This window comes from Momordica charantia (assembly GCF_013281855.1).
Source record: "Momordica charantia cultivar OHB3-1 chromosome 4 unlocalized genomic scaffold, Mcharantia_2.0 BLBB01000004.1, whole genome shotgun sequence".
NCBI lineage: Eukaryota > Viridiplantae > Streptophyta > Magnoliopsida > Cucurbitales > Cucurbitaceae > Momordica > Momordica charantia.
The window spans coordinates 28679127-28815615 of record NW_028275162.1 but is presented as its reverse complement, the minus strand read 5'-3'; the positions used below and the strand labels follow the sequence as shown (position 1 = coordinate 28815615).

At 34.3% G+C, this 136489-nt stretch overlaps 24 protein-coding genes and 1 non-coding gene across 44 annotated transcripts in view; 11 read left to right on the top strand and 14 right to left on the bottom strand.

The window, feature by feature from the left end:
* LOC111006701 (ras-related protein Rab2BV) overlaps nucleotides 1-1741 on the bottom strand; it is a 1943-nt gene extending 202 nt beyond the window's left edge. Inside the window, exons 1-3 of one of the 2 annotated variants that reach the window (XM_022278770.2) lie at nucleotides 1542-1741; nucleotides 1158-1358; nucleotides 1-735 (exon numbers count right to left, since the gene is read on the bottom strand). The exon at nucleotides 1-735 is cut by the window's left edge and continues 202 nt beyond it. In XM_022278770.2, coding sequence (XP_022134462.1) covers nucleotides 250-735; nucleotides 1158-1322 — 651 coding nt within the window. In that variant the 5' untranslated portion in view covers nucleotides 1323-1358; nucleotides 1542-1741 and the 3' untranslated portion in view covers nucleotides 1-249. The other variant, XM_022278771.2, reaches the window with a different exon arrangement.
* Nucleotides 1742-3616: 1875 nt separating this feature from the next.
* Nucleotides 3617-4493, bottom strand: LOC111006702 (Bifunctional inhibitor/lipid-transfer protein/seed storage 2S albumin superfamily protein). The gene is made up of 2 exons (XM_022278772.2): nucleotides 4114-4493; nucleotides 3617-3842 (listed from the first exon to the last, which is right to left on the bottom strand). The coding sequence occupies exons 1-2, from the start codon at nucleotides 4454-4456 to the stop codon at nucleotides 3826-3828; spliced, it is 360 nt and encodes a 119-aa protein (XP_022134464.1). The 5' UTR covers nucleotides 4457-4493; the 3' UTR covers nucleotides 3617-3825.
* A 1520-nt stretch (nucleotides 4494-6013) lies between these two features.
* MEE60 (maternal effect embryo arrest 60) lies at nucleotides 6014-6807 on the bottom strand. The gene has a single exon (XM_022278769.2). The coding sequence runs from the start codon at nucleotides 6793-6795 to the stop codon at nucleotides 6118-6120; it is 678 nt and encodes a 225-aa protein (XP_022134461.1). The 5' UTR covers nucleotides 6796-6807; the 3' UTR covers nucleotides 6014-6117.
* A 45-nt stretch (nucleotides 6808-6852) lies between these two features.
* TRNAD-GUC (transfer RNA aspartic acid (anticodon GUC)) lies at nucleotides 6853-6924 on the bottom strand. The gene has a single exon. It is a non-coding gene; the product is annotated as a tRNA-Asp (tRNA).
* Nucleotides 6925-7286: 362 nt separating this feature from the next.
* ROPGEF5 (ROP guanine nucleotide exchange factor 5) lies at nucleotides 7287-10204 on the bottom strand. The gene is made up of 7 exons (XM_022278766.2): nucleotides 9585-10204; nucleotides 9380-9496; nucleotides 9140-9294; nucleotides 8972-9046; nucleotides 8590-8880; nucleotides 8152-8508; nucleotides 7287-8068 (listed from the first exon to the last, which is right to left on the bottom strand). Exons 1-7 carry the CDS (start codon nucleotides 9892-9894, stop codon nucleotides 7565-7567), a joined length of 1809 nt encoding a protein of 602 aa, XP_022134458.1. The 5' UTR covers nucleotides 9895-10204; the 3' UTR covers nucleotides 7287-7564.
* Nucleotides 10205-14212: 4008 nt separating this feature from the next.
* On the top strand, nucleotides 14213-18290 carry LOC111006591 (uncharacterized). 2 transcript variants are annotated; one of them, XM_022278600.2, is made up of 2 exons: nucleotides 14213-14374; nucleotides 17671-18290. In XM_022278600.2, exon 2 carries the CDS (start codon nucleotides 17755-17757, stop codon nucleotides 17986-17988), a length of 234 nt encoding a protein of 77 aa, XP_022134292.1. In that variant the 5' UTR covers nucleotides 14213-14374; nucleotides 17671-17754; the 3' UTR covers nucleotides 17989-18290. The 2 variants fall into 2 exon arrangements, with proteins under 2 accessions (XP_022134292.1, XP_022134293.1); XM_022278601.2 differs by having other exon boundaries at nucleotides 14370-14508.
* A 782-nt stretch (nucleotides 18291-19072) lies between these two features.
* LOC111006383 (guanylyl cyclase 1) lies at nucleotides 19073-28852 on the top strand. 11 transcript variants are annotated; one of them, XM_022278297.2, is made up of 12 exons: nucleotides 19076-19215; nucleotides 19654-19752; nucleotides 20303-20479; nucleotides 20634-20758; nucleotides 23090-23201; nucleotides 23489-23563; nucleotides 24459-24547; nucleotides 24766-24827; nucleotides 24954-25026; nucleotides 25501-25576; nucleotides 25949-26029; nucleotides 26238-28852. In XM_022278297.2, exons 3-11 carry the CDS (start codon nucleotides 20318-20320, stop codon nucleotides 26027-26029), a joined length of 855 nt encoding a protein of 284 aa, XP_022133989.1. In that variant the 5' UTR covers nucleotides 19076-19215; nucleotides 19654-19752; nucleotides 20303-20317; the 3' UTR covers nucleotides 26238-28852. The 11 variants fall into 11 exon arrangements, with proteins under 11 accessions (XP_022133988.1, XP_022133982.1, XP_022133989.1 ...); XM_022278299.2 differs by having other exon boundaries at nucleotides 19081-19220; XM_022278296.2 differs by lacking the exon at nucleotides 19654-19752 and having other exon boundaries at nucleotides 19073-19215.
* Nucleotides 28853-33492: 4640 nt separating this feature from the next.
* LOC111006679 (uncharacterized) lies at nucleotides 33493-35548 on the top strand. Its single transcript, XM_022278737.2, has 5 exons — nucleotides 33493-33911; nucleotides 33996-34325; nucleotides 34444-34780; nucleotides 34863-34943; nucleotides 35023-35548. Exons 1-5 carry the CDS (start codon nucleotides 33642-33644, stop codon nucleotides 35130-35132), a joined length of 1128 nt encoding a protein of 375 aa, XP_022134429.1. The 5' UTR covers nucleotides 33493-33641; the 3' UTR covers nucleotides 35133-35548.
* Nucleotides 35549-39402: 3854 nt separating this feature from the next.
* LOC111006086 (UDP-glycosyltransferase 76B1) lies at nucleotides 39403-41534 on the top strand. Its single transcript, XM_022277832.2, has 2 exons — nucleotides 39403-39856; nucleotides 40449-41534. Exons 1-2 carry the CDS (start codon nucleotides 39412-39414, stop codon nucleotides 41348-41350), a joined length of 1347 nt encoding a protein of 448 aa, XP_022133524.1. The 5' UTR covers nucleotides 39403-39411; the 3' UTR covers nucleotides 41351-41534.
* A 1363-nt stretch (nucleotides 41535-42897) lies between these two features.
* On the top strand, nucleotides 42898-43690 carry LOC111006444 (17.8 kDa class I heat shock protein-like). The gene has a single exon (XM_022278394.2). It carries the CDS (start codon nucleotides 42991-42993, stop codon nucleotides 43465-43467), a length of 477 nt encoding a protein of 158 aa, XP_022134086.1. The 5' UTR covers nucleotides 42898-42990; the 3' UTR covers nucleotides 43468-43690.
* An 82-nt stretch (nucleotides 43691-43772) lies between these two features.
* LOC111006443 (17.4 kDa class I heat shock protein) lies at nucleotides 43773-44490 on the bottom strand. The gene has a single exon (XM_022278393.2). The coding sequence runs from the start codon at nucleotides 44394-44396 to the stop codon at nucleotides 43914-43916; it is 483 nt and encodes a 160-aa protein (XP_022134085.1). The 5' UTR covers nucleotides 44397-44490; the 3' UTR covers nucleotides 43773-43913.
* A 1319-nt stretch (nucleotides 44491-45809) lies between these two features.
* On the bottom strand, nucleotides 45810-48839 carry LOC111006191 (replication factor C subunit, putative (DUF620)). The gene is made up of 3 exons (XM_022277969.2): nucleotides 48064-48839; nucleotides 47604-47972; nucleotides 45810-46681 (listed from the first exon to the last, which is right to left on the bottom strand). The coding sequence occupies exons 1-3, from the start codon at nucleotides 48367-48369 to the stop codon at nucleotides 46028-46030; spliced, it is 1329 nt and encodes a 442-aa protein (XP_022133661.1). The 5' UTR covers nucleotides 48370-48839; the 3' UTR covers nucleotides 45810-46027.
* A 4815-nt stretch (nucleotides 48840-53654) lies between these two features.
* LOC111006186 (RING/FYVE/PHD zinc finger superfamily protein) lies at nucleotides 53655-56613 on the bottom strand. Its single transcript, XM_022277956.2, has 2 exons — nucleotides 55852-56613; nucleotides 53655-54259 (listed from the first exon to the last, which is right to left on the bottom strand). Exons 1-2 carry the CDS (start codon nucleotides 56211-56213, stop codon nucleotides 54013-54015), a joined length of 609 nt encoding a protein of 202 aa, XP_022133648.1. The 5' UTR covers nucleotides 56214-56613; the 3' UTR covers nucleotides 53655-54012.
* A 12107-nt stretch (nucleotides 56614-68720) lies between these two features.
* LOC111006026 (L-type lectin-domain containing receptor kinase S.4) lies at nucleotides 68721-70167 on the top strand. Its single transcript, XM_022277762.2, has one exon. It carries the CDS (start codon nucleotides 68892-68894, stop codon nucleotides 69846-69848), a length of 957 nt encoding a protein of 318 aa, XP_022133454.1. The 5' UTR covers nucleotides 68721-68891; the 3' UTR covers nucleotides 69849-70167.
* Nucleotides 70168-70474: 307 nt separating this feature from the next.
* On the bottom strand, nucleotides 70475-72722 carry LOC111006208 (uncharacterized). Of its 2 annotated transcripts, XM_088122467.1 has the most exons (4): nucleotides 72135-72722; nucleotides 71652-71751; nucleotides 71000-71537; nucleotides 70475-70883 (listed from the first exon to the last, which is right to left on the bottom strand). In XM_088122467.1, exon 4 carries the CDS (start codon nucleotides 70877-70879, stop codon nucleotides 70646-70648), a length of 234 nt encoding a protein of 77 aa, XP_087978593.1. In that variant the 5' UTR covers nucleotides 70880-70883; nucleotides 71000-71537; nucleotides 71652-71751; nucleotides 72135-72722; the 3' UTR covers nucleotides 70475-70645. The 2 variants fall into 2 exon arrangements, with proteins under 2 accessions (XP_087978593.1, XP_022133684.1); XM_022277992.2 differs by lacking the exon at nucleotides 71000-71537 and having other exon boundaries at nucleotides 72135-72719.
* Nucleotides 72723-73257: 535 nt separating this feature from the next.
* On the top strand, nucleotides 73258-77601 carry SYP81 (syntaxin of plants 81). Of its 2 annotated transcripts, none has more exons than XM_088122466.1 (9): nucleotides 73258-73696; nucleotides 74002-74091; nucleotides 74189-74282; nucleotides 74603-74686; nucleotides 74873-74977; nucleotides 75750-75893; nucleotides 76327-76572; nucleotides 76697-76828; nucleotides 77380-77601. In XM_088122466.1, exons 3-9 carry the CDS (start codon nucleotides 74205-74207, stop codon nucleotides 77461-77463), a joined length of 873 nt encoding a protein of 290 aa, XP_087978592.1. In that variant the 5' UTR covers nucleotides 73258-73696; nucleotides 74002-74091; nucleotides 74189-74204; the 3' UTR covers nucleotides 77464-77601. The 2 variants fall into 2 exon arrangements, with proteins under 2 accessions (XP_087978592.1, XP_022133683.1); XM_022277991.2 differs by lacking the exon at nucleotides 77380-77601 and adding an exon at nucleotides 76998-77222 and having other exon boundaries at nucleotides 73267-73696.
* Nucleotides 77527-80889, bottom strand: LOC111006206 (O-fucosyltransferase 19). Its single transcript, XM_022277990.2, has 8 exons — nucleotides 80192-80889; nucleotides 79764-79836; nucleotides 79617-79687; nucleotides 79400-79488; nucleotides 79010-79142; nucleotides 78699-78931; nucleotides 78021-78497; nucleotides 77527-77758 (listed from the first exon to the last, which is right to left on the bottom strand). Exons 1-8 carry the CDS (start codon nucleotides 80627-80629, stop codon nucleotides 77527-77529), a joined length of 1746 nt encoding a protein of 581 aa, XP_022133682.1. The 5' UTR covers nucleotides 80630-80889.
* Nucleotides 80890-85869: 4980 nt separating this feature from the next.
* Nucleotides 85870-90708, top strand: LOC111006356 (putative sugar phosphate/phosphate translocator At3g11320). 3 transcript variants are annotated; one of them, XM_022278247.2, is made up of 7 exons: nucleotides 85870-86044; nucleotides 86262-86464; nucleotides 87677-88144; nucleotides 88733-88836; nucleotides 88945-89173; nucleotides 90162-90331; nucleotides 90480-90708. In XM_022278247.2, exons 1-6 carry the CDS (start codon nucleotides 85993-85995, stop codon nucleotides 90312-90314), a joined length of 1209 nt encoding a protein of 402 aa, XP_022133939.1. In that variant the 5' UTR covers nucleotides 85870-85992; the 3' UTR covers nucleotides 90315-90331; nucleotides 90480-90708. The 3 variants fall into 3 exon arrangements, with proteins under 3 accessions (XP_022133939.1, XP_022133940.1, XP_087978590.1); XM_022278248.2 differs by having other exon boundaries at nucleotides 85873-86044; nucleotides 87710-88144; nucleotides 90162-90708; XM_088122464.1 differs by having other exon boundaries at nucleotides 85876-86044; nucleotides 90162-90708.
* Nucleotides 90709-91592: 884 nt separating this feature from the next.
* On the bottom strand, nucleotides 91593-94064 carry LOC111006716 (LIM domain-containing protein WLIM2b). The gene is made up of 6 exons (XM_022278790.2): nucleotides 93813-94064; nucleotides 93363-93567; nucleotides 92636-92735; nucleotides 92508-92542; nucleotides 92306-92395; nucleotides 91593-92033 (listed from the first exon to the last, which is right to left on the bottom strand). The coding sequence occupies exons 2-6, from the start codon at nucleotides 93495-93497 to the stop codon at nucleotides 91824-91826; spliced, it is 570 nt and encodes a 189-aa protein (XP_022134482.1). The 5' UTR covers nucleotides 93498-93567; nucleotides 93813-94064; the 3' UTR covers nucleotides 91593-91823.
* Nucleotides 94065-98681: 4617 nt separating this feature from the next.
* LOC111006349 (laccase-4) lies at nucleotides 98682-101959 on the top strand. The gene is made up of 6 exons (XM_022278231.2): nucleotides 98682-98803; nucleotides 98889-99040; nucleotides 99988-100232; nucleotides 100328-100456; nucleotides 100543-101466; nucleotides 101564-101959. The coding sequence occupies exons 1-6, from the start codon at nucleotides 98720-98722 to the stop codon at nucleotides 101692-101694; spliced, it is 1665 nt and encodes a 554-aa protein (XP_022133923.1). The 5' UTR covers nucleotides 98682-98719; the 3' UTR covers nucleotides 101695-101959.
* A 1209-nt stretch (nucleotides 101960-103168) lies between these two features.
* Nucleotides 103169-108475, bottom strand: LOC111006348 (flocculation protein). 2 transcript variants are annotated; one of them, XM_022278230.2, is made up of 5 exons: nucleotides 107764-107904; nucleotides 107605-107647; nucleotides 107296-107411; nucleotides 105062-105302; nucleotides 103169-104753 (listed from the first exon to the last, which is right to left on the bottom strand). In XM_022278230.2, the coding sequence occupies exons 2-5, from the start codon at nucleotides 107620-107622 to the stop codon at nucleotides 103413-103415; spliced, it is 1716 nt and encodes a 571-aa protein (XP_022133922.1). In that variant the 5' UTR covers nucleotides 107623-107647; nucleotides 107764-107904; the 3' UTR covers nucleotides 103169-103412. The 2 variants fall into 2 exon arrangements, with proteins under 2 accessions (XP_022133922.1, XP_022133921.1); XM_022278229.2 differs by lacking the exon at nucleotides 107605-107647 and having other exon boundaries at nucleotides 107764-108475.
* Nucleotides 108476-111074: 2599 nt separating this feature from the next.
* LOC111006350 (signal peptidase complex subunit 2) lies at nucleotides 111075-113747 on the bottom strand. 2 transcript variants are annotated; one of them, XM_022278233.2, is made up of 6 exons: nucleotides 113468-113747; nucleotides 113212-113363; nucleotides 112820-112901; nucleotides 111705-111847; nucleotides 111473-111593; nucleotides 111075-111304 (listed from the first exon to the last, which is right to left on the bottom strand). In XM_022278233.2, exons 1-5 carry the CDS (start codon nucleotides 113567-113569, stop codon nucleotides 111497-111499), a joined length of 576 nt encoding a protein of 191 aa, XP_022133925.1. In that variant the 5' UTR covers nucleotides 113570-113747; the 3' UTR covers nucleotides 111075-111304; nucleotides 111473-111496. The 2 variants fall into 2 exon arrangements, with proteins under 2 accessions (XP_022133925.1, XP_022133924.1); XM_022278232.2 differs by having other exon boundaries at nucleotides 111226-111593.
* Nucleotides 113748-128114: 14367 nt separating this feature from the next.
* Nucleotides 128115-129876, top strand: LOC148212105 (HXXXD-type acyl-transferase family protein). Its single transcript, XM_088122306.1, has one exon. It carries the CDS (start codon nucleotides 128185-128187, stop codon nucleotides 129655-129657), a length of 1473 nt encoding a protein of 490 aa, XP_087978432.1. The 5' UTR covers nucleotides 128115-128184; the 3' UTR covers nucleotides 129658-129876.
* Nucleotides 129877-133383: 3507 nt separating this feature from the next.
* On the top strand, nucleotides 133384-134847 carry LOC111006089 (Fasciclin-like arabinogalactan family protein). The gene is made up of 2 exons (XM_022277835.1): nucleotides 133384-133579; nucleotides 133930-134847. Exon 2 carries the CDS (start codon nucleotides 134139-134141, stop codon nucleotides 134709-134711), a length of 573 nt encoding a protein of 190 aa, XP_022133527.1. The 5' UTR covers nucleotides 133384-133579; nucleotides 133930-134138; the 3' UTR covers nucleotides 134712-134847.
* Nucleotides 134848-134980: 133 nt separating this feature from the next.
* LOC111006187 (WUSCHEL-related homeobox 5-like) lies at nucleotides 134981-136245 on the bottom strand. Of its 2 annotated transcripts, none has more exons than XM_088122345.1 (2): nucleotides 135757-136245; nucleotides 134981-135661 (listed from the first exon to the last, which is right to left on the bottom strand). In XM_088122345.1, the coding sequence occupies exons 1-2, from the start codon at nucleotides 136202-136204 to the stop codon at nucleotides 135423-135425; spliced, it is 687 nt and encodes a 228-aa protein (XP_087978471.1). In that variant the 5' UTR covers nucleotides 136205-136245; the 3' UTR covers nucleotides 134981-135422. The 2 variants fall into 2 exon arrangements, with proteins under 2 accessions (XP_087978471.1, XP_022133651.2); XM_022277959.2 differs by having other exon boundaries at nucleotides 134981-135658.
* Nucleotides 136246-136489: the final 244 nt, after the last annotated feature.

The following is a 136489-nucleotide window of genomic DNA, read 5'->3' as shown; positions in this document are numbered from 1 at the left end:
TATTGCAAAAATAAAAAAAATGATAAAGACATAAACATTTAAAAATGACAAGAATAATAGCGCCTACATTCTGGATAAAAAAATCCGCCTGATGCAGGAAAATCTGCCATTTTTCCACAGAAACAAACAAAGTTGATATAGAGAAATTGAAGAAGCAGTCCTCTGTGTCTCTCTTCTTCTCGTCTCTTTTTTTCCATCTATAAACTCTCTATTCATCGTGCCTTTTACAACAAAAACTCTTATACTGCATCAATTAGAGCAACAACTTCTCTTGTTGTAGTTGCCGGAGAGATTAGCGACGTTAATGGTGGTGCCGTGGGGGAGGCCGGGGGTGGAAGCCGCCTCCTGAGCGGCCAAAGCTTTCTTACTAATGATGTGGTAAATGTCGAGCAAAATGGTCTGAAATGCCTTCTCAACATTTAAAGCCTCCAAGGCTGAGGTCTCGAGAAATGACAGCCCTTCTTTCTCTGCCAAAACCTGAGCATCTTCGGCGGACACTGCCCGGAGGTGGTTCAGATCGGCCTTGTTTCCGGCCATCATGATCACAATGTTGGAGTCAGCGTGGTCTCTCAGCTCGCGTAGCCATCTTTGCACATTGTCAAAGGTTTGTCTCTTGGTAATATCATACACCAAAAGAGCGCCCACTGCTCCCCTGTAATAGGCACTGGTAATGGCTCGGTATCTCTCTTGACCAGCTGTGTCCCATATTTGGGCCTTCACCGTCTTCCCCTCTACCTGTATCAAACCAATTCAAACAATCATCTACTTGAATTGTCAACTCAATTTCGGTATAATTCACAAATCAAATCGCATTGTTCTTCTCTTCACTACAACATTCAATTTCTCGAATGTCGATGATTTGACTTTCAATTTCCGTTATTAGGGCGTAAATCTGTTCGTGAACAATTGGAAGGGAAGAAAATGTTCATCAACATTCAGAATCGGATTCATACTCGGGAAAGGAAATACAATTATGATCGTAACGATCTTCTAATTTACTCGAGTTCGTCGTGATTTAAGATTCTCATCCTTGAGAATCAAAATTCTCCGATTGTTGATTAAGTAACGTAAAGACACGATCGAATCAAGGAAGGGAAGTAACTAGAAACTTTGATCGGAAGGAAAAAGAGAATATTATATGGCGTGGTGTGGCCTACCTGCAAAGTCCGCGTTGCAAATTCAACTCCAATTGTGGACTTGGACTCCAAACAGAACTCGTTCCGCGTAAACCTGGAGAGAATATTTGACTTTCCGACGCCAGAATCACCGATCAACACAATCTTGAAGAGATAATCGTATTCGTGATCCACCTTGTAAGCCATTTGATCAAATTCCTAATCAAATTCCGAGCCTAACACCTGCCAGATCCAACAACATACGATTCAGAACAAATAAACGCATTAACAATCGCATTTTCTGTGCATAACGCCTCAAAAGAATCCGTTTGATTGACGAGAAAATAATGGAAGGTTTCGGTGGGAAACAGCCGGAAGAAGGTTAAAAGAGAAGAAAAACAAAAGGAGAATGAAGAACTAACTAACCATAAAGAAAATGGTGAATGGATTGGCAAGGGGAGAGTGGTAATTGGATTAGGAATTTTCAAAATTGTGTTGGAAATTTTATTAGCGAGTTTTAAGGAAAGAGGGAAAGAAGAAAACGGGGGATTTTAGAGAGCCAATAAAAAGAAAACAGAATAACGAAGCGAAAGGCACTGAAGGCGGCCCTTCATGTGGCACAGAATAGGCATAAATCCAAACTATTTAAATGGCTTAAATAAATTGCCGTTACTATTTTCTGCACAACATTTTCCAATTCCATTGTCAAACATTATATTTATTTATGTGTAGGTCTTCTTTGGTTACCTGTGTTATCTTCTTTTTTGTGCAAATAACTATCATATACAAACAAGATATAATAGGCCCCCATAAATTTTTTTTTTCCAACTTAGCATAGTTTAACGAGTTAAAGATACTTATTTTCAACTAAAGGGGTTCCGTTCAAATCTATACTCTTGTAGTAAAAAAAAAGCATTAATTCTCAACCAAAATATTAAAAAGTTTAAATTCTTATTCCACTTAGAAAAAAAAAGTTGTTACACGGAGCAATAAGATTCATATGACGATAGGGGTATGGACCATACAAGAAGAAGGACAACCGAGATCACCGATAGCTGGGTCGGCCCACTGGAGAGCCAACCTCACCTTGGCATCGAGGCGCCGAGCCCTTCTCGACTTTTCTCTCTCGGTCCCCGTACCAATCAAATGATATTCGAACCCAAGCCTCGATTAAAGGGCCCGTAAGTGTCACGATCCAGTGAGCCCGACTATCTGGAGAGGACCTAGGGTTGGAATTCGTGAAACCCTAGGGAGAAGAGAGAGGGAATCACCTATTGAATGTAAGCCAAATTACACTTTCAAGTGTCTTACTTGCTGAGTGATTTCTCTCATAACTGACTTAGACATCGAAACCTGTGTGACTGAAGTCACATCAGTTTAGGATTGTTCGATTTTGGAGGTATCCGGTTCACTAAAATCCAAGCATCAACAAAAGTCATAACAGATATTGATTATAAATAATAATAATAAATTCTTCCTAGGGAAAAGGCAAACCTACTTTTACTTTACTCACATTTGAAGCTAAATTTATTGAAAATCAAATCAATCCAAACTAACTAACCCTGCGTTGTCTAGTAGTCTAAAGAGACTAAGGTAAATTCTAATGAATTGAGAGGTTTTGAGTTTAAATTACGAACTTATCTATAATTTAATATCCTATAAATTTATTTGACGAACTATAACAAATACAAATGTCTGATCAGAATAATGAACAAGAATATTTGTTTACCATTTTAAGAATGGACTAGAAAATAATAATTACAAAGTAAATTTTCTTTAAGTACATTACAAACTTAATTTTGGTTCTTATTCTTAATTTATAATTTTAGCTCATAAATTTTAAAACCATGAACATCAAATTAAAACTAATTATAAATTATACGATCAAATGGTAGTTTTTAAAATTATAGGAATCAAATTGAAATTAAGCCTAAATCATAGAGGCCAAAAAGAGTAATTTAACATTTTTATAATCTGTACGCTTTTTTCTATTTCTTTTTTTTTTTTTCTATTTCATAGTTCTATTTAGGCTTTTTAAATTGTGACATGGTGTAATTTTACTGAGTTAAAAAAAAATAGAGAAATAACAGCAGATTTGGACATACAATACAATACAATAACCCCAGAAGACACAACAGAATTCTTCCAAACCCCAAATAAATGCACTGCACACATACTCCAAATAAGATTTATTGTTTTCTTTTTCTTTTTCTTTTTTGTTATTTTTCGTAGGCAAATTTGCTACAAGCACAAATAACTTTTTTTTTTTTAGAAAAGTGCTACAAGCACAAATAAATACATGCATATTTAAGTCGATTTTTCCTATAACACATGTGAGTGTGAATATTCAAACTTTACCGTTAAATTTTTTTGGCTTAATAAAAACAGAGCATGTGATTTAGGGGAAATCTTTTAATAGTGGTAGGTTTATTATAAATTTTAATCTAAGAAACCGTAATATACTTATATTTATATTGCCATAAAGTAATTAAAAAGTAATATAAAGATAAAGACAAGTTCATTATTTTTATTCATCACATAATTAAGTGACTGTATGTCACTTTAAAGTTGCAACTACAAGAAAGCATACATACACATTATTATTCTTTCATACTACACACAACTTCAACATCTTGGTGCCTCATATTGTTGCATAAATGTTATATAGTAAAGTAGGCACCTCATTACTTTCTTCAACCATCAACAATAATCAAGGTAGTATGTAACCTGCAAAACGTAAAAGTAAAAAATAAGGAAAAATATATATTTCTTTTGATAAAAATAAAAATAAATAAATACAAACCTAGAAGTCAATAATATTTTTTTCTTCTAACATGTCATATTAAATTTAAATTTCAAGAGTGCTCATTTTAAAAATAAAATATAACTGATGCCATAAAACGTTGGGAATGATTTCTCCCGACGAAAATTTTTCTAATTTTTTTAGAAAAACGTCGGAAAAAGAAAAAAAACGTCAACAAATGAATGAATGAATTACCCCCGCAGTTATAGCCAACAGGGCGTTCAGCAATGTCACAACGTTTGGGAATTGTAATGGCAACTTCGGGCTTAGACCCAACCATTTGGGCTGTTTTGGACAACATTACTGCACAAAGACAGCTTGTGCTCTGGCCTAGCTTCCTCACTTGATCGCAACATTTTTGGGAAACTGGATAATAAGGATCTTTGGAAGCAGCCATACAAGGAAGCATTTTGTATGCCTCTCTTTCAGGTGAAGATGGGGCACACTCGCTATTAGGACGAACATAACCACATCTTGCACTAATGAAAAGCAGAGCAAAAAATAATAGGAAGCAAATTGATCTGTTTGGGGACTCCATTATTCTTCTTCTTACTCTTCAATGAGATGAAGAGATGGCTTCCAAAACCCCATTTTTATAGTAGACTTGGGTTTTGTCATTCGTGCGTGAAACCCAGAAGATTGAGTGGATATAGCACTTTGAGGATTCCACTAACTAACTTATTAATCATTATATATAATGAATGTGCTCTATTCTCTACATATTTAATTAAAATTTTCATAAACAGCAATCTTATGATCAATTCGATATGACTAATTGAAGTTTTCTTATACAAAAAAAATACTGAAAGTGAAACCCATCGAATAAAGTGGAGATATCACTAGGAGAGGTGGTGATATCTCACTGTCTGCAATGGATGATTCGGCCATTTATTTTGGGCCTAAGGGGCATTCCATTTCGAAACTTACTTGCCACATTTCATTATATATTAAAATATCATCTCTCACTTGGATTTATCTGCTCCCCATCTTTCACAGGCTTCTTTAAAAAGAAAAAGAAAAAGAAAAAAAAAACCAAAGTTTCACAGCCATGATTTATAGTGGACCACCCAACCCAATTTAATTAGTAATATATATGAATTTAGGTGGGTCGTTTCAAATGGGAAGATTTTGAAGTTATCTCTCATATTTTTTATTTTATCACTTTATTCGTCTTATATAACAATAATAAAAAAAAACTCTTCATTTAGATTGATCCAATCAAAGGCTTTTGCTCGATCCACTTTAAGGTATGATGAACTTTTTAAATCAGTTGTCAAGATAATCATAGCTCGAATGGTAATATCTGCTCTTTCTCTTAAAAATTTCAAACATTTAAGTTTGTTTTGTGGCAAGTATAGTGGACTTGGAAGGCTCTAGAATTATTTTTCCTAGCCAAAAAGGTCGCTTCCATTAGATCATTCGTTAGCATTTTGTCATTAAGGAGAGGTAATGAAGTCAGAAAATTATTCAACAATTAAAATGCTACCTTCTCAGAAATTCTTATTTCTAAATTTCTAGATTACTTTGTACTTTTACATTTAATGGAAAACAATGTTTTCTTTCTTAAGGATTAACTAAATACGAAATGTCGTTGAATAATAAAATTAAATTTTAATATCATGGATCCAAAACGAAAAGCTGTTAATATGATTTCGTAGTTAGATCAAACACATATGGCTCTCAAATAATAATTATAATCAATTAACAACAATATTTCAAACCAGAATATTGATTTTTGAAGCACGCAAGTAAAATGGATAAAAATCGAAAGAAAGAAGACCAAACAGATGTTTTGAAATTACAAATAAAAATAGATAGGAGCTAAAACATAGGGACGAAATCTTAAACCCATATAAATCTAGCCAGTTTCTTGATTTTCTCTCCATTTTCTCCCAAGTCAAACCAAAATGGACTGGAACCGAAATCTAAAACCAAATGAACAGGAATCTCGTGGGCACGACTCACGAGTTTCCAGATGGATTCGCTCTTTGCAATAATTGTGATTTGATTGCTCCGAGACCGAAATTACGTGAGATCTGGAGCGTTTGAACATAATCAAACGAATTATTTTGACGCAATCCTGCGAGAAGATTGGTGATAGCAATACTGAAATAGTAGAATTAGAATCATACACAACGACACAAATCAATGTCAAATAGAAATCAAGAGTCGTATATTCAGGACACGCATTCGCAACGTCTAATTGATAAAAGCGTAGGAAACAAGACAGATGTAAATAATGAGGGCAATCGGAACCAAAATCACAAGCGGAACCACCGCCGCGAAAGTCTGAGAGCTGCCGCAGCTGAGAGTGCCGAGCTTGATCTGGACGACGTTAATTAGGGCCATCATGAGGAATCCGCAGCCGCAAACCGATCCGATGCCCGAAATCAGCATCCCGATCCGAAGGGCCGATTTGTTGACGCGGACGAAGAACTCGGTCGGGTGATAGAAGGGGCTTTTTGAGATCCGTATGGCCTGCTTGAGGCCGAGGGCGATTAAGCTGGAGAAGAGGAAGGAGCTGAAAGAGTAGACGTGGAAGGCGACGAGATTCTCGGCGATGGAGGGGGCGGCCAAGCAATTAGGGTTTTGGACGAGATTGTTGGTGGGATCGTTGGGGTTCCAGGCCAGGCCCAAGAAGACGGCGAGAGTGAACATGGAGTTGACGTTCACGATGCCGTCAAGGGCTGAAATGTGAATGCTGGTGCCGGCCGGCATCTTCCAGACGGTGGAGGACGGCCGGAATCGGACTTGCAGCGCGTAGTGAACGCAATTGGTAAAGCAGGTTGAGGAATTGAAAAATGGGGGAGAGGAAGGATAGAAAAAATTGCACCATTCCTGTCGGAAGAAAGCGTTTATCTTTATTGGAAACGACATGTCGTTCAGGCTAGTCGTACTGTAATCTTGAAAAATTTATGCAAAAATAAATGGATTCGCCGTTGCCGGGGATCGAACCCGGGTCACCCGCGTGACAGGCGGGAATACTTACCACTATACTACAACGACTTGCTGTTGACGTGATCCGTAATTAAATTCTATTATAATTTAAATACTGCGTCTTTTTGCTTCATATCTACTTTTTAAAATTATTTCCAAAATCTAAAACAAAAATTCGAAAATTAAAAATTTTTAGTTTTGAAATTTAGATAAAAATTCAAATGTATTTTTGAGAAATGTAAAAAATATACAAAGAAAATGTTTGAAAAAAAGAGATACTGTACCTAACTAAATAGAAATTAGTTGGATGAGATTGCACGTGTGTAACATATTTGGATTTGGATGATTCGAGATAGCATATGATCAGGTGAGCCACTCTTAAAATTAGCATATTTTAATTTATTGTAAGGGACAATTTATGTGAACCAAAGTAAGTAAACTATTGCACAAGAACAATTTAGAACAAACAAACAATTCTAAAAATACATGTTCCATCTGCTTTTAGTTACATTAGAACCAAATACATGTATGTAAAGTCAACATGCCTGGTTTCGATATAGGTTGCAGTAACAGCTTTAGGTTATAAGAAAGCAGAACTCAAGCATCAAATAATGGAAATAATTTCTTACAGAAAGAGTTTTTCTAACAAATTTTCCTTCTACTCTAATTTGTATACTATGTTCTTGCTCTTTTTCTTCACGGGGGGATGCTATTTGATCTTGTCAGAGAGCAATTTGCTGCAACTTACCACACTTTGATCTGCAGATGAGCTCTTTCTCCGTTCTGAACTTTCATTGACAACAATATTCTGAATTGAAGCAGGCCCTTCAATTGAATTCAAGCAAGTTTTCGCTTTTGTCTCGACGCCGAGATAATTTGTCAAGGCTCTTTTCACTCCGAAGCCACGCCGGATAGGCTTGCCGACATTTCTGTTGTTGAGAAATGGCATTCTCTCACTCTTGGCAGGACTAACCAATGGTGCTGGTGAAAAACTTGGAGTTGTGGCAGTGAGTTTATATGGAGTGCTCGAGAGATGCACCGAGTATGCGGCCTTCTTGTGACCGACTACATTAACTGTCCCGACCGATGTCAACCTATCCGAATGCTTAGTTAAGTCATCGACGTAAAGCAAATCATCGATTCGAGCAATGATGTTAAATGCAAGACTCTCCAGAACCCTTGAGTAGCTTTCAAGAATGGACTTCCCAACATCCTGAAATGTGCAGAATGGTGTGAAAACTTTGGAATGGAAAATGAATTATAATGGCAAAGTGGAAGAAGAATGAACATATTTACCTTGTTGAATTGGATCTTGCTGGTGTCTAAAGTAGTTTGTGTTAGACTGGGAAACCGCTGCTTCAAAGAATGCAAGAGGCCTTCAGCTCTTTCTGCTAGAAACTCTCTCTTGTCCCCATCAATCATCAGGTCCTTCACCATCTCCCAAGATGATCTTGCAGTGGAACGAGTTGGATTGATTTGCGGTTTCGAATGAGCTCGACGGCGCCAGACATAGATGGCAGCCTCGACCCGGTTGGCAACGTCAAGAGCGACATGTTCGGAGGATAAATCGAGGCAGTCAAGCAAGTACTCAGACGAGAAATGCTCCGAAGTAATGTACCGGTAAATAACATCCCCCAAACAGGCTCTCCCATTCTGCAGCATTTTATGAAAATCAATGTATTAGGACTACGCAATTCTTCAAAGACGTGGGGAAAATATTGCCACTGTCCAAACCTTAGGAAGAGTCTCCAAGTATGATTCAGGAACCTCCATATCAGCCAAAGCAATGTTGTTGATTGCCACCACAGCTTTCAATATTTGGTTTGTGCAATCTCTAGTATGATGCAATTGCTTTCTCGAATCTTCGCCGAGACCACCCGCGGGTACTCGGGGTACGGGAAGCCACCACTTCTCCTGTTGCCTCTGAACTATTTTCCGAAAAGAGGATGATCCATCGCCATCCGAAGCAACAATGCCTTGATCAACATACCAAAACTCGGTATCGACAAAACTCTCAAGAATTTCCTGTAAACAAGGCCAAGGATATCCTAAATTCTTAAATCACTGATAGGAATTGAATGAGCAGAATGAGCAGAAAAAACAAAGGCAGTCTTACAAGCAGCATATTGTCCAATTTTCTGAGAGCTGGAAGGTTGATGAAGATATCAGATCTAGACCTAGAGGTCATAACCTGCAGATTAAACAGTGAACATTTTTACCCCAATTCTTCTTCTCAACAGAAACAAAACATTGTAATCAATCAAACCAGAAGTGTAAAAATTACCTCCAGCTTGCTTCCATCTGGGAATGTTTGAAAAGAGGGGATCAATTCAACTATGTGGTCACTCACACAGAGAAGCCACTCAATCTCTCTTCTCCACATTGACTTTTTCTCCTTTGGCAGGGGTTCTAATCTCCATAGTTGCCCAAAAATGGTAGCTTCAAGTTGCACAAAAACAGAATAAGAAGCCATTGAAGCAAAAAGAAAAGGGAGTTTCAGAGATTGAAGCAAGAGAAAGCTCACCACAGAGATTGGTAATGGCATTTGAGATAGCCAATGCGGTACAAACCCCTTTCCCGGAACCTGACATGTCTTCCCCCAGCAACAGCTTTGAAAACCTCTCCTTCATCATCTCCATCTCTGTTCACAAAGTTAAAAACAAAACCCCAAAACCCAAATCAAAATGGGTTTGCGGTAAACAAGCCAAGGAAGAAGAAATCAAACTAACCGGAAACTTTGGGGGCCGTTTTGCTCAGCTTTGAATCACTGGAATTGGGCTTCTGTTCAACTTCACGAACCTTGGAATTGGAGCTTTTGCAAAGCTGAGCCTTGCGGATGGGCCAGCCGAGTTGGGGCGGAGAAGAACACTCGCCGGCCTTCACGTCGTCGCCGGAAGTGTCGGAACTCGACCGGCTCGAGCTGCTCTCCCCAGACGCAGCACTGGACTCGGTGAGCGACGACTCAGTTCCAACTCCATTAGAGCCAAAAGACCCACTAATTTTTGGAGCATTTTCGCTCCTCTTGACCGAAGCTTCCATTTCAAAAAGCAAAATTTTCTGTTTTTGAATCCCAAAAGAAGAAGAAAAGAATGGGCTCGGTGATCTCAGAGATTCTTGAATGATTCACCAGGTACAAACATGGTGGGAGGAGATCACAAGAATCGGTGAACTGGGCCTGAGAAACAGTTCATTTTTCTGCTCTAGTAGAGCATAATAGCTGCTTCACTTGTCTGGGAAAGATGAGGATTTGATTTCAAATTTCTCTCTTTCTCTAACTTTCCCCAAATTTGATTTTAAAGGTTAAAGGTAACTGCCAAAGCACCACAGGACAGCCCAACGTCTATCTCTCTCTCTCATCCTCTGAGGGCAGAGGAAGTTTAAAAAATAGCATTAAAAAAAATGGAATTTTGCTGCTGCAACATAACGGTGATGTCAACTCACGCCTTTGATTTTTGATTTTGAATCCAATTTTACCTGCTCCCCAGTCCCCTCTGAACAAAATTTCAAATATGATTCTCTTTCGCCAATTTTATTTTGGTCACACTGATCCTCTTGTATTTAAAATCAATTTCTATAGTTTCAAAATAAACTAAATTATTTCAAAAACTTGTCTGATGAATTAATGTTTTAGAAACAGCTTTTAAAAATAGAAAACAAGAAGAATGGAAATAGTATTTTCTTTATTATTTATTGTGTGATTTCTTTCCTGTTTTTTTTATTTGATTGCTCATGTGTACATTGTTTATCTCAACCGTTTTAATTATTGTGTATATATATTTTAATTCAACAATAGTTTGGGATAAGAATTCGAACTTCTTAATTTTTTAACCTATGATATATGTTTTTATTAGAATTGCAAAAGGTGCCAACAAAGTTCTATATTAATTTATGAATGGTGATATATGGTGTATATATATATATATAAAATACAATTATCTTTAATGATACGAGGTCTTTTGGAGGAAATAAAAAATAAAGTTTACGAGGATTATGCTCAAATTAGATATGGTAAAGATACTTCTTTTAATCAGTTCAGTTTTGTTTAGGTCAACATGTATATTTTTTATTTAATTATGTAGTAAAACTAAATTAATGAGGAGATTAAATGACTTCAAGTACAAAAATGCAAGTGATTAGACAAAAAGTTGTTGGATAAACAAATAATTCATAAGTATTCTATTAACTAAATATTAAATAAGATTTTGAGAAGACTGCATTGGACGACAGAAATAATATATACATGTAGGAATATCAGTGCTTTAATTTTATTTTTATGGTTTGACATCAAATTAAATTGTGTTATTTGTGGAAAATTTTAAACTTGTTGCTAAGTGTTATGCTTAGAAGTACATATTTTTTATTTTATCGTTTATGCCTTTGATAATTTTGGTCTCTAAATTAAGTTTTCGTGGTTTTAAATTTTCATTATCGTCGGTTTTAATAAAATATATAGAATGTCATTCATATTAACAAAAAAATCCAACACAAAAGGTCAAATGAAGCATAGGTAATTAAGTGGATAAATCACATATTACCATCCCACACATATTAATGGTTCAACATATCACCCTACAATTATTTTTTTAGTACAATATATGAGATGGAAATTCAAATTCACGACATTTTATCGGAGATAGATACATTAATTAACCAAGTTGAACTATGCTATAGTTGACACTATCCTGAAATTGTTGTACTTAAAAAGTAACATAAAAATTATATATTGGCGTGATAAGTGAGACGAATTATAATTTAATATATATATATATATATATTTTAAAAGTAAAAAGAAGCTAAAAAGCTAGTTTTGCTTCGAAATGTACCAACAATACATCTTACATTTTTGTGACTATAAACTAGACAAAGTGTATAGTTGTAAAAAGTGACCCTAAAATATTTCTTTCCACTCGAAAATTCTCCGTTGTCGGGTTCCTAACTTAACACATTTAACCTCTCTAATAATGAATCTAGATTGGAAGGGACCAATTGTGTGACCATACTATAGCTAACCTTCCAACTTGCGATAGTGTGATAAGGCTCCTCTATCCCAACCAAACAAGAAAAACCAAGGATGTGATATAGTTTTCAACCAATCATCCTATATAAGAAAGTAGTAAAAAAAAACTTGATTTTCTCGTATATATATTTAATATGATTTTAGTATCTTCGTCGTGTCTTACTAGCGACATTATTAAAGAGAATACGTTAATAATAATGAAAGCTCAAAAGAAGGTTAAAAAACTTACTATAAATATCATCTAAACTAAAGAAACGGTGAGAGAGTTGGAGGAGACCACCACTATAATAGAAAAATGATGTTAGAACATTAATTAGAAGTCAAAATAATCTGGGTAGTTAATTATTTACCTATTAAAGAGTAGTTTCGATTTCCACAAATAAAATTTATCTGCACAACGAAGAGTTTCATCAATTATAATGATGAATTATTGTGGTCCATAATTTTGGCCCTCGGGACAGATGCAAAAATTTAGGGCAAAAATGAAAGTTGGTTTGCTTGCAGGACCAAAAGGACTGTACTTTAAATCTATAATGCATGAATTATTTTATTTTTGACCAAATAAAATATTGAGGTAAACAACGTTGATGGTTGAAGATTTTTTTTTTCTTTTTTTTTTTCTAATATTCAGACAATTTGTTTTGTATATTTCTTTTTGGTAATATGCTTATTTTATAATATTTTCTATCTATGTTTATTTATTATTATGGTCATTATTTTGGTATTATGTAACCACTTTGGTGTGGGTCTTGTTTTATTATTGTTAATAAATCTACGAGTTAATAATTAGTTACGTGGATTACATCAAAACAAAAGGCGTATCAGAAGGAAAAGTGAACTACTAGCCATGTGTCTTGGAATTTTTAAAAATATTGTTTAACAGAAATTTTATTTTTAGTTTTTAAAAAATGAAACTTGCTTACAAATAATATTTCTGTTTAATTTTCACTGTTCTAAAAACACCTTTTTCAATATGATTTTTTTTTTTTCAAATTGACCTTAAAATTCTAAACAATAGAAAAACATACCTTTAAATTATTGTCTTTTAGTAACAAATATCCCAATGTACATTTTGGATATACATTTCATAACTTTTCTCTATATTCAAAATGCTTCGGACATAATATTATTTATGTGTTGATACGAGTTTGGTTCAACCGATTAAAGTGTTATCTACTTCATTCATAAATTAAAGTTCGGAGTTTCAAATCACTGTCAGTTTTTTAATACACTTTTCGCCCTCAAACTTCAAACAGATGCTTCATACGTCAAGCCCTCTGCATAGCTTTATGTTGAAATCCCAAACTCCCAACTTTGAATAAAGGTGAAAACGAGAAAAAAGGCATAGATCCACACTAACGGCTTGTTTGGATGTCCGATAATATAATAAAAAAATGTATACAAAATCCAACAGAGAGAGGCACGTTGTTTAAGTAGCCGTTTGGGATGGCCCAAACAAAGTGTTGAAATTCTTTGACTTACATGGTGGTGTGGGTGCTGCTTTTTCCCAAGTTCATGATGAAAATCTACTTCCCTCTTCCCTCCGTTTACATTTCAACTTTCATTTTTTTAAATTTATTGGAATGCTACCCTCTACCTTGGTTGCACCAACTTTGAGTGTGGAATGTTCATTCTAAAATACCAAAAATTCTCCATCCCCCATCCCCTAGCTTCTTCATTCTTAGGGTTACAAGAGTTGGTGTTTGGGTTTTTGTCAAAAAATATTACAAGTGAGAGGTACTGACGTATTCCATGTATTAAAAATGTGGTTTTTGTAATTGGAGTTGGGGAGAATTATGTGTGATGGTTACTTTTTGTATAGAGTGGGTTTTCTTTTTGGTGAGCCAGGACCTTTTTTAGTTTATAGTTTTTTTATTATTATTATTTTCTTTTAAGTCTTCTATTATTTTTATGATTATTCCTGCTCTGGGTGAGATCCATTGATTTGAAAACTAAATGTAGATAATTCAATTTCAAAATACTACAAGTATTGGATTTTTTAGTTGTTAAACTTTTCATAATCATTTTTTACTATTTAATTAAACATTTTGAACTAAAACTACTTTTCGATCAATGCGAGATCTCTTTTAATGCTGTGAGGGGGATTGAATCTCAAACTATTTAGTATTTAGTTATGTTCACGGTCGCTCTCAATTTTCTTTGCCAAAGAAAATCATTTAATAAATGTTAAATAATTGCTCATTACTATCACAACACAAGGACCCACTGCTTTAAAAAACTAATCTAACAGTTTTTCTCCCGAAATAAGGCCGGGTCTTTTAAATCCGACCCGCTACTTTTGGGCCTTTAAGACAGCAATCTTAACTGGACAAGCTTCTTCACTAACGGGCTGGGCTGTATAATTTCAGGTTTCTCATGTTGCTTCCTGCGATTCACAGACGCATCAGCCTCCGATTTCGACCTGCGTTGGCTCTGTCTCTCTCATCGGCGACTCAAGGCTTCAACCTCTGATTCAGTCTCCACTTCTGTCGTGGACTCCAGGTATTGGACATACATCTCTAACTTCAGATCTCTTAACTTTCCTTCAGCCTTTCGCATGATCTACTGTTAATAATTCAATTATTTCTTTCGATCTCGCTCTCTTTTTTTCGATCTCTTTCAGTCTCTCCATTGAGGTTTGTTGCCTTTTCTTAATTGAATTTCTTGGTTCAATTGATCTATTTGCTGCTGCAATTGGCTAGTTTGTGTCTTTGCCGTGTTCAATTTCTGGTCTCTGCTTGTGCTTGCTGCTATTATGTTTTTTGCTTTGCTTTTTATGTGTATAAATTACAGTGGTAGAGACGGTAGAATGTTTATTCTGGTTTCCGCTTGCTTTTGTAGCTACATTCATGTGCATATATTACATTTCATTGCGGTTACAGTCTAATTTGCTTTGATGTTTGTCTCTGCCATGTTTGTTCTGGTTTCTGCTAATTGTTACTTGCTTTATTTCACTTTCTTTAGCCCCGCCGCATTCTACAACCTCCTATTTTGAGCTGATTTTGATAGAGTTTCAAGAGGTATCTAGTCGTAGTACTCATGGAATTTTGATAGAACTGATGTATGTTTTGTATTTGTCAGTTTCAAAGCTGGTTCTATGAAAAGATGTTAAAATTAAGTGAAAGTTATCACTAAATGTGATATTTTAAAATTTAATCTAATACATTTTATTTTATATTTTCTTAACATTTTCAACAATAACAATGACCCGACCCACTTACGGGGTCAATTTGCATTCAGTCAAAGTATGGTCAGGATTCTGGTTGGTTTTACGGTCAACCAAAAAGTTTAGTTAGTTTCTGAAAATTATTTCATACCAGCTCCACCTAACCCGTGAACAGAGGTAAGAATAAGCTTGCTTAATCTTTGCTCAATGATTCCACTGAGCTCATGTCATTAGAGGAAAACAGAAGAGGATTACAAGATCATTCGAAGTACACCATGCAGAACTATAATGGGTGGAAAGAAACTAAAGTAACTACTATAAGCGTTTGGTATGGTTTCCGTTAAACTACTTAATTACACGGCCTCTTAGGAGTTAGTATCATAGCAAAGTCTTTCTCGCACCAGAGGACATACACCGAGTGTAAAGTTTGTCAACCACTAATAAAATATATCTGCTTAAATTGTGGTTAGGTTTCACATTGAATGACCAAGAAGTGCTGAAGATTACCGAGGTCCTTGAGGGCCAGGATACAAGAACAAAGATAACTGTGTGAAGTCAATTAAAAAAGAATAAGGAAGATGTTAGACTTAGATTGCTCAAGATTTCAAGGTAGATCTGAGCTTGTTACTGCAGACAAGGGCTGGCTCCAAGCCATATAGAGCTCTTATAAGCTTGCAAGTATCTGGGGCTTAGAAAGGCTCTTGATAACTTAGAGGTCAATGCATATAGACCTCTTCTTGAAGGGTTTTATCAAGCCCAATTAAAGCAGCACTGCCACAATGAAAATCCAATGAATTTTAAATGGTAACATCACAGAAACAAGGGGGCCCATTCCAATTTTGAGCTTTATGAAGAAAGTCATTGGCTATTAATCAGGAGTTATATTGTTCAATGAAACCATCTGAGTTTTTCTTTCTGAATTATATGCTAATCATTATTCATAACAAAGATTATAGGAGCCAGGAGGGGAAAGGAGAAACTGATCCCCAAGTTAAATTTAGAATTCGAGAAGCTTAACATCCATGGCCTACTGCCAGGTAATAATAAAGGGGTTCTGTATGTAGACTAATACGGAGAAGGAAGAACCTTAATCAAATTGTTTGGGTTTGAGACTAACTCAGGATGAATATTAGAGGACTAGTTGGTAGTTTTTTCTTTTTTGTTTTTTTTTTTTGGATAAGAAACCGATCTTTTCATTGAGAAGAATGAAACCAACTAGAGGACTAGTTGGTAGTTGAGAGTAATCAAAATTTGAGAGAACATGAGAGACATTTTTTTTATTGCTGAATCAAGATAATAGAAGAGATTTTAAACGTCCCTCAACCGAATTATAAGGTTTTACCAAAAGATTGAATAAGTTTTGTAGCAGGCTTATAATTTGGTTGAGTTGATTAGCAGTAACCAAATTATACGCTTTATCCAAAATATTTACATGGGGTTACATAGACATCCCAAGGGAGTCGGTTAACTGCAATCCAAGCAGTGTAGTCAAGACTTAGGATAATAAAATTGCATCGGCTGTCTATAGGAGTTAGGGTGTGGGATTGGACATCCCAAAGTGTTTCCTTACTCTCTTGACATGTTATTCTTCGTAGGACACTAAGGGGGTGAGACTTTTCTAGATGAGGTAATTACACCAATTTAGTTTGTGGTAAAGTTAGTTGATTGAGAAGTTGCTAAAGGGAGAGCCTTCCAATTGAGAAATTTCCAGTGCACATTTTACATCATTCTTATCACGTGCTTGGATGGCAAGGAGAGTATGATGCTTATTCTTCACCAATGGTAGTAGGGTCTCTTTGAACCCAACACCTCAGATTAGAAAAGCTTTCTTCAATGTTTGCTAATGAATGCCAGGATAAAGGTAAGTGCATATGGTTGATTTCTGCTCCTTTTGAGCTTGTGCAGCTATTTGGCTTATCGCTGCTTTTATGTGAATTTCTTCGGATGTATTGTCATCCCAAACCTAAATTTTGTTAAATAAGATAGTTGTAACTGCAGCTTGTCATGTCAGATTTTGTGATAGAAAATTCCTTTTATCTAGAGGATTAGTTCCTTAAATTATTGAAAAAAGAGACTATTCACGAACCATGTCAGGAGGTGGTGTTCCAACTTTTAATCTTCAAGGTGTTTCCATAGTAAGTCTAGAACCTTCTACTGCATGGTTTAGAAAACTCAAAGTCTATCGCAATGCTATATTTGCTTCCTTGTTTGAAAAGTATTATTTCCCTGCATCTAGATTAAGTTCTACTAACAAAGTTCTTAGGAAATTATTCTCTTCGGGTATCCTAATTAAATGGAGCGTGTTCCTTTGGTTGATGAAGTGTCTTTATCTTTCTTGTTTTTCGTTCTCTCTCTCTCTTTTTTTTTTATGGATTCTTTTCCTTCGTTCTTGTTGTTGTGATCGTTAGTAAATTAGATGTGTATGCTAATTACTATAGTTTTTGCATTTGCATCTAAATTGTTAAGATACTCTCTTTAGTTCATGCCCTATCTGAGTGTCTCGTTTGAGCTTCATAGACGAGCGTGTCTTGCCACTATAGGCTCCCACGTTCCTTAAATCCTTAAATCCTTAAATCCTTCATTCTATCATTCTTTTTTATATAATCTCTTATCTCGTGTAATCAAAATACAGCGGATGACAACACTTGCTGTACAAGGAATCCCTATAGTTGATATCCTTTGAAGCTGTGTTTCGAGTAAATTTGGGCTCGGGTAAATGGGTTTGTGGACGCTATTAGAGGGTTGTCTGCTTCTTGCGAATGCACTAGCAATACTAAATGAAGATCGTTTTCTTGCTCCTCGTGGATTGAGCTTCTCCGAGTTCTCAGGAGGTAGAACAAAGTCATTCAAGGGGCAGCTTATAGGCCTTATCTACGCAACACAATATTTGAGGGTTCCTCTCATAATGCTCAATGCAATCTGTATCTTTGTAAAGTTGGTATCTGGATGATGACAATGGGTTGCAGAGGTGACATGTCGACTTCAATTATGAGAAAGGTTATCTACCAGATTGTTCTTGATTTCTCTGTTGTAATGTAACAGTGGGCTGCTCTAACTTCTGAATTTGTTAGAAACAAATGTTGCACCGTTTACAAATTCTTTTGGGAGATTCATTGTCAAGGTAGGAGGAAAGGAAAGGAGATATGTCGGCTTAATAGGGATCCTTGGCATGGTTTGATAAATACTTATTATATTTAGGCTTATTCGTTCTGTACGATTTTTTATAGTTAATATTGAAAGAACCGTTTGGCATATACGTCCTCATTAATTGTTATTCTAGTAAATAATGTAATATGACTATGCTTGTGAACATAACTCAATTAGTTAAAGATATATGTTTTTTGCTAAAACGTTGGGAGGTTTGAATCACTACCTCTACATGTCGGCAATTAAAAGAAAAAAAAATTGAAATGTCAATGTACCCAACAAAAGAAAAAAAAAAAATAAGAAAGAAAAAGTAGGGGAGAAATAATGTTCAATATTAAAATGTAGGTTCAGAGAATAACCTAAACCCAGGGGTATTACATAGTGAATAAAAATGTTTAAGAGCTCAAATAAAATATGTTAACTCCTTTTATCTTTTTAATTTCATTAGAAAAGGACTTTTTAAGAACTCTTAAAAACTTAAAACTTCACGCCAACCAAAAAACCCTAAAACTTCACGAAAAAGTGAGAGGTTATATCATGAAAACCGAGTATCATTTGAAGAATCCAAGGATAACCAGTGGGCACAAGTGAATTCGATTACATTTTAAAATGGTTCCTTATGTTAATATTAATAAACAATAATTTGAAAAATAAAAAATAAAAAAGTAAAGGGCCTCGTGTGCTTTGTGTCAGATAACGTTCGGCCGGTAAAATTTCATAACCCAGCCCATCAGTTTTGGACCATCAAAACGACAATTTGCAACTGGACCGGTTATTGAATAATGGGCTGGGCCCAGAACTGGGCCCAGAACGTATAAGACTTGATTGCGAAAAGATACAGCTAAAGATACTATTTTCGACATGTCGTTGCGACTGCTCACGGATGTTGAGAATTTCCAGAACAGGTGAAATGAAAAACAATCTCCAACAACCTTTTGCGAATAGAATCAGCGCTTATATATTTTGTTCCAATCGGAGATAACTGCAGCTTGATTTCTGCTCATCGCTGTCTGTTTTTGTTCTGAAACTCGTAAGGTTCTGATTGGATTTTGATTTTCACTACTTTATCATCTTTGATTTATTTAATTCTGTCTGGTTTGTACTTGTTCTTTGTAGTATTTTAATTCCCAGAGTTGTCAGTCTGTTTGTTTGTTTGTGCTTCAATATTTTTCTTTCTACCCATTTCTCGAATTTTTTCGTTTACTTGTTTTTGTGCTTATTCTGATTTTCATTTCTGCTAGTTGCCAAGGATCGAAATGCATTCAACTATGAGCTGAAAGTTCTCTCTCTTTCCTACTTTCATCTTCATTTTAACAACCGTTTGATTTGTTTTCCTAAGCATTAAGTGTTTTCTAAGGATTATAACCGATGAATTGTTCGTAATTCTTGTCTTGGGTGCTAGATTGCAACTTATAGTTTTTTATTATGCATTTAGTATTTATTTTATCCTATATTATCCAACGTGAAGGTCGTAATATTCTGATTCCGAGGTCGTGGAAATGGTGTTACTGGATCGTATGGCTGGACTCACACGAACGCGATTGATTGAAGCGTATTCGCATTTCGAGTGTGATGAACATGAGCTTTCTTTTGCGCAAACTTATAGTCTATATTCATTGATATTTGTGTTTGAAATAATTATTGGTGGAAGTCTTACTGACTTTGTTTGGATTTTGGAATTAGCAGAAATTGTGTTTTGGATTAAAAGAGACGGAACTACAATAAAATTGATAAAACATATCTTATGCAGAGTGTTGACAGAAACGAGCTCTCTTACGCAAGCTTCCTTTTTTGTGTGTGCATGTGTTAGATATAGTTTGTAGTGGGATCCTAACTTTTTATTATTCACGGGTGGTAGAAGTGACTTTTTAGAGTAAAGGGGTGAAACTATGCACGTGATTGATGTACATGAGCTATCTCCTGGCATAAGTTTGTAGTGCATGTAATTTGATAATATTCCTCAGTAGTATTCAATCTCAGGATCTTCTTTTCTCTTTTGTTGAAGGTAGTAGGAATCATGTTCCTGGAGTAAGGTGGAATAACAAATAAAATCTGTAGACTAACCCTCTTCAAAGCGAATAAATAAGAGTTTTTCATTATATGGTGACTGGTTGCAGCTGAATTGGTCTCTCATGTGGCCGTTCTATCTTCTCTTCAACAAGACCCTCAAGCTAGAGGAACCAAGAGAATCGGGTGAAGATGATTTGAGTTTTGTAGAATTGTACCCATTTGAGAAGTTTCCAAGTAGAATAAAATGTGATGCTCCAATTTTGTCCCGCTCCCAGGTTATTGAAGTAAGTTTGTTTGATTTTCTTTCTTGTGTCCTAATATTTTTACTAAGCCAATACTCAAAGGCATGATCCTGGCATATACCAAAAATCGAATTGTCCCTATGTGGCAGCATAACTTGTTTTTCTTGCTTTGTTGAGTTTTTTGTTTTCCTGCTAGGTACCACACATAAACCAGCAACAACAATGGGATTGTGGCCTTGCTTGTGTTTTGATGGTTCTGAACACTGTTGGTGTAAATGATTGTCATATTCAGTCATTGGCAGATCTATGCTGCACAACAAGGTGTTTTATTTTAAATAAGATACTTCTTTCTATTATGAACATATAATATTCTTTACAGAGCTATTCTCATATATGTATGTATAAGTTGAAAGGACTACGAATTTACCATGTATTCTAAGAAGAACATGAAATCCACCTGCAAATACAGTACAGGATGTCCAAAGAAGTAGAATTCCCTTAAGGTTCAACATTTATAATTCTTGCAGAATGACTTCACCTGAATTGAAATTCAGGATAGGATAGATATTTTGTACTTCCAGGATGCCTTTCTTTTTTGTTTTTGAAGCCCTTTCACATGATGAGTACGTAGAACGAAACAAATGCTTTCAGAAAAGAATCAGCACCCACCAAACTCTTTGTTAAGAAGTTAGAAAACCACATCAATCCTGCAGGCTTCAAATATATGGGTGAGAATTAAGTATTAATTGATTAACTATCGTGTTTGCATGATATAATCCAGGAAATAGATAAATGGTATCGTGGAATATCTCTCATAAGATCAAAATCTGAGATAGCCAAAGAAAGACATCAATTTTAGTTGGGATTCTCATCAAGTCATATTTTGGTGAATTCTATAATTGAGAAAACTTCACAAACTGAAATTTGCTAGTCCGTGTAAGAAACTTGAAATGTACTTTCTCAGTATTGAAAGTCTAACAGTGATATTTTTTTGTTTAGATATTCTGGCCACATAAATTGAGATATGAGAAATGGTTTGGCCGTTTTAGTCTTGAATCATTCGATTCAATCTGTGAGGGTCCATGTTGTACTGCAATATTCTGTGGTCAAAAAAGTAAATAGGTGCAGCCCAGACGTCAGAGTTTTATCGACGATAGGAATGTAATAAAGACATAATTTCAGGTTAGAAATGTTTATATTATTTGTAAAATTTTTACATGTTATCATATTAGGTTTGAATATTGTTAAAGGATTTTGATAGAATCAGCAAGTGGAAAACCAGAAACGAAAAATGTAGAGAAGTTTTTTTTTTGGGATCCAAGCTTCAAAAGGCTTAGGCCCCTCCTTCTACCTTAGTTGATATACCAGCATCCAATCAACTAACTAATTGCCTATCTAAATTTGGTCATCATAGTAGAAGCACTCACTCAGCCTCCTTGGCGGCTCTAGGTTTTCTCTTTCTAAAATAAGTAAAATTAACTAGGGGTTTATCCTGTTGATACCCTTTGTCCACACCTGGGTTTCAAGGTGAAAAGTTGGGTGCTGACTGCAAATAACCTCAAAAGGCTCCCATGAAGCATTCTGCAGAGACTGATGTTCCCCGAGGACTAAAACCACTAAAATTAGGATGAAAGAACAGGGAAGGGTGAAGTCCCAAAAACTCAGAACTTTTGATGCAAAATACAATCTCTTAAAAGAGCTACGGTGGCAATGGAGTCAGTGTGAACTTTTTTTATTTTCCCTTCGCAAATGCAACTTTTTGTATTCCAAGGAATTACATTTACAGTCCGAGTCAGTGTGAACTGAGTTCCTAAGGTCAAGTGCAATTGAGACAAGTAAAAGACAACATTTGTGAATTTTTTGGTAACTGCGAGCTATATTCTATGGTGTGTCACGAAATTGTCTCTCCCTTCTTTCGAAGAACATGTTAATGGTCTTCTTTGTTGCAGAAATTTTCTGTAGTTTGCTCAACACGAGCTGAATCCTTTATTCATTTTTCATAAACTGATACGAGGCTATTCTCCATGGATCCTCTTTCGTTAACTTGGAAATCGACACCCCAGTACCAAAGTCAATAGAATTAGAGAAGTTTATCGAGTTCCATGCTTTCGAGAGCCTTTGGCTCTCTTTTAAAGTCTAATTTCCTGCCATTCATCCCCTTCCCCTTCTCCCTCATCGATAAATCAGGATATATCATGAATATCTGAACCGCCCCGTGGTTTGCTTCGGTACAAAACAATTAGAATTAGGCTCAGTAACTGTAATGTGTATTATCCATACAGGGGATCTTTCAATGGAGAAGATCCGTCGACCTAAGACGAAGAGAAAGGTCTATCTATTTTATTTAGTTATTCAGTTAAACCAATGATTTGTTATTGTAGGACTACCTGAACTCTCTTTCAGTCAACAATCATTACCAGCAAAACCACTCTCTTAACCTCCTTAACAGCTCTAGGTCTTAACTTCCTCAAATGAGTGTAACAAACAGGGAGCTTTTTGGGTTTCCACAATGAAATTGAATGAGATCACTAGTTGAAGTGTCTCTTGACTTTTATATATCAGTTTTTTCTCCCCTTCCTGATAAACAGTGCACTTTTTCCAGTATATAAAAGTGAAAGCTAATAAGTTCTGGTTGCAACTTTTTTTGGGCAGTATATGGACTGTCGATTTGGCATATTTGTTGCAGACTTTTTCAGTCAGTTTTTCCTACTTCACAGTGACCTTTGGAGCCAACCCTAATTATTCTGTTGAATCATTTTACAAGGTGAAACTTTTAATGTTGGTTTCTTGCACAGAAATTACTTTGCTGGCTCTGTTGTATCTTTTACCATTGTGACTGTCCATAACACTTTCTGATTGATCATTTGTGTAATTGGCTATGGAAGTCATACAAGGTTTGAATTAAAAGTCATGTCTTATGAACAAAACCTCTTTGTTTCATTGGGTGAATATCAGAATTTTTTAAAAATATAGTTTCTTTATGCAACAATATTTTGGCATGGCCCTTTTTTTTTGCTGCAGCGATGCTTCTAAATGCACAGTTTTCTGCAGGAGGAACTAGCAAATGATCTTGTACGAGTTGATAGGCTATTTCAAAAGGCGTTGGAAGCTGGAATCAAAATTGAGGTGTGGATCTCATCTAAGTATTTCTTTCCGTAAGATTAATACATATCAATATTTTACATTTTTTATTGCTATGATGATATGTGAAATATATTTTTGTATGCTTCTAATTTCATTGTATTCATTCTATGTTAATTTGAACCATCTTATTTGAGAAAGTTATGGATTATGACTTGGGGTATGGTATGATGCCTTTCAAAGCTTCTAGCAGATGCAAATAAATATTAATTTTCTGCTTAGAATTTTTATTTATTTATTTATTTTTAAATCTAGTTGACCCTTGAAGCCTTGAAGGCTGGTTTGAAGAATGAAAACTTGTCTTGCAAGGAATTTTTAAATGGCCGTGATGTTGGTTGTTTGTGATTGAGAAAGTGAAATAATCTTTGGTTATTTGTGTTACTCTGCAACCCTGTGAAGGGATGTTAGATTGTCATGCTTGTTATATTGAAAATGCTCGGCGGAAGTTGCATATTATAAATTTAATATTGAAATAATCCATCAAAACTATGTATTTTTTGTTGCACAAATAAATCTAACTGAAGCTAAATAAGTTATGGGGTAAAACACAAGATGGAAGGTTTTTCATTTATGCCCTTGACCATGAGAAAGATGCTATAGGAAACCAAAAGCTAAAGGGGAAAAAGGGGATGGATGCTTTCATTGAGATGGGTTTATGGGATACTTGGTCATTTGGTATCTAACCATATAAATTAAAATTGTGAATAGAATGTAAATGTATGTTTCCATTTTCTTAACTTGTACTCGGAGAATTGGGGACTTTGGTTTGCAGGAATACATTCAAAAGACCTATACACATTGTTTAGTTTTTGTCATTTTATCCATCTAAAGTAGAAAGCTAATGTTTTTTGATATTAAGTTAACAAACCTTAAATTACAGCGCAGGTCTATCAGCAGAGAAGAAATTTCTCTCTTAATGTTATCTGGGATATATGTTGCTATTGTGTTAGTTGATCAGCATAGATTGAGGTATAGCACAATTATTATGCTTTTAAATTGTTCAATGTTTCTTTTTTTGAAGTAACTACTTTATCAGTAGCATGTTATGTTAGTATGTAGCAGCCATTTTAATCCAACTAGGTCTTCAATTTTTCATCATAGATTGCCTCTGTTTAGATTTAGTTCTGGAATACTCTTGTCGTGATTTTATTATAACTGGAATTCTCTTGGGGATATTTGTGCCACAGTCGATCTTGGCTGGAGGATGTGCTTGTATCAGGCATCTGTGATAGCAACTTCAGCTATACTGGTTAGTGTGGCCACTTTCTCAGTAGATACACTGCTTATGAATGGTTGTAATCTATAATTCTCCCTGGACACTGCAGTTATTTTAGCTTGAATTATTTAGTCAGTTACCAATGAATATATTCTTCAGGTCATTATATTGTGGTATGTGGCTATGATGCCGATGCGGATGAATTTGAAATCAGAGATCCTGCCAGCACTAGGTTCTATCCTCCCCTTAGTCTATAATAAATTTTTAATTTTATTAAATAATCTCTGGCATTTTTTATTCAAGAGTTAAATGAGAAGTGAGGATACTACTGTCCACGTTTCAGTTAATTAATATCTAAAGAATTTTATAATGCATAGTCTGGTCCAACAATATCATCTAAGGCAAACGTACCAATGCAAACTAACCTCAAATTTTTACCTTACATGGGTTTATTAAGAATTGTCCTCAAATATTTTTTTTACAGAAACATAGATATGTGCTTTATATCAATTGCAATGAGCCTCGAGATTAGAATAGCAAATTGATGGTGATAAAGTTCTCAACATTTTGTTACCTTTCATAATTTAAACGACCCTCTTTAAGAAGATACTGTGTCCTTAGGACTTCAATCTGATTTATTGGTGTTGATAAATTACTCTAGCTAGTTATAAAAATTTAGTAGCATTAACTTCACGAAGTTTTGCAGCAAGCGTGACAGGATCTCATCGAAGTGTCTAGATGATGCACGGAAATGCTTTGGTACTGATGAAGATATCCTATTGGTACTTCTTTACCAACTTCACCATGTTACTGTTCCATGGCAATTTAAAAATAGAAAATACATGCTCAGTTTTATCTTTTTTCTTGTCTGTTTTTGCTTTGCCTTTGAATTTTCCATGAATGCTAATTAGCATATAATGAGAATCAGTGACTACTCTCTAATCAATGGTAAACATTTCAGATAAAATGACTAAACTTGAGTATGAAAATTTAAGAATCCAAAGGATTTTTTGGTATGATCTACCTTATTGAACATAATCTGGAACTGCCATGCGTTGTGATACATAATAGAATAGAAAGGAGAAGAGAAGAAAAAACAACTCAATTCCTTAATGAAGTATTACATTTTCTTTTGGGTCTGATTGTCTGTACAGGTATCTTTACAGAAGAGCAGGAAGCAAAAGACCCCATCACCACATGAACATGTTTCTCCAAACGTCAACATCAACTGCTGAGTATATATCTCTGTTCTATCGAAATATCTTTAATACCACGAGAGTGTTGAAAATCCATATTGTGTTCTACACTGTATAGTTTATTAAGTATCTTTTTCTTTTCGTCAATTTTATATATTGTGAATATACAAACTGTTTTTAGACGGGTGTGGTGTTTGTAAAAGAGGGCTCATGTTTTAATTATAATATAATTCTCTCCACTCTCCAGGGTGTTTTTCATCAATTCATTGACGACAATGTCCTGGTGTTCACTTCATGTCATAAGGTACGAGATATGCCCCCTCAATGCTTCATTCTAATTGCAGTCCCACGTAATCTCCCACTTTAGCAGCCCCCACGTTACTCCTTCCCTTTTTAATTAGTGATATATATATATATATATATATTCATATTCTATAACGGAGAGTTGGAGCTTTGCTATATGCTCTCTCGAGGAGCAACTGTACAAGCTCCAAGGTCCGAACTCGCGAGACATTAAAGGTTCTTGCTATTAAGTTCAATAAAAGATTTAAATTGGAGACCTCTAAGTGAGTATGATTAAGGGACTCCAAGCTCTTATCAATCAATCAGTCCCTTGGGTTAAAATAGATATATTCACTAAATATATATAACAAAATTGGGCTACCTCTAAGTCTATCTATTACTACTTATAATATCTTTACTTTTTTTAGTTGTCAATAATTTAGGCTCCATTTAATAATGATGTTATTTTTGGTTTTCTGTTTTAAACCAATTAACTTTAAAAAATTACTTCTGCTTTATTTATTTTCTGTTCAATTTTTTCAAAACATTTTGAAATCTTGGTCAACTTAAAAAAAAAAGGGTAAACTACTTAGATTTTAAAATTTCAGCTATAATTTCAAAATGTTAGTAAATGAACATATATTTTAAAAAATATATAAAATCAAGGATAGAAACATTATCATATTGACCAGATTGGCAAAATAGAAAATTCTAACTCATTTCTAATTTTTAATTCGTATAAATCTAAAAACTAATAAAGTACATATAAAAATATGGTGTCAAGAAGTTAGTAGTACAAATATTAAGAACTATGTTCCCTAGTAATGGTGTTGCATCTGTTGTGGAAATGATTCTTAAATTGATGCAAATATCAAGAGTAGAAATTGAGAAAATAATTTTATTAAAATGATCTTATTCCATAAAGATGATTCTTAATAAGTTAAATGGTCATGGAAGCAGTATATTTTTCAATTGATAAAAATAGTGAAAGGTAACACTTTAATTTCCTAAAGAAATTGATATACAAATTAGTTAATTTGTTATTATTATTATTTTTTTTTGGGTACAAATTACGTTGAATTACAACTAGAGACCCGCTCTCTCTTTTAGGATGGCGTTTATTTATAGTCATAGATTATCAGTTCAATTTGTATGAACTTAGAGATCAGAACACTAATGGTTTCAAAGTATTTAAAAAATTCTAGGGGGTAAGAAATTAAAATTAGTTTTATTTTTAAAGATAATCTAGGAATTTGAAAGAATCTTCCTTGTTTAAAATACATTTTTATCATTCTCTTAATAGAAATATAGTCATCCTACTCCAAAAGTATAATGATTATGCCATTAGATCAGAATTTTATTGATACTATGAAGTCATATCAATAGGTATGAATTAGACCATGTTTGATTTTGATTACAAGAATATTTGTTTTTTTCATCTACTTTTCTTAATTTCATGCATGCATAAATTTAATCAGTGACTTGCTTCTTTCATTCCTAGAAATACAACGATATTAAAATTGTTGCAAAGCAAAGTATGGAGAAAAAAAACATTAAAGTATGTTTTATCCAATTTTTATTCAAATAAAATTACATAGATGTTCAATATTTGCCCAAGTTTCGTAGTTGATTTTCTATGTTTTATTAGTGGTTCTGTTGACAATTTTTGTAACCTTAATAAAAATTGATTATTTTTCAAAATCATTACTCTTATTTTGAATAATTCTATTGTTACTAAATGGAAAAACATAATGAAGAGAAAAAGAAGGAAGACTCTGTTTTGGGATATATGAATAATATTTCCTTTTAAAAGAAAAGGATACAGTTGGGAATTGGTGGGATTCATGATTCATGGCATGTGGGGATAGATGAATGGTTGGTTGGGGTCGTTGACCTGTCTTATGAGTTGGCCTATAATTAGGATCAATGTGACACGTGGCGGCATCTAAATAGTTGAACATGTTACGATCATCTTCTCTGGGCAAAAAGGGAAAAAAGGTCATTTAAATCATAAGAGTAACACCTGATGTTTTGTTAGAGAAATTGAAAGGGCCCAAACTTAATAATGGACAACACTCACTCCTATTGCGGGGGGTAGATTTGAATTTTTCAACTGCCTTTACTTTTATTACATTACTACTATTTCTAATAATTCTCATTATTCATTTACTTCTTGTCTACTATTGAAATGGTCTTTCTCAACCAAACATATTAAGACCATTTCATTTTGATACAACACTCACCCTAAAGTTATGAAGGAAATTTTAGGTTTGAAGGGAGAACTCTTTTCCTTTTTGGATAGTTGTAGGTAAGGAGAGACTCAAACTTCTAGCGTCGAGGTTCATATTCACATGTTCTAATCATTTAAGCTACAAGTTTCATATTGTCTATTTGACTTTTTGGGTTAAGATGTTCGGGTATCTTTTTTCTTGTACAAATGATGTGTTCTAAGATATAAGGTGAGAGAGCAACGTGGGAGGGAAGAACCGCTATCTTTAATCAGACAAGTTTATCATTCTTTTTGTTTTTTATTGGGTATTAAAAGTTCTTGAGAATGAATGATGTTGAGTTTTTTTATCATCTTGGTGTTGAGGTTTTTTTTTTTGACACAGCGGCCACGCCATCAGAATCATCACCATGCAGTAATTAGTTAGTTAAATAATAAAATGATCCGAATTTAGGCTAGTGATTGTGAAAGTCTTAATTATTGATCGGAGGTAACACCAGAGACTTACCCTTACTAATCCTTAGATAAATAATTAGAGACTTAGAGATTGTGAGGCCCGTTTTAATTTTCTTCATGATATCAAAGAATTGAAAATAGGTATACATAATAGGTGCTGGATACAATGGAAAATATGATTTCATGCTTATTTATTTAGATAAGTACTTTTCAGAGATTTTGAAAGTTGTTAATTTAAGACGATAGCTTTAAAAAGTAAAGTATAATAATTTCGTTTTTAGTTTCTGTTTTTTAGAAATTCCAAAAAAAATTTAAAAATAAACAGCAAAACAAAGAAACACATGGATTAAATGGATGTTTATCGACTTAATTTCAAAGCAAAATATTTATTAATGATTTTGAATTGGATTGGATAAGTTTGATTGATGGAGCGTTGTGTTGTGTATGAAAAAAAGTGAATTAGAGAGCGACGGCTGCATTCGATTTTTGTGCTTATGTTTGTTGGCGGGAATTCCAATCAATTATCTCATTTTTTTTTCTTTTTTTTTTCTCCCTCCTTTGAAAATTAAATTTCCATTATTGTCCCTTTTTTCTTCCTTAACTCAGTCCGACTCCTTGCACTCTGCCAAGCCAACCGGCCTTGGCCCCACACCACCCTTTTAACACTGTTGTCTCTCTCACGCGCTTTCCTCCTTCCCTCACTTCCACTCTCCACCACTATAAAATATTATTGTTGTAATGTGGCTTAAATTACCAAATATATATATATAATCTTTGAATTTTTCATTTTTTTTTTTCAAAAATGCCCTCATCGTATCGTATCATATCAAAAGTTCTAATATCATCATTAATCTTTCATAAACGTTTCAAAAATTGAGCAAATATTCCATTAATATTTTAAATTCAAAGTTGACGTGACAGACTTAGAATGATGTGATGATTAATGAAAATTTATCTTGAACAATTACAATAAATTTGACCTTTAATGTGGTCAATCGTATGTTTGTCATTGTGTGAATTTTTTTACTGTCGTTATTAAAAATCAAATTTGTTGTAGTATGATCCAATTGTTTCGAAATGGATTTTTTCTCAAATAGTATTCTTTTTAAAAATATTTATAAGAAATCAGTTGGAATTGGAACTTTTGAAAAGATAAGGATCTTTGTTCTAAGCAAATGATATGATTCAAGAGTATTTTATTATTATTTGTAATTTTTTTAGTATAGCATGTGAAGGTGGGTTTCGAACTCACAACCTCAAATTACCATTAAATTATGTTCGTTCTGGTATTATTATTTGTAATTTAACCATATTTAAAAATTTGTATACCCTTAATGATGATTAGATACATAATAGAGTCTGGCGCGTTTATCTGACGCGCGATGTACTGCATCTGGTACTGGACGTTTGTTATAATAAATCCCTGACTTTGACTGGTCTTTGTACCTTTTAATTTCCCATCTGTGTTGTAGCCAGCCACAAACATACAGGGCTGTTCCCTGCTTTGCCCTCTCACCATTTTCTTTTCTCCCCTTCTCACTTCTCAACTCCTCCTCTTTCTTAAATTATTATTGCTCAAATTTTACACAACTTATTTGTTTGTTTGTCAAATGTTTTTTTTTTCTAATTTGATTTTCACCAGAGTAAAGTTTGAGAGAGATTTTTACTATTCCAATTCTTAATTTTGCTTTGGTAAAATTATATGATCATTTTTAAAAAAATGAAATTATATAATTTCTACTATTATTTTGCTGTGGATTGTTCATGATGTTAGATATGTATTAAAATTAGCTAAAAAAATGAGTAGAGCTATAAATTTTTATGGACATAGGCAAAAGTTTACATTCTTAACCAGCAAATACATCATCTTTCCATCAATGGAAATTCGTAGGAGTAAAGTAGAGAGAAAATTTTAAAACTACAACTTTTTATATACAAGATGAATTACGAGAGAATAATTGCGACATTTTTACTCCTTTGTTCCACTCCTAAACTTGGATGAGTATTGACTATTGAGTGAAATGATGGATATTATTATTTGAATGTTTAAAATGTTCAAATGTTGAGATGAGTTAAATATATTATCCGAGTAAAATAAAATAATTAAATTTAAACCCAAATTGTAAAAGCCATTCTTTAGAAGAAGCTACCAAAACCAAAGTATCCCATTAAATCGTTCATCATCAGTGAACTTTCTAGGGATGCGTGTATCACTGTGTTTGGTTTTTAAATGAGTAGAAGAGTGAAATTCAAATTTGAACAAGGTCAATACGGCCCCTCCATTCAAGTTAAATCCAATCATTCTTTTTTGGTAACTACGTTTTTTTTTTTATTTTTTAACTACAGTTTTCAGAAATTTGAGATTTGCATTTGAAATTTCTTTATATTTATAATGTTCAGTTATATATATATATATATATATATATATATATAATTTATTGAGAACATGACCAAAATCCGACATTAGTAGAGGAATATCATGAGTATATCTATGAGAACAATTATCTTCATTAGTATAAGATTTTTTTGAGTTAAACCAAAAGCAAAGTCGTCGTAAGTGTCATGTCCAAAGCGAATAATATTATATTACTGTGGAGATGCTTAGGATATTTCAGATATTGTTGTTCTTAACAAGTGGTATTAGATCGGATCTAAACCTAGCTACGTTAGTGAAAGTGTCGAACAAAGTATTGAATCTCGAAATATGTAGTCGCGGTGTGATCTATGATTGTTCTCTATCCATATGTGCCTACAGCTTTGGATAAGAGTAAGGATGTACGGATAGATGGCTACTTGATGAGAGGTTTGGTGGTATTTTATTATAGGGATGATTGTTAGATTTGTAAAAAAGCGCAAACAAATTTTCACGTTGATGTCAAAAGTATAGCTGTGAGAGTCATGCTCAATATGGACAATATTATACTATTGTATAAATTCTTGAGGTACCATTGTCCTTAAAAAATGGTATCAAAGTCACGCCCATGATTTAGCCATGTCGGTAAAGTTTTCGGGTGCTGAACAAAGAAGTGTAAGCCTCGAAAGATGTAGTAGTCATAGCATGATTCGTCGTTGAACTCTACCAGATAGGCAATGTGCTATGGGGAAAGAGGAGTTTGATTGATGGATGATTACTCGAGAGGAGGCTCGATGGTACTTTGTTTGAGTGGAGGGTTGCTCGGAATGCGACCAAAGTCTCGCATTGGCTAAATAAGGGAAAGATCAAGAGTATATAGAGGAGGATAATTATCTCTGTTGATAAGAAACTTTTTGGGTAAAACCAAATACAAAGTTGTGAGAATAATAGCTAGAAGGAACAATATCATACTATTATAAAGATAGTTTGAAATAGTTTCGATACAACCCTACGAGATGCAGTAGAAAAATATTATTATTATTATTGTTTATTAGCAGAGTTGTTGTGTATGTCCTACTTCTTCAGTCAGTGTCCTTTTCGGCAGGTAAACCCCTCAGACTTGCCTCTATTCCATTTCAAAAAAATTTATAACTTTTTTATTTTTCTTTCCTGGCCCCAATTTTGGCGGGAATTTTATTAAATCGAGCGGATAGTTCTTTTGGGGTCCGCTGCTTTATCCAAAAAAAAAAAAAAAAAAAAGCAACGCCGTAAACATAAATGTCACATCCGTTAAAAGAGACGGCAACTATTGGAGGGCCCCACGAATTAGATTGGCAGTTAAGAGTGCTGAATCTCTACTGGTGCCACGTCACAGATTCAGATTCTAACATACCATACCAATTAAGGGCGGGAATTCTTTGTGGTCACCCACAGAGGCACGGGAGTTGTGCGCCACCCACAGATTTTATACTCTTCCCTCTGTCCCACATGTTTGAAAAAAGTTTGTTTCTTATTTTCTAATTTCTTCTATAATTTTTTAAAAAATTAGGAGAAATTTTTGAAATAAATGAGAATAAATGGTAGGACAGATAAGATATGGTAATGATTATGTCAGTGGTTTTGATTAGTGAGTGACATCAGGTAAAGTAAGAGTGATTAAAGCCGAAACCCAAGACTGAGATTGAGAACACCACAAATACACTACTAATTTGTCTCCTAAATTAAATATCTTTACCCAGCCAAATAGTTCCACTAATTCTAATTTATATCCAAATTTTCTCTGTTCTGTCCAAAATTCATCTTCTCTTTATATGAGATTTATGTTGATGATGTTGAATATTTGTCAAGAAACTGCTACAGATAACTTTGCAATGCTCACAGAGAGGTGAGGCTGATTTGAAAAGGAAAAGAAAAGTTAAAAAAATTGAAAATGATTTATGTATTGATGAGAATTGAAACCCCATTTTGAGATGTTTTGCTGTATAAAAGTAACGCACACAGTTAAAAGCTTGGTGTTAGTGACATATGGCATAAGGGTCGCACAGAAGGACAAATGTCCCCAACGACTGGCCCTCCCTTTCCAGTTGTCTTCAAATCACTCTCATTTTGAATTTGAACTGTCCCCCAAATGAGCCCTTAATTATAAAGCACAACCTTCTCCTTAACATTCCCCACTCTCCTCCCTTTGCTTTTGGTTTGTAGGGTCCCCCCTCCACCTGCACATCCTCTGCTGCCTCTCATTATTAAATCTTCCTCACGCACCCTCTTCCTTTCCCCAACATCCCCTCTCTCTTTCTATCCCTTTTTCCCACTTCTCTCTCCATTCCCTTCCCATGGCTGAGTCTACACTTGCCTCTAATTTCTGGCTTCCGGCCGGGAAGGAGACTCTCAGCTTCCCCACTGACTTCCCTTACGAGTTTGACTCGCTTGCCTCCAACTTCGACCTCAACTCACCGGTGGAATCCGTTGTCAGCTCCACCGAGTCGACGGACAGCAGCGACGACGACGACTTCTTTGTGGGGCTGGCTCGGCAACTCGCATGGACGTACCTCTGTGAAACTGAGAGCTCCCCCACTCCCTGCTTCAATCCAAACAAATTTGAGGTACCCATTTTGTTGAAATCTTCACTTCTTATCTTTTGGGCGTGTAAATTAGTTTCTGATTTGATTTTGATTTCTGGGCTGCAGAAGAAGTATGTTAAGGCTGGGTCTCCTCAGTCGACGTTGAGTGGAATAGACGCCTGGTTTCGCCCTCATAGTCCGTCTTCTCAGTTGAAATCGCCTCCTATTGCGGTTTTTGGGGCTGAGAACGATGCGAGAGTCCTCGTTCATGCAGCTGCCAGAGAAGCTGCAAGGTTGAAAATGAGCGCCGAAACAACCCCATTTCAGAGCAATGACCCTTTCGTTAGAGGATTTATGGGGGCTCGATCTTCCATTCCAGTTAAATCGACTAGTAATGTGGATTATGGGCTGTTCTCGAATGAGGGCTGTGCTCGGAATCTGGCATTTTCCGCGCAGGTAAATCATTTCAAATCTCCAATCTAAGAACAGAGTATTTTGAACAGTTTGGTCCTCTGTTTTTTCTTTATGGGTTATCTTTCATTTCTGAGGTTTTTGAGATCCCATTGTTTTACAGGTGCAGCAAGTGAGACATGATCTAGTGCTGCAGGCTATTTGTGCCTCTTCTTGGGGTAGACAAGCCAAGGTAGACTGGGCGGCTCCGCCGCACCGGAAGCCGGAGATTCAGAACAGGGAAAGAAACATTGGTCTTGGAGGGGGGAGATGCAGTGGCGCCGCCGGTTTATACCAATCCGCATGGCTCCCGCCGCCCCAAAGTCAGCCGCCACCGCCCAACGCCTCTGCCGTGCGTTGTATTCATCCTGGTGGACCCGCCGTCAAGAGAGCTTCCTCCGGCACCGGCGTTTTCTTGCCTCGCAGATATGTAAATCCCTCGGAATGCCGCCAGAAACAAGGTGCCATTTCACAACCTCTCTTTTGCTCAAATCTCACATGGGGGTTTCTTTGTTGTTTAACTTGATCGTTTAATTTAATTAGGAACCCCAGCCGTTCGATTTCCAGAGGAGATGATAAATCCCATTCAAGCGCCGTTCAATGGCTGCTTATCCCCTGGCTTCGGTAAGCAGAGTTTTCCCCTGTTTTTCCATTTAGCCCCCAAATCTGTGCTTATTTTGATGGGTTTCTTTAATGGGTATAGATGCCATGTTAGCTCGGAGGAATACTTCCCTTTTGCCACTGCCAAGGAGCTTGCGGGGAGAGGCAGCCATAAACCAAGAACTTCATCTCCCTCAAGAATGGACATACTGAAATCAAAAAGTTTGTTTTAGGGTTTGAACAGGGAGAAGCCATTAAAGTAGCAGTAGAGAAGTATTGATTCATGAAGAAGAAGAAGAAGATGATGGGATTGAAAAAAAGGAGTTGTTAGTTTTAGGAGGCAGCAATAAGTAACCAGGAAGTTGTTATTTATTGAAGGATGTCGCAGCTTTAGAATAAAGAAACACTGAAAGTTGTAGAAGTAGTGTGGGAAGAATTGAAGCTTGAAGAAGAACTAAAGGACAGGGAATGGTCTGTGTCCTTGTAATAAAATCTGTAATTTTGTGTTATATTGAGATTTTAGAGATATGTTTTTTTGGGTGAGGGGAAAAATGTAAAATTCCTCTGGCTTGTAGTTTTGTTGAAGGATATGCTTTAATAAATAATAACATATATGTTGCCTTTTGTTATTTTCTCTTCCACATGTGACATTTTGTACAAGTTTTTTTTTTTTTGGGTAATGATATTCTTTAATGTTTAAATTAGGGGGTAAATGGGTATGATGGTTGGGTTGGATAGCTGGCTCAAAACAAAATTTCTGTTGTAATTGTTCAAATTTCAAAAAGTTTTAAATTTTTATTATTTAAAAATAATTTGGCACTTGTGACATTTGAGCAAAACTGATGTTGAGATGTAGGTAGTGACTAGTGAGAGTGAGGAGGGAAATTCAAATTGAGAAAGGGTTAAATAATAAAGACAATGACAACTTGTAAACTTGATAAAATATCCAAAAATAATATAATGAATGAAAATGACTTCCAATGGTGTTGGATTTTCTTTGAATTTTTTAAAATATTTTTTTATACAGTTAGTTCAAAATGGTATAAAATATGAATTTTATTTATTTAGTGAATGACATATAGGAGTCCATAAATGATTAGGGAAAAATACAAAAGCAAAGTGGCAATCAATTGATCGCTTCAAGCTTAAGTCTAAGATTTGATGGAACTCTCCACTTTACTTTATATATTTTTTGAAGCACAGTCACTGTGAAAATACGAAAAGCAAATTTTTTTTTTTTTTTTTTTAATGTTAGAAAAATTGGACGAGTCGAATTTAAACTTGAAGTCGAAGGGATTTAAATTTTTTGAAAGGCGAGTGGGCCGTGGGGCCGAATAGATTTGGTATTTTAAAGGTGGGCCCCACGTTTTCAGATGTGGGCCACGGAGGGCCCATTTCTGGAACTGTTCCCCGTTTCATTTTTCCCGCTTCTTTATCTTGAAAGAGCAAATTTCGGAACATCCTCGGTTCTCGAATTTTTGTTTTATTTTTCTTTTTAGACTTTCAATGCTTCCATTGACTTAGTCAAACTCCTCTTTTTCTTCTTTTTTCTTTTTTTGAATGCCTGTATGCTGACTCGACAGCAACCCAATTTTGTTATTTTTATTATTTTGAATGTGATCAAACGGTCCCACTGAGTAATGGAATTCAAAATACAATATAATTAATTGGTTTAAAATTATGCAAGTATCTTAAGATTGATGTGATTAGTTTTTTAATATAAGTCTCGGATGGAATTCAAACTCATGACCGAGATAAGTGCCTTAACCTAGTTATTTTGTTCACAGTTTGAAGTCGTAGTATTGGTCAAAGTACAACAACATTAAAAGTGGAGATCTGAACTTGCAATCTTTTAAGACCTTTAGATTTGAGATTTATGTTTCAACCGTTAGCTATGATCAGGTTGATAGGATTAAGCTTATTTGAATACAAAAGTATAGCAAGCATTAATATTTTAAAACTTTAATATAGTAACCACCTTTTAAATGTATTACTAAATATTTATTAAATATTATGTAATAGGAAGAATCTTAATTTAGAGATATTCTTATACTGTTGAGATAGTCATTTTTTATATTAGGTGAATATTTGAAAATCCACAAATAGTGTATTTAGTTGGTAATTTGAAAACATAAATCTGGATTCAATAAAAAAAAGATTTTTATATTCCACGTGTTTTAGTGTTTCTCAATATTTAAAGTGTTTATTAATATATTTGTAAACTAGGTGTTACTAACTAAATATTAAGTTAAATCTAGAATAATTTTATTACTTTATTACCATATATTTTATACATTTTGTAGAATTATCATTTTATAATATTATATAATTTATAATATATTATATTTTGTGACGGCTTAAAAGAATTGATAATTACTATATATACTAACAAGGTGCACTTTTCTTTTCGATAACTCAATCTAAAAACTCTAAGACTCTACGCTCGCTCAGAACTAGACTATCCCAACTTAAAGTCGCATAATTTAGGCGAGTGAGTAGAGAAGTATGGAATAGTATATTTATAAAAAATTAATGTAATTATATATCTTAAAATCTCAAATTTAAAATTTAAAATTGAAAACATAAAAATGTTATTTAAAAGTTTTTCACTTAAGGTCAGAGTCCAAATGGAGTTGGAGTTATATACCAAAGAGGCTCTCCTAAAGTTTGATTATTTAAACCAAGCCTAACCAACTTAAATCCCTGCAGTTCATATCATCATATTACGCATAAACTCAAAAAGAAAAAAAGATTTCTGGGCTGATATTGTTTTCCAGAAAGCCCATATCCGCCCAATGGCAAGGCCGCTGTCCGTTGCAGAGCTGAAACTGAAGTAGGACAAAAACTTGCAGAACGTAATGAATAACAATAAATAAGAAATTAAAGCGTTAATGAGTTGTACTTAAGCGTTACTTAATCGATCTTGTTATTCTCATAAAGTTTTAGGAAAGTAAAATAACTATCAACTTGAACATATAAATGCTAAAGCGAGCCACCGTAATTGACACATATCTCCAATAAAAAAGTTGTGAGTTTCAACCTTCATCCCCATATGTCGTGTTAAAAAAAAAACTTGAATATATAGATATTTAACCGACTAAAGAGGTCTTCTTTGTCTAACCTTCTTGTGTGTTCATTATTGAATCTTTTTTTTTTCATTTGTTTCGGCCAAGATTTTTCGAATTTTGATGTGAAATGGTAAACCCCTATCTCTATGTTGAACTAAAAAAATTGATACTTAGCAACGACCCCTTAAATTGTAAGTTATTGTTAGGCACAACAGTACTTACGCACAATGATATGATATTATTCGCTTTGGGTATAACACTTCTGGTTTCACCCAATAAATCTTATACTAATGAAGATATTGTTCTCACTTATATATCATGGATCACTCATTTCCTAACTAATGCGAGACTTTATTTACACTCTTTACCACTCCAATTTCCCTTTCTTTAATTGCTACATCTATAAATTACTACTTACTCTCTAAGATTCAAAATTACATTTCTAAAAGCTACTATTATATCCATAATAATTAACCAAAATTACTCAATATTGTCAGAACCTTTTTGAACAAATAGTCATTAATTTAAGAAAAAATCTTAGCCGTTGGGTGAACACCTATTATGTGCTTATCGCTGTTAAATTTGTGACAGAAAGGCAAAAATGGATAATTCTTTATAAAAATAATGAGCTATTAACTTTTCGATAAACATAAAGATAGGCGATGATCCATCAACATCTAAATATTTATATTACTTTAATTTAATTTATGTGAACGAAAACTCATGCAAATTTTTTTCATTTTGAATGAATAAGTTGTTGGGACTACAAATTATGCAAACAAAGTCTCACGTTGGCTAAGGAATGAGATGATCTGTGGTACATAGGAGAAGACAATTATTTCAATTGGTTTGAAACCTTTTGAGTGAAACAAAAACAAAGTCGTGAGGGTTAACGTTCAAAGTGGACAATATCATACTATTGTGGAGATACTCGAGTACTTGGAGTACTGAAGTCCCTACAACTTAATAGATGATAAATATATAATCCAATACAAATTGAGGTTCAATTTTGAAATTTTCTACCAAATACATATTTGAAAACATTGAATAACTATTTTTTCATGAAATTATTTATTTTCAAATTACCAACCAAACACACTCTAAACTTCCGAGCTATTCTTAGCATTTTTGGTATTTTTGCTTTTGGTGGGATGTCAGAAAAATCTTTCAGAGATCAGAAAACAAGTTAAACCCAAAAATATTGGGAGTGAATTTTAGTGAAGATAAGAATGGAGATATTAGATGATGCTATTACTCACACCATGGACATGTGTAGCCAAGAAAGGTGAACAAAACAAATCACACACACACACGCTTTGAATGAAAGGAAACTCAGTACAAAACAAACAAAAATATGAATAAAACTGAGAAGTGAATATTTGTTTTGAAAGGCAAGGCAAAATCAAGTTGTAAGAGGCAAGAAAATGGGAGAAGTGAGGGTGGTGCTGTTTCCTGTGCCGTTCCAAGGCCACATAAACCCTATGCTTCAGCTGGCCGAAATCCTCTACTCCAAAGGCTTCTCAATCACAATCATTCACACCCAATTCAACTCCCCATCCCCTTCCAAAAACCCCCACTTCTTCACGTTCCGCTCCTTTCCCGACGGCCTGTCAGAGACCGAAATCTCCGGCGGGGGCGTGTTAGAGCTCATAACGCTGCTCAACGCCCGCTGCGTGGAGGCATTCGCAAACTGCCTCCGGGAGGAGTTGGCGGCGGCACAGCGCGTGGCTTGCCTGATCACGGATGCCCACTGGCATTTCACTCAACGGGTTGCCCATGCCTTTGCCCTCCCCAGAATAGTTCTCAGGACTGCCAATATATCTGCTTTTCTCGCCATGCTCGCTCTTCCCTCTCTCCCAAATTTTCCACGTTTTGTTTCCCACTCTCTTCTCTTCTAATCTACTTATAACTAAAGTGGTCTTGCTTTTTTTTCTTCTCTTTTTTGTCCCTGTTACCTAGTTTGTTTGGGGAGAGTGGGGTACTTTTCAAAGTCATTATATAAATTTTAGGCCATTACATCTCCCACTTACAACAAAAATTAGTAGATTTTTAGTTAAAATAGTATTCTAGGCTATGTACTTTTAGTCGCAGTTGAAAATATTGATTTTTGTTCTATACTTTTAACTTTGATTATCTTGGTTCATTTTGACCCATGACTGAAAATAGATACCAAAAGAATATTTTAACTTAGAATTTTTTAGTTGTAGTAGGTAGGAAGATATTAGGCGAGAGTCCTGAAATAATCTCTTTCGAAATTTTGGATTTTATTCCTAATTTAGGAAAACTATTATCAATAGGATTGTTAAATTTTGTTAGAATTATTCTCAATAAAGTTGTTAGATTTTGTTGATTTAATATTTTATTAATAAATTAGGAAGCTTAAATAGCAAGGTGGTGCGAAAATTTTATGTGTGTCAACAAATAGAGATCAATTTGTTTATTTTATTTTTTAAAACACTAGTAAATTTGACTATGAATATTGCAGAAGAGAAGATGGAAGATCCAGTACCTGATTTGCCGCATCTGAAAATGAAAGACATACCGGCGGTGAAGACCAGCCAAAATCCCCATCTGATTGAGCAGCTGATGTCATCCGTGCTGAGGGAGACCAAGGCCTCCTCGGGCCTCATCTTCAACTCCTTCGACGCCCTCGAACACGAGCCCCTCGTACGGTGCCGCAACCTCTTCTCCCCAATCCCCATTTTCCCACTGGGGCCTTTTCACAAACACCTTCCGCCCACAATCCCAGCCGCCACCGACCCTCCTCCAGACCACGCCTCCATTATCTCCTGGCTCGATACAAACCCCCCCAAATCAGTCCTGTACGTCTGCTTCGGTACCCTCGCCGCCGTGGACCGGGACGAGTTCGTGGAGATCGCGAGCGGCCTGGCGAAGTGCAGCCATCCGTTCCTGTGGGTGGTCCGGCCCGGGATGGCGAGTGGGTCGGAGTGGGTGCCGGAAGGGTTCGACGAGAGGTGGGCGAGGGGAGGAGGAGGGTTGGTGGTGAAATGGGCGCCGCAGCGGGAGGTGCTGGCGCATCCGGCGGTGGGGGGGTTCTGGACGCACAGCGGATGGAACTCGACGATTGAGAGTATTTGTGAAGGGGTCCCGATGCTGTGCTACCCTTTCTTTGGGGATCAGATGGCCAACGCCAGATATGTGTGCGACGTCTGGGGAATTGGGGCGCTGCTGGAGAGACGGCAGATAGAGAAGGGGATTACGAGGTTTATGGCGGAGCGGGAGAGTGGTGGGATGATGAACAGGATCAAGGGTTTCAAGGACATGGCGGATTCTTGTTTGAAACAAGGGGGCTCTACGTTTCTTTCGCTGCAGAATTTGGTGGATTATATCCTCAACATCTAGTATATGATATTACATTTAGCTTAAATCTAGGTTATTTAATAATTTAACTCAACTAAATAATTATACTCATATTCTTTGTGTATTTCTTCCATAGGCCATCGAGATTTTGAGAGTTCTGTTGTTTAGTCTCCGTATCTTGAATTTTCTTCTTAATAATTAATTATCAAAAACTCTCAAAAACTTCTTCTTGCCTGTTAAAATTTGGCTACCATAAGAGTTAGCATTATTTAAATATTGTTCTTTAGTGCATATATTGAAAATCAACTTACTATATAATCCTTATCATAGAAAAAAATATAGATTAGTCAATCCTCCTATGAGTTTTTTAAATAGGAATTATTTGATTTAAAGGCACATTGAATAACAATAACAAAAGAATAAGAGATAGAGATAGAAAATTCTTAACACTATAGTGATTATTACTGGTTTGCCTCAATCTTTAGACTACGTCCAATCATCTGTAAAAAGTATGTTTTATTGTAATTGAGAATATTACAATGGAGATCTAACAATGAATATCTAAGATATACAATTGAAAACATCTTTCTTTTTATAAATGAATACAAGCCCCAAACCACTTATTTATATGTACTTCTAAACCTAATACAAAGTCTCTAAAAGAAAAATATTTGGAAAACAAAATATGGGATGGAATTGGAGTCATAGCACCGCAACGTTGTGGCTAGCACCTAGGTGCTGGCTTTTTGGCAGCTCACCTATGGGGGGGTGGCATAATACTCCCAGTATTAGCTATGAGTTGATTTTCTAATATTTCAAATAAACAATAGAGCTGAAGTATTTATAGTCTTTAACCCAAATGTATCAAATATATATACAGAACTACAAAGAATTACAAATGACGCCTAGATGTTGTGGTTTTCTGGTGTTCTTTTCCTTCATACTTTGGTTCCATTAACCCAACACCTGAAACTAAATTATATCTTATTAATAGAAAATTTAAAGAATAAATATTAAATAATGGACCGTGATTAGGTAGTTCAAACCACCAAATTTATTATGAGTGCTATAAGAATGAAAGTAGACACTATTTTAAAAGCTGATGACTAAAGATGCAAGTTGATTTGAGAAATGAGGATCGACAAGATGAGTTACATATGTATATAGAGTTGAAAAATATTTATATGTTTACCACTCAACTCTAAGACATTGGTCACCATTATAGTAAAAGAGCTTTTAATTTTATAGTAAAAGTTAAAGTAGAGATTTTGTCCAGTCTAGTTTAGGGTCGAGATGAAAACCACGCGGTGAGATGAAATTTGTGATGTAAAGATGAGGTATCAGCTTATAGGGGTTTCTGTCATTTATCAGCCATCATAGCACTGGATTGAACTGAAGTAGCGTGAGCAAAGATTTATTCAGACAGAAACAAACAAATTCATAACAAAATCTGACACCTCGGACTTTGAATCTGCCACGAATCTTACGAATCAAGAAACTGGCACGACACATGTACAATTCTCTCCTACTAAAACACAAAAATTCACGTCTCAGGATAATTCCAGAATTTTACCCATCATTACCGCTCGCGCCCTTTATATATTCGATTCGTTCGCGTAATCGTCGTACTCGTACCCATCTAGCGAGATTCGATTAGTACGATTCCGAAACAGGAGAAAACGATGTCGTTAATCCCTAGTTTCTTCGGTGGCCGGAGGAGCAACGTGTTCGATCCGTTCTCTCTGGACATCTGGGATCCGATGGAAGGGTTATTTCCGTTCACGGGGAAGGCGGCGTCCTCTGGCGGAGACGAGACGGCGGCGGTGGTGAATACTCGGATCGACTGGAGAGAGACGCCGGAGGCTCACATATTGAAGGCGGACCTGCCTGGGCTGAAGAAGGAGGAGGTGAAGGTGGAGGTGGAAGAGGGGCGGGTGCTGAAGATCAGCGGAGAGAGGAGCAGAGAAGAGGAGGAGAAGAGCGACAAATGGCACAGGGTGGAGCGGAGCGTCGGGAAGTTCATGCGGCGGTTCCGGCTGCCGGAGAACGCCAAGATGGAGGAGATCAAGGCCAACATGGAGAACGGAGTGCTGACGGTGATGGTGCCCAAACAGGAGGAGAAGAAGCCCGAGGTCAAGGCCATTGAAATCGGCGGTTAAGTTTGTATCTATAAACCTGTGCTCTGTTCTGTGTTCTGTGTTCTGTGTTCTGCGCTTTAGTTTTGGTTCGTCAAATAACAAGTACTCTCTTCCGCTGGAGTGAGTGCGGTTTGTAAGAAATGTGATCGTATGTATGATACTTTCTGAATTCACACTTATAGAATGTTTCAACAAAATGAAAAGTATCTCAAAATTTGGGAAAAGAGGAACATTGAAATTAGAAGCTCTAATGATCAATTATTTACAATAAAGGGTGGGTTCATCCTCTGTTTCGTGTGTTGCCATTTCGTATAAAAAGAAAGAAATTGAAAAGATGCACACATGGAAGTTGGATTCAAGAAATGATGAGATGATTACATTGCGATTCGATTTCATTCCAAACACTCAATCGACGACAAGGAGGGTTTATTATTGACAGAACCCTAGAATTGAGATGAAATGCAAATTCAGGAGGAAATTTCAACAGATTTAACATTGGGTTTCTTTTCCTTCTCAACCTTGGGGACGGTAACAGTGAGAACGCCATTTTCCATCGTGGCCTTGATTTCGTCCACCTTGGCATTCTCCGGCAGCCGGAACATTCTGGAGAACTGGCCGCTGCTTCTCTCGACGCGGTGCCAGGAGTCTCCTTTCTCCTTGGTCTCCTTGCTCCTCTGGCCGCTGATCCTGAGCACCCTCCTGTCTTCCACTTCCACCTTCACTTCTTCCTTCTTCAGCCCCGGCACGTCGGCCTTGAAAACGTGGGCGTTTTGAGTTTCCTTCCAGTCGACGTGGGCGTGAGCGAACGACGCCGTTTCGGAGGAGATGCAGGACCGGAAAGGGCCGGAGAGAGACCTGTTTGGCCAGCCCTCGAATGGATCCCAAATCTCCGAAGGGAATTGATCGAAGACGTTGGATCGGCGGCCGAAGAAGCTCGGAATCAGTGACATGTTTGTAGAGATTGACGAATCAGAAGAACGATTTTGGGGAACTCGATGGTTTACTCTGGGGAGAGATACGGGGCCGGGGGTCGCTAAATATGAGAGAATGGATAAATCTAGGTCCTTCTAGATTACTTACGTTATTCGGTCCATCGTGGCATCAAGCCACCTGATGCTGCGCCGATTTCGCCATCGTACAAATCTTTTTTTTTTTTTTTAATTATTATTCTTTTTAATGTATGAGGTATACACGGGCATTTTAGTACAAATTCAAGAAGCGCCCGCAGGCTAAAACAAATAGGCTTTTTTTTTTTTAAAAAAAAAAACATATCAAATAGCCTTATAATAACAGATTCAAGACATTTAAGTGATTTTGTTGTAGACATTGATTTAATTAAATCAAGTCTAGTAAATCCTTTGTTGTAGGTATTGTTTTGGTTCCAATTAACATCCTAAGAAATTCATACTGATTTGATTAAATCAAATCTAGTAAATTGTAAATATGATTTAAATGAAAGTGTGTTAAATACCTATAATGACAAAGTTGAAAAGTCACCATTTTTTTAAATAGTTAAAAAGTTACCAATTTGTTACATCTCTTAAAAATTGTTTTTGATTTTTTTGCGCAAATACTATTGACCATTTAAAAAAAAATATGAGTGTGAAAATTTGGCCATTTTCCTAAATTTCCCCAAATATTAATGAGGTATAAATTTGAAAGTTACCCGTTGAATAATGCTCGTCTACAAAACCTCTCTGAAACACTTCACTTGGTTTCGTTAAGGTGTCCTCGCGCCAATTGCACAATTACGATGGGCCTAAAGCCCATAAACAATCAGATTCGCAAGATAAATATCTACTGCCACGTAAAGTCTATTTTACTTGAGATGCCTAACTGTAGTTGAGTTAAGAGACCAAAAGTTTAGGGATACAGTTAAGTTGAGGGACCAAACATCTCTGGATGAACAATTTAAGCGAAAACTTCTAAAGGAAAACTCGTAGACCAAAATGGTATTTTTCTCTCTTTTTATTTAATTTAATAAACTATATGTCAATGGAATCAAAGCTATGTACCATAACTGGAGCTATGTAGTCAATAAACATTTTGGTAAATGATAAATAATTATTATTAGATTGACATTGAATCTGATAAAACAAGCCACACTATCATTTTTTTTTTTTTTTTTTGACTCTCTAGAGCTCCACTCAAAGAAATTAAATAAAGCAAATTTTCAAATATAGTTATGGCTTGTAAATGTTTTTTCCTCAATTCTTATGTTAAAATCAAGTGTTTTCCAATTAATCACGTTTCACAAATTAAAAAATTAATTTTAAAATATTTTTAAGATATCATTTGAATAATAATTTTACAAAATCACTTATAATTAAATATATATTTTTTTAAATTACAAAATCTAACCCTCCCAAACAAACCCTTGAGTTGTGATTTGAATACATTGTAATTTCTTCCACCAGACTTCGAGTCGGCGAGAATTGTATGATACAGAGTACAGTTACGATCTTGAAAAACAAAAACCAAAATACTGGCGTTTGTAATTAGTAAAAGGTCCATGCTTCATATATATGTATCAGCCATGGATTATGTACAGAGTTGCAAAAATTGATTTCAAATGTTCTCTTCACGAATCTTCATCTTCATCTTCATCACTCTGGTTGCTGCTCCCCTCCGATATTTCATCAACATCAATGGCCGCCACTCGCGACGAACAAATCTTCGAAGCAGCAGCCGTACATCGCATCGTCAACGGAAACTTTCCGTTACTCGTAATCACGGCGACTCCTTCTTCCTCCTTCTTCAGATCGCTAGGAGGCAAAAAGAAGTCCATCGACAAACCCTTGATATTGAAATCCACTTCTTCGATCTCCCAAATCTCTTCCATTTTCGTTCTCGAATGGCCTTCAGCGCTCTCGCCGAATCGAAAGAGCGAAACGGACGTTTTCCCGGCGTGTGCGATATTGACGCCGTCGATCGTTCTGTAGTCTTGAATTAGGGTTTCCATTGTCGTTTCCCAGAAAATACTGTCGTTTCGGGATCCACCGGCCTTGATTCGGAGGAGATGCGAGTCTTCGAGCTGGACCAGGAGGCCGGTTCTCTGGCTGAAGTATCCCCAAACCGTGTGGCGGATGATCTCCACGCTACTACTGCTTCTCGCTCTCAGCACCGTTGATTCCGCTTCCAGTTTTAGGATGAAACAATCTTCATCGTTGATTGTTTTCTCGCCCATGCAGCTGGAATTCGAAAACAGAGTCGCCGTCGATTTCGGATCAAGCCCCTGTCAAAAAATCACCAGGTATTTTAGTAATTTTCATCAAAATTATTTTAAGTCATAAGTGGGTCCTGAACCTGGAAAGCCCATTTGATATATTTGGGTTATTTGGGCCCAAATATATCTTTGGGCTTACTCCAATTTCTCATCGTATTTGGGATTCACCGCTGTCTAAACAACTTTACTTGAAATGGACTTTTCAAAATATATTTCAGAAAATGGAAAAAATTTTATATGGCTAAAGAGCAAGAAAAAGTGGTTTATGAATTATGTTTCAACCATGGTAGCCTCCACGTTCAGGTGGTTCCCACCAAATGCACTATTATTCTAATAACTTTAGAATAAGATTAGGTGCATTGAAAATTCTGTTGATTTTATCCTCATCCTCTCAATCGAATCATTATTTCACACCTTTAAAATCTTGGGCACAGATCATTCACACTACAATTTCAAAACCATGATAATAATAATAAAATCAGCGCCCAAAACACACAAATGTTGGAATTTTGAAACTCAATGAATTGACCCTCAGTTTGATTACAAAAATTATCTTATTTTATTTTTCTAAACTTGGAATACAAGAGATATTATTCAAACATAAATTTAATATATATTTTTCAAAATCCAATATAACATAAGTGTATTTTTAGTTAATATTGTCCTTACACTGGAAAATTTGATAACTCGTTATAAAAAAAAAAAATTGATTTTCATTTATCTCATAATTATCAAACAGTTTAGGGTGGGTCAGTTAAAAAATTAATTAACAGCTTGTTATTTTATTTTATTCATGTAAACACTTAAAATATTACTAATATAACATGATTTATTAATTAACAAGAACTAAAAGATAGCTAGTGATTTATCTCGAAATTATGAAAAATCCTGAAATTTTGTTGTTAAGGGTGTAAAAATTCCGGCGAGTTACCTGCAAGAAGCGTCGGAGGGGACGAGGAGGGCCACGAGAAGCATGAGAATGATGCCATGGAGTTTGTCTCCAAGCCACTTTCCCATCGCTGCCGGCGCTGATTTTACAACCGGACAGCATCAGTTCCAAGCACCATAACTCCGGCCGTTTCTGCCACACCACAAACCCACCCATCTCTCCGCCGCCGCCGCCTTTCCCGTTCTTCGCCTTTAACACCTTTCCGTTCAAACTCCCCTCGCCGGACGAGAATTCCGACGCCACCATCTTCACCTTCCCCATCGCATACATACTCTCAATCGAGTTCAACGCATGCTCTCCTCCCACCGCCGCCACATATTGCTGCACTATATACTTCGCCATCGACGCCTCCTATTAAAAAAAAAAACCCATAATTAATTCTCACGAATTTTAAAAGAGAAAAAAAAAAAAGAAAAAACGATTAAAGTTGAGATCTTTTTACAATGGGGTTGTCTTTGATGTTGCGGGTAATGGGTCGGTGATCGAAAGGGACAGGGATAGGGATTAAAGGAGCTCCGACGACGCCGAGGAGGAGCTGGATCTCGGCGTTCCGGCCGCCGAAAAGTGCAGCCATGGAATTCACGTGCGATTTATGATCATTATGGGACTTCACCCACGATTTCATAGCTTGCCATGAAATCGCGTGGGTTTTGTTAGTGTTGCAAGAGAACATCTCCTCAGGAATGGGAACCTCAAGGACAGTGTCGAGACCGTCTTCTCGGTCGAAATTCGGACAAAGCTTCCTCATCAGATCAAAGAAATGATTTTTTCAGTGAGAGAGATCAGATCAGTGATCAGAGAGAGGATTATGAATATATGTGATGATCAAGTGAAAGAGAGGAGAAAGATGAGAAGAAAAGGAAGAATGGAAATGCAATACCAACCGACCATGGCCCCTCAATGTAACGTGGTCCGCTAAGTAGATGTCGTGTTTGCACGCTCTCTCTCTCTCTCTGGAAACTTAATTTGGTGGTAATTAATTTTAATTTAGTATTCAAATTGGGGGATGGCGATGGATGGCTTTCTTTGGGAATTATTGTTCATTATTCATTTATTATTTTGATTAGTTTGTTTTGTAAGTGTAATGTTTCTCAAGTTACTTCCTTTTCAACCCAACCATAGCCATAGGGCCACTTTTTTCCAACATCAACTGGCTGGCTTCCTCTTCCTCCCTCTATTGTAGTTTCTTTTTTTCAACTGCTGTATTGACCTTTTTTTTTTCTTGTTTTCAAATTGCATAATCTTTTCGTCTGTTGAATTTTTATGGGTTTGTTTTTCTTCTTAGGATAATGTTACGTAATAAATAGTTTTCAGTCTCTTTTCCTCCTTTTCTGGATAACAGTTCTTTCGTATTCCAAGTATCTCTACAATAGTATGAAATTATCTGTTTTGAACATAACACGACTTTACTTTTGAGTTCACCCAAAAAATCTCATACCAATTATGAAGATAATTATTCTCAGTTATATACCATAAATATTAGTTTTTATGTCGGCGTATATTTTTTGGTAGAAGTGGAATTAGTTAAAACTTAAAAGGATTTCTATTATTACTCTCATTTTTTTCTTCCAATTCGAGATTAAATCTAAATTTCCCTCAAACTAAAACTGGTCAAAATCTCACCTGCTTTTGGTAGAAAATTAATTATACCTAAAATTGATAACTTAATTAAGTGCATTTATACGATTTTCTTTTTAGCATAACGAAAATGAAAAACCCATTGTTATTTAAGGAAGGAAGATTGATCTGTTATTGTCTTTTAGGGCATGTCATTTAAATATTTTGTATTTGGCTTTCTAAAACAGAATTTTCTTTTTCTAATACAAAAACCGTGTGAGACATTAATATTTCAAAATTATTTGTGGTATACCCTCAACTTTAAAAACAACTTTTTTGGATAATTTTTTAAAATTAAAGTAAATTGTGATAATCATCGAGAACTTACACTATTTAAAATATCAATATATATTTAAAGTTTGACGTTGTAATATTTAGATGTCAATAAACTTCCTTGACCTATAGGTCCTGACATAAAGTTAGACTTCCCAGGAAACAGTGAATCTTCATGGGATCTTTCTGTCAAGGTGCAGGTAGTTCACATTTTCATAGACATGTTTATTTCAACGAGTCTCTCCGAGACAGTGCCCAAATCGTTATGCATTTGTTTACTTTTTTTTTCTTGTATCCGAATTAGGCAACTCATGGTCATAAATAAGCCTAATAAATTCATTAACAAAAAAGATGAGTCAAGCATTATGTATAAAACAAAGTTTAGTTATTTTAAAATTTTCAATTCTAAATTCAATTCCTTCTATCCCACTCTTACTTTAACATATATATATAAATAAAAATAACTTCAAATACAAAGCAATGACACTTTGCCTATTTTCACAACTAGTATTGCACATTAAAGGAAATATAAAAATGAAAATTAAAGTGGATAAGATTTATAAGAACATACATCCCCTTTGAATCTTTAACCCCATCCGACATGTCGGCGGTCGCTGCACCCCCGATGCCGCAGCAAGCGGCCGACATTTAGATTTGAGTTTAGGGAATGCAGGGTGGTTAGTGGTTAGAAACACAACCGTAATCTAAAATTATCATTAAATTTCGGTTTGGATAATATTTTCTCTCTCTAAATTCATGTTTATAAAACATAGTTTAATGTGAGGACTAGTTAAGAGACAAAAACTATGGTATATATTCGGAGAATTCGAAAATCATATCATAGCATAAATTATTTATGGTATCAATAATGGTGTGCACGTTCTCATGTATGGAAAATCTGATACGCAGGGCAGATGCTTTTTGGACTATACTTTAATTTTTAGCCTTTTATTTATAAGGTATGGTGTGAGGTGTCGCATGCTCTCTGTTCTTTGTGGAATATATTTTTTTTTAATTGTTTCATTTTTCAGGTTAAAATGTTAAATGTAGTTATCATAAAGTTCACCTTCTTTTTCTAGTAATGATTATATACTACATATTCGAAGTTTAGAAGTTTTCATTTCTCCTTCTTTTTCAAGTGTTTATTAAATGGTGAAAAGCGAGCATAGTTCAACGTTAATTGACATATATTTCAATAAGAGGTTATGAGTTCGATCTCACACCTCGTTGTACTAAAAAAAGTGTTTATTAGATTTTTCACGATTGTTATATGATAATTTGACTGGTTAAGTCCACAAATTAAGATTTGTTTGATAATATTTTTTTTCTTTACTAGCAATTCGATTCTTATAATTACTTTTAGATTTAATTTCAATTTAACCTTAACGTTTTTTTAGTACAACAGGTGAAAGTGAGATATCTAACTCATAACCTCTTAGTTTGATATATATGTCAGTTATCGTTAAGCTATGTTCATTTTGACAATTTAAATTTAACGTTCAAACTATAGTATTATTGATGTTGGTATTAATTTTTTTTTTATGATACGTCCTTTTTTGTTATAAAGTTGAATATCATCTACCAATTTTGGGTGTCCAAAATCACTAATAGCAACAACATGAAAATGCTTAATTTGATTTTTCTTCTATTGAGACAGCGCACTAGTTGATCAAATTATTTTCCATTTTTAGATCTTTTTTTTATACAACATATGGGGGTGGGGGTTCCATTTTTAGATCGGTTTATTTTTGTAACTACATATTTGCTATCTCGGTTAATATTTTAGTTTTTCTATTGAACTAATAGGTTAATTATAAACATAGGATACTTTCCAGGAAAAATGAAATAAAATTATAAATATATGATAATAGTCATCCGAATTTACAAATATAAAGTCACCATTATTAAATACACATTATAAAAAGTGTGTACATTATTTATTTTATTAGCTCTGTCTCATGCTGCTATAATATTATTTTATCAGACGATTCATTATTTCCTATAATATTATTTTTAAAACCTCCCCATTTATTAATCTAAAATTTTCTTCTGGCTGGGTCTCTGAAATGAGTGACCAACCACTTACTAGGATAGAGAAAGAAAATCTACCAAATGAAAATTTAGGGGGAAAAAACTAAAAATTAAAAAGGGAAATTCTAAAATTATTAAGTTATGTGTATTATATATATTCATGTATAATTAGTACAAAGAAAATATGAACAAAAACCTTGAAAAAATAAATAAATAATAAAGTAGCAGAAGGGTTGTCTGTAACAGAGAGGGACATAACAGTATTAGCACAGTGAGCACCAATCACGGCATGTTCGTTGCAGCAACCAATGCTACCACTTATAATTCAGCCAATCTGGCAAATACCACAAACACCCTCCAAAAAATTCTTTTTCTTGGAAAAAAAAAATACCTCAAGGAAAAGTCTAAACCCGAAAAATAAAAATGTACGTCCTACAGGAAAAAAGAAAAATTCACTATGTAAAAAGTGTCACGCATATATGATTCTCTCTTTGCTCCAATTGAATATTTTTTTAACAACATGTTGAGGTAGAAATTCAAACTCAAGATCTTCTAGTCGAGAAAACATATTTTAATTAGTTGAATTATGTTCATATTAACTTTCACTTAATCAAAAACAGTTACAAGTGTCTTCTTATAAACCGCCTTTTAATATATATTTTTTAAACTTTTTATAAAGTATTTATAAACTACTTTTAAACGTGATAGTTTTAACTAGAGAAGTGTTTTTAGCACGGAAAAAGGTTCAAAAGCACTCTCAAACATATTTACACTTTTTTTTAACATGAGTATCAATTTTATTCATTTATTTAAAAAGATTGAACTTTTGTTATTGTATTTTAATATATCAACTCTACTAGTCTTTGATATATATATCTATATTTTGAAGGAACTACTAGTCTTTGATATTAGTGAATGCTAAAATTGTTGTTGATTCACATTGTTTCACATTCAAGTTGTGTCGTTTTCCTAAAAACACTAATCTTTACTCTTAAAATAATAAAACTTCTTCACACGCCTCATATAATGATGTACTTTGGTGGAAATTTTTGGTGCATATATAGGATTTCTTAAAAGAAAGCTTTTATGTTACATGGTCATTTTCTTTCTAGCTAGGTTTAATCCTTCCTTCCTTTTATCACTAAACATAAGGTCTGAGTCTTAGTCTAATATTAGTTGGTCCACGGATCTATTAAATTACAAAATTTATGTAATTTAGAGTTAAAAAGAAATGGAGTTTATATAGGTTAGATTACTTATCTTGAACTTAATTCTACTAGCTACATAATTTTAGATTTATATAACTTACTTTTTAAATTATATAGTAATTTTCACAAGTCTTATCGAAAATTGTTTCTAACTTATTTCTTCTCGTACCATCCATGCATAGATTACACATTAAATAATAAAACAAAATAATTCAAAACAACTACAAATAATGTAAAAGAAGGTATGAAATTATTATTCTCAATAATAGACCATGATACTAGAATCTTTTAGTCACATCTTGGAGAAAAAAAAAAAGAAACAAAAACTTTCACACCTTATAATTTGCACATTTTTTTTAATCAATACATGTTATATTATAATTTGCACTTTTTTTTATCAACGCGTATTATATTATTATTTAGAATATTATCAAACACATCAATTTACAATAATTCAAGCTCACAATTTCTCGAAAGTAAGCTTCATAAGCTTAATTATAAAAAAAAAATGGAAAACAAAGTACAAAATCATTATTAAAGGGACGCAAACTATTTTGTTCCAATTTTTTAAAATATTATTTTGGGTATTTGGAAAAACAAAAGAGGGAAAAAAAAAAGAAACTAAAAATAGAAAATGCTTTGAAAGAATATGGTACATGAAACAAACCAGAAACATAACAACTGAGTGAACCTTAAAATGTGAAGGATGGCTTTGACCTTTACGTGCGAAATATTTATATAATTTTTTTTATATTTTAAAAAGACATTTAAATTTAAATTAATTTGAGTTTGTCTGTTGAAAGCAACTTTACGGAACGGAAGTAGTGGAAGAAACTACATGTCGGAATCTCAACAGAGAGTCATCCACAACGAGACGACAAGAGAACGGCATAAAACCACAAAATATACAAGAAATCGCCAATCCGATTCTTTCTTCTACTGATTTGTGAAATTCATCGCCCAACAATCCAAACTTTTCAATTTTCAATACGCTTTAACAACACAAATCCCAATAACACAAATCAAAACAAACTTACAGACATATTACATTGTACTTCTCCAACTCCAAGCCACTCTTCCAAGGTTCTCTAACACTAATATATATATATATATATATATTAACAGAATATCGGTATATGGATCATGATCCCACGAGCCAGCAACGATTCAATACGGTCGATATTTCGAGTTTGTCTCAGCGATGCCATTGGAGTGGCTTTCGACGATCTTTTGATGCTACTTTCAGGTGTAGTTTTCCATTATTATGAGGGTATTTTGAAGTGAAATAGCCATGATATGACGAAGGCGAAAACCATGCAGGCGAGTAAGAAGTTCAGGAACCTGTGGCCCTGCCAGAAGTTCCGAGATTCTGTAGAGTGCGGTGGTACCACAACAGCAGCTGCAGCAGTCGCTGTCGTTGCATCAGTTGAGTCATTCCGCTGCTCTGTTGAATCGGCTTCTTGAGTACTAGTAACATTGTGTGCAATTGATCCACAGATTTCACAGGTGCTGTAACAAATTGGATATGGATCAGTGGAAGCAGAGGCATAAAAGAATCTACTTCTTTTCTTCATCTTCTTCCAGAAAATACAAATCTCAAATCAACCCAAACTCTACAGTCATAGCTAGAAGAACAACATGAATAACTAGCAAGTTTCTAGATACAGATCACTCTCCAGTAATTAAAATTTTGCCTAGGGAAAACTCCACATGGTTGCTAACCGTGTCAAAAGTAATAAAGTTCTGATGAACAGATCTAACTATATTAACAAATCAATTGTTTTGATATGCTTGTAGATTCTTAATGGTTTGATTGGAAAACAGAAAAATCTTTCCAACTTTATGCAAAATACATGATGAAGATAGTTCTTCGGATTGGAGCCCTTTTGAACATTGATCTGTATCCAAAATAATAAGCTTCATCAGTGGTTTTAGACGGCCAATACTGATTAAGGATGCAGTAGAAGGAATGAGAAAATAATCTTGATCAAATATAGTATCTATAAAGGTAAACACGATTCCGAGTTTCAAAGGAGATACATGTTAGTTAGCGTGAATTTTTTTCAAAAAACTAGCTTCATGTTCTTGGATGATGACTAGAGAGAGGAAAATGAATTACAAACTACCTCAAACTGAAGCTCTAACTTTGTCCCATATAAGTACAATGCATTTTTAACTAAGGGTAGCATCTCAATATCAATAGATATGCCGATCATAGGATTTATGGACTCGTCAGTGTCGCTATATCAATAAAACCTCAAAGAAAGCTATTTGAAACTCAAAACAAACGCAATTGACCATAAAAAAAAGGACAGAACATGTCGAACAAAGAATATTCAAACATTTGAACTCGGCTAAAAAAAATGGGCTCCAATCAATAATGTACATAAGATTAAAGAAAGCAACAACACTTCTATGAAAAACCTAGCGTTTCTTCAGAATCGAACGGAGAGTTCTTCTGCAAGAAACACACCCAGGCTGGGAGCTGCAGTCTCCTCAACTAAATCACATCTCAGTCCCATATCGTCCACCAACATCTCCTTGTTTTGACAAAGAAGCACATTTCATTTTGGCCTTGTTCCTTAACAGGAAATAAAATCATGGATCCTAAAAAGCTGAAGAATTGACAATGTGCCTAACTATTTATGGAAATCCAGATTACTAAATAATCAGATATCTAATCTATAGCATTGGGGACTAAAATGTTTTTGCAGACAGAAGAGACCAGGAATTAGTCAAATTTAGTCAATGCATGTCTATTTTGACACGAAACAAAAGACAGCCACAACCCAAATACCGGAACATGACTAAGATTCTAAGAACAATACCAGTCAACCACAGGTCCACAACTTTTAAGTAAGAAAAGAACCTTCTAGAGTAGTCAGAAACAAGAGAAAATAATACAAAAATAAAAACTAAAGCACAAATGGGAATTGGGAAATTTGAACTGTAAGTTCTAATCATGATAATCAAGGATCTTAGTCCAGATTCCAGCCATGTGTATCATACAGCTCATTATATCCAATGCTGAAATATAATCCTAAACACTTGAAACGAACAAATTTAGGCAAAAAATCAGGAGTTCTAATTTGGGAACTTACATGTCGCCCTTAATCTTGAACCAAGCCTCAGCACAGTGCTTATGGGCAGCAGCCAAATCGTCCTTACAGGAACAACCCAGCTCGATAGGGATTCCAGATTCGTGATTGGAAGAATCCAAACTCAGATGGCAAATCCGGCAATCCCTCTCGATTTTGGCCAAATGTACCTTAATCTCAGCCAACCCACATTCCAGATCCATCTCCACAGAGCACTCCGAAACAGAGGATCCCCTTCTTTTCTCGGCCTCAATCTCAGCCCCGCGCCGCCGCGGTGAGACGTCAGCGCCGGTGGTGGAAGCCCGGCGAGGCCCCTCTTCCTCTTCTTCCACAGCGATGACGTGGGAGTTGTCTATTGTCGTCATTGGAAAGACCCAGAGAGAGAATCCTCATGAAATGGGTCTGTGAGGGAGAAACCATTAATGGCCGCAGCGAGTTCCCATCGAGCGAAAGAGTAAACAAATGGATTTTGGGAAATTGGGTCGATTTTTCTTTTCTCTTTTTTTTTTGTTGATTAATCGAGTGATAAGTAGAAGAAACTGTGGGGGGTGTCCCCTCTTTCAGCGGCTTTGTTGGGTGTCAGTGACGCTGTGCAGACTAGAACAGAGCAGCAGAGAGGAAAAAGACGAGGAAAGATTTGGGGAGACAATTTTTAGCCTGCATAAATGCAGAGTATCATTGAGCTTCTTTTTCAATTTTTTCGCTCAAGAGGAAAAGTAGAAAACGTGATCTCCCAAATCATTGTTCGAGGGAAAAAATAAATCTTTAGAGTTTAGAGACAAATTAAATTACATTACAAATTATGTACAAAGAAAAAGAAGAAATTTCATCCGGCCTTTCGTTTTCCCAACCGGAGTATAACTTGGATGGGCTGCCTACCAAATTACTGTACTAACAAGTTCTAATTCTACACTTTCTATCTGTAAAATGGATTTTTTTTCTTCAATCAAATTTCACAAGTTATAGTATTTAAGTGTTTTTATTTATTTTGTAAATTTACATTTGGGTTGAAACGGGTATATCCTTTGCCAATTAAGTCCTTAAATTTCTTAAATTTGTGATTTTTCGTTTTTATATTGAGTCTTTATCGTTCAATAATGTTGTTTAAATTGAATAAATCAATAATGATTTTATGAGTTGATCTTTTTCTAGTTTTAAATAATCAAGTATTGTTTTTTTGTACAATATGAAATAATCAATTAATTAGATCCGACCGGTTATAATTTTCGGGCAAAATATAATAAATAAAATTTTAAACTTTGAAAAAAAATGTCAGCTTGTGAAAAATTATATTCTCAAATGCGTCACATCATCATGCTTTTATTCAAATTTTTTTAAAGGAATCCTTTGTTCAATTTCAATAGTGCTATTAAAGGAAAATTTGACAATTTCAAAACATTGTATATGTATATATTTAATTCATAGTTTTTTTTCCTGTTTAACAAAATTAATTAGGAAATGGCCTTTGGTAGATTTTTCCCCCCAAAAAAAAAGAAAAAAAGTGTATTTCGAACAACTTTACTATTCACCTTTTTTTTCCTGTATGCATGAACTCTACATCATATAATAATAAGTACCTAAACTTTGTCTATTTCATGGATAAACTATTAACTTTATGTTTAATATATTCTTTCTTTATTCAATAATTTTTAATTAAAAGATTTATTAAATATATAATTGAATTTTGTATCTAGTATAATCTTACTCTTTTAATTTTTTGTCTAATAGATTCATGAGTTTTATTATACACGAAACTGGAAGTTTCTGATCCAATTAGATGTATAGTTGAAAGGTTAGAAACTTAAATAGACATAAAATAAAAAATTCAAAAATCTATTAGACACAAATATAAAAGTTAAATCAAATATAATGTATATACCAATTTGTCACATTTGTTCATATCTATTATTTATATGAATCTGTTTCTTCTCCCAACATATGATAAAGGCACATACACTAATAATAATGTATTTGAAAAAAGTTTTCTTCGAAAAAAAAAATATATTTGAAAAGGTAATGTTGATAGGGAGTATTAAAACCATAGTTTGCTTCGCCTCTCTCTTTTCATCGGCCAAAGAGGTGGTTTCATTTAATAGTGGGGGACTCAATAAAATCATTGTCATAAATTTTCCTTAAAAAAAGTGTACTTTTGACCATTCAAACACCTACATTGCTTTGATCTGCTAAATAAGGAGTTTATTCATTGTATATATATAAAAAGCATGTGTTAAATTAAGTTAGTTAAAAAAGGAGAGGATCAAATTGTACTTTTCCAGTATTACAATCTTGTTACGAACTTATTTCGGTTATATATTAGTCTTACCTTTAATATCTCCCTCCAAGATTCGAGATAAAATTCATGGTTATTGTCTATTGTTAATGATTCTAACTTCATGCATGTGGGTTGTAGTTTACCATATGAACTTATGACAGATTTTGGAGTTAGTTCACTCTTGCAAAATCATGACCACTTGTCCCAATTATTGTAGCACACGTGTCATCTACAACATGAGGGATATTATCACACCACTTCATCCTCACCTTCTTCTGACTTATTAATAGGAGCATGTTCATGGACGTCCGATTTCAACATATGGTTACTAAACACGATAGATGATAGATGAATTCATTATAGGACTTAACTTTACATATATAGACACAAAATTTATTGGAGTGTGAAAGATTGATAAAATAGTATCTTGTTTGAGCATAATTTAATTTGATAGTTTAGAAAATGTTAATAAAAAAATTAAAGGAAAAAAAAAGGGTATATTGTTACCTCTTAGGGAAGGATGATTTTCACACATGCAAGGCAACCTCGACAGTTTTGCTTTTATACTCAAAAGTAAAAGAAAAAATTATCCGAAGTAGATATTCAAGGAGCTAATACTCTGTAGTTTTTTTGAGTTAAATTTGTTTTGCATTTAAACCAAAGTGTTAAACAAGCAGTAATTAACATATATCTCTAATCAAAAGAGATCGTGAGTTCGATCCCTCGCTCCAGACGTTATACTGAAAAAAATAAATCAAAATAAAATATACTAAATTGATATTTAAAATGTAAGGAGGAAATATAAGAATAATATGTACTAACTGTCTTAATTTAACTTTTGTTCAGATGGGCAGAACGCTAAAGAGTAAAAAGACTGACTGTGAGAGGCATCAACATCGCCATCATACCCATTCTTGTCGCCACATTTCCACTGTTTTATTTTCCTTTTCTCCATATTCCTTTGTTTTGGGGCCCCTCCCTTCCTTCTTACTCCATCTTTAATATTTTTGTATGATATTAAATATTTTTGATCTCGACATTCTTACGTAACTATAAATTCGATATGAAAAGATAAATCCATATTTTTATTATATTACAAAAAATTGATAAAATATAAAAAATATCGACAAAATGTCACTAATATTAAATATTAAATATTTTAATATATTTAGATGGAGTAAAATGTTACATGTTAATTTAAATGTCTTTTACGATTTTTTAATTTCTCTAATTCTACAATAGATATCGACATTTTATCGATATTTTCATGGAATTGAGACATCGACATTCCTACCAACATCGACATTCTCTATGTAATATAAGGATGTCTAAATGCTCAATCTCACTGATTTCAAGATATTTAACCAATTAAAAAAGTGACATATCATACAAGTTGGATTCCTTCAATTCAAACCATATGAGTCAAAATTAGATTTGGTTAAATTATAAATTTGAGATAAGTTACGTCAAAATAAGTTGAATCATATGATTTCTATTAGTTTATAACTTAACACAACCCTATTTTTGATTAAAAAAACCTCTCTTTTTGAATCAAGTTCGGTTGAACGACACTTATTTCAACTCTATTTTATCCATTGAATTGTTATATCCTAATTATTTTTGGGATATAAGTTCTCACATACTTGGAATACCATTTTTTTTTAGTTTCACTAATTTAATTGAAATTTTTAAATTAAGTAAATAAATAAAGTTGTTAACAATTAACCCAAATAACTGGGGAGTACACTGTAGACATTCTAATTTCCAAGAAATGAGGGCCACTCAAATCATGGGACGGGGCGAGTTTGAAGATTCCAGCTCAAAAGACCTTGTGGGAAAAACAAAATTAAAAACTAAAATAATAAAATCAAAAGGTCAAAAGATAATATCTTTTCGGCGAAATGGGCTTGTGCTGAGGTTAAGGCCCAGGTTACCTTATTGGACACGACATCTCGGCAGCCCATCCAGAGTCTAAGTGGGCTTCAAATAAGAGAGGTTAAAGACCCATTTTAGAAGGTTTTTTTTAGCATAGCACAATTCATATAATATGTATGGCAGTAAGAATTTAATAAACATGTAATTCAAAAAAAAAAAAAAAAAAAGAGACCATGTAATTTTTAAACTTAAGTATTAAGAACATAGATTTGGTCATAGCCCTATGCATAGGCACAAAATTCGGTATTGAAGAACATAGAAAGATAACTCAATTATTTCTGATGCTTCACATGCCCTTCCTTATATCATACCATATTATATATATGTATAAACTCTTAAAGATAGACCTTTTTTCTGTATCACCTTTTCGGTTTTAATGAATATAAGGAGTGAGTAGGAAGATCATGCATTATTAGGAGTGGTTATATGAAAGGAGTTTTCTTTTTCTTTTGAGTACATGCATGAGAGGAACTTTGATCTTCACAATCATTATTTCCGTATCATTCCAAAGTTTCTACGCCTCATTGTCTTACTTATATATATATATACGAACATAAATCACAATTCAAAGAGAACCATATCAACAACCTATAATAATTATAGCAACGAATTATTTTTCATAAAAATAGATAGATAATTAGAATTAGATAAATTATTATAAATGCGTGCAAGCAATTACAAACACGCTTGTCACACAATAAACATCCCTTAAGTAATAACGGTAAATATTTAGAAAATAATTCTATGGATAAAGTGGTCATGAATGTTCATTCATCTCTATAGATATAAATACTACAAGTATTATAATACGTTTACATATTCTCATATCTCTAGTATCTAAAATCTTAGATAATTTGACTAATACGGGTAAAATAACAAATATGGTTTTGATACCCCTAACAAGAACAACCTACTACAAGGATGTATTAAAGCTTTTAAACTTTATCGAAAAGTTCCTAAAATAAAAATATATCAATTCGAAACATTTTAATTGAATTGAAAATTAAGTTTAAGTGAGTCGTTACCTTACTGACCCACACTGCAACGCTTAGGTTATGGTTGTATCAAATTATATATATAAGATTTTCTTATGATAAGTAAAAATGAGTCATTATTTGATATATGATTTTTTTTGTGTGTCTGAGTTTTTTCCCGTGTCAAAATTTATCCAACTATGAGTTGTTTCAATGTAATATTCTTTTTGAACAATTAACGATAAATGGATGGTTTTCTTAATTAATCTGAATTACAACATAAGTATGACTCATAAATTTATTTTTTCTTTTAGTATAATATGTAGGAGTGAGGATTCGAACTTACGACATTTTTATCGAAAATAGATGTCTTAATCAATTGAGCTATGTTCGATCGATTTTGTTGACTCACAAATTATTTATTTATTATAGAAGCATAACATATTAGGTTTCCATGTTAGTCATTCAATGGTTTGTAATTCAATACATAAAAATCATGGATTGGAAGTGAAAAAAATTTCAGTCATATAATGAAAACAATATTTATAATGGTCATTCAGGATCATCTAGATAGAATTCAAAAGTACAACTATACAAATATAAACTCAAAATAGACAATACTATATTATAGAGTCTTATAAAATCCGTGCATATAATTTAACTGGTTAAAGTATTATTAACCTCTATTATCCTACTTATCATTAAACTAAAAAGAAGACAGCAGAGAGTCGTGTGCTAATTTAGTGGATTAAAACAAATTAAACCAAATGGAAAGCTGTGGAATATTTTGGTAGCAAAAACCAGAGGAAAAAAAAGGGTAGTTAGGATGTAGGGTAGAGGGTAATTGAGGCCATGTGAGGCTTATTGAAAACCATGTGCCTAAGTTGATAAAATCAAATGGGCCTAGCTTTTGCCTATAATATTTGCTCTTTTATTATGCCTTTTTCCCTAAGCCAAGCTTAAGGTAGCCCCATCCAATATTTCAACTCATCATCTTCGAATATCATACATTAAAAATATAATCCACATTTTTTTGTCGGTATCCAAATCAGTTTGTGCGCACGTTGACTAATCATTTTCATTTCATTCGGATTCCCCACCCTCCTCTCGACCTTAAAAACCATCCCTCCATCTTTTTCTTCCCTGTCCTATTATTCCATCTCTTTTACTATAATACCCTTTGACTCCATCCATTTTCACACCTTTCCCCAACATGTTAGTATCCCTTTTAAACAATTGATTTATATTAGAATGAAAGTTGTACAATATTTTTTCATTCCTTTGACATGAAGCTTTGTTAGTATATATTCTCAAACAAATTTTCTCCGAGAGATTCTAAGCTTTTATAAACTTGTTTTCCACTCTACTTAAAGGGTTAGAACCAAAAGTTAAGCATTACTTATAAATTCACGATCATTCTCTCAATCATATCTACGATATTCCTCTTCTAGGTCTAAAAAAAGAGTAGGACTATTCTTTTATTTGTGAGATATCTTAGATGGACTGTGTAATTTATTAGGTGTAAAGAAAGATATTACTTTTTCCTAGGGAAAAAGAACAAAAGGCAATGTTCTTACTTGCATTGTTCCTTGACCTCAAAATCAGGGTTCAACTTATTATGGTAGGAAAAAAAGGGGGGAAAGCTAAGAGAGATCTTCATTTTTCTCCAACCCACACGTTGCAATCCTTGTGTCGGTAGCCGTGGTCCATGCCCATTACTCTCCCCCCATAAAAGCCATAGCAGCAACCAACGCCTACAATTCAATTCTTCAATACCAAAGTAGTTGCTTTCCTTAACAAGCCACAACATTTAAACTTTTAGGACCAATATTTGTAGCCATTGTTATAGCTTAATTCCATTCACTCCATCGCTCGATCCCCGTCATCCACGATGGATATGCACACACTAATCTATATTGTAGACGCATTAAATTTGATGCTATTTACACCAAAAATATACTCGAGATAAAGTTATGGTCACGGACGCTTCAAATAATGTCACTTGTTGTTTGATCGAAATTTTGGAGAAATGATTTGTATTTAGCCCAAACAATTTGTGTTGGTTTGGTGATTAGATAAACATTGAGGAGATATTATTGTATGCCGCAGTGTCAAATCATCGTGAAAATTTTTAAGATTATATTTGGAATTATTTTGAAATGAATATTTTCCTTTTAAAAAAATAAGAAGGTAAAGGAAAAAAGGGGCTTAAAATTAAACATATTGGGAGAAGAAAATGCAGTATATTATATATGTTGTGTGAAAAATTGAATGGGGGAAACTATTTGGAAGATTCTATGGGTAAGGTATAAGGTTTGTTGAAGATCCTTTTGCTACACTTGATGGGTAACAAAAACTGAGAGGAAACATCCGTTTTGTTCCAACATGAGGGACATTAACTCCACCTTTCATATCAAATCTCAGGAGAATACCATCAAAATCAAACATTTCTTTCTTTTTTTTTTTCTCAACGTTACTAAATTTACACTGCACTCTGATTAATTTGAACTAACTAATTCTTAACTTACTTTCTGATGTGGTGTATTTTTATCGGTCCCACTAAGATTTTTAAGCTCCTAAGAATATGCTACATGAGAAAGTTAATAGAAGTTTTAATTACGATCGATAGGTAGGTAATTTTTTTTTTGTTTTTTTGTTTAAAGAAAAATATGCACTATTGAGTAAAATAGTATGCATGAGCATGATGGTAGGGGGAGAGGGGAAAAATCAAGTGTGGTGGGGTCTAGATAGCACCAAAAGAAAAGGCTGCAATGTGGGCGCCTGTTGGCCCATATTTGCGACAACATTTTGCACCACATCATCATCCAACCTTCGCACTAATCAATACAATGCTGGTGCTGCTTCTTCACCATTTTTCCTTTCTATTATTTATTTTTATTATATCTACTAAAATCATACCATCATCCAAAATCATATACTATGGAGTATTCATAATTTGTCATTGATAACTTGATTAATTATCAATTATTTGAATTAGAGACCTCAAAGTTAAGACACATATCTACAATTAAGAAATTATAGGTTGAAAGTAAAAAAATCCTATATAAATAAAATATAAATCTAAAAACAATATTTCTACATTTTAATATTAAAATCCCAGAAAATATATTTAGTTAACTATTTTATAAAATATAAAATAAATAATAATGGGTGGAAGTCATTTTGTACACCATCCAACTCATAATTAAAAAGTTTGTAAGGATTTGGAGCTCTTCATATATTACCTTAATAACCGTCTTGATGTTCGATATGTTCCATTTGCCGATGCATTCCAAACTCGAGCCGTTTTTTCCATCCTCCCATTTGCGGGGGTGTTACGAAGTGCAAGTAATTAGTAGGCCAACAACCAACTGTATAATCTTACAAAGTCAAGTATACGGTTAATATTTATGTAACTAATATAATACAAAATCTCCCATTAGTTTTATTTTCTAAATTTTTACAATATTCATACACTCAGACAAACATTTGCACACACAAGAGATACGTTAATTTCAGCCGATTAAATTGTGTAGGACGTATCTTGCTTTAGACATTTTCTCTTATTTATTGAGAGAATCTCTTCAGGTTGGTACGACTTTTATTTTTACACCTCACTCCAAGTAAACAACTTATTAAATTTCACTCCTTGAGACGAAAAAAAGGGTTATCTCAAAGGATAAAATAAAAAATTGTTTTTCGAGAAGCAGTCCTAAAAGTCCTTAAAAAACTATTAAAAATTTTGATACTAATATTCGTTTATCACGAAATTAGGCTTTTTAAGAACCACAAAATCTAACCATAACTAAAAAATAATACAAAAGTAAAATATAATAGGAAGAAACTAATCTAAACGTAATGATGGTGAGTAAAATACAGAGAAAGGGAACAAAAAATGGGCCACACAAACCCTTGAAAATTAAAAAGAATAAAGAATATAATAAAATGAAAAAAAAAAAAAAAGACCTAACTTTAATTCGTGAAGAAGAGAAGAAATTCTAAAGGGGGAAAAATGTAAGTGTAAGGTGACCCACTTTCTGATATAAAACCCCCCCTTTCATGTGTTGAATGTGGTGTGCGTTATAATTGCTATTTAAGTTCCCATTCCTTTTAAATATATTCCACATTCATTTTCCAAAATCTAAAGCAAAACATTACAAAATTTAAATTAAAAAATAAAAAAAAAAAAAAAACCACCAAGAAATCTGGTCAAAGCTGCAGCATCATTTCATCGTCTTTTATAAATCTCCATAGCCGCGTCTCCCTCAATAACATATTCCTCTCACAGAGATATCTAGAGAGAGAAAGTAGAGAGAGGGATTTGTGAAGGTGTTTTTGTTGATCTGTTCGTAGGATTTGATTTAATTTACTGCAACTTCAGGGAGCATCCAAAGGGATCGCATTGATCCCAGTTTCGTGTAATTAAATTATTTTATGAAATTTGGATCATGCCATCTCTTTGGATTCCTCCTGCAGTGTAGCTTTCTTCCTCGCCGCCGCCGTGCCGGAAGTTTTCTCACGACGGAGCGCCACCGTTTCTTCGATTTAATTATATCAGTAAGCTAGCTAAGCTCTTCCTTGTTCTTGCTTGCATGAATTATTTCCAAATTAAAACAGTTACAATTTCTTGTGTCTTCGTTATGAATTAATTTTTTTTGATACGAAATGAAGTTTGAAATTCACAAAGATCTGAAGAATGGAGATTTTACGAGAGGAATCTGTGGGTGGCGCATGTGGATGTGGGGTGTGTTGCTTTTTTTGGAGATATTAATTTAATGGAAAATTCCATAAGGCATATTTGGGGTTTAATTATCATTAACAGGTCATTAAAGATCAGATGCGGAAAGTTGATTTGATGCTACTTCATAGCTAGCTCTAGCTGTTGACTAACAAGTACCAAGTAAATTATAAGATTATATTAAGTGATTGATTATATTCATGATTATAATCATCCGTTAATTACATTTTTTTTTCTGGGTAATAAAGAGATGGTTGGCTGAAGAGAGTGAGGGTAGAAAAAGGCACATGTTTTCAAGTTTCAAGGAGTTAAATTTTTAGACGAATCCAAGGCAGTTGGGAAGAATTATAAAGAGGGTGATTGATTGACCAATCAATATTTGTTTCATTTCCTTCGGAGAAAAATATATAAATATAAAATTGTTTCATCTATTTATTTTAAATGATTTTAGTTATTTGCGTACCTTTAAAATATTTGTTTTGGTTATTGTACTCTTGAAAAGCAATCATTATAGTCTTTGTTTGTAAATTTTTAACACAAATTCTATACATAATTAAAATCTTTTAGTATAAGATCATTGTTACATTTCAATAAATGTATTGGGTCAAACATAAATATTTTGAAACCAAAATTGAAATAAAAAATCAAAATAAATATTTTAAAAATATATGAACCAAAATCGAATAACTAAAATAGTATTTTAATATTTATTTATTTACAAATAATACCCTTTTATTTTTAAAAGGAAGCTTGAGGGTATAAGAGTTTCAACCTCACGAGGGGGTTTTGTGTATAATTGGATTAGTAGATTTGTAAGGTAAAAATTGGGACTTTTTTCTTGGTTTCCCACTTTAGTCCTCGAGCTAAGCGTCCCGAAGGCAAAGGAATCAGAAGCATCATGTGAGAAGACAATCACTTTTAAATCCCATTAATGCCTCTCTCTCTCTCTCTCTCTCTCTCTTATTATTCTTATAAAAATCATCGTATAATCGCGTCTCTTCTATCTATGCAATCTCATGTATCCCTAAAATCCGTTCAAATCCCATTTTAAATGTGACCTTACTTTTTGAGTCTTCAATGATGCAAAACCCTCCATTGTAAACATATTATTTACTTTCCTAAATATTATAGTTTTGAACTAAAAGGAAGAGAGCAAAGAAAATTGTATTTATTGTTTTCTTTGTAACCCTAATTATGATCTATAGCTGAGCTCTATTTGAGACGAGCGGTCAAATAAAAGTGTTCAAGTGCAAATTCGAATACAGTCGTGAATCAGGACTGGGACTGACACATGTAACTGCCACTAAACTAAAGGTAATTTTAATAATTAATATTAGCCAGTGGATCAAATGTACATCTACTTGTGATGATATATGCTTCGTGCTCATGCACACCAGACAATAAAAAAAATTTGATATTTAAAATTTTAAAGGGGTTGTTTTTTACAACTAAAACAATCATTTTAGTTCTCTAGCCATTTTGTATTAAATTACTTACAAATAAATGACGTGTCTTCGAACTGTATATGTATGTATTAAAGTAGTTGGGGTAGGTGTTAAAATGGGATATAGAAGTTGACTGGTGAATAATAATAGTGAGTGAAATGGAAATTTGTTTTTTCTTTTTCAATTCGGATGCTGAAATAAATATATAAAAAACTCGGACCGGACCAAAATAAAATATGGGAAACTTTGAAAAACTAAAATGAATAGGTTTTTGGGTTCACTGGACTTGGGCCGTGCCATATTTGTACTTGGACTTTTTACCCAACCCCTTTAATTATGGATACTTTCATAATAATTTTTTTAAAAAGTAAAATACTCCGCAATTATTCAGTTCAAATAAATTCTGTTCAATGTACTATTTCACGATCTTAATCATAATACCCCAATAAATTTGTATTTTGATGATTTGATAGGTTGATTTACCGCAATTAGTTAAGACATTTATTTTCGATCAAAATATCGTGAGTTTGGATTTCTATAAAATATTGTGTTAAATTTAGAGAGGCTAAATAGATGTTTATATTTTTATAAAACAACTATAAATGAAAAAATTATAGGGTAACCTATGATATGGATAATGATATTGTTTTTTTTTTTTTAATATAGAATAGTATTCATTGAAAAGGTTTGATATCACCAATTGGACATCTTATTTTTATTAGCTTATTCTTCAATTATTTAAAATGTCACCGAATCAATTTGAATCAATATTTATGATAAATTCTTCAAGATTTATTTCTCGCCACTTGTGGATAAGAAGCAGCAGCAATTGGGTTCTTTCGAGAAATTTAAGAAAGATGGCAAAATCTGTTTGGATCCAAGTACAATTTTATGGTAGAGAATTATTGTTTTGTCTAGATTTTAGGAATCATGAACTCACCCCAGAAGTTTTCAAAAAGAAAAGAAAAATGTTCTACACGTTTTTTATTTCAGTATTCCTTTATAAAAGTTAACCAAATTACCATTTTAGTCATTTCACTTCGGGTTTTTTTTTATTTAATTTCAAGTTAGTTAACATAATTATTAAAATTTTATTACTAAAATACCATACCATACATAAATTTTCCTTGTATTATACATGAGACATTTGACCTACGATAATAAGTTCATGAGCTTAGTCTTACTTCACTGTCGAAAAAAGAAGGAAGGAGTTCCATCTTCAAGTTTAATTTAGATGTATATGTGAGAAGAAACCCACTTCTTTTATGCACAAACTATTCCTATCTTATCCAACTTGGGCTTAAAAATTCAGGTACTTTTATTTTCACATATATATTTTATACTAATAGCTCATTACACCTTATATAAGCCAAATTAGAATTAAAGGACTGAAATGGTAATTTTACGAAAAGGAAAAAAATTAATCTTCCTACGACGTCGTTTGAAGAGGACGGAAGGTCAAAGATTAGACGTGGTAAAAGTAAAACCACCCAAATTAGCATTCCCCGCCCTGAAAAACCGAGAAGAGATTGGAGAAAAACAGACGACAAATAAAGAAAGAAGAAAGAAGAAAGAAGAAAGAAGAAGAAGAAAGACGCGAGCTTATGTAGCTGAATCCCGTGAATGTTGTTCTTACAGTGGAACACAGATCTGCTCCACCACTCAACTTGTGCGGAATAATGGTTAATTTGCCTTCTCACCTCCTAATCTTCCTCTTCTTTTACTACTTTCTCCACCCCGTTTCCTCATTCACGCTTCCAACCCTCTCCAACAACCCCAATTTCGATCCCCACGTTGCCCTCATCGGAGACGCCGCGGTCGTCCACGCCGACGCCGACGCCGACGATTCTTTCGTCAAGTTAACCCGCCCCGTCGCATCCAGCTTCGGCCTTGTACTCAACGCTAAACCCTTGAGGCTTCATGATTCGTCGTCGTTTTCTACCCAATTCGCGTTCTGGGTCTCGCCGGACAACGGGGATGGCCTCGTTCTTTCGCTCTTCCCCGGAAGCTTTGAGCTCTCCCGGGAAAAGTGGATTCATGCCATCGAATTTGTCTCCGCCAATGTGAGTAATTTGAGTGGAGGGTATCTGAAGACGGAGAGGGGGGTTCTCGTTCCGACCATTGGGGGAAAATTGACATCGTGGGTCGATTTCGATTCGAGCTCCAAAATGGTAGAAATCAGGTTGAGTAAATTTGGGGATTCGCGGCCTTACGATCCCTCATTTGCGTACCCAATTGATCTGGCGAGTAAATGCGAGGGGGAGGAAGTATTTGTGGGATTAAGCTCGTGGAATAGCAAGCCATCTCAGTGGAGCAGAGTTTTCTCGTGGCGGTTCGGTCTCAGAAATATCCCCAAGGGGATGCATTCGCTGCCGGTGGATCCACAGCGGCGTTCTGAGAAACAGGGCGAGGAGTTGCAGAAGAATCATCTTCTGCCTCTTACGATATTTGCTGGGCTGATCTTCGCAACCGGTTGTGGGGCGTTAATGGCGTTTGTGGTGCTGTTCATGTGGGTAATTGCGGCCAATAGAAACGCCATCTTTGCGGCGGAGCCCCAATCTGTGGATTTCCAGTACCAAAAGGTTAGTGTAGTGGTTGTAGAGGAGGGATTGAAAGATGTCAGCACGAGAGGATGAAGGAAGGTTGTGGAGATTAATTCAGTTCATGGAAGGTGCCAGCAGTTAAAAATGTGTTTAAGAATCAGACAACGAGGTTTAGGATTTGGCTGTGTGTTCTTGTTTTGGACAAAATTTCGTTGCAATCTTATGTTTGTCATCCATATTTTTTCTGTGCCTGTTGTTGGGCCTTTTTGCTTGCTTCTTATGATGAAGATGAACCTAAATCCTCAAAATTGATCTGTGCTTTATGATATTTTGGTCAAATTGAGGGTGTTCTACTTCTTTAAACGGTTTAATTTGTGCTTTAGTTAATACTATAGCCATTCAATCTGCTGCAGCCTACAGGATTATACAATTGCAGAAAATGTATTGGTAATATTTTGTTATCTTATATTTACTTCTATAGCTATAGACACCGATGGAAATGTTGAGATTTATGACAGTACTGACATAACGAAAGATAATTTATTCCCTGATTGGTATTGGTAACATTTTATTATCTTATATTTTCACGATATTTCAAAAGATAAGAAGACAATTCCAACCTTTAGAAGCAGCTCATTTTCTTTAGAAAGATAGAAACGAATTTTAGGAAATGAACTCATGAACAACAATCACTCCAATGGGGGAAAAACAGTAGCACATCAACAAAAGCCGCTTTGGAAAATGCCTGATTCTAACTTCAAATGTGGTTATAGTTATCTCATGTATCCTTTTGTTACATTTAGATCAACAAAGGTCCTGCTTAATCAAGAACAATGCACCAGAAAAACTTCCTCAGAATTGAAGTGCAAACCTTGCCCCGACTGTTCTCGTCATCCCGATACCAATTTCAAAAAGATGCAGATGGAATTGAGCATTATGAGAGGAACTCTCAAGTATTGCGTTGCATAGGTGAGCCCTATAAGCTGCCCTTTGAATGACTTTGTTCTTCCTCCTGAGAAGTCTGAGAAGCTCCACCCTCGAGGAGCAAGAAAACGATCTTCGTTTAGAATCGCTAGAGCATTGGCAAGTAGCAGACAGCCCTCTAGCAGTGTCCACAAGCCCATTTATCTGTGTTGCAAAGAATTTAGTCAATAAACACATGACATACCAAAGAATTTGACCCTATACTGAAATAACAAGATGGCAGATGATGCAAAGAACGACAGAATGATGGATTAAGAAACCTGGGAATACAGGAATAGGAAACACTCATCTCCAATGATGATATTATCTAATGATCTTCAATTGGGGCTGAGCTAATGGCAACATCAGATGCATTTACATGATTATGGCTAAACTGCAGTAGCTACTATCATCTGATCACCAATGATCACAAAGACAAAGAGGGAACGTAAAGAAACCATCTCTCGAAATGATTCAGTTTTCCTTTTCCCCTCTTTTCACTTTCTGAAATGTATGCTTGACCCCAAAATTTGAACTTTTCAGTAATTCGGCCTGACTTTCTTCAGGGAAGCAGTCCTCCAAACAAACGAATTTCATACTCCGAAATTAAACGCCAAATACTAATCGTAACCCAGCAACAATCTGTTTTGATATCACATATTGGGGGGGGGGGGGGGGGGGGTTTGCGGCGAATAAATCAGTTACAAATAACTGAAGCCAGAATTCTGAATTCAAGCAATCGGTTTAAGACAATCAGATTCATGTAGCCAATCGTGAGTCGAATAATTGATCAAGCGATAACGGAGCACAAAGCGTAACCTAAGTTCAAAGCAGGCCAAAAAATCAAAATGTAAGATGCAGATCTTTGACGAAGGAAAAATGGCGGGCGAGGAAATTCATTAAGATTTAGAAGACGGAAAAAACAGCCGGTACCTGGTCGGAGGAGAGCCAAGGAGTTGGAAATGGGCGGCTGTGAAGGCTTTCTCCGCACTCTACAGAGTGAACTGGGAAACCAGAGGGAGAAAACGCCGACCTACAAACCCAGTTACAGTTGCATCGCAAAATCAGAAAATACAGGTATTGAATTTAATTCATTTCAGATTTTGCAAATATAATTTTCGATTACAAAGTAGAACAATTATAGAAAAAATAGTAAAAAAGAATATGTTTTTATATATGTAGTATTAAATTTAAAATTTTACAAAAAAATCTAAATCAAGATTGTTATCGTCAAAATCACCCCATTTAAAATGTTGATGTTTGGCAAATAAACCAAATGTGGATTTGGATGAAAACGGATATGTCTCAATTTCATAGAAATATTAAAAATATTGATTCGAAATTAGAAAAGCATAAAAATTCCATAGAAATATTAAAAAGAAAAAGAGAATTCAATGTTTAAAATTCCAAAATTACCCTTCCCTTCTCTGCGGCATCATCCAGGGTTTCATCAGCTTCCCTCATTTCTTCTTTCCTTCGTTTCGTCCCTCACTCTTCTCTCATTCAGAAGAAAAAAATTCCGGTAATGTATGCTTCGATTTCTTTTCTACTTCTCCTTCTTTGATTCGATTATTTTTTTCTTCTTCTCCTTCTTCCCATTTCTGTCTCCATCTCATTCTCTGCTGTGATTTTTCTCTTGAAAATCAGCCGCACGGAGAGTCTCACACTTCTAAGCCCGACCGAAGACTTCCGATTGATCGAAGAAATTTCGACGAATCGCCTATTGAGGATCGATAGCGTGAGCGGGAGACGGAAGCGGCAGAAAACTGTGGGAATCTGCATCTGAAGGTAAATAATAGCTTATACCGTGCGATCTGAGATGATAACTTGTTATTGTTATTGTTATTGTAATCTCATAAAAAAAAAACCTCTGTTTTCTTAACACTATATACTCGCACAAGGGAGGAAAAAAGGGGTTTTTTACTTTAACATGTAAAAATAAAGCAAATGAAAAAATAAAATTATTTTATAAAAGAATAATAGACATCTCCTTCCTCTTTTTAATATATTTAATTATATAAAACAATTTTTTTTATCATAGTAAATAATTAAATAATTATTTGATTAAATTTCTCAAATATAATGCCATGTTTAGGAATTTAACATTTTTAAAATCACTTTTAAAATCAAACATGAATAATTAAAAATCAATTTTAATTATATGAAAATCACTTCAGACTAAACTTATCAACAGTAATTAAATCAATTTTAGAAAATCAATTATAGTTAAATATCTTTTTTTTATAATCATTAATTCAAAATCATTAAAAAATCTAATCTATTTTATGTTATTTAGTATACTTTTTTTAACAAATTTTCTTTTAATTAGTTACTTATCAATGTAATAAAAAAAATTATTAGAATTTTATACCTTATCATTTTTTTTTATAAACTTGGCTTCGTGAGAAATACTATTTTTTTCTTTGTTGATATGGTTATTTAATTTATTTATAAAATTATATTATATGTGAGTGTATTTATAACGAAGTATTTTTTTCCTTTCAATTTATTTTAAGATGGAGGTATATTAAAATTCAGAATCTGACTCAAAATGATTAAAAATTGCCATTTCTGTATCTCAAGAAATGTTTTCTTAAAGAGAGAAAAAAGTGCAACTTTCTAAAAGATCGGTTCGGTTAGCAGCCGGCTCGATTAGCCGTGCTTCGGTTTTCGATGTAGGCAAGAACCGAGAAGACTGAACCGATATTCAGCCCTCGTCACGACCGATAAACTTCAAGAGGTCCGTTTAGAGTGGTTGAGAAGAATCACTCTTCTTCCCCATTCGTGTTCCACGATCCGAGAGCTAGATTCCTTCCTCACTTCATCCCAAGAAGTGACTCTCGGGCCGTGGCGACCTAAAAATTTCCATTTGCGGGTCCCGTGTTGGATCAGCGTCTCCTGCAGTTGAATTTACATATTTTGTATTCAGTCTCCTGCTTTCTTTTTCTACCATTTTCCCTCCGCGGTGATCCAACAATGTAAGTTTCAGTTTTCTGTCATTTGGCAAATATGTATCCTATTGATGCTGTGTTTTTAGTCAAATGGGTATGTTATCCAGAATTCAATGTCGGGAACTTATTCATGGCTGTGGTATATATTCATGTTTTCTTTTTCAGTTTTCCATTGTGTAGATATCTCTTGATTTTTTCAGTTCCACTTTTCAAAATGAGTCCAATTTTGACGCAGGTAGAAAGGAAACGAATTCTGATTCTTGGATTTCTATTTTGAATTTTGTATGATGATTTTTTGTTTCTTGCTGATCTAGAATTTCGACTTCTAATAGTAATTCTAGCGCGCTCCTGGGTGTGAAGATATAGGGATAACCATATTTCCATTACGGCTTCATACATAATCGAGGTGGGTGCAAAGTAAGGTATCTACTGTCTTCTTTCCTTTGGCAGTTCTCAAAAATGTCTTTTATGTTCCATAATTCATTCAAGCCATTTATGCGGTTTGAATTTAATATTCAGCTTCGTCAAGAAGGGAATGGCAAAGTTCAAGGATAGGACTGAAGATTTTAAAGATGTTGTGCGGCATTGTGCTGTTTCATTAGGGTATAACGAGGTTTGTACGATTTTCTCAAAGTAAGTAGTTGCTTGTTGATGAGAAATTTGGACTGTATATTTTTGGTGAAAGATTAGCTCGTTTTCTTTCTAGTAAATGATCAGACTACACCAAATTCTAGCATGAGATATGTGAATTACAATAGTTTTGTCCTTTTAAATTTTCTATATGTTCTTCAAGTTGATTGAAGATTTTCTTTTACCAGCAGGAACTATGGGTGTAGTTTCTGTGCTGCCACAGCAAGAACCTCTTGTTATCAATTCTGAATGTTTTAGTGTTTCTCTCAAAACATCCTTACATTCAGTAAAATGCTTTTGCAGTCCAAGTTGGCGGCTATTATGGCATCTTTCATCATTCAAAAACCTCGGCAAAGGTCACCTTTTGTCAAAGCTGCCCTAAAAACGGTAGAATTATCAATATTGGAGTAGTTGTAACTTTTTTTCCTTCCATGAGGACGTAGTTGTAACAAATATTGATTTCTTTCATGAATTAAACTTCCACATGTGTGCAAAAATTTACTCATAATACTTATGTGACACAAAATGTATATGTACATGCAACTGTCATATTTGACTCCTTTACTTGTTTAGCTTGAAAGTATTGGTGCTCTTGAGGAGTTTATGTTGAAACATCAAAAGGACTATGTAGATATGTATCGCACAACAGATCAAGAGAGAGACAATATTGAACATGAGGTGAGTTGAACTACTTGGGAAATCATTCAAATTTTATTGTCAACATTTTATATTTGGGATTTCAACCTTTTTCTAGTTAGTTGTAATCAATTAATTATCACCAAGCCGTAGTGACCCTCTACCTAAGATTTAATATGATATGAGTTTCTTTAGTGACCAAATGTATTAAGGTGAGAAAATTGTCATGTGAGAATATAGTCGAGATGCACCATTTGGTCCAGACATTCATGGACATTAATAAAAATAAAGTCACTACGTACAATATTAGAATACAAGTCTAGATGGAGAGAATAGGATTTCTAGGTAAAAATTTTGGCTAATAAGAACTCTGCAGTCTGAGGGTGATAGTATATTTTAATCAGGCTCATAGTTCGTTGTGTGGATATGCTAAGTCATTTAGTATGATTTTCATGAAGGTGAAGTGCATAACTATTTTTTCCCCTGCTTTTCTTCAACTAGTCTACTGGATAGAGTTATCATCTTTTTGTTTGCTGAATAGAAACAACTTGATTTTCTGTTTATGTTTACGTTTGGTGAAAATGTAATTTCAATAGACACGCTAATATTTGCACCAAAAAAAAAAATGCACACACACACTCGCATTTCTGTCTATCATTGGTTAATCTTTCCTTATAAAAGTAATTTTGATGTGTGGCACATTGTGATGTCAATATGTTAATATGAACTTTATTGAGTTTTGGCTGGGATAGTTTATTGTATGTATGTATTCTCGTAAAGAAATGCAAAATATGTATATTGTAACTATATGCAGGTAACTGCCTTCATCAAAGCATGCCAAGAACAAATTGATATTCTAAAAAATAACATTAATGAGGATGAAACACACTCAAAGGGCTGGCTTGGCGTTAGGGCTGATGATGCTAATGCGGATACTATTGCACACAAACATGGGGTGGTGAGTGTTGTTTTTTCTTTCTGTTCATTTTTACTACTAGTTTATTTTAATGGTTCTAGCTGGCACACTTCTCCAAACTACTTACCCTTGAGGGAAAAGTGTCACCGAATGTTGTTGCCCTGTCTACAGTTCAAGTAATTGAAAATTATTTATCCTGCTACATTACTGCTTGCTTGAACTATTTGAGTTAAATCTTTAACATTGTATTCTCCAATTTGCCCATCAACTCCCTGGTCCGGGCTTCCTTCATGGTTTTTACTGTTGGTAGAAGTGTCATCTATTTAAAGTAGTAGTCGTTTTTCAACAGATGAGAGATATCCTTTCAGTGAAATGTTTGCCATCCTTTTTTTTTTTGTGAGAATATCCTTCCCACACTCCCAGAATTAGTAATTTTTCCATTGCTGAATTTGAAGTTCTCTTCTTTCAAATGCAGGTACTAATTTTGAGTGAGAGACTCCATTCGGTAACATCACAATTTGATAAGCTAAGAGCCATTCGATTTCAAGATATCATAAACAAAGCAGTACCAAGAAGAAAACCAAACCAAGTAACTAAACCTCATTCTGCAAATACCCTTGAATATAGTAATACGGAGCTGAGGGAACCTAATAATTTTGAGCATGAACCTGTCCGAGCCCAACAGCAACAACTGTTGGATGATGAAACTCGTGCACTTCAGGTAATCTAAATATGGAGAAGGGGATTTTGATCAGATTTCTATCAATTGTTAATCGAAACAAGCTTTCTTCTCTCGGTCTGTAAAAGTTAAGAACCGAAAAGGTGTTTTTTTCCAAATTATGCAGGTCGAGTTGACTAGTCTTCTTGATGCAGTCCAAGAAACAGAAACTAAGATGGTTGAGATGTCTGCTTTGAATCACCTTATGTCTACCCACGTTTTGCAGCAAGCACAACAAATTGAATTTCTTTATGAACAGGTTGGATTTCTTAACTTTCTTTGTTTTCTTTTCGCATTATTCTCAAATCTCAATGGCTAAATACAGTTGCACTTTCCTTCTTGTATCGTTTTTCAGTATTAAATTCAATCACACAGTTCTAAACTTCCCATTTGATTTCTTTTTTTTTTCCCATTAAAATACAAATTAGGCTGTTGAAGCTACAAAGAATGTCGAGCTTGGTAATAAAGAACTTTCCCAAGCAATTCAGCGGAATAGCAGCAGCAGAACCTTCCTTATTCTTTTTCTATTTGTGCTCACTTTTTCAATTCTCTTTCTTGATTGGTATAGTTGATTGGATTGGTTGTATCGCATTTATGTTATCCATAACACAGAAGCAAGAAATGTATGAAAGCACAGATGAAAATTTAGATCACATTTTTGTTACTGCAAGTATTTTTCTTTTTAAATATCTAAACTCAAATAGTTACATTGTAAGTGGATTCCAAGGTAAAATTTGGTGGGAAAAGAATCATATAACTATATTCCTTGAAGAAACTAATCTACTTGAGGGCTGGTTTCTCATTTTCCAGCTGTTATACAACAGGAGTGAACTCATTTTTGCTGCTTCAATTTCTCAAAGTGCCCTGCATTCTTTTGTAGCTGCTGAAGCATGAAGTTTTCCTGTGCCAAGTATACATCCCATGGCCTTTCTCTGTACGGCCAGATGATTTTCAGCCTCAAGATTTGTTTCTTTTCTTCGAGGGATGCTTCTCACCATCAGAGTTGCGGCAAATGCAACCAGGATAAGGATTAGCGTAGAAGTTCTCCTCCAGTTTTGAAGACTTCCCGGGACGTCTTGGATATGGTAACCCCATTCTCTCTTTATGTAATTCAGTAACTTTGGATGAAAACTCTTCCCAACTTACCGCTCCTTTGTCCAATTGATCAATCAAATCCACAAAATTTGTCCTGAAAAGAATTAAATCCACAAAATTTACCCTGAAAGGATGAAATTGAGATAGAAACTTTTTTCTAAATGATTTTTCCTTTAGTTTCAACTACAAGTTGCGATGATTCACCCAGTACATTTAAGTTCTCTAGTTGACATGCTCCTTCATCAAATTTGAAAGAATTCAATTGTCTTCCTATCAACTACTAGTAACGAGTAACCCACTTATTGGACAGCATTCAAGTAATCTAGGATTCAAATCTGGTTCCCTATTGTCTATACCTGTCAGGGCTGATGGTTTTCCGAAATCCTTCAAATCTCCTGTGACCTTGGACGGCTTTAGCCATGTTCCCATCATAGGTGTAAACGAAAACATCACTCTCTAGTGCTACAACATAGTCTAAAGCAGCCAACTGGTTCTGATATTGCTTGAAAGACTGCAGTTCCTCTTCAGTTGCCAAAGATGAATGTGTGAAGATATTAGGATACTTAGCTTTCAGTGGTTCGATCCCGCTTTCGCTGTAAATGTTGCCAGCAACAATGTAGATATTTGTATCAGAAGGATATCCCATTGCCTGAAGAAACACAGCTACCTCTCTTGGAGTCATGGGGCATTCCCCTATTAGTCTTTGCTGGGTTGCATTTATATCTTTTACCTTCCAGTGTCTTACGTTAAGCCTTAGATTCATTAACTCTTCATCCTCAGCTTCAGTAAGATTGTGACTGCAGCCTGTGAATGCTAGCATGTCCTTTTCGTATCTGCAATCAAATATAGTTCCTTTGATATCTTCGATTACATCTTATGCATGATGTTGAGGATGAAATGAAATGGATTTCTTTTACATTTGGATTTGAATTTTTTTGTACGTGGAAGTTGATAATTGGTATCTCTGAAAGTCTGGGTTTTGCTAACAATTTGATTGTAAACCCAGAAAGGTTTTCTTGAATCTTGTTTCTTACCTTAAATGAAGAGCTAAATAAGGTTTTCCGTTACTTCTTAGCCTAGCAGCCAACTTGTTTCCAAGTTGTTCGATCTCAGGATTAAACCTTAAAGCTTTGTACATTGCCCGACATCGTAGTTTTTGTGTCGATTCAGCAACACCGTTGTTGGCTAGACGAGAGTCGGTGTGGGTTAAGCAAATCGCCTTGTGACGCTTCAACAGGGACACCATATGCACTCTATAATAACGAGGCTGCACGTATATATTTGTAATAGCATTAGAGAGAGAATGTGCAGGAGAGAGAGAGAATGAATGCAGGGTGAAGAATACCTTGGACCAAGAAACTGGGGCAGTTTCAAAGGGCTTGATAGTAGCGAGTTCTGAGGGGAGAGACTCTACTACATGAACTTCATCTCTCAAAACTTCTATGAAGTTTTGCCAGTCGAAGATGTCTTTGAAATCGCTGCAGAAAAGGATTCTTCTTAATAATCAACTTCTAAATCTACCATTTCCCTCTACCGTACGTTGGCTTTTTGTTTGCAGAGATCGTGTCTAGCCGGTTCTAAATAGTGTGTAATAGTTCTTAAACTCTAAAAGTGTATAATATAACAAGAATTTAAAGTCAAGGGAGCTGTAGCCTAAATTGATCTCTCTTAATGATGCTAATTAACTCCTAATTACACCATCAAAATAATGCGTGGGAAAGCTGTGGAAATAGACCTCGAGTCTGTCCAGAAGGATCTGTGGTCCAAAGAAGGAAGAACAAGAGTTGCATTCATGATTTTTGCTATAGCAACCAGGTCACTTATCTGCACATTATGATAAATAAACGAACAAATTAAGCAATCAGCTTAAGAAAATTTTGTAGAATATTGCTTAAAAAGTTGATCAAAATTAAATTTAATGATTGTGCACGAGATCAGTTGAAGTTGAAGACCCCAGTTTTCATCTGATTCAATCCGCCATTGGCTCGAGCTAGAAGGTAGCCATTTGTTTCAGTATCATTCCCTGATATTAACCCATAATTTATTTCAGAAGATCAATAATAAACAAATAAATGAAAATAATTATGTTAATTACTCACATTGTTCCTTCTTTGTTACATTGATGCATTTGTAATAGTCTTCGCTTTCTGGCTGCTTCCATATCTCCGGAATCTGACTACCATAAACCAATACAAAATTTTAGATTACATCTTCCATGGAGAACAAAGTTAGATTACATCTTTAAATTTTTAAAATTCTCAACACAAACCTCAACAAAAACGTATTTGATAATTATTTCAATTTTCTGTTTTTGAAAATTAAGTTTATAAACACTAAGAATTCACCTCTGAATTTCTTTATTTTGTTATCTCCGTTTTGTCAAAGAAGGCTTTTAAGTTTTTTTCTAATTATTTTTTGTCTTTTAGTCAGTTCCTTCCAAAACCGTTTAGAAAACTTTACATTAATTTTTCATTGAAAAAATCAAAATATTATATTATAATGGGGAGAAACAGTTTTGGATTCTAACCTGAAGCTTTTCCGGCAATGGGTCTGGTTGATTTTGAGCGACGGCGGCGGAATCATCACCGCCGGTCAAAGCACTATACGGTTGGTAGAGCGTTTTGTGGCGGACGATGAAATTTCCGGCGCGGCCCCCAATATTGTGGGACCTGGTGAGCCGCATTTCCTCAAAGGAATTGAGCAGCATAAACTTAACGAACAGAGAAATGGTAGAGAAGGCGAGAAGCAAGAGGCAGCAGCCCGGGCGGCCGGCCACCTGCAGCCAGTGGCGGTGGACGTGGCGGCGGAAGGAGGCGGCGTGTTTGACGTCATCGTCGGCGACGGCGGGCAGCAGTTTGGCACCGTCCTCATGGTCGAACTCGGAGGCGCCACTTTCGATTACCCGTCTTCTCGGCATGAAGTGGATATCTCCGGCGCATGAATTTGGGTTATCAGAGCTGGACATGAAAGCAAAAAAAAAAAAAAAGAGAGATGGGGGAAAATTGAATTTTCCGGTGACGGTTTTTGATTGGGGAAATGGAGTTTTAATGGTTGTGGGGGAATGGTGGGAGCCGAAATTTGAGGAACAGAGGAGGCCGCCATTCCACCCTTTTCTTTTGATCTGTTCTAAATGTGATCTGTTCTAATTAAGGATATATGATCACCATCATTTTTACTTGGATTAAACAATGTTTCGCTCATGATTTTAATGAACGTAAATTTGGGTGGGTCTCAAGTGTTTTAGCTTATGAAACTTGATGTTTGTATAAAATTATTTGGGTATAGTCTAAAAGGATGACTTTTTAATTTATTGTCCAGATTCAAGATCATGACTTTTGGCAAATATTTTATAAAGAAAAAGAAAGGAGATTGGAGGTTATAAAATACTCATGTTTACTTACTAGGAATTGTGATAGAAATTTGAATGACGCAGATTAAAACGGGAATGTTATTTTTAACACAAATTATGCTAACGTTCATTTTTAAATTAAAAAAAAGAAATTTATTATTATTTTATTGAGAGCCAATCCTTTTTTATTATAACAATTTATTTTAATATTAACACATAATAAATAATTAAATTAAAATTACATTAACTAAAAAAAGTGTTAGTATAGTTTTTATTAAAACAACTCTCTGTTAATGTAAAATAGTAATAAATTTTATTGTTGTAATATTTAATAATAATGAATTATATTTTAAAAATTTTGTTGATACTAATTTATACTAAGTATAAATGTTATGTAAAATATGTAGTGAGAATCTATTTTGTATTGTTTGATAATTAAGGAAGCGAAATATAAAAAACAATAAAAAAAATAATGAGTCAAATTTTCAACCGTGGTCAACATAAATATAAAGATAGTAACTCAATAGTAAGATTTTTTTTTTAATTTTTATTAGAATAAAAATTATTGGTAGTATAAATTGATAAAGATATAATAAGATTGTTAAATATTAATTAAAAAGTTAGGAATCTAATCTTGAATAAGAAATGAGAATATTATCTGTGAGATTGTAGGATATGAATGAGATTAATTTAAGACGAATAGTATACAACTTTGAGGTGAGTGTTATTAATTAATTTCATTTCTTGATTCTCATTTTCTTTATGTAAATGATTAGTATATAAAATTTGAACTCATAAGATAATATCCTGATTAAAAAAAAAAAACTCATGAGATAAACATCCTAAAAGAAATATAGAACAAAATGGAAAAAAAAAATCATCTGCATGAATAATTAATGATAAAAAACAGATTTGGTTTATGAAACTAACGTTTTAGTAGTAAATTTTAATTTGTAATAATTGAATCTATGTACTCTCAATTTGTAACATGGTATTGATTTTGAATTTCCACCCCACTTAGTTCTGCTAAAATTACAACAAATTTAGTGATTAAACTTGGCCATTGAACTTCAATTTAGTTCTTTTAACTCGAATATTTCAAACTTATTTGGCGCCAAACTTTAATTTACGAAATCCCTTTTCTGGAGTTCATCTTTTCTGGAAATTCCCTACCCCCAATTGATTGTCACACTGCGACCAAAAATGGATTTGTTCTCTACAACAGAGACCTTAATGGATTATTGTCCGCTGATGTCTCCATTGTCCATCCGCGCGGCGCTCCGCTTCCACACCTCTGAATCTCTCTTCGTGATCCTCACGAAAAGGTGATACGGATAGGAGAAGAGCGAAGAGATTGGGGAATTTTGAGTCTGTAAAAAGTTCATGGGCCATGGAATTTCACTTTTTACATGAACCCTAGAGATGGGCTTATCGAGGCGCCGTCGAATTTACTCTCTGACATCACTAAATCGGAGTGGGGAACGAAAATGGTGAAGAAGGAAAGGCAGGGAGAAAGAGTCAGGTATCTTTCCAAACCATGGTGCGACCCTATTTAATGGTGTCCATGCTAATATCTTGTTGTTGCTCCAGACTCTACGTCAGAGGAACGGTCTTCGGCTTCGAGAGGCGATCGGCTTTCGCTTTGATGGTTTGATTCTTCTTTAGCCTTGCTTAGTATATGCATTTAGCCCCCTCTTAACGGAAGAGAAAATGACGAGAAAAGGATACTTTCAAGTCTTCGGTATCTCCTGTTTGGATGCTGAGAAAATTGATTCGACTGAAATGAAAATTTAAGTTAGTGTTACTAGGGTTCTTAATTTGTCCTGGAGTTGAGAATGAATAATTGGCGTTTAGGTCGAAGTTAAAGAAGCATCCAAGAACATTATCGCTGGTTCTGATTGAATGTGTGAATAGGAATACCAAGAAGGAGGTTTAGCGGAAAAAATAGTTCTCTCTAAATATTTGTGAAAATGGTGGTGTATTGGGATTTGTATTTTTGACTGAGTTTCTGGATAATTTCACAGGGCGGTAGAGTCACAGTATTTATGTACCTAGCAAAAATATCAGGTACAATCTTTCTTTGCATGTTACTGATTTGGACTCCCACTCTCTTCTACAACATTATTACTCGAGAGTGGATGGTGTGAAATGTGAACATTCATGTTAAACGTCATGTTTGTGGTGTTTAATTGTACGAGTTCGCAGGAAAATCCGTAGACTTTTTGCTACCATATTTTTCTCAATTTTGTTTGTTTGTTTTTTGTTTACTGTGTTGGGTGTTTGTATTCAATAGTTGTTTGCTTTTTGTTCTTGGGGGTTGCTGTAATTTAGCTACCTTTAACGCTGTCTATTCTGGAGTAATTATCTTTAGGTTGTTCCATCTCTTTCTTCTGGAAGCAATCATTTCATTGATGAAATTGAAATTTACAAGGAACTCCAAAGATTACAGAAAGACACTTCTCCAATTGGAGGAAATAGAGGGAGTAATTGTGGAATTATTAGAACCTGAACTCCAAAAGGAAGTAACAATAATTATGGGTTCTTAAATCTCACTTGGATCTTTAGAACATCGTTGAAAGTTCTCCTTTTGTGCTCGAACCAAATATTCCAAATACCCTATATTATATTATTTGACTACAGTGCCTTGGCCTTTTCCCCTAAACTAGCGCCACAAAGTCAGGAAAGGCGGCCATTCTCTGCAACCTAGGGTAGATCATCTGAACACTGAAGTCAAGCCAGAATTGTGAATACAACTGTCTGTCTTTGTGAGATCTTCTACAAAGTGAGTACCAATTCGGTTGGAGATGGAATAGTAGGAGAACTTAATCATTTGTGCTAGTGATTTTGATATTTTTAGGATGCTTTGATTTCCATAGTTCACTTAGAAGGAGTTGCTAGTAATCTGCGAGATTGACAAAGAAGGATTTGTAGGAAAATAGAACACAAGACTCACAGGAAGGGCTCCAACATTGATAAATAGAAAAGTTTTGAGCCTTTTAATCTATGAAGGCGAGGAAAAAATTGAGCAAGGAGAACCTGTAGTCCACGTACCCAACCAAAATACCTTACTATAGATCCATCTTCCAATCAAAATTTGGTATTCTAGAAAAACTGACTAGATAAATTTGCCAAGGGTAACTTGGGGCTGCTGGAAGAGGCTTCTCAACAAGGGAAACTCCAAAGCCACTTCATAAGCAACAACACCTCATTATTTCTAAATATATTCCCAAAGCTAAGTGCTTCAAACTCTCTCAGACATGAGACTTTAATCCAATTAGATAAATGAAAACCTTCAACTTTATGCTTACCTTCCCAAAAGAGATTTCATCAATACATTTGGCATTAATAATGTGGATCTAGAAAATCGAGAGAAAGTAGGTAGGTATACTAGGAAGCACAACCTCAAGCCAAAGTAAGTCTACCTCGTCTGGAATCAAGGAGATTCTTCCACTTCTAAATCAAGGAGTATCGTCAGTATTTATTCATCTGGTAGAAAAATGGTTCGAAATTGGTTGTGCTTGTTTAGAAGGAGGTGTGTTACATAACTTTTTATTTTTCACCCAAGATTCCTTCCCATAGTCTATTTTCAATAGTTCTTGAGTGTTAGAATTATTCTTACACGCTAGACGATGATATCACAATATGATCCAAGTCAGGAGCAAGATATCACATTGTTATCCATATCAGGATTCAAGTTTAACTACAGTCCCTTGCCGTCAGTATTGTTGTCAACTTATTAGAGCTCTGATTCCAAGGCTTCGGATGGCATGTCTTTGTTTTTTCTTACATTGTTCTGTTTCGACGGCACTAAAGATTTTGATGACCATTTGATGTTAAGCTTGATTAGTAGTCTGCAATGGCAGAATATTGATTTCAGTTTTGGGTGTGTTTTTAAACTCGAGATTTATTTTGATTACAAAATTGGTCGCTTGCATTTGATAGTCCTCTTGCCTCAGTTGTAGAAAATCAAAGCCCATGTGATCTTCGGTGGCAAACCGAAGGTCTGTCTCAATCCCATTGCCAATCAATCAACATTCATCGGGTCGGATCTTATAAACAGTTAAAAGGTTGTTTGGGTTGACCATATATACAGACACCCATAACGACAATTGCTATCACTGTTTTTTTCATTAGGAACCAAATCACCCTTAATTATACCACATCAAATCAAAATTAAGTTGAAAAATTATTTAAAGATTAAGCCCACTGGAAGATAAGTTTAGTTAACTCTACTGATTAAGACATATATTATCCATCAAATAATTCTTACAAAATCAAATAATCAAAATAAGTTTAAATCCGAACAAATAGATGATGGATGCCATCACCATTAAACCCACAAAAGTTGGTACCAATACAATTATACAACTAGGTCGGTCTTGTTAAATGAATTAAATTTATCTAATCTATTAACGGTCGAGTGGGTTGGTGGTTTATTCATCTTTCTGATGGTATCAGAGCGGAGGTTTTATATTCGAATCTTACGTTGTTGTCTCGTCCTCATTTATTATAATTTTCATTTGTTGGATCTTTCAGCAATTATCCAACCCCACAAATTTTTTTCAAGGAAACGAGTTAAAAATGAAAATTTTCCTCGTAATTAATGATCCAAGCATCCAAAAGTACTCAACTTGGAACTTGTCGAGAAATGTGGGCTGCATTCATTATGATATTCTCGTTTGTGTTGGCGGATCCCACCATACCCTCCTTAATCCTTGTCGACATTGCCACGGTAGAATGAATATTCCATAGGATTTTCTGATCCGCTCACTCTCCTCGTTGCAAATTCTCACTATCTGACAGGCCCCATCAGAACCAGCCTATAGCATCTCGCCACGTATGAAGTCTCTGGCAGTACTAGCCGACCACACCACTGCCCCTTAGAAATTAGAAATTAGGGAGTCCAGCCTTCGGACACAGCCCGACGGCGACGGCCACTCGGCGGATGTTGAAGTGAGATCAGACCACTTTCCTCACAGATGACACAGATCTTACTAATTTCATCTTCTGCAATACTTTCCCCCTTCAACAGTATCCACCATCATCTCTCTCTTGTTTTTTACTTGCTTTCCCTTGTAGTTTTTGTTTGTTTGCTGATTAAATCATTCGCTCTGGGTCATCGAGATCAAGCCAGAAGATCCCAATTCTCTGTTTCTTTTTGGTGTTTATTAGTTTTATGTGCTGATTGTTGGTAATTCCCAAGAGATCATTGTGGAGTGGTGATTTTCATTTTGGGTGTTTGTTTCAGAGAGGAAGCAGCGATGGAGCAAGACATTAATTTGTTCCTCAAGACAACATGTGGGTCATGAATCGTCGCTGTTCAAATCTCGAAGCAAAAGTGGGTTTAGAAAATTTAGAGCTTCCAGTTCGACAGCAGGAAGTTATGGCGGATCTGCAGAGATTTCTAAAGGTCAACCGACGCCATGGCTTTCCACATGGCCAAACACACAGGTTACAATTACTTATCTCTCTCTCGAAAATTTCAAATGATCTTTCTTTCCACACCACTACGCTTCTCAGATCCTCTGATGGAAGAAAAGTAGGAGCCTTTAAGTAAGGTCAACTGCACCAAATACAAATATGGATCTGCCAAATTCTTGTGAAATAAGTTCGCAGTTGCTTTTTCAATTTGATGAAAGAAGTCGCATAACAAAAGACAACTTTATGTCATTAAATTGATATTTATTTTTGAACTTTTGATAAGTAAATACTAAGTTTCATAATAAATATATTAATTAAAAAACTATGAATCTTACTATATCACTCAGATTCTTTTAATATAGAAAAAAAGTCTAAATTTTAATTGCACATTTAAGAAAAGTATTCAATAATAGTCCCATACCCACAAGCAACGAGTTAATTGAATTGGTATGAGTACGTCTATTTCCACTTGTTGAAAGAAGAAAATAGGCCCAAAAAGCCCAATAAATTAAATATCCTTTCCTTATTATTGATTATTTTAATACTCTTTGTTAAACATTAAAAATCTAGTATTTGATTGTTTCGTTTTCATATATTAGAGGATGTGGGCGTTAGAGGTGTCAAAAAAAGTTGTAAAAAGTTGGGTTGGGTGCTTAAAAATGAGGTTTTAAAATATAAATAAGAAAATATTTTTTGATATAGAGTGATTTTTTAGTTTTTAATAGGAAACAGAAACAATAATACGAAAAAATAGAAACATGTTTTATCTGAATTTTCTTAAAAATTTTTAGAAAGTGGGAATTAAAATAATAATAAGGCAAATAAAAAAGATTGTGAAATAGAAGAGGATTGGCGGATTCCCCCTTGGGTTGGCTCACAATCTCAACGCATTTTCCTAAGCTTTTAAAAAGGGAAACTGTGTGTGCGGAGGCACATTCATTGCTCGTCGTTCATCCTCAAAACTCGACCTTCTTAACACAATTTAAACGCTTCTGTTTCATTCTCTCTCCCTCTGTAACGCATTCTCTCTTTATCGCCAAATCCCCCAAGGCCCCGTTTCGTTTCTGTTAGATCCCTGCAGCTGTTGCAGGCTGCAATCCCCATTCTTTCCCTTTATCTATATTCTGTTCTATTGGGGGTATACAACTACATTCAGGCCAATGCCCAGATCCCTGCTCTGCCGGAAACTAACAGATACTCCTCCACTTAACTCAACCCTCCATTTCTGTTTAAAAATCACAGACTTTTAATCAACACCCACCTCCCAAAATGAAGGGTACGAGTCGTTTGTTCACGATCGGCCTCGTTGCCGCCTGGTACTCCTCCAACATTGGGGTCCTCTTGCTCAACAAGTATTTGCTCAGCAACTATGGTTTCAAGTACCCGATCTTCCTCACCATGTGCCACATGACCGCTTGTTCTCTGCTCAGCTACGTCGCTATTGCTTGGTTGAAGGTCGTCCCTCTTCAGACCATTCGATCTCGCATCCAATTCTTCAAGATCTCTGCCCTCAGCTTTATCTTCTGCATCTCCGTTGTCTTCGGCAACATTTCCCTTCGCTATTTGCCCGTCTCTTTCAACCAGGCTGTTGGAGCAACCACCCCATTTTTCACCGCGGTTTTTGCTTACCTGATGACCTTCAAGAGGGAGGCTTGGCTCACTTATGTCACTCTCATTCCTGTTGTCACCGGGGTTGTCATTGCCAGCGGGGTATGAACTCTCTTCTTTTCTATATATTTCCCACTATTTTCTTTGTTGCTGTTTTCATGCCAATTTCCATCTTTCTTCTAACAATACTCTAAAATTTGGTCTTCTATTCTTTATGAGTTTATGCAGTTATTTTCGTTAAACTAGATAATGTTAATTTTAACGGCGAAACAGTTCCACAGATACCCTTTATTCTGTTCTTATGCATGTATTCTGGAGTGGAGGGAGGTGATTTCTGTACCCGTTTACCTGTGAACAAGATATCCGAATGGGAGCGGAATACTCTATTTGGAAATTGAGGTTTAGGATCTTATTTATTTGGACTTGAGCTGGGATTATCCCTACTTAGCAGTGTATCAGTTTAATGAAGCTTTCTGTTTGTTAGTCGAGGAAACCTTTTCAGTCTTCTATTAGTTTTTGTTTGTTGGAGATTTAAGGGTAGACCGACGCCATTGGTGGTGTCTGTGCTTCTTTGGTCACTGCGTTATTTTTTCTCAATTTCTTATCTGTTTTCCTGTTGTTCTCCCATTTCGTCAAAATAGTATGGAAATAAAGAGGGTAATTGCCTCTGTTGTTCTTCCATGGCAACAGGGTGAACCGAGTTTCCATCTATTTGGGTTTCTTATATGTGTTGCAGCTACCGCTGCAAGAGCTCTCAAATCGGTGCTCCAAGGAATTTTGCTTTCTTCAGAAGGGTATGAATATTTCTTAAATTTCTCTTCTATTTGATATCATTGTAGTTCTTTTTAAAAGATAAGTTGTCAATTATCTAATTTTCTTAAACGGCCTTTAATCTTATCCAGAGAGAAGCTGAACTCCATGAATCTCCTTTTGTATATGGCTCCTATGGCTGTTGTTTTCTTGCTCCCTGCAACACTTATTATGGAAGATAATGTGGTTGGTATCACACTAGCTCTTGCGAGAGATGATATCAAAATCATCTGGTACCTTCTCTTCAATTCGTCACTAGCATATTTTGTAAATCTGACCAATTTTCTGGTCACCAAACACACCAGTGCGCTGACCCTTCAGGTAAATTTCTATTTTTCTTGTATACTGATGCTTGCTATTGTTCAGAATACGCCTGAGTTTAAGTTAAAACTTATTTAGAATCTTATTTTATGGAACTAGTTCGCTGTCCAACTTTGTGTCCTTGATTGAGACATTGACTGCACTGACGGAAAAAAAACTATGATTTCATTGTTGAAGTGAAACACGATTGTCAAGTTTCTTGTCAATGGACAAAAGGTCAAAGTTTTTATTAGATCATTCCAAAAGTATAAATTGATAGATTACTCATTTGATATGTTCTCAATACTTTCCATTTTGTGTGAGGTGGCTATCTAACACATGAACTATTAATACTAAATGAGAAGGAAATATCATTGTAGAGTCTTTTCATTTTGCTCTGATACTATGTTATTTCACTAGTAGAGTCAAAGATTAAAATGACATCTAGATATTGTAAATTTAATGTATTTGATATATCTGCAGCAGTTTTTCTTATTTGTTGTATTTGGGCAATTGTTTCCTAGCTTATCCTATGGCTGGGGCAAATCCCAAATGGTTTTCTATGAATGGTTATTGATTGAACTAGAAGACCGTGACCAACTATTGGGTTTGGGATTTTCTGTATTGGATGAAGCGGGAGCTATTTCTGATTTCCTTAGATAAGCACAGTCCTACTTTTCTATTGAGCTAGTGTGGGTAAAGGGATGCACTCGTAGGGATCAACCTCCAGATTCCTGAAAGGTTGAATCTCTAGTTTGAGTATTGTTAGAGGCTGTAGTTTCTTTGCGTCAAGCCTTAACATCCCACTTTTTATGCATTGATACAACCAATCAAGGTCGACAGCCATGTTTTTGGTAGCAGCAAGTTCAAATTTGTCATTTTTTTACTCAAGTCCTGTCAATGCCAGGGTTCACATGGGCCTGCATGAAACTTCCAAACTTACTCTGTTTCTTATGTCTCTGTTCCACAGTTCATGCATGAATTCTCATTCGTTTTCTGACTCTTTCAGGTACTAGGAAATGCAAAAGGGGCTGTAGCTGTCGTCGTGTCCATTTTAATATTTAGAAATCCCGTCTCTGTTACTGGAATGTTCGGTTACACACTCACGGTCATGGGAGTTATTCTCTACAGCGAAGCGAAGAAACGAACAAATAAGAGTTGACTATGCCAAAGCTCAAAGTGAGTTGCCATAGTTTGTTTTGTTTCCAAATCAATGGAAAACGTGCTTGCAGCTAAGGGCACCAAGTAGTAGTGGCTGCATTGCATGCTTAGCAATTGGTGCCATAAAATTTTTGGTCTTGTTTTCATATGTTTGCTTTTATCTCAGAAGCATAGAAAGGCGGCTTCTTCTATTGTATTAGCAACAAAGGGAGGGAATAGTTTAGGAATAGAAAGTGAAATAAGTGACACAGCATAACTCTCTGTAACTCAGCTATGGAGAAATATTCTCATTCTTTTAAGGATCAGGAGGAGGCATTGTATAATTGGGTGACTACACAATCATTTTGCTGCTAACATTTGTTATATTGTTAATTAAAGAGAACCATTCATAGCTCTGCTCTTAGCATTCTCTCTCTGTCCTCTCCTCTTCTTGTTTGATGCATATTCTTATTCTACTCACATTGTCACTAATATTACAGAAAAATATGAGTAGAACATTTGGAAAAGAGAGGAGAATAAAATCTTTAAAAGTGAAGAAATGGGAGCTGACCCAGGAGAGAAAATGAGGAGCGTTACCGAACAAGCAAATTAGAACATAAAAACTAAAGAACTTTACCTCATCAATTAAATAACATGGTATGTATCATGTCATTTTCTTGGAGGTGAATCGTGACCAATTTAAAATTATTTCTCAATCTCATTTTCTTGGAGGTGAATCGTGACCCATTTAAAATTATTTCTTAAACTTTGAAGATTGAAAGACAACAAAGGAACGACGCTGTAACTCTTTATAAAGGTAATTAAAAATGAGAAATATTTAAACTTCAATTGAATTATATTCATCACATATTTCTTTCTAGTTCTTTTTTACTTCTCTCACAGTTTAAAATTATGTGCTGCTTCCACTTTTACTTTGAATAAATGCTTTCTTACTAATTTTTCTGTCCACGTATATTCCACCATTACACTGATAAAATGAATATTAATTACATGTTGTATCAGAGTTATAAGTAGTTTAGAAAGAAATATTTTGTAATTATTTCCAAAAACACGTGTCTGAATGAGTCTGGTACAATAATGTCACCATAATAAAAATTTAATTCCAGCGTATAATTGCATCCCACCCTTTGACCCTTTTTTCCCCATTTTTGGGCACTCAATCTGCAGCTTTCTGGGCTTACAGGAAGGTGAAGAAAGGCTTAAAGAAAGATGGAGAGTTCGGTAAACCATATATAAGGTTTTTTAATGCAAGGAAACAGAATGCATAATGCTCAACATGTGAATATGCAAGTTCTGTAAACCATATATAAAGTTTCCACCTCAAATATCGATCAAAAGCAACAGTTTGGCCCAAACAAACACACAAGCCGAAATGATGGTAAATATATATATATAAATTTTTCCTTTCCCTCTTCCCATCTCAAAACCATAAATTTTTAAGTTAAACACATTAGGTATATAGAGAGTTAGGCCCGAAACCGTGAATAATGATGATGCAAGGATTAGAACTTCAAGCTTCGGGAACGGAGGCAGCGGTACGCTTCATGGATGCAGACTTGATCAGGTGGTTGTAGCTTCCCTTTTCCTTGAAAAGCTGGGAGAAGTGGTGTTTGCAATATAGAATACCCTCTAGAGCTGCATAATTTGATGGGGATATAGCACACCCTCCATGAGAGCACTTGAAACAGCACTTGTGAAAGCATTGGCTTTCAACTGTTACCTGCAAGTATTTGTAATAACGAATTCGTCTAAAATGCTCTACAAACTTTGCAAATATCAAATTTATGAATCAATAGCCATGGATTTGATGCATTTTTTTTTCTCTTTTGATGTGGGGTTGTTGGAAAAATGGTAGCGCACGCCAAAACTGATATCTAAAATACCTCTATCCTTTCAAAAGTTTCAATACTATCCTTGAACTTTCATAACCGTTTCAAATATATCCATCGAGCAAAAATTTGTTATTTGTCAAGATCTCACTAAGTGGTTTACCTTCTCCAGTGGATAAACAGTTTTACCACAAGTAGTACATTTGTCTTGAGTCCCAGAAAACATGCCAGCAGCTTTGCTAGGTGATCTAGTCTGAAACCAATTATTGGTTACAAGAATCAGTTGCAATACACAGCATAATTTTATGTCCTTGTGGAGAAATCTCCTCAAGATCGAATCATAACAAATTACAGCAGGAAATTACCAGCTCTGGGGTTAACTTGTCGGCTGACTTTGCAGCTGTTGAAAACAAAACTCAAAAACAATTAAACATAAAGCAAAATTTTTGTGAAGTGAAACATCAAGTTTTCCGGAAAGAAGACAAGAACGTACGTGATTGGAAGTTCTTGTTGAAGTTTCCTGTCTCTTTGAAGAGCTGCTCGAAATGAGGCTTGCAGTACAGAACACCTTCCATTGAAGAATAATTGCTCAGCTGAAGGCAAGCAAAGAACAAGGTCAAACAGTAAGATAGATTCCAATCTTCATAACAAAAACAACCTTCCAATCCTTCCAGAAAAACTCGCAATCATCCGGTACAAGACCGAAAGTCGTTAAATTAGATTTTTTAGCTCCTATTTATTGTTTAATTGCCATGTCCCAATTGTAACCATAATTTGAAACCTTTGATGTAACTCCTATACTTTGTTGTGTTTACTTGTGATATACCAGCAGATGGACACTTGAGACACAAGTTGATACCAAATTTTAAACATCCTTTACAAATAGTTTGGCAAGATACATTATATTCCCTGTAAATTGGGCAGAAAGCAAAAACTCAAGATAGATGTATCTTTGTTAAGAATACAGTATAAATAATTAAATAGACCATAACTTATCAACTTAAGTGTTTTTGGATTAAGTGGTAATTTAATACGGTATCAGAGCTTCTGAACTCAAACTCCAATAACGTCATCTCCTTCCTTCCAAATTAATATAATAGTCACTCGTCGGATCTCATGTTAAGAATACATATAAAACAATAAAATGCACCATAGCTTCTCAACATAAACTTTTGAGATTAGAGGTGATTAAGAAATCTTATAAACAAAGTGCAATATACCTTTAGAGTTCCTTTGCAATGGGTGCATTTGAAGCAAGACTTATGATAGATAACTCCATCGGCAGAGAGCTGCTCCACAGGGTAGACAGTCTTCTCACAGGCCTTGCACTTTATTAGTGTGCCAGTGAAAGACATAGCTAAGCCCTTGGAATTAGATCCGACCCCTTTTCCACCCAACCCTCGCGCCTAACTTCCCCTCTCTGTCCTGTTAGATAAAAAATAGATGCCCCTCAAATCATCAGAGAGAGATTAACATTAAACTTCCATCACCCATCCATAACTGGAATACAAAATTACAATGAACAAACATGAATCTCATTCCAATAAACCCAGAAATCAGACTGTTTAACAATGGAAGAAGGCGACAAAGATCTTAAGAAAAAAAAACAATCATGATCTGGGATGTGAGAGCTGGGAAATGTGAAACAAAATTGAGATAAAATCGCATACCTGAGATTAGGGGCTGTAGAAATGGTGGATCTGCGAAGAACAGAGCCAAATTAATGAACCCCAAAAGCGTTAGCCTCAGAAAACTCGAGGGGGGAAGAAGGGGCGGCCGGAGAGGGGAGAAATATAGAGGAGAAAATCAAAGGGGATCGGATTGGACCCCCTTTTGCCGCAGGGTAGTGGAAGTTTTATGTTCGAATTTGGGACAAAGAATTGTTACAAAAATAGAATTGAAAAGAAGATTTATTCTTTAGTGTCTGTGATTACAACGCATTAGAAATAATTTAATGAAAAAGATAAAGGGGAGATGAGGTTGCCAAAAATTGTGGCCCACCATGAATTTGGCTGGTTCAACGACCGAGTTTGCTGTTACGCGCCATGGCCGTTGACTCCATCCATCCACATCATACATTCTAAAATAAAAACTCTCCATTTCTTTAGGCTTCTTCCACACCATATCAACTCTGAAATAACCTCTCAAGTATATAAGTTACCATAATACTCATTAATTCGTCGGTAATTCTCAACTTTACTTTTAGTGCGTTAAATATTCTCAATTAATAAAATCTATCTTTTCCAGTGATATGTCTAAATTAGATCAAAATTGGTTAATGAAATAATGTGATACAAGTGTTTTTTGTTAACAAGATTTTAGCATTAAAATATTAAGAACCAAATTGAGAATTGACTAAAAGATTAGAGATGATGTAGTATATTTAACCTAATATTTATTACCTAAATAAATGAAAAATATTTATGTTATTCAGTTTATGGGGAGGAGATGAAACCATCCTATATTTCTTTTTGAATAAATGATTCACTCTCGTTATAAGTTATAACTTATAACTAAAGAATAGTGAAATTTCAGCATAAATTAGAATGTATTTTCATAAAGTCACAATTCTATTCTTTCTAAAGATAACATAGGTGTGAATCTTCAATATATTGGAGTTTAAATTTGATCTGAATACTGAAGTTCTTTGTAACGTTGTAAAGTTTGTTTAACTCTTTGCGCAGTTTCATAATGTTCTTCACCAACGATTCGAGGTTGTAGCATAGTTGACGTTGAATCTAAAGGATCTACTGCTGGATAGATACCTTTGGCAGCTAATCCTCTTGATAGTACGGTAGTAGCATCCAAATGATTTCTTTTTTTTGAAAAAATTTCAACTTTTTTACTTTATTTGAAGATTCATATTTATTTTATAATAATGATGTAAATATCTCAAAGAAATTTGTAGTCATCCTACCAATTTAGATAAATCAACTAATGCCAATCTGAGCTGAGAATAGTGGAACTAGAAACACCTATATGCCACAAAAAAAAATAGTAAGTTATATATTTTACTAAAAAAAAAAAGACAAATCTATTCATTTAAACAGGGTTAAAACATTAATAACTTTCTTTTAGGAGTCAAAAGTTATAATTGTTTCACGTTTATAATGTTTGTATGCTAAAGATGGTAATAAACTGAGATTATTAAAATTAGTTCAGTTTCCATTTCAAAATTGGTTTCAGTTACTTTCATCCACCTTTGGGTTGAACTTATGCCCCTTTAAGGAGAAAGAAAAAAGAAAGAAAAAAAAGCATAAAATAGGTATATAAATTTTACTGGGGTAATATTTTAAGCATTTAATTATAGTCATACATCTTAAATCATCTAACCTTAAAAGTTTTTTTTTTCTTTGAATCGACCTAAAAATTTAAGTTGAAGGATTATTGTAAATTTAATAACTTTTAACACTCTTTCAATATAGAATGCAAGACCTCGGTTATGGATAAAATAAAATAAGATCGAGAGAATGAACCAAAGTCGACAAATAACAAGTTAGAGGCTTGTTCACGACTAAAAAGAGTTAAAATACACGAGTTGTAGCTCATGGGCCGACCTGCTTATGGCTCTGTTTGGTCAACTGTGTGGGTTGACCCTGCCCACGGGTCGGTCTGATCAGCCTTTGATCGACCAATCTGTAGGATGACTTGTCCACATGCTAGTCTAGTTGGTCCTTGGTTGACCAGTCGAGGCTAACCTGCCCACAGGCTAGTCTGGTTGGTCATCAGCCAACCAATCAAGGTAGACCAGCCCTTTGGCCTGCCTACAAGCTATTCTTGTCCGCTTTGGGCCATGATCCATATAAGTTAACCAACGCCGAAGCTCTCGGACAAAAGCAATAAAGATACCTTGAATTGAAAAACTCCTAAAAAGATATAAAGACTAAGGAGTGATAAGAAGACTGATAAATTCAAGATCCCAATTTAAGAATTCAAAAGAGGTCATAAGATGTCCCAATAATTCTAAGTTTTCCACTCTATAAATAAATACTGAATACTCAAAATAACTCTAAGTTTTCCACTCTATAAATGAATACTGAATACTCAAAATTGAGGTATTCTGAGAAACCCTAATTTGATGTTAATTAGCTTCATACAAATTTCGATTCTAACTAATTAAGCATTGGAACAATGGGCACCTAGCACCACACCGGTGCGTTATTATGTTGGTTTTGCAAGTTATATCGATTCTCCTTTTGTGTGATATGTGCTAATTCCCCTCAACCAAGTTTACGCAATCAACAACCTCAATACAACATGTTACATATATCACCACTAAACAAGATAAAAGTTATTGAATGACAATAAATTTAATAATTTATAAATATTGAGCGGTTCCATTTTCTTATTATAATTTTGTCCAATCCCAGAGGTGATTAATGAGATTCAATCGAATATTATTTGGTCTGGATTGATTTTATTTTTGTCAATTTCTTAAAATTGTATTAAAAAAGAAAAGAAATAGAAATTTAAGAATCTACCTATTCTATTTCTTAATAGGTGGTTTGATGAGGTTGTATTTGTTATTATGAAAACTAATGCACTAAGGACTTATAATAATATTTTATAAAAGTGGTTGGGAAAGTAAAAATAATTTAAAAGCTATTGTGCGAAATGAAATGAAACTGTACTAAAAAAATGAAATGAGACTAAAATTAAAGAGATATATTCACAAATAATACTTTATTATCATTATCAAAAGAAAATTCTGAATTATTAAATTTCCGTTGGCTCATCTGAATGTAAACTAGAGCCACTAACCAAACTAATTCAGGTAGATTTCAACTTAATCGAAACATAAACCAATTAAATATAATCAAGCAAACTTATAATCTAATTTAGCATTGATAATTTGGGTTGGGTTGATCAAATTCTTCTTCTTTTTTTTTTTCTTCTTGTTTGTGTTCAGCAATTACAAAGTTGTTCGTGGAAGATCAAACAATTGATTTTAGAAATGCTAAAAATTATTTTATCCATTAACTTAGGTTCGAATTAACGGTTGATCAAACTATTTAGTACCCATTTATTTGGGATATTATAATCATATTGTATGAGAGACTTATCTATCTCTAATTTTTTAAAAATTTTGTGTGTATTTATTTATTGTATATATAATTGTTTAAAGCATTTGCTGTTAGATGTATTTTAATTTGATTTTGTTGTAACTTCCTACAACTGTTTGACAGAGATTAATATTCAACATGGAATTCTTTTTGCCTCTTCCTCTCAACAAATGCACCCAATATATATATTTTGTAGGGTGGGGAATGGGGTGTGAACTTGAACGATAAGGATGTGTTTTAACCGATTAAATTATACTTTAACTTCAATGAATACTAGTATGGTTTATTTGTCTCTAATTTTAATTCCTTCAAATCATATTGTTAAAAGATCTATACAATGATTCTTCTACTTCAAATTATATTTCATTAAATGACATAAAGAAATCATGTTAACATTCGAATAATGAAACGAATAAAGTATAATGTTTAGGGGAAAAAAGATTAAAGAATATTACTAACGGAAAAATAACTGTGAGAGAGACTTCTGTGACATATGAAAATAAGAAAAAGTTGGGACTTCCCTTTTCAACCACTCTCCCAGAAGCAACGAAAAACAAAAATGGAAAAAACAAAAAGATTTATATGGTAATAAGGAAAATATGGGTTAAAAAGAAAGAGAAAGAAAGAGGAAGAGTAATAAGAAAGGAATGGTAATGTAAACTAATAATGGGTTAGTTAAAGTAAAAGATGATAGAGAGGTTGGGAGTTACACGCCATGAGGTGATGTCGATGAATATATATAACGAGTTTTCAATTTTATCGAAATGTCAATAGAAATAGAAATATTGATAATAAAAAAATTAAAAATTTATTAAAAGCAAATCTTAATTAATAAATGAACCCTATTTTACACTGTCTAAATAAATTGAAACTCTTATCAGTAATAACCCTAATTATATCATAGGCAGAATATGTCCAAATTAAAATTTATGGATCGATGGATTAGCCAAAACCAAAAAGGGGTGGCTGCCTAGAATGAGAGAGACAGATGGGTGGGAGCAGCTGCAAAGTAGGTTTCAACTTGGGACATAAATGTAAAATCAACTGAAAATGGCTACCATACCCACAATTTATGCAAAAGGCTATTATTATTAGTATTATTATTAAATAGTTGTTTAAGTGTTAAACTCGACTGCTTGCACGTAATCTCGTATAAAACAGGGCTACACCTTAGTAGAATCTGATCAAATAAGTTCTCAAGACAAGCAATCGAAATTCACAACATGGTGTTTTTTTTAATGTATTTATAGACATTTGATACCTTGGTCTAGTCTTTTATTAGGATTGAAGTCTGAGTGAGGTCTTAAAAAGTATGACTCATTAGGTATGAGGTATTATACTTGAAACCTTCCATAGAAGATCGATTTACATGACCATCCAATAATAGTATTTTTAAAATGTTGAATTCTATGTCTCACCTGCCATGTTAAAAAGGACATCACATCCAAGTTTCTTGCTTTATAAACTTGATGCAAGGCCACCACTAGCCAACTATTAATCAGAGAGAAAGAGAGATGAGAAACATAATTTTGATAATTATTATAGCCTTGTCTGGTGCCGCTGTTGTTGAATCTCTTGTTCGTCATTACAACTTTATAGTAAGTTTCAATCTTCTTCTTCTTCATTTTTCATCAATGATAAAAATATTATAGGAATTTACGAAATTGTGTGGTGCAACTACAGGTTATGTTGAAGAATGAAAGGAAGTTGTGTGAAAGCAAGTCTATTATGACGGTAAATGGCCAGTTTCCGGGACCAACTCTATATGCAAGAGAGGATGATACTATCACTGTTAGAGTCACCAACCGAGCTCACCACAATCTTACCATCCACTGGTCTGAATTATATAACAACTAAATGTTTGATCCCAATGTCCATTTAGTTTCTGTACTTTAAAAAATTACTAATAGATATCTATGGCTCTCTTGAATAATCATTGAAGTCTTTGTTTCAGTTTTTAAAAATCATGTGTTCTTTGTTTGTTATATAATTCTTTATAAATATTTTCAAAATCTAGGTAAAATAATAAAAAAAAAATCTACATAATAGCTTGGTATCGCAATCTATTAATTCTTTATAAATATTTTCAAAATCTAGGTTAAAATAATAAAAAAAAATCTACATAATAGCTTGGTATCGGAATCTATGAAGAAATGATCTAATTGATCAACACGCACAATGAGGACCATATCCATACGATTTTGCACTTCTCGACCAATTGTAATTATTTCGTTATTTTAAGTGGTTATTCTATTATGATAATAGGAAGAACTTATTATTCTTAACGATTCAAGAGTTCTTAGCTATACAACTTAAGCGATCCAATAAAAAAAATTTCTATTATTTTATTAACTGATTTGTGTATAGGATTCCATTGGCCCTATGGTTGAATCTTCAAACAATACATTTAATCAGCATACTATATATGGTTGAGACTTGACACAAAATTAAACCTGTAAAAACTTATCAAAAACAACTTAAAATACAATGACTAAATAGAATATAATTCTAAAAGTCCACATTATAATGATTAAATTGCCCGAGTTTAATATATGAATTATTTAACTTACTTAATATTTAGAAATTTTCTTTTTTTAACTACAATATGTAAGAGTCGAGTATTGAACTCACAGTCTATTAGAAATATATGTCAATTACTATATATGTCAATTACTGTTGAATTATTAACAATATACTTTTGGAAGAGTTAAAAAAATTGATGTGACAAAGTTGATGAAATAAATTTATAATCTAATACCAAAATTTTGGTGAATAATGACAGGCATGGGGTCCGGCAACTCGGAACCGGGTGGGCCGACGGACCGGCGTATGTAACACAGTGCCCGATTCAGCCCGCCCAAAATTTCGTCTACAATTTTACTCTCGCCGCCCAAAGAGGAACTCTTCTATGGCATGCTCATATATCTTGGATCAGAGCCACAGTTCACGGCGCCATTGTCATCTTCCCCAAGCTCGGCGTTCCGTACCCTTTCCCCAAACCTCATAAAGAGAAGATCATTATCTTAGGTCACTTGGGTTTTCGAAATTTCAATCAAATACATGAATCTGATTCACAGATTACAACATCGATCTTAAAACTTCTGTTGCTCGTGCTCTCATAGGTGAATGGTGGAAAGCCGATGTGGAGGCCATTGTCGACGAGAGTACAAAATCGGGTCTGCCGCCGAACGTATCGGACGCCCACACAATCAACGGCCACCCAGGCCCTGTTCCCGGCTGCGCTACCGACGGTGAACAAATTCCCAAAATCCCCCAAAATTGCTCTTGAATTCCGATTGTTTTTCAAATAACAAGGAGATCCCATTTGGATGTGCAGGAGGAGGCTTCGTATTACATGTCGAAAGCGGAAAAACTTATCTTCTCCGCATCATAAACGCAGCACTGAACGAAGATTTCTTCTTCAAAATCGCAGGCCATGATTTCACCATTGTTGAAGTCGACGCCTCCTACACCAAACCTTTCAAAACCGACACCATTTTCATAAGCCCCGGCCAGACCACAAACGCCCTTCTCACAGCCGACAAATTTCTCGGAAACTACTTGATTTCAGCCTCCCCTTTCATGGATGCCCCTGTTCCAATCGACAACTCCACAGCCACAGCCCTTCTCCGATACAAGGGAACCCTCCAAAACTCCCCCACTGTATTGACCCAAATTCCACCTCAAAACTCGACCCATTTAACGGATCGATTCATCGACTCTCTTAAAAGCCTCAATTCACAGAAATACCCAGCGAAGGTCCCGCTGTTCATCGACCGTGCTCTGTTTTTCACCATTGGGGTTGGGGTTAATCCTTGCGAGACTTGCGTCAATGGAAGGAGAATCGTGGCGGCGGTTAATAATGTGACGTTCGTGATGCCCAAAATCGCGATTCTTCAATCGCATTACTACAAAATTGGAGGGGTTTTCACAGAGGATTTTCCGGGGAATCCGCCGTTTGTTTATGATTATACGGGTCACCCGCCGGCAAACATTCAGACTACGAATGGGACGAAGGTTTATAGGCTGCCTTATAACTCGACGGTTCAATTGGTGATTCAGGACACTGCTGTGATTGCCCCTGAGAGTCATCCTGTACATTTACATGGGTATAATGTGTTCGTGGTGGGGAAGGGATCGGGGAATTTCGACCCGATTGAGGATCCAAAAGGGTTCAATCTTGTTGACCCGGTTGAGAGGAACACTTTTGGAGTGCCGAATGGGGGGTGGACTGCGATTAGATTCAGAGCAGATAACCCAGGTGAAGAGAAAGCTTGTTCCCCTGTTTCGTGTTCTTCTTCTTTGGTTGAAAACTTTGAAATTATTTTGTTTGAACTCCATTTTTTTTTTCTTTTCAGGTGTTTGGTTCTTGCATTGCCATTTGGAAGTACACACGACGTGGGGACTGAGAATGGCGTTTCTGGTGGAAAATGGAAAAGGCCCAGACGAGTCTTTGCAGCCGCCGCCCAGCGATCTTCCTCGGTGCTAGGTTTTGTTCTTACTCTGTTTTCAAAGAGCTTCAAAAAAAGGAAGCGGATTCACTAAGTGAAGATTGAAGAATAAACAGTAGTTTCCTTGTTTGATGGTAATGGAATGTGAAGAATTGCTATATGAGGATTGATCTTATGTTTGATTTATTCATTTCTAGTTTTATGTCAAAATGGGTATTTTTATTTATTTTAATTTTTTGAGTTAACCGGGTGGAAAATTGAACTTTTGAAAATAAAAGTGGCCATTGTTTTGACCAATTGATATATATTTATCACAAAATTAAATTAAGAAACAATGTACCTTTGAATTTTAATGTACCATTTAGCCCACCTACACCTAAATAATAATCTGATCAAATGATGTGATCCTCCTCCTATAATTGTTGAACCTTTTTTTTTTAATACAGGTAGAGGTACGGACCTCTTAATTTGAGATATGTATCGATTACACTGAGTAATAATTATTGAACTTAAAAGAAAAATAATAGTTAGCCTTTGAATTTTAATATATATATATATATATATATATATATATATATATATTAATGTCTGTTGAGCTCCTTTATTTAAAAAACAAAACTTTTGAACATCTAATATTGTGCAGGTCTAATCCATGTTTACAAGAAAGAAAGGAAAAACATGAACTATTAGTTTTGAGTAAAGTTTCTTTAAAGATTTTAAATACTTGTGTGATATGTTGGTTGTAATACTCAAGGATATTCTTGACATAAATATCTAGATTTACTAGTGTATTAGACATAAAATTGAAAATTTCAAAAGTATTAAAATTTTGTTAAGGTACCAAATTTTAGACGTTTGAGAAATATATATATGAAGATCAGCGTACTTCACATGCACCTTTATACGACTTGACTTCGCTATCGTTCATGACTTTATTGTGATCGACCTAAAATGTTGTATTCCTACCATAAAATAATGCCGATTATCTAGTGCTAGAAGAGGCACGTAATCTGGAAAGCAACCTAAAACTAAAAGTTTCTTGCCGGAACTCGCACTTGCGTTCACGATCAAGAAATTGGTGATATTAATATCTCAACTCATTTTTCTTCCACACCAATTTCATGATTCTTGCAGCCTTTAATTTGACGAAAGAAAATGGAAATCTTGATTTTACTTTTCATTTTCATGTCACGCAATGATTAAAGCGTCGTTTCCAAATATGATAAAGGGGACCTAACTAGCGATGTTTGGCTTGTCTGTATAATATGTCATTGCCTAGTTTTTAGATGTGGAGCGAGAACAAAGTATTTGAAAACACTCTTGCAATCAACCATCACCAAACTCCAGACTGATGGCAGAATGAGATTCTGGAATCTGTAGCTCAGGATTTGATAGAATAACAGAATTTGATGTTTTCGAATTCCAAAGGATGTATCCCAAACAAACCGCACGTCAACACGAGTAAGTGTTTTTCTAATCTAAATAACTAGCATTCTTGTTGAAGACCTACGCTAACATGAACACTAGCCAAACCAATTAATTGAGAAGAACTCATACGCTAACATATACCAAGATAGGCAGTAAAACTATTGACGTACAAAAGAGAGAACGAAGAACTCACCAACCTCTTTTGGTGAATACCTATGCTAATTAGGACTCAAAATATAAAGGCAACCATATCTACATTTTACCAGAAGGCAACAAAAGCGACCAAGATCTACAAAGAAGAAACGAATGTATGTAGGTAAAATTTCTATCAACCAGACATCCTTTCCTTGGAGTGAGACTGCTCATTGCCACCATCAAAACAAGAGCTTTCTGAATCACTGCTGTCATCTGGATGGTCACTCAAATCGTCAATGTTAAATCTCTTCCCAACATTCTCACTTGTGGATTGCCCTGGAAGTGACACAATGCCAATAGAAGCAATACTGTTTGCAATTGCGTCGATGTCTCGTGCATTACTATACAGACCACGGCTTCCAGTTAAAAATATACCTTGACTTGCTTCTGTATCTGTTAGAACAACAGGGAGTACGTTCATCAACTGCGGGTTACCCTGGCTTGAACCACTGATGAGCAGACGCAGAGTCTCTCTAGCATCCTTTTCCACATCAGTAGCAGGTATCATTGGGTTCACTAGTTTAGGATGCAGTGGCGGAATGGAGGTTGAAATGGTAGGGCCCGCGCTAACAAGGTATCCTTGACCCGAAGAGCAAACATCAATTACAGGAACATGAACAATTGGATCACAGAATAAAGGAGTAAAGGTCGGGATCTGCTGAGAGGTTTTTAGAGGCAAATGGACCAATGGCTCTGGAAATAGAGCAGGGAAATCCACTGACGGAGCATCAACTAAATTCAAAGGTGATGCTGGAACCGACAAGTTTGCAGATGTAGTTACTGGCAACAGCGAAGGAAAAGGTGGAAGAGAAAATGAACTAATGGATGAGGTGGGGAGTTGAGAAGGTTCTTCCCTTCGCTGCAGAATTGATGATGCACCAGGAGGACACCAACAATAGTAAGGAGTAAAGAGAGGTGAAACTACACAAGGAGCATGAGATGAACTTGCGGGAGCTGGAGCAGCTAATTTTCCAAATGATTCCAAAATATTCGAGGGGGATAATGGATTACTTGAATCGGTATTTGGAGCTTCAGAATGAACACAAAATGCATCAGTGCCAAGCGATGAACCAACAATATGGTTGTCTAAGGCCAAGTTGTCTCCACGCCTCCTGAACTTTTCCCTAGCAGCATCTCTCAGAGAAACCAACGTCTTAGGAAGGCCTTCTTTAAATGAATTAGACCTGGGGCTAAGACTACCCTGGTGTGCAGAATTTGCTTTAACTGCTGGACTACCAGAATTTCTTGACCGCATAGATTTTGATGATGCAGATGATTGTCCAAAATGAGATGCCTGAGATAGTTCTCTTGTGGTATTTACCAAAGAATGCGAGTCTGCAGAACTAGCTGGATGGTGGCTAACAGTTGACTCCACAAGATAGGCACGAAGGCGTGTTGCAAAGCAACCAAGACGTGACTCACTGATTCCAGTCAATTCAGAAATAGAGGGTCTCCTTTGCAGTAAATCTTTCATCTGTGGAAAAGGAGAACCAACATAAGGATATATGCGACCAACCAATACACAAAAATTACTCTAAATATACATCCAGTCAGCACTAGAAACCCATGATTATGTATAGTATCAAGAAATAAATCACATAAAAGCTTTGCATGTTTCCCCCTACCAACATAATCTTCACACGAATAAGTGTTAGAAAAACATCTCCTATCTGAGAAACCCATCGAGCTAAGCACATCATATTATACATACCTTTTGAATCTGTAATTCAAACAACAGAACAACTACTTAGCATTAAGATCCCATGCAAGAAGTACAAATACCTTCAGAAGTAGTTCCATTCCCAAGAGCTTTGATTTCTCTGAGCACCAAAAATAGACATCTTGATCATTAGCTTTAATAACAAATGAACGCCCAGATTGATCAGATCGGATCTCATCAATTATAATGGCCGTACTGGACACTCTGTTGCTTAGAGTGAATAGTCTCTCCACGTGGCCATTATCCCCAATAAATGAGAGTCGAAAGTCGGATGATGGTACGATCATTAGATTTAAGTTTCCCCTGTGATATTTTGGAAAATAGATTGTTAGAAGGGAAAAAATCCAATATCTATGGTGACCAATCTAAATCTTAATAGTAAAATCAAAATAACAGAGGAGGTAAAAGAAATCAAGATAAGAGGACCAAAAAAGTCTGGAATAAAAAAAACCAAAATATTCATAAGATCCTTCGATTAAAGGAAAGATCCAGATAGCAGCCATGTATTCAATATCTATCTTATCTATCTATTTATAACCAGATCCTCACCGTCTAGAGTCCATTAAGTCAATTGAAATAACTTATTACTGCACTGCTAGAGTACACTAAACCACTACATCCTATCTTATTATTAGCTAATTTCCTATTGAGAACGCTATGAAAATTTTCAACCAACCTATCAAATAAAAGAACTAAGCAGCTGCCTAAGGAGATACTCACAGAAAGATACCAACACTCAACCAGGAGAAGCTTCGATACAAAGGGGTCAAGGTGTTCTTCCATTGTTATGACTCACTTTAAAACAAAACCTTAAATCTAACTCACCCTTCTAACAACAAAAACAATCACACAAGCTTTCTACATGGTGATTGACAATATATAAAAGCACAATTTTTTTTATATAAATAATAGAGTACAAATAAATATCAGCATCTGGTGATAAGCAAAAACTTTCTTCAAGAGAGAATAATTATAAAATCATTGCATTTCCTCCTAACAAACAGGTTAGGCTTATAAGGCTCTGATCAACAGAAAAGGATTCAACATATGTTGAAAAAAACAATAAGATAAATGGTGCTGGAAAGAGTAACAAGTTCTGAATAGTTAGAAAATTTCAGTAATTCAGCATACATCACATTCACACCCATTCCAAACAATTCCATTTCAATTAAGCTGCAATCCTATGCAACTAGAAAACAGAAGGAAGCTATTATAGTATAAGAGCATGAAACTACCTTTACTTCCTCATAATTCAGAGATCATAATAGAAAACGCCCACTTTACCTACAAACCAAAAGATATATTTATTGGGAAGAATGAACATTGTTACTGTTAACAAGCTAACATGTAGAGTCCTAAAATCTATAAATTGTTACTAATTACACACTTTCAAGTAACATTAGATGGTTATACCATAGAAGTAAAAGGACTACTACTAAAAATCCTAGTTAAACCCCACCCCACTAAAAATGATCAATAGGCTAGATATATATGGTCATGAGCATACACAAGAGTAAACATGAAAGGAAGCATGGCAGCTCCCCCTCCCTCCCCAGAAGAGTGGGGTCAGCATGGGGACTCACCCTACATGTGCTGGTGTTGCAGTATTTTATCATATAATAATTTATAAGGTTCTGTAAGGCAATATGAGCAAAAATGTTCGGTGAAAGAGCAATCATTAGACATCAAGCATCCCTTATAAAAGGAGAAGAAAACACCATGAACAAACGAATGATGTTTCAAAATAAATTAATTAATAAAAACTGTCCCACCTATGAATCCTAATAAAGTGAAATTAGTAAGGCAACTACTCAAATTTCAAAGTCATACAAATTCAAGCAAGAAACAAATACATTATACAAAGAAACAGGACAAGGAACTCAAAGTCGACAATTGCATTAAACTGGATAATCCTTTGGAAATTATGGTGGCAAGTCTTCTAATCTTTCAAGAGATAATCCAAAGAATGGATTATAAATGAACATTGCAAATTAGATTATTCTGAGTTATAATTTGGAAAAATGAAATACCATAGACCTTCTACTAAATAAAAAGAATTGTAAAATTGGCAGAGCACCAAGAGGCACCAAAGAAAATTTCTCATATCCTCGCCCCATTACAATGTTCTCAGTCAAACAAAATAATAGCTTAAAAAAATACCGGTTTAAACTCAACCAAGTAAATACATGCATCCCTTTCTTATTTTATTTTGCTTCTGATCAGAGGGACGCTTATACTTAACATTCAAGGACAATATAATAGGCAGGAGAGCACCAACAATCGCACCAATAATTACCTTGTAGTCGTCGGGCAAAGAAGTGATCCTCGCTTTTCAATTTTTCCAACACGAACCGAGACGAGAGGTATACAGAAACACCTTGCCAGAATGCCAACTTCAACCGGCTCAAAATGCTGAGTTACAAAGACAGAAGGATCGGATCAGGAAAAAGTATAACGAAAGACACAGAACTAGAGACTGTAGAACCTCATAACGACCATTAATCCAGCTTGTTAAAGACAGATTGTAAAACGACGAGGGAAGAACACTAATTGAAGCGATAGAAATAAAAATTAAAAAAAAAATCGTTCAATCTTTTTTACTCACGCCAAATACAGATTCCATGACATCTCCATCGGCACCAGGTTTCCTATGTAGAACCGCAGAACGAGCATGGAATATAAAGCAGTGAATTATCGTCGACAGTTAAAAATTCGCCATATATTAAAATTTCACAGATTAACCAATACATATTTAAGAACAAACCTGACTCAATTGGGCAAGAAGGCGATCCTCTGCTATGCCGCTTGACGTAGACATCTTAAGCAACGGCTTCAACCTTTCGTCGGCCCGACAAGCACCCATGACTTGCATATCAAGCGCCTGAAGCCACCGTATAACCCTATCTTCCCGATCGCTCTGCTGAAGCAACAGATCGCCATCTCCTTCATCAACAAGAATATCAGTCAACCGCTCCGTAAGATTAATCTCGTTGGTTGAAGCATGCGGACCACCAGAAACCTCGACACCATTAGACGAGTACCCGAATTCTTGCACGTTATCACGATCGGCACCATCGGCGCCATCGTTAACGTTGCTGGCAATCGACTCGTCTTTTCTAGGGTTTGACATCGAGAAACCTAAAAAAGCTTCGTCCAATGAGGAGAATATAGAAAAAAATTAGAGATTATCGCAGGTAGATTCAAAGTCCTGAGCTCTCCGTCGCACCGAAATTCACTTCCAAAACAAGCCGAACGCCACAAACACCACGAAGCAAATAGAAACGAAAGGGAAGAAATATTCAGAAGAGCAAACTGAAATCCGAGAGAATTTTGCAATCAAATCAGAAGACGAATCAAATATCAATCTCGCAATAAACAAATCAAACAGCAGAAGGCAAATGAAGAGAAGGAAAGGGTAGGCGTCGCAATGACCGACATATATAGAAGGCGAGAGGCAAGAGATGGATAGATATTTTGGTGGGTGTGTGGGGGAGGTAAAACAGACCTGCCTCGCGGACTTCAAGGGGGATATAAAATTCCGAAAATAAGACAGTTTGAGATCCGGTGAGCGATTGCATAGATCACACGTCAGCTGGGCCCCACGGGATTGTAGGGTTGACGGCCATCCGAGATCCACCCAGCGTTTTCGGAGGAGCCAACTGGCCACGTCATTGCTTATCCGTAAAACTGGCAGAGGCCCGTTTTGGAGAAGCCGAGAGGAGCAAAAACAAATTATTGATTCTTCAAATTATTGTTTTGCTTTTTTTTTCCAGTTTAAAATGAAAAGGACATGTAAAAATATAAAATTTCAAGCTCGCAATTATTTGATTTGCTTTAGTATTATTAAATTAAGTCGAAAAGTCTGCCTGCCTACCAAAAAAAAAATCAGAATGTGGGTCCCACGCTGTGTATAAATAAGCAAAAATGAACCGCTGCTGTAATAAGCCAAACCGGCCTGCCTATCCCAGCCCCCGCTCTAATCATAATATTTGGTTATATTTTAAATTTTGATCAATTGGTAACATTAAATAATTTGTAAAAAATTAGTAGCATAAGATAATGATAATTGACATGAATATGATTCAATTCGTAATTGATAGATATTAATAGTAAAAGTGATAGGGTTGTAAATTTAAATCTTCACTTTTTACTATCAACGTGAACATAATTTTAAGGCGATATATCTTATCAAAATGGGCATGTTTAAAAAAATAAAAAATAGAAAAAACCTGAAATCTTCATTAAAATTTGGAACTCTAATTTCTAATATTGAATTAAATTGATATGTTTATAATTTTTTATAAATAAAATAAACCAAAAATTAAAACTTATCGAGTTTTAGGATCATTGTTACAATGTAACCTATGATTTCCCAATATATCATACAGTGAAAAAGAGTGGGGAGAGGAAATGGTGGAATATGTGTTTTGCATAGAAAGAATATTCGGGCATGCGATGGGATGGTCATCGTCCTGGAAAAAGATATGCCTCTATATAGAATAAGTTTACAATATTAAACAAATGTCTCGTTTTGGTTCTTTAGCTTGTTTTAATTCTGAATTATTAAAATATTTATTTTAATTCCTAAACTCTTTTTTAAAAATAATTATTTTGATATTTTTATTAATAAATTATTTAACAAGTAAATACAAGAATTTAGAGGTCTATATCAACATGCAAATGCGGACATACCAGATGGAGAATAATTTGATAATAAATAATAGAAAGAACTAAAATTGTTATTATTTTAAAAATTTAAGAACTAAAATAAATATTTTAAAATTCTAGGACTAAAAAAATGATTTAAACTTAACTAAAATATGTATTTTGTCTACATTTTTAGAGAGCTAATATTTGGCACGTGTGGGTGGTCCCAATGGGTTTTAAATGCATAAACTTTAGGCCCGTATGAGACGCATATTTCAAAATATAGTTCAAAAATCAGAAAACAAAACAAAGAGGCATATCATTCATTAACCCTTTAGTTTGGTCCAAATCACCATGCAACATCCTTAGGTAACCGAAAATAATTTTTAGGGGAAAGAAAATAAAAAGACAGAACAAGAAAATGAGAGAGAGTGTTAGAACACATCTCTACGTAAGTTCGAATTTCTACACGCTTAAAGAAAATGAGAAAAATATTCTCCAAGTTTTCAACATAAAATGGATTAACTAAAACGAAATGAATTTTTGAGAGAAGCCTTCAATTCGAAAACCACATTTCCTGCTTTCCACGCCAATAAAGAGTGGAAAAGGCGTTGTTTAAAAAACAAAAAGGGGTGGAAATGGTGCAGGGTAGGCTTGGTCTAGTCTAGGGCATTTTAAAATTATTTTTTATAATTTAAGTACAATTTTAATCTTCAACACTTTTTTTTTCTCATCCCTAAACTCTTGGAAATTTTATTTCAATCCTAAACTTATACCCACTTTTCAATACAATCGTTTTACTTTTTAAAATATGATTTTGATCCAATTTCATTAAACTCTACATTTAATTTCTACCATTTCATTGCTTGTCTGTATCTCTCCACGCTATCACATTCATAATAGGGACCTATATGTAGGATTTAATTAAAATTCTAAAATTTAAGGGACCAAAACAAAAGGTGAAAAAGAAAGTTTTAGGACCAAATCCAACTTTCTAAAACCTAGAGACTAAAGTAATAATAAATAAATGCGCATTTGAAGACCAAAAGCGTATTTAAAACCTTAGTTTCCTTTTTCCAAATAATTGTAGGATAACTTTCCGTAGGGTGCAATCACGTACACGCATAAAAAATTATTTAGTGTACGTCTAAGAAAAAGTCTTGCATTGATAGATAAAATTAGGTTTATATATATTTTTTGAATTTTGAAGTTTATTTTATTTTGATCCCTAAACTATCGAAATAAAACATTAAAAAAAAATAAGCATTCAGACTGATCTATTAAAATAATCAATGACGATGACCAAAATAATCATTTTTTCTCAGAATTTGGAGATTAAACTAAACATTCTATAAATTCAAGGATAAGATCTATTTTTTAAAAATTTAAAGACTAAAATAAAAATTTTGAAAGTCCAAAGAGTCAAAATAGGATTTAAGCCAAAATATTATTCTATATTAAAAATTGATAATAATATACTTAATCTAAAATTTAAAGAAGGATAGAATTAAAAATATTGAAAATACTCATACCATATAGAAAATGATAGGCTCCTCCTCGTCTGTGGGACGTGTAGACCTTATTTCAATCCAGAGCTTCATTGTATGGCGCTATAATAGTTCATCACCCCTGTTTGAAGTACGGTGGCATAAGCCAAACTGTAACCAAATTCCATTGCAACCAGAGTTATGTCAGAGAGACGAGACAAAAAGGTTCCTCCTATGGAAGTTAGGAATGGTAGTGACCCACAACAATGAAAAGGGTCTGTCTATAGTAACATCCTCTAGCAAATAAAGCTGTTTCTTTCCTCGCCCCAAACTACCAACCTATCGGTCGTGAAGCAAGTTGAATCACTCCGTCTTCTTCGGTTCTCTTGCATATTCATCAATCAGTATCTCTACTTCTCTCCGAAAAAGTCCCTCGACCATAATGCCTTCCTTTGTAAACCTGCAAGTTTATAAGAATTAAGAAGTGAGTTAATGCAGAAGGGGAACTTAGACACTCTAAAATGATGTAATAAGAGTATGCATGCACGTTTGTAAGAAGAGAGAGAGAGACCACTGAGTGACACTTTTGGTAAAGTGAACCGGCTTATTTGCAGAGATTGATTTTGGATCAGCACTGGATATAGTCAGTGTGTACAAGTCAGAAAATCTGGATAGTTTTGAAGAAACGACCAATCCTGTGCTGGTAAAGGATCCCTGCCAAATGAACATAGAGGCTGTTTAACAATTTCAATTTCTGAAAGCTTTTTGTAGCAGTGTCAATAGTCATATTATGAATAGCAGATAAAACTAATACACCCATTACCATGTAACTAACAAAGACTACAATAGCTTATTTCCAAAGATCCATTGAAGTCGACTGAAAGAAAATGTAGGAAGAAGCTTTATCATGAGAATCTAGTGAGAACTACAATAAGAAAACACGCCCAAAAAAAGTCCAAGACTACGAGATTATTATTTTAAAAGAGAGGAAATCAATGGTTTAATTATCAATCTGTTGTCTCCCCCACATTTTATCGTCCTACTATTAAGAATGGCCAGAAAAATAGATGGCAAATCCACCACCACATCCCATTATAAAAGTAGAACTCACTATAAACTGGTAAAATCAAGTCTATTCTCAGGATTTAACCTTATGATGAATGTCCAGAAAAACTACTATAAACAAACAGGTAGAGTGTCGAGCTACTGCATCACAGAGAACCTAATAAGCCCATTCTGACTTTTCCAACCGATCCAATAAAGTGCCTCTCTAAAGAACAGAAAGAGAACACCATAATTCAGTCCATTGTAGAACCAAAGAATTGACACCGCAGAGTTACCAAATATTAATCCTTAATGACTGTAATTTGAAAGAGATAATAAAAACTATGTCAACCGAAGTGCTAAAAACATATTAGCCTGCTCTATACTACCGTGTCTCAAGACTCAGTAACTTCATCCTTGACCTTGAATTCCCTCTGATTGGAGACAATCCATATTAACTCATTTCGTCAAGTTAACACGTAGAGCAATTTTGCACATGTTCGAAGTTGAAAACCAATTAATGCATTATATATTACACCAAAAATAAAATTGATTGTAAGAACATCCCGAGCGTAGCATGAATACTCTGCATTTAGGAGGGAATGGCAAATAATAATAACAATAACAATAACAGAATCTTACAGTGGGAGGATATGTGAACAAAATTGCATCCTTCTCCTTTGTGTACCCAATTAGCTGCAGTAAAACGTTGATGACTACATACTTGCCAGAGTTAAAGAGCCAACTACCACGGGACACATTAGAAGGTATTGATAACAAAACGTTCAGTGTAATTATACGTTCTATATACTGTTCCATTGTGTGTTCTAGAATTAAGGTCTAGACATGAAGGTAACTGATGAATTAAAACAAAATACCGACAACCGAATATTAGCAGAGCTCAGATGCAAATCTTCAGAATTATAAGTTTCAAATAAATTTGAGGAGATGAAGTATAGGAAGAATAGAATCACTGATCTTCTAACATTAGTTCATGACATAGAATTAGTCAGAAAAACTGAGATTGAGGATATAATACGATGCAAGCGATCAAGAAATCGCGATTCTCGGGGAACTTCTTCTTATAAAACTGAGCGACAAGAGCGACGATTATGACAACAGTACCAATCAGCAGTCTAGCATTGCTCATCCTCACATCTTCCTTATATCCACGACTTGCCACAATCTGAGATCGAAGTTAAAACAAATAAAAACAGGAAGCACAAAACTAAAACAGCCGACAAATTAAAAAGGAAGTGAAAGATGAAGAGAATTAGGGCTTTAGATGACCTCGGAGACAAACTCGTCGAGGATGTGCTTGATGGAGTGGTGGTCCAAAAGATTTGCCTTCTTAGGGCTCTTGTTCGCAGTCTCCGGTTTCTTCTTCTGCATTTCTCCTGGGAGTGAAAACCTCTCGCAAGCTTCCGTCCGAAAATGGTGAGTTCGCAATGGTGTATCAATTCAATTTCCTATTGAAATTTGGAAGCTCCGCAGTTCCGTTTCGAAAGTGGAGTGGCTAAATCTGAATCGCGAAGGTGCAAAATTTCGATCACCCATTGGTCGACTATACATGTTCTGCCTTTCATTTTATATGAACCTTTTTTTCAAAAAAAAATAAAAAATAAGTGTTTTTTTAGTACAATAAATAAATAAGTAATACATTTGGGTCAAATTTTGTAATAGTTTAATCGAGACTAGCTAATTGTGACTATTTGAAAACTATTGCCAATAATATATTGCTTTCAGCTACATTTTATCTCTATCATTAATTGTTATTTTAAAAAATAATTTTATGTAATTATAACTTTAACTTAACTGATTAAACCAACTCAATGACCTACACTTGCTAGAATTGGAATCCTGACAATTCCAAATTTTCATCGGGCTGAATTTTTTGCACTCAGCAACTTGGGTATTAGCGATGACAACATTGTTGTCATCGAGTTTCCCTCCAACGACTAGCTTCCTTCCCTTTCTTGTTCCGTACAGTCCCAAGTGGCGAAAGGCTGACATCGAAGTGCCAACCTACATGCACACGTCCGCCAGAATGCCTCATTGGTTCTGCACGAAGTCTGAAATATGGAAGAACTAACACAACAAGGGCGTAACCAAGGACACGTATTTTGTTCATGTTCCTGCACAGTTAAGAGAAAAATCGTCCCCGAAAGCCACCGCTTGTTTCTTTATTAGATATGCTTTGGGTGAATTCATTTGGGTATCGAAGTTTTCGTTATTGTCATCCCGTGCTTGACAACAGTGAGCTAGGTAGTAGCATAGGTCGATCTTTGAGCTGTTTTTTCGGGACTGGAACCAAATCGAGTGAGCTCATTCGCTTTGGAAGATCTATGATTGGGTAGCAAAGAAGGGTGTAGCTTGGAACCTGCCATTCAAGGAAATGGACTCTTAGTCCCAACCAAAGTACAGTTAAGATATATATTATCAATTAAAGAGTCATATGTTGGAATCATGGTCTACATATTATTGGTCTATAAATATGAGGTGAGAATAGCTTGAAGACGTATATTTTCAACTAAAAAATTAGAAGTTGAAATCTTAACCCGTGTTTTTGGCCCACGGGCCTATGCCTAAGTGCACCGAAGACAGCCCACAATTAATCACTAAATCTGATGGGCCAGAATATTTTCAAAAGAAAACCTTGGGCTTGGCCCGGTGCGACAATTTAATTGGCTTTTAAGTATTTATTGTAGAAGTTCAAATCTTCTAAACCCAGCTTATACATCTTTGTTAAATTAATTAAAAAAAAAAAAAGGTTTCAAAGGACTTTACGAGACAACAAAGTTAAAAAACCAGTCAAAATTATAAAACTGTAAAACTTTGAGTGACTATCTATTAGAATTTTTCTTAGCTAGAGCCACGTGATTATTTATACTTTCAAATCCCAATTTACTCTTAATTAGACTATTTATATTTTCATGTGATTTTTGAAAAATATTTTGGGGTCACTTTTTTATACAAGAAGAGTGAGTTTTCTTTCAAGTTTCATATGGAGGAGAGAAAAATGATGATAACTTGTACGCAATTTAGATATATGTTCCATTTATTAAAACTAAGTATTTAATTGAGTCCTCATGCGACTGCTCAATGTCAATATCTAAATTATATATATATATATGTCCAATATATAATGAATTGAGTTATAAAAATTAGTTCTGAGAATATAGACTAACAAACCATTTTCAAGTAATAGCATCCAATTAAAAGCACCCAAAGTAAAAGTTGAATTTTTGCATATTCGTCCTTTTGTGAAATTTTCTAACTAAAAATGGAAGATGCTCACCACACTTTCTCCTTGTCTAAATGTGAATGGTTCCCTCCCAACTAATATTTAAACGAAATATATAGTTCAACTAATTAAAATATTAGTAATCTCTCTAAAAGTCGAAGGTTCGAATGCTTACTTCTACACCTTTGTTGTACTGTAGAAAACAAAGAGTGAAGAGAAAAACTAAAACATACATGTGAATTATTAAGGTCGAATATGAATAAAAATACATATAGTTTTATTATTCTCGAATCCATTGGTGTTGAGGTCAATCAACTCAATTTTTCTTTATTAAAAAGAAAAAAACAGAAATAAAAAATGGAAACGTTACCAAATGAGCCCTTAGAAATCATTTAAGTGACCATACCCAATAAAACACATGTACCAATATCAAGAAGGAGAAAACAAAGATGCATGAACAACTTTGTGTTGGATGTCCAATTTAAAACTCAATGCTTCGCCATCCAATCCAAAGAATGAAAATGAGGTGAGAATGGAAACAAAAATGAAATGTGTCCCCCTTCAAACCAATGGTGGAGCACCATGTAGCTTATTTATATATTATTCATGGAGGTCCCCATTTTATGTTGCTTTAATTTGCTTTACATGATTTAATAGAAGAAATATAGATCATTTATCAATGGATGGAGATCAGTCCATTACCCCTTGTCCCTAAAAAAAGATTCATTGTTTTGTTCTATAAAAGTAAGCCCACAAACACATCTCATTTTTCTTTTCCAATCCCCCACCTCACTTCAATTTCAATGGAAGACTTACTTTCTCATGTCCCTTTCCTCATAATCAATCCCATATGGGTTTTTTCCCCTCTCTCTTTTGGATATTTTTCAAAACTTATGAAAAGAAAACCATATTTTCATGAGATTGTATTTATCGCCGACTAAAACTAGAATTATCCAACCACTTTCAATGTATTTAAGAGTTCATGGATCGTTACGTACATTTTAACTTATCAGCGTACCTATAAGAAATAACACTACCAGTATTTTGTTCACATGATTTAGATATAGTTATAGTTGTTCTTCTTTATTTAATCAATGCAATTCTAGCTATATGAGATTTATAGTAGTAGTCCACGTGTCTTTAAAACTAACTAGCTTAGATGAATTATATCCTCCTTTTTATTTTTTTGAAATTGAATTGGAGAAAGAGAGAGAATCCAAAATTGAAGGACCCCATTAGGTTGGAATGCTTTATACATGCGCACAACACCAAACGCATTGAAGCTGAGAGAGAAATTCAAATTGAAATGACCAATTAAAATGGGAGGATCTATTAGATTGTACTGCTTCAACTTCAACGTATGCATAACATAACAGTAAAATATACACGATAGTCTCTAATATTTTAGATAATCTTAATTGTCTCCTCAACCACTTTAAAATTTCTTTCAAAGAAAAAGTTTATAGATCACTAATCAATATTGTTTTATTAGCATATTGACACACATACATACTACTCCCATGATATTTGACACACGAAAAATCCACTCTCGGAATCCGATTCATCCATCGACAAAATCCAATTTCTTTTTTCAAGTAACTTGTCTGTACGTCCAATATGTTGATATAACAATAATTTGATGAGACATTAACTTGTATTCAAAGAAAAGTTTTATCAAAATTTTAATTAAAAATTCTCACATAATTAATGTAATTAATAATTGTCCATTGATAGGATGGTAAAAAGAGTCGATTTAGGTGAGGCAAAAACAAAGAGGGGGATTTGACATTGATTGGACAGTTGGGTGTAAAGAGAAATAGATGAGGGATAGAATGGTACAGATTAAATTAGATGCAGATAACCAAATCCTTTTAACAGAGTCCCACCTCCGCTCCACCATTTTTTTTATTTTTATTTTTATTTTTTGTAATTTGAAATATTAATTCAATTGTCTCAACTTTTAACATGATTTGATCTGTTTTCTTTTTTCCTTATTCTACTTGGTTGGCCAATATAAGCTGCTTCTTCCAATCCTCACTGCCTTATGAAGCATATCATATCATATCTTCAACATATATGCTTGACTTGATTGCCCTTTCTTCTCACATTATTCCTTATCTAAATATTCATTTCTTTTCTTTTCCTTCTTTTTCATTTTGTATCTATATCGGTTCAACATCGACACGAGAGATAAATCGACATTTTCATTATATTACTAAAAAATCGACAAAATATAAAAAAAATATCAAACATAATGTAAATAATATATACATCATATTGCAAAAACGAGCATAGTTCAGCGATAATTGACATATATCTCGACATTGACATTTAAAACCTTGATTATCTTACTCCCACGATCGAACAAAAGTGTTGCATCACGTTACTGTTCAATGTAATATTTATTCATCCCACCATATCATTATGGTGTGTTAAACTAAAACACCATAACAATCACTTCTCTCCCTTTTGCTCCCTTGTTAGCTTTTAATTCTTAGTTTTTCTGTCTTGGTTCAGACAATTTTCTATTTTGATTAGACCTTATGCTGGAGTCCAGATGATATTTATTAGAATTTTAATCAAAACCCTTCAATTATAGAGCTTCTGGTGATGCCTTTTCTTATAATATCTACCACTACTAAGTACTACTTTTCGAATAAGTTTAATAAATAAATAATTAAATTGAATAAAAAATTTTCTTAAACTACTTTTAGAAATAAATAAAAAATTAATCTTTTGTCAACATGATAGCTCAACTAATTAACCAATTAGTAAGAGTTTAAATTTGCAATACTCTGACAAAAGAATATTAAAATTTTATTTTGGTCCTTGAAATTTTAAAAATGTATTCCACAAAATTAGTATTTGTCCTTATTGGCAAATTATCCCTTTATTGGATGATTTGCTGAAAATTAAAAGAAAAAATTCTAAAAAATATTTAAAATAGACCATTTAAAAATTTAAAGATAAAAATTGGATAAGTTTTAAAATTAGATCTTTGAAAAGTTGAAAAATCATAATAAATAAATTTTAAAATAAGAAAACCGAATTAAAATGAGACTTAAACAGTACGGTGGAGCACGGCAAGGGACGGCAGATCCTTAGACGGCACGGCAGAGCAAGAACATGAGAATGAGAATTCTTTATTTTGTATTTTTTTTTTAATTTGAAAAGCAAAGAAATGAGATATTTCTTTTCTTTTTAATTTGAAAAGCAGAGAAATAACAATAAGTAACAAGAATTAGGGAAAGTGGGAAAGCGACATGAAACGACGGCGTTGAAGTTGGTTAGGAGCGTGGGGAGCAGAAAAAGGAGAGGAGAGGACTGCCAAAATTGGTTTATTTGAATTTTGAAATTAAATGTTTATTTCGCTTTCTATTTATTTTATTTTATTTATTTATCCCCTTAACTACCTAACGACCTTTATATTCCCTTCCAACTGCTACCTTTTTTCTTTTATAACTAATACATCTGTTCTTATTTTCCCAAATAAACATTGTTATCAAAATAATGCAACCTTTTCTTTTACCCTAAAAAAAATCATTTAGACAATTATGCCCTCCAAATATGTTTATTAGAGGTCAAAGTAGTAACTTTATGCATAGATAGAATCGTAGAAGTGTTGTTTATAAAGTTGAGCAAATTATAAATCCGCAATACCAACATCTTTTAAATTTTCATATATATTTAGACAGACATTTTTAAAAATTTCATTTTTATCATGGTATATCACTTATTTACGTGTATCAAGATGTCAATCAGTGAAGACATCTATCACTAATAGATTATATCGTTGAAAAAAGTTCAGAGGATTAATTTAGCTTTCTTCGTAATTACTTATAGATTGGAGTTTTTTTTTTTTTTAAGTTCTATATTTTGAAGTTGAAATTGTTGGTGCTATATTTGTAATTAATTGAAATTAAAATTGGAGAAAGAGGTTTGGTAAGTTGAACCTATCAGAGAAGTGGAGGAAAAAAAGGGGCTGGGCCCAACGCCAAAACCGAGCGGCCTAATTCAAAGAACATAACACCGAATATATCCTCCTTTTTCTCTATCCCTATATATAATATATATATTTATATATTAATATTTGCACATTCAAGAATTTATACCTTTTATTTTTCCCTGTTTTTTGCCATTGAGTTGGTTTGTCAACCTTTAAATGACGACTGCTGCAGCAGCTACTTTCTGTTTGCAAATGGCTTGACTTGAATGGAATTTATGCAAATAATTTATTTATTTACTTCCTTTTTTTTTTGTGGGTTGAAAAGATCATCAAAACGACACTAATAGAGTAGGTGCCATGAATGGGCTTTTGCCATATTTTTTGCATCTTTGCTATTTGGCTTTTTCTTTTTTCTTTTTTTACACAAAAATGAAAAAAAAAGGAGGAGATTCCACTTGTACAATATGTATATTATTGCTTCTGCCAAGTTGCCAACAATAACCAGAGCTTTGGATTGAGTCAGAAGTATTTTTAGACTATAAATTTAATTGTTCAGGTTGTAAATTTTATTCCACCAAAATAATTTTTATTAAATAATGAACCTAACTCAATCCACAACCCTAAAATGTTTAAAATGCAGTTAGTTTGGATTATTTTGATCACTCATTCAAAATATTGTATAACAAAAAAATAAATTGGTAATATATTTAACATTTATGCTTTAAAAATTAATAATAAGTTTAGGTTTGTTCGATGTCAACCTAAATTTATATTAGACAAACCCTTGAACCAATCCGAATCATAGTTTAGGTTAGATTATTAATAAGATTTTTTGAGCCATCGAATTTTTTAACACCCCTACCAACAACCTAACCTTGAGCTAACCGTTGGACTTGTGTGATAATTTAATACATAGCTATGCAAATTGGAATAATTATTCGTAAAAGAATAAGAGGTTTGGTTTGATAGTTTTTTTCTTTTTTTCTTTTTACAAAAAACACCGTTTTTTTTAGTACAACATGGGTGAGAGATCAAACTTACAACCCCTTGATTGGGGATATGTGTCAGTTACCGCTGAGCTATGCTTGCTTTGGCCAAAATTACTGTTATATATACTCATTATGGGTAATTTGTGATAGGATGAAATTTTGTTAAATAAGTTATTTAAATCCCAAAAATTATTATAGGTCTGCTTTAATTTAGCTTCCATTTATAATTATGCATCGGTAAACTATTTTACACAAGTGAATAGTTAACTACTAAAAATATGTTTTTCTATTTTTTTTAGATGTGTTAAAGATACTACGTTGAAAAGATAAGAGATTTAATAAGGGTTTATAATAGATAAGCTACTCCTATTTTTCCTAATTGGTTTTGAGATGAAACTTCATAAATATTAATATATTATCAGACTCCAACAAGTTCAAACGAGCATATGATCCACAAATGAGATCCTGCCAAAAGAGCCACGATCTTGAACGTAACAAGAATTTATAATAGACATTAGCTACTCCTCTCATTGCTAGTTGGTTTTGAGATTGAACCCTATGAATATTAATAAAATGAACAAATACGATGTTATTAGTAAGAGAAAAGATACATATCTCTAACTAAAAAGTTGTGAATTTGAATATCTTCACTCCCACATGTTATTGTATTAAAAAAATATCGAGAAATCATTCTCCTAGCGAGAAAGAAACAGTTGGAACGTTCATCGATTGGTTTAGAGATACGTTTCCAACATAACTTAACAATATATAAATTACTTTTGAAAATATCAATTTATCATGTCAAATTTTCTCATTCTTCCAACTATATACATTTTTACATGTTTTTTACTCTATGAAAAGTCAATTGGAATGCTCAACTAATTAAGGTATGTATTATAAATAAAAAAAATCGTGAATTTGAATCCTCACCCTACCCTTTTACTAAAAAATAAATATTTTTCAATTCTAAATCCAAAAACGAGCCTAAACTTCCCGAATAAGACATCACCAAAAAAATAACAATAAACTTGCCATTAGCACAAGGTTACGTGTTTTGTTGAAAAGTTCTTTCAAACTTCAAATTCGAATTTACCTCTTAAATATATGAAAATACATCTATTTTCAAATACATCTATTTTCAAATACATGTCAGTCCTCTTTATTTTAGAATGTAACATTACAGATATACAGAGAAATTATAAAAAACTTTCAACTTAAAAGAAAAAAATTTCCTAAAAAAAAAAAACTTCAAGAGAAGATCATTAATGACTTAAATATTAAATTATATTCAAATAATTAAACAAGTCAATAGCTAATTAAAATGATGTCAAAACGAACATAACTCAGCGATAGTTAAAGCATCTACAACTAATTATTTTAAGGTTGAAATTCGTCCTCCCACCCTACATTTATTCTTAAAAAAAAAGTTGAACAAAAAGAATTAATGCAAAATATATATATATATATATATATATATATATATATATATCAATTTTTTCGCGATATCCACCTATCTTAGAAATTATTTCATAGGTATTTTCCAACATAGGATCAGGCAGCTACCTCGTGAGATTAGTTGAGGTGTACATAAGCTGATTCAGACACACGCTAATATCAATATAAATTTTTAAAAAATATATTGTCACTCTTCATATGCGAACAACTCTCAAATAATTTAAAGAGATTATTTTCAAAAATATCCAATTAAAAAAAAAAGACAAATATCCAAAACTTTCTACATGGCAACTATTGAATTAAATTTTGAATGGCATGGGACAAACGTATAATTACTTACCATACACATCCAAACAAAACAAAAATATGAAATCATGTCCCATTATTTGGGGCCAAAAGAAGAGTATAGAAAAAGAGAGAGATATTTATTAATAATTATAAGAATTTTAAAATGTGGTTTGTCCTGTTGGTTTCTTTTGTCTTTGAGTAGAAGATTCATTGCTCTGGTCGCCATCTTTGAGGTGGCAAACATCAACTCCCATGCCCCTAAACTCTATCCTTCATATATTTATATATATTATCGTCCCCGACAGCAACGTATCTCTATATTTCTACAATAATATGATATTATTTATTTTCAATCTAAAATATATGGTATCATTGAAAAACTTGTCTTTAGAAAAACTGATCAAATACAATGCATTATGTCAAGACATTAAAATAAGATCAATCAAATTGACTTAAGTTAATGAGTTTTATTTTGCTCTTATAATTATATACATTATTATGATGATAAGGGAATCATATACAAGAAGAGTGTACATGGAGAGGTATATATTATGTTCTTTCATGAAATGGTCATTTGCCTCTCTTGAGAAATGACTCATTAGAAAGAATAATTCTTCTCACAGTAATTATGTATATATAATGCATTGTATTGGAAAGAGATGCTCTCTAGGGTTTAGGGTTATATATACTCTAAAAGACACCTCCAATCAAAGAAACATGACTATTCTCATAATAGATATATTCTCTCCATGGAAAAAGCCAAATGAACAACTAACATAACTTTATTTGGTTAGAGTATTAAATTCTAATCGCTACTTACAAATAAAGTTACTTAATATCTTAATCAATTATTCATGAAAAGATTTCTATCTATATTGATAGGAGAAATTTAGAACTTTATTTTAAGATAGTTCGAGCAAATAACTCCTCTTCTATAAGAAGGGTGTTGCTCCTAACCTAACTTATTCAAGTCTTTACGTGAGCTTGCGTAATTGTAATTATAAGCATAACTTACTATGGAAATTATTATACTATTTTCTGAGTCAAACTACCTTTGAATTTCCAAGGCGGTGTATATCTAGTCTATATACTTAGAAAATGTTTTTAATAAATTTATAAACTTTCATTTTTTATATCTATTTTAGTTCTAATACTTAAACAAATATTCTAAACAGCTAATTGAAATTTCATTTTTTATGCTTAATAAATTCCTAACATTAACTGTGTCGATTTAACACTTACGCCACCTAATGTTCGAACCTACTCGAAATCATCCTATACCACATAATCTATAAATATTATTGTTTCAGTAAACTACCTAAAATGTTAAACTGATAGAATTAACGACATGACTCTATGAGATACAAAATTAAAAAGTTCAAGATCCTATTAAAAAATGTTTAAAATACAAAGACCGATATATATATTTACCTTAAGTTAAAAAATCTATTCGAATATTTAAAATATATTTTTTTTAGTACAACATGTTGGGGAGCGGATTCGAACTCACAATCTCATAGTTGGAGGTATATACCAATTACTGCTGAGCTATGCTCACTTTGACTCGAATGTTTAAAACATGAAGCGTCATGTTCGCAGAACACAATGATTTATAAATAGGTATGAATTGTCCTTTGTAAAGAGGACTCCGCAGGGTCCGCATCAGCCTCTCTAAGAGAGGAAAAGACATGCAAATATATTGTGTAATTTTAAGATTTGACATACACCCAACGGCATGTCGTTTCTTTTTTACTCCTTTATAAATTTTATTTTTATATTTTGGAAAGTTTGTGCCATGTGTCGACATGTACTTAATTAAGGAGTTGGGTCCTCGTCTCTCTCAATGGTTCCATATTTTTTACTATAACCACCCACTTGTTATAATTTAAAGAAATAAAACACACAATTTTTTGATCGACAATATACAATGTCAATTACGTTAACATTAAGTTAAGTTCAAGTTTATTTAATACGTGTTCATAAGAAGTTAATCATACTCAATTACCTAAACATAATATAATTATATTAATAATGATAATCAATGTCAAAATATTTCATAATTTTATCTCCAAATCACACCTCAAATGAGAATATTAAGCCCCACGCCCCATCGAGTCATAGGACAAATAATATGGCAGCCCTATCCAATGGGCAACCAACTTTAATTAATAATACAGATAATTAGAAGCTGATTTCCATTTTCAATAGTTACAACAAGATAAGTATTACAAGTAAATAATAATATATGAGTACTCCCAACGAATTTTCGACTATTATATCGTGAATAAAAAATGACATTTTAGTGACGATTATGCAGTTAATGAACTGTTATTTTTTAAGTTAATGACGATGACATATGATATATCGTCATTTGTCCTCTAAAGTAAAAACGAACAGTGGTATTCACAAGTCAGTCACGTTGAAAAAATGGCAATAATACATAGCACATAGTAAAGGAAAAAAATAGTAAATACTTCAAAAATAATATTAATAATTAGTAGAAGAGAAGAATTCACTTGGCACAAGCAACAACACGACCACAATGATTAAATATTGAAGAAAATGTTCCATTATCACTACAAACCTAATATTTTCTCTCCTTAGAGGTGCACCATACAGTTTTATAGGCCCAGTTTTTAGTTGAGGGACTATTTAAGACCTATTCTGAATATTTAAGGATAATAAAAGAGAACTATATATGGACCAAATTAATTTTATAGATGAAAATTCATGGAACAAAAGAGTATTTTTTTTCCTATAATGTTTTAATTTATAATAGCAACGGGAAAAACTGCTCTCCACCCAATTTCTTATTCCCACTGTCCTATGCAGCATAATTGAGTTGGAAAATATATCTTTTGTTAAGTAGATATTCATGCGTGGGTGTCCAATAATCGAACCCAAGACCTCCTTATCTAGTACCATGTTTATGAATAAACTACCACTCAACCAAAAGTTGAATATCTCTATAGTTATTGGTCATTGCCTAACAAGATATATCAAATAACTTAACAACGCGTTCACGTTGAAGATAATTACACAATGTCGCTAAGGGGGTATCACGTAAGTGCTCGTGTGAAAGACGAACATGATTATCTAATCTTTCAAGTGAACGTGTTCGAGTTTATAACCGTGTTGTTTATAATTTATTAGATGATCGTGCTACCTGACGACCAATAATGCCAAATGATCGCATTGGGGTATCACGTAAGTGTACCTATTTTATTCGATTTCACTCCACAATGGGCCTAACACCCCGAGCACCTACAGTTAAATATCTACTTAACAAATAATATCTTTCCAACTCGGATATGTCACGTCGATCAAGTCATCTTTTTCATGAGATACTTAACTTATGCTTTAGTTGAGAGTCCAACTAAAACCTATTCCAAAAATTCTAGATCAAAAGGGTACTTTTTCCAAAATTAAATTAAAAATTATTAAAATTTTAGAATTTCCTCTCTAATTTAGACCATAAATTTTCACAACTCGATCAACTATTTGTATCAAAAATATTAAAAGGTAAATTTCGGACATTTCTATAACAATTTATGATCCTAACTTGTGGTTGGACCTAAATGGGTACAAAATTGTCATCGTACCCATGAATACAAGTTACGTAAGATGTTAAAATTAAGTCAATCCAAAACACTCACGGATATTGAATAAAAAAATCCCGAGAGACAGTAAAATATAAAATAAGAGAGATGATGAGTATGGGGGAAGTAGAGTTGGGGGAGAAGGTCAGAGACACACAGTTGGGTTGGAACTGGCAAAGAAAAAGAAAAATACAAAAAACAAAAAAAAGATTTTATATATATAAAAATAAATATTATTATATGTCAAGATTCAGTGCAACTAGCGAACTGGTGGCTGGCCTCAGTAAGCGAGCTTCCATGGCCTTTGCCTTGGCGCCTGTTGTTCTTGAACTGTCACACACGTGGCAGATTAAATGACACCACTCCTCTCTCTCTCTCTCTCTCTCTCTCTCTCTCTCTCTCTCTCTCTCTCTCTCTCTCTCTCTCTCTCTCTCTCTCTCTCTCTCTAATATTTATTTAAATTCCATACTCCTGCTCCTGCTACTTACTTACAATTAGCAACTCTTAATATTCAAGTCAAACAATTAAAATACTATATAATAAACTCACATATGCTCCTTTTTATCAATATAGTATTAAGCATATGTACATTATTCACAATATCACTGGCAAATAACCGACCAATCACGGGGATGAATCATATTGATATGATGAACCGACCATTTTATATAAGGTTGGAGCTTGGGTTATACACCATACATTTGCATAGTTAATTGATTAATTATGTAAATGAATGAACCGTACCCCAGCCCCCCCAAGTTCTTTAATTATTTAAAGCCGCCCCTCGTTTGGGGATTTGGGGAATGACAGCCAAATTACAGATGAGTAAAAAGTCGGCGGCATAGGCAGTTGTTAATTCTTGAATGAATGACAAACTCCATATGCATGTATATTAATTATATCATATGGTGATTGTTCATGAGATTATTATTGATAAAATTAGTTTTAATTAGTTGAGGCCTCAGGGGAGGTGAGAATGATTTGATTCTAATTAAGATCTGGAATTTGATTGATATATATAGATCATGAGATCATGATCGATCAAGAGAGATTTTTGGAGGCAAAGTAGATCTTGTAGGATGTAATAATTGTGAAGTCCAAGGTTTGAGATACTCTCTCAGATTTTAAGCAAAAATCTCATGAGATCTTCCTAATTTCCAACCCAATATCTCACTTCCATCCCCAACTCAACCATTTCAAATCAAATCCAAATAAAACTAATTATAAAAAATATAATATACCCTATAATTTTTGTGAGACTCTGATTGTATTTTTTATATTACAAAAATTTTAGGTAGACATTTATAATAAATATACTTTTGACGCCACGTTTCTATAACTCTAAACCGTTTCTTTTTAGTTATTCTCTTTAATTTTTCCTTCAAATTTTGAATACTCAATATTAATCACTAATTTGATTAATTGGACTTTCGAGTGACTTCGACATGTAACATTATTACACTAGATGCCAATTCTAAAGACTCACAACCCCTAATTTTCCAAAATTTATTTTATTTCATTTTCATTTTAAAAAAGTACTTAATAAAGTTACGTCGGATTTTCACAATAATAAATTGTCTTAAAAATTTGATTTTATGGATGTGAGACAAAAAAAAAATAGAGAAAGAGAAAAAAGAACTACTCGATAAAGTTTTGTAGATAATATTCACAATAACAAATTGTCTTAAAAAGCTTGCCTATAGTATATAGAGCTAGCGTTAGATTTGTTGTATTGGTAGGCCTCGTTCACCTAGATATATAAAGTATAAATAAAGATTAGTTGGACCCCCTTTATTTTCATATATTTAAAGAGAACGTAATTCTAGTATGTATGAATGTGCTTCTTATCCAACCTTTAGTTATTTTACATCTTGTTCATAATAATATTTATGCACGATTTAGCCTATTATCATTGATAAGGTTTGTTTAGGATTTATTTTCATAAATGAGTTGTTATGTTTTGTCTCGCTTATGAAGTATATTCTATTTCTTTTATTGTTTATCTGTTTTATAAGTTGTGTAGTTGATTTTTTTTTTTAATTGTTGTTGGGCATGTATCTTATCTTTGTCCCATTTTACCTTAATCTCAGGTAGCAAGATCAATCTTTTGAAAAAAAAAAAAAAATTGAATAAAAATGTAGAAGATGAGGAGAAGAGGAAAGAGATGAGGGAGAGTACATATCAAATTGTAGAGTAAGAAATATTCTTTGAATATATATTCAAATCCATCCGCAGAAACAGGAATCAACCATTACAAAAAATAATAATGATAAACAGAAAAATATTAAATATATGACAACGAAATCACTAAATAAAAAAATTGCATTTTAACAACGACACAGCTGATTAATAAAACCGCAAGTTCATGAACCAAAAATCCGTCCCCTTTCTCCGCTATAAATATCCCCTCTCCCGCCCTCATTTTCTCCACACTCCTCTTCCACTCAACACAATCAAATTTCCATCTCTCAAAAAAGAAAAAAAAAATGCCAATTCCTCTTCCTTCTCCTTCTTCTTCCCCGATCCTTCTCTCCAAATGCATTGTCTTCCCCGATCAGCCCTCCGCCGTCGCCGATCTCAAGCTCTCCGTCTCCGACCTCCCCATGCTCTCCTGCCACTACATCCAGAAGGGCTGCCTCTTCACTTCCCCCAATCTCGACGTCACTGCCCTTATCGATCTTCTCAAATGCAGTCTCTCCCGAGCCCTCTCCCGTTTTCCTCCGCTCGCCGGCCGCCTCCTCACCGACGATCAAGGCTACGTCTACATCACCTGTAACGACGCCGGCGTCGACTTCATCCACGCCAATGCCGCCGATTTCTTCCTCCGTGACCTTCTCGCTCCCGGAGATGTCCCCGATTGCTTCAAGGAGTTTTTCGCTTTCGATCGTACGGTGAGTTTCGCCGGCCATTTTAGCCCAATCATGGCCGTCCAGGTCACCAATCTCGCTGACGGCATTTTCATCGGCTGTTCCGTCAACCACGCCGTCACCGACGGCACCTCCTTCTGGAACTTCTTCAACACCTTCGCCGAGGAGTGCAAAGGCGGTAAGAGGATCACTCCTTCGCCGGACTTCACCCGGGATTCCGTGCTGATTTCGCCGGCGGTGCTGAATTTGCCGCGAGATGGGCCAAAGGTCACGTTCTCCGGCGACGTGCCGTTACGGGAGAGGATATTCAGTTTCAGTAGAGAAGCAATTTCGAAACTGAAAGAGAAGGTGAATAATAATAATCATCACAACAAAATCGTGAGCAACGGAGACGTAACGGCCGTGGAGATTATGGGGAAACGGAGTAATGATACATACTGTCAGAGTAACGGCAAGGTGGCGTCTATTTTGGACAGCTGGTTCCGAAACGACACCGTTGCGGATCGCGAGGCCGATCAGGTAATGATTATATCGTCGTTTCAGTCGCTGTGCGCGTTGCTGTGGAGGTCGGTGACGCGGGCGAGGAAACTGCCGCAGAACAAAACGACAACGTTTCGCATGGCGGTGAACTGCCGGCACCGGCTGGAGCCGAAGATGGATCCGTACTACTTCGGGAACGCGATTCAAAGCGTGCCCACGTATGCTTCGGCGCGTGACGTTCTGTCTCGGGATCTGCGGTGGTGCGCGGAGCAGCTGAACAAGAACGTGAGGGCGCACGATAACGGTACGGTGCGCCGGTTCGTAGAGGATTGGGAGAGCAATCCGCGGGTGTTCCCGTTGGGGAACGCCGACGGGGCGTCCATCACCATGGGGAGCTCGCCGAGATTTCCGATGTTCGAGAACGATTTCGGGTGGGGCCGACCGTTGGCCGTGAGGAGCGGCCGGGCCAACAAGTTCGACGGGAAAATATCGGCGTTTCCGAGCAGAGAGGGCGGCGGTAGTATTGATTTGGAAGTGGTTTTGGCGCCGGAAACTATGGCCGGGATTGAATCCGACTGGGAATTCATGCAATACGTGTCGTCCAACAACTAATCAAGCGGGTGATGATGATTGATAAATATATATATGTATCTGAGGGATGGGAAATTAGGGAAATAGGGAAGTGGAAAGAAATATCAAATATGGAGTGATTTCTGTGAAATATTTTTCTTTTTTATGAAGAAATTTATGTGATTTCCCTCTCCATGGAGACAGAGACGTGGTGGTTTGTTCAGTTTCCAGTTTGCGGAAATAAATTGTAGCCTTTTTTTTTGTTTGGTTTTCATGAAACGCACAATTTTCCGCGATCAGGTCGTGAATTGATGGAAACTTTTGCTGCGGGTTCCTTCCTCGTCAAACCCAATCTGCAGGTCTGAATGCCGATGAATTTTTTTAACGAAACTTTTAATTTCTTATAAGTATAGTTGTTCTTCTAACTTTTAAAAAGTTTGTAATACATTTTTAAACAAATTTTTAATTTTACACTTGTGCATCATCAGATGCCTCAATATGTGATCTAGAGAAGTGTATCTACTAGAAACCTTTTAAATACAATATTAAATAAAACTTGAAACTGTAATCTTAAAAATTTATCATTTCTGGATCATTTTATTTGTTCGAAGAAGTTTTGGTGAATTGAGAAAGAATGAGTTTAAACTTTATGATGTCATGTTCAGGATGTTACAAAAACCTTTTTAAATAGTTTATAAACCAACCATCATTAGCATTTGGTTGAGAAAGGAATTATTACTATTATTTTTTAATTGTGAGGAAGATAAAGATTACTCACGAAGCAAATATTTTCTTATTACTTCTCCAGAGAACACAAATGAAACCTTTTGGAAGAATAGTGTGAATTTTCAAAAAGATCGGAAAAGACCAAGGAGTTTCAAAATTATTAGGGAAAGGTTTTTTTATTTATTTATTTTATTCGTCCCTTGTTTGTTTTAAAAAAAATATCATAAATTTTGATCTTTTTTTCGTTAAAAACCGACATAAGTGTAAGTTTCCTTAGTATTTTTTTATTACATTTGAGTTTGATTTGAATTATGCTATTTTCTAAGAAACAATCAAATTTTTTACTCTATTTGAAAATATACATATTTATTTAATTTATGTTAATTATATAAATACATCGAAGAATAACGATAATTTGTAATCTATTTCTAAGCAATACTTATTTAATTTGAATTTTGTATTAGATAGTTGAAATGTTATCCTAGGAGGGCATCAAAGAATGCAGAGATTTATTCCACCTACTATATGTATCTATCAATTGCTGCTCACATGCATGCTTAACCCATAGGGATGAGATAGCCCTAAAAAGATAATTAAATATGCTAGTTTTTTTTTTCTGAAATTTGACACAATAATGTAGCCAAAGTTCATTGTATGTGAGCAATTTCAGTAATATAGCAACTTACTCATATACCAATATCAATAAATTATTGTGTCAAATTTGAGCAAAAAAATTGGCATATTATCTTTTTAGGGCTATCTCATTTGTATAGGTTAAGCATGATTTGTCAGCAGCAATTGATAATGACTACCATTAATATAGTAGGTGAAATTAGTCTCTATTCTATAAGGTCTAAAGCTCATTCTTTGATGCCCTAGTCTTATCAATTATTCACCAAATATATGTGGATGTGAGCAAAATTGGTTTAATAATTTTTTATATATTATAAAAAATGGACAGCATTCTCGGCTATCTAATACAATTTTTAAATTAAAAATATATGTATATATATTACCTAAACATATATGTATTTTTAAATATAGTAACCTAAGAAAATCACATTTATGCTCTTTTTTAAAAACAAAATTATAATATTTTTAATACACATCAATTTTATGTCATGGAATTAAAATTTTTTTATTCTATTATAGTTAAAGTCACACATGCGGATATAATTCTAATCTTATCTTCAAAAAGAATATAAATATATATATATATATATCTCGAAGAAGTGACTTCGCTAGAATATCGATGACTTGATGATCACCGCACATAAATGAAAATATTAAATAGTGATTAATATATAGCCCCATATTATGAAAATGAGCAATGAAAGAATAAATTCTAAATACTTTTTTATGGTGACATTAAAATTTAGTTGAGGATTATCTTACTATACAATATACATTTGGACTACTATTTAAAAGAATATGATGATCATTGTTGTCTGTCCAATTACCGGATTTAGAAGGAGAAGAAGGAAAAAGAAGCACGTTAATTAAGGATCAAGTGAGAATAATCTCTTCAAAAAGTGTTATTAATTCCATCATTTACATTTCTTGCAAAGATGAAAGTTGACATGATGGTAAACACATTTTTATTTTATAGTTGTGGCGATCAATAACGAGCACAAATTTACATATATATTCCAAAATAAATCAGTTAAAAAAGTGGCGGATATTCCAATTTACGATCTAATTATTCTCTGAAGTGCTATGCTAAACTAATGTTTCGTCCACGAGTATTTATTTGAATGTTTTAGTGGTGGATTGTTAAAATTTGTATTATATTTATGAATATAGTAAGAATTTTTTAGTTTGGAAATATGGTAAAATATTTTAAATACGATTTTTTTTTTATTTTTCTTTTATTCTGACTTTACCTTTTTAGATTTTCAAGTGCATATATAAAATATATCATTATTCTACTTGTGTTAGTATACGAGACTTTTGCTTTCTTTTGTATGAATTGAGCTGTAAATTTGACTTTTAATAGATTTGGATTGATTGAGGTTTATTTGATTGGTGATCTTTGGATACATATTTGGTGGTAGATTTAAAAATATTGAGTCCCAATTTAAAAATTTATTCAGAATAATTAGTAAAATATTTATAAATTAGTGGTACCAACTAAATATTTAGTTCAATGTAAAATAATATTAAATAATTTATTAGCGTATATATTATGAATTATATAAAATTATTATTTGACAATGTTATAATTTATAATATATTATATTTCACAAAATATTAACTAATTTATTAACATATATGGTAAATTTTGTAGAATTATTATTTGACGTATTATATTATTTATAATATTTTATATTTTTTAATTCTGACAAAAAAAATTATAATATGAAATATTGTATTTATAAAAAAAATTTATATATTTTTTAATGTAATTATGCGTTCTAAAGATTCAAATTATATCAAAAACATGGTTGTTTTTAGAATTTTCACTATTTGGATCTTATTAAAAATAAATATGTGATACAAATATTCACTAAATAATTTAATTAAGAAACAGAATACAGATTATATATAAAACAGATCTAAAAGTCTTAATGGTCTATTTATCTTTTCTAAAAGCGGCACCTCATATGACTGTTATATAATTTCGACAACATAATGGCATATTTTTATTTCATCTGACATTATAAAACAGTCTTTTTTTTTTTAATTGTAAAAATTTTATTATAATTATAATTTATCAAATGAAACTACGGATCAACACGTTCTTTTGTAATTCTAGAATTTCTTTAACAGATGGCCTTGTATAAAACTTCGCTACATTCAAGTCCATTAAAGTCCAGCCACGAATTAAATTTACTTTTCTAAAAAACTATTTCAAAAATTCAAAATTTAGAATTTCTGTAATTTTGTAATCATCGTTTTCATGCCGCTGGCAATTGGGTTCGCGGCCCATCTAAAACTGCCCGAAGCCCATAACAGATTCTCTCGGAGCCCATTTTGAGTTGGGTATCGGTTCGGGTTCGGGTATCTTGGTGATGTGATGTGGTGAAGCTTCGAAACGACGTCGTCTGCCTGCGATTCCTGCTCAACTTTGTCGTCTTTCCATCGATTTCTTCTCTGATCAACGTCGTTAGGGTTTCGGATCCGGTGGATCTCCTCGTAATCAGTGACGGCCTAGTTCTTGATGATGGAGGGAAGTCAATCCGGTTCAGACTGTGGCTGTTCGAATCGATATTTCATCTTTCTCATAACCCAGCCACAGGTAATTTGATTCTGTCTTCTTTTCACCATTTTATTATCTTCTTAGTTGCTTGCCTTATTTGATTGCTGAGAATGTGGTGAGTGAGAGAGAGAATCTGTTTTTCATAATTTTCTGAAATTATTAGGAACATGAACAAATTGCAATTCACAAGAAACAGCGATTTCATTCGACCTAGACCGATGAATTGTGTTAGTTGAGGTTAATGAAACTAGAAAACGGCCTAGAAATAGGTTTCTCGAACAAAATTTCAGAGAATAAGACTCCCCGTCAACAATTCTGCCCGTTTTTAGTTGTAATGGCTCATGTCTCGAATTTATGCGATGCTTAGAGTTGTAAGCTTTAAATTTCAGGTTCCATGACAGATATAAACAGTTGAGGCCTTAAATTGTCTACTTTTCGGCAAAAGTTTGACTGGTATGAAGACGCTATAGTTAATCAAGCAGATTGATTTGGAAGATGAAGTCTGAACTCTTTTTTACTCTGCATTTTAAGATGCATACTGTGGAAATCAATATGAAGGCCTGCCAATAAAAGATGGTTGCACTGTACTGAACAGAAGATGAAGAAGAGTTTCATTGTAAAGAACCCAATTGCCTTTGGTTTTATGATTCTCTCTGTTTGTTGCATACTTATTGTACTCATCTCAACGCTAAGGCTTCCAGAGCTAACTGTAGGAGTTAATGCTGTTACCAGAAAGGTTCCGAAAGATGATAAGTTGGGCAAATTTGGGGAGATGATGATCAAAATGTTGCCTAAGGATCTTGCTTTTACTGTCTTTGTCCCTTCAGAGAAGGCTTTCGAGCGCGAATTGAGTTTACAAGTAAATGAAAGCTTCACAACAGAGAAGACAGATGATACATATGCAGTAATTTCACGTGTATTGGGTTTCTCTGCCGTTCCTCGAGCTATTTATTCGAGTTTGGTAGATTATGGGAAGGAAATTTCATATGATGCTGTATCTGGATTTACGTTGTACATTTCCAAGGACAGAGATGGGATGTTGATTGTTAACAGAGTGAGGTCAGAAATGGTGGATATAAAGAAGAAGGATATTGTTGTTCATATAATGGATGGTGTTATAATGGATGCTGAGTTTGAGCAGTCGGTAAAACCTGATGACAGTGAAGATTAAACCTCTGAAAAGCAGCTCTTAATTGCATCTTTTAATCACACATTTTCCTATCAGTTGAGTTTGTAATGACTGAAGATTAAGTTATTTGGCCAAACATTTCTCTTGAAAGAGCAAAATAGATTCTTTTCCTTTCAAATCCCTTTTGTCATATGTCACTAACCATAAATATTTAATTGAATGTTTTTTTAGTACAACAAATACTAGGTATGGAGATTTCAATCTCCAACCTCAAAAGAGAACCATGTGTTTGTTTGTATTTTGTTTTTGAGATTTTCCATGTGCTAAATATAGTTATAAAAAAAAAGTTAATCCATCTGTTTTGCTTAGAACTATGATTTTAGTTTCAATATATTTGATTACTTCTTAATTCTAATTTAGTCCATAAATTACAATCAGATTTGAGATTTCAGGTCAAAATTAGATATGATTTTGTTTAAAAACTGACATAAAAAGAATAGAGGAATAAATGTGAGAAGTGGGAAATGGGAAGCAAAACCAAGGAATGACATTATATTTTGGAGAGGTTATGAATTCCGAAACATTGAACATTTGAATTTGAATCCACACATTGGTTTATCTTTCTCGTGATTAAAATTAAGACCATTTAATTTGAATTCCCAATTTCCAACATTCACTAATTAACAATAAATCCAACACCATTCTCATTCAACTTCTACGTGTTTGTTTTTTCAGCATGGACTTCACTTTGTTCTACAGAAAGCTTAAACGAAGATCCAATAATGGAGGATCATCCATTTTTGTCTCTATTTTGTAGGTGAAAGCTGCTGTATCCTCCTCATACTGCTTCCCATTTACTTTAATAAACTCATCATCTGCTTCTGCTTCTGCTTCTGCTTCTGCTTCTACTTCTGCTTCATCAACTGAGTTTACTGGGAAAAGTTGAAGCGTTTTCCTCATTCTTTCTGGCTCCATCTCCACAAAATGATCTGCTGAAACCCCAAAACCAAAAAAACACAACCATGAATCTAAAACATAATCACAATCATCATAATTAATAATCTCTTGAAATGACTTGAAAACATACTGTTTGGAGGGGAAATGAAATGTTGGTGAGTAGTGTCAATGTATTTGATAGGAATAGGATGATGATTATGATTATGATTATGATGATCATGAGAAATGAGTTTGCGACGCTTGTGTCTCTCTCTGGCTTTATGATTTTGGAACCAATAGAACACATTCTTGCTCTCGATGTTGCCGTAAAAGCTGAGCTGATGAGAGATCTTCTGAATCTGATCACTGCTCGGAGTTCTAAGCCCTGACCTGAACAGCTCTGTCAGCACTTTTACCTGTTCTCCCGTCGGATTCCACCTCCCACATTTTGTACTCCCACTCCCCTTCCCCCCGCCGTAACCACCGCCACCGTCCCCGCCACCGACCCCGACCCCGACTTTTACATCCATATTCTGGAACTGAAACTTCTGCACTCGGAAACAAACAAAGCTTATACCCAAGTCAGAAAAGTACTGCATGCTCCGTGCGTCTCATTTATATATATACACATAACAATACAACTGGGTTTTCTATTAAAGTATGAGTTTAGTTAGAATTTTTAATAAATTTCTCAACTTTATAAGTGTTTTCCAATTATCTTCCTTTAATGCTTTCTTTCCTTAATTGTTAACTATATTATTTAGTCATTACGTCTTAGATCAGTTTGTCATGTTAGGTAAATATTAAATGAACTAAATAATTATATATCTTTTAGATACAAAATTAAGTTAAGTTCAAGTATATATACGAGATTAAAAGATCAT

Bases quoted from the DNA above. Each gene is read 5' to 3' on its own strand.
- LOC111006186 (XM_022277956.2), bottom strand. From the start codon at position 56,213: ATGACGACAATAGACAACTCCCACGTCATCGCTGTGGAAGAAGAGGAA. The intron at 54,260-55,851 runs GTAAGTTCCCAA...AATTTGTTACAG, and splicing joins TTCAAGATTAAGGGCGACAT to CACCTGTGAAATCTGTGGAT.
- LOC111006702 (XM_022278772.2), bottom strand. From the start codon at position 4,456: ATGGAGTCCCCAAACAGATCAATTTGCTTCCTATTATTTTTTGCTCTG.
- LOC111006679 (XM_022278737.2), top strand. From the start codon at position 33,642: ATGGCTGAGTCTACACTTGCCTCTAATTTCTGGCTTCCGGCCGGGAAG. The intron at 33,912-33,995 runs GTACCCATTTTG...TCTGGGCTGCAG, and splicing joins TCAATCCAAACAAATTTGAG to AAGAAGTATGTTAAGGCTGG. The intron at 34,326-34,443 runs GTAAATCATTTC...ATTGTTTTACAG, and splicing joins ATCTGGCATTTTCCGCGCAG to GTGCAGCAAGTGAGACATGA.
- LOC111006349 (XM_022278231.2), top strand. From the start codon at position 98,720: ATGAGAAACATAATTTTGATAATTATTATAGCCTTGTCTGGTGCCGCT. The intron at 100,233-100,327 runs GTCACTTGGGTT...GTGCTCTCATAG, and splicing joins AGAGAAGATCATTATCTTAG to GTGAATGGTGGAAAGCCGAT. The intron at 100,457-100,542 runs GTGAACAAATTC...TTGGATGTGCAG, and splicing joins TCCCGGCTGCGCTACCGACG to GAGGAGGCTTCGTATTACAT.
- LOC111006026 (XM_022277762.2), top strand. From the start codon at position 68,892: ATGGTTAATTTGCCTTCTCACCTCCTAATCTTCCTCTTCTTTTACTAC.
- ROPGEF5 (XM_022278766.2), bottom strand. From the start codon at position 9,894: ATGGAAGCTTCGGTCAAGAGGAGCGAAAATGCTCCAAAAATTAGTGGG. The intron at 9,497-9,584 runs GTTAGTTTGATT...CTTTGTGAACAG, and splicing joins AACGGCCCCCAAAGTTTCCG to AGATGGAGATGATGAAGGAG. The intron at 8,509-8,589 runs GTTTGGACAGTG...AAAATGCTGCAG, and splicing joins ACTTGGAGACTCTTCCTAAG to AATGGGAGAGCCTGTTTGGG.
- LOC111006350 (XM_022278233.2), bottom strand. From the start codon at position 113,569: ATGCAGAAGAAGAAACCGGAGACTGCGAACAAGAGCCCTAAGAAGGCA. The intron at 113,364-113,467 runs GTCATCTAAAGC...CTTCGATCTCAG, and splicing joins TCGACGAGTTTGTCTCCGAG to ATTGTGGCAAGTCGTGGATA. The intron at 111,848-112,819 runs GTAAGATTCTGT...TTCATTTGGCAG, and splicing joins TGTTCACATATCCTCCCACT to GGATCCTTTACCAGCACAGG.
- LOC111006191 (XM_022277969.2), bottom strand. From the start codon at position 48,369: ATGAGGAAGCTTTGTCCGAATTTCGACCGAGAAGACGGTCTCGACACT. The intron at 47,973-48,063 runs GTAAAAAGATCT...TTTTTTTAATAG, and splicing joins ACATCAAAGACAACCCCATT to GAGGCGTCGATGGCGAAGTA. The intron at 46,682-47,603 runs GTAACTCGCCGG...ATTTTTTGACAG, and splicing joins CCCTCCGACGCTTCTTGCAG to GGGCTTGATCCGAAATCGAC.
- LOC111006444 (XM_022278394.2), top strand. From the start codon at position 42,991: ATGTCGTTAATCCCTAGTTTCTTCGGTGGCCGGAGGAGCAACGTGTTC.
- LOC111006383 (XM_022278296.2), top strand. From the start codon at position 20,318: ATGTGGCCGTTCTATCTTCTCTTCAACAAGACCCTCAAGCTAGAGGAA. The intron at 20,759-23,089 runs GTGTTTTATTTT...TTTTTTGGGCAG, and splicing joins GATCTATGCTGCACAACAAG to TATATGGACTGTCGATTTGG. The intron at 25,577-25,948 runs GTACTTCTTTAC...TTGTCTGTACAG, and splicing joins CTGATGAAGATATCCTATTG to GTATCTTTACAGAAGAGCAG.
- LOC148212105 (XM_088122306.1), top strand. From the start codon at position 128,185: ATGCCAATTCCTCTTCCTTCTCCTTCTTCTTCCCCGATCCTTCTCTCC.
- LOC111006356 (XM_022278247.2), top strand. From the start codon at position 85,993: ATGACACAGATCTTACTAATTTCATCTTCTGCAATACTTTCCCCCTTC. The intron at 86,465-87,676 runs GTTACAATTACT...TAAAAATCACAG, and splicing joins CCACATGGCCAAACACACAG to ACTTTTAATCAACACCCACC. The intron at 88,837-88,944 runs GTATGAATATTT...AATCTTATCCAG, and splicing joins ATTTTGCTTTCTTCAGAAGG to AGAGAAGCTGAACTCCATGA.
- MEE60 (XM_022278769.2), bottom strand. From the start codon at position 6,795: ATGTCGTTTCCAATAAAGATAAACGCTTTCTTCCGACAGGAATGGTGC.
- LOC111006208 (XM_088122467.1), bottom strand. From the start codon at position 70,879: ATGGGCTTGTGGACACTGCTAGAGGGCTGTCTGCTACTTGCCAATGCT.
- LOC111006086 (XM_022277832.2), top strand. From the start codon at position 39,412: ATGGGAGAAGTGAGGGTGGTGCTGTTTCCTGTGCCGTTCCAAGGCCAC. The intron at 39,857-40,448 runs GTTTTGTTTCCC...TTAAAACACTAG, and splicing joins CTCTCTCCCAAATTTTCCAC to TAAATTTGACTATGAATATT.
- LOC111006348 (XM_022278229.2), bottom strand. From the start codon at position 108,129: ATGTCAAACCCTAGAAAAGACGAGTCGATTGCCAGCAACGTTAACGAT. The intron at 107,412-107,763 runs GTTTGTTCTTAA...TTTGTAACTCAG, and splicing joins TTCTTGCCCAATTGAGTCAG to CATTTTGAGCCGGTTGAAGT. The intron at 104,754-105,061 runs GTATTTGTACTT...CCTTTTCCACAG, and splicing joins GAATGGAACTACTTCTGAAG to ATGAAAGATTTACTGCAAAG.
- LOC111006591 (XM_022278600.2), top strand. From the start codon at position 17,755: ATGGGTTTGTGGACGCTATTAGAGGGTTGTCTGCTTCTTGCGAATGCA.
- LOC111006187 (XM_088122345.1), bottom strand. From the start codon at position 136,204: ATGCAGTACTTTTCTGACTTGGGTATAAGCTTTGTTTGTTTCCGAGTG. The intron at 135,662-135,756 runs GTATGTTTTCAA...TTGGGGTTTCAG, and splicing joins TTTCATTTCCCCTCCAAACA to CAGATCATTTTGTGGAGATG.
- LOC111006716 (XM_022278790.2), bottom strand. From the start codon at position 93,497: ATGTCTTTCACTGGCACACTAATAAAGTGCAAGGCCTGTGAGAAGACT. The intron at 92,736-93,362 runs GTATATTGCACT...GCTTGCCTTCAG, and splicing joins ATTGCAAAGGAACTCTAAAG to CTGAGCAATTATTCTTCAAT. The intron at 92,034-92,305 runs GTAAACCACTTA...AAATACTTGCAG, and splicing joins CTGTTTATCCACTGGAGAAG to GTAACAGTTGAAAGCCAATG.
- LOC111006443 (XM_022278393.2), bottom strand. From the start codon at position 44,396: ATGTCACTGATTCCGAGCTTCTTCGGCCGCCGATCCAACGTCTTCGAT.
- SYP81 (XM_022277991.2), top strand. From the start codon at position 74,205: ATGGCAAAGTTCAAGGATAGGACTGAAGATTTTAAAGATGTTGTGCGG. The intron at 74,283-74,602 runs GTTTGTACGATT...ATGCTTTTGCAG, and splicing joins TTTCATTAGGGTATAACGAG to TCCAAGTTGGCGGCTATTAT. The intron at 75,894-76,326 runs GTGAGTGTTGTT...TTTCAAATGCAG, and splicing joins TTGCACACAAACATGGGGTG to GTACTAATTTTGAGTGAGAG.
- LOC111006089 (XM_022277835.1), top strand. From the start codon at position 134,139: ATGAAGAAGAGTTTCATTGTAAAGAACCCAATTGCCTTTGGTTTTATG.
- LOC111006206 (XM_022277990.2), bottom strand. From the start codon at position 80,629: ATGTCCAGCTCTGATAACCCAAATTCATGCGCCGGAGATATCCACTTC. The intron at 79,489-79,616 runs GTCTTCAACTTC...CATAATGTGCAG, and splicing joins TGAATCAGATGAAAACTGGG to ATAAGTGACCTGGTTGCTAT. The intron at 78,932-79,009 runs GTATTCTTCACC...ATATACGTGCAG, and splicing joins CCCCAGTTTCTTGGTCCAAG to CCTCGTTATTATAGAGTGCA.